Raw genomic sequence first — 144,179 nt, 5'->3', positions numbered from 1 at the left:
AGCTTTTCTCCATGAAAAGGCAGGTCCAATAGAGTGATCTAGACATCCATAGAAAAGCCAGAGGACCTCTACCATGCATGCCTCCTGGTAGCGATTGAGGTACCCATCGCCCTGGCCACTGAGTCTGTAGAATCCAGGCCAGACTGGATAATCTGCTTAGGCACAGCTTGAGCGTCTGACAGATCACCAAATTGACCTTGCATCTCCTGCGGCAAGTCTGGAACCATAGCTTTAGCCGTGTCCATCAGGGCGTGGACATATCTCTCTAACACACAAGTAGCATTTGCCGCTTTCAGGGCCATACTGCAGGAAGAAAAAGTCTTCTTGGCCGACTGCTCCATTCTCTTGGACTCTCTGTCCGAAGGAATAACAGGGAAGGAGCCCGGTGCAGAACGTGTGGAACATGAGGCCTGAACTACCAAACTCTCCGGAGTGGGATACTTTGACAAAAATCCCAGATCTCCCGGAACTACCCTATACCGTCTTTCCACAGATCTGTTCACAGCTGGGGATGACAGAGCCTTCCTCCATACCTCTAAAATACGCTCCGTAAGAGCATCATTCAATGGAAGCAAGGGTTCTGCTGAAGCTGAAGAAGGATGCAGAACCTCGGTCAAAATATTCGTTTTAACCTCAGCAGCCGGCAACAGAAGATCCAAGAAATTCGCAGCCTTTCTGACCACAGAATGGAAAGAGGCCGCTGGAGATGAAAGATCCCACTCCGGGGAAGTGTCTAGCCACAGGCTGAGTCTAGGCCCTGATATTCCCCCAAGGGCTCAGCAATCTCTCTTTCTTCTGCTGTCTTTGTTACTCCTGTTCCTCTAAAAGCCTCAGTGCTCTTCTGCGCGGCCTCAACCTGGCCTCCAACCTCGGCGTCGACATAGAGTTAGCCGACATCGATGACACCGGCTTCAGGACTGATAAGACGCAGACCAGGAGAAGAAGGAGACACACTACGATCCAATCCGGATCCATCCCATGCCGGAGCTGATCCCATCGGCGCTGTGGACACCTGAGGCATCGACTGTGTGAGGCGACATCACCGGCGCCGCAGGTCTATAAGGCATAGGCCTTTGAGGCAAAGTCATCGGCGCCGAACCGGCACCCTCAGCCGGATGAAAAGGGCATGAACGGCGCTGCCTTATAAGGGGCCCAATATAAATGCCAAAGGACCCGTGGGACCAGCTGGTGCACCAGCTGGGGCTATTGCAATAAACATGTTAAACATGGCATTCAAAAATACCGCCGGATCTGCACCAGGAGCCAGGAAGGCAGGATACCGCTGATCTTCATGCGCCACTTGCGCTGGCTGGGCATCAGAATGCTGCACCCCAGGCGAAAAGTGAGGACTCTGTTGAGGCGCAACCACCTCGAAGACCGATGGCGCTGGAGAAGCCTGAGGGCTTTGAGGCTGTGGAGTCACCTTAGGAATAACCTCCCACGTCACACGCCGCTGTCTTGATGGAGACCTGGGTCTTGATCCGCTTCGAGCCGAAGGACGCCGAGAATCATGTCGGCACTGATTCTTACGCTTCATCGAAGAAGTGTGAGAAGACGATCTGCAATTACTTCTGTGCCCTTTCTTCGCTTTAGCCAAAAATAGTTTGGCTTCTCTCTCCTTCAGCGCCTTCGGATTCATGCTTTGGCAGGACACACACTCCTCGACATCATGCTCCTAACTTAAGCACCAAAGGCAATCATTGTGAGGTTCCATAACCGACATGCGACCCCCGCACTAGAGACAAAGTTTAAACCCCAACTTCCAAGGAGGAGACGTTGTAACCAGAGACAAAAGGGAACACCTTCGAAACAGTAACAAGAGCTAGGAGTAAACAGTTAGCATCGAAGGCACAAAAAAAAGGCAACTGAAGTCAGCACGCCGGCGAGGACCTCTTATTGTCACGGTGATGCCAGATGGAGTTGTGTGTGGAGCTGTGCAATTGTGACGTCCATGTCGACGTGGAGAGCTGGGATGAAGATTTTCCGTTGAATGCTGCCGCACTGGGAGAATTCTTAAGGTGAGGAATCCACAGGTAGTTGTATCCATCAGAAGTGTATCTACTCTGGTTTTTACAGGCGATTGCTGTAACTCCATTGGATGCATGCGGACATGCCTCGCTCTGCTACCGCTCCAAGGATCACATGCAGTGAGCTCACGCTAAGCAGAGCTATCACTGCTGTTAGGTGAGTTGCGGTACTAGAAAACTCTAATAAATTACTAATGCTCCAATATGAGTTTCTAGTTAGTAGGGTGCGGTAATTTAAATCCTTTAAAGTTAATGTGCAATAGTCTTACTGCACACAGTGGCCAATGTCACACAGAAAGGTTCAGGAGAGGTTGTTGCCTTGAGGTGCCTGTCTCCTCTCAGGCGCTTGTCACCAGTGTTGAGTTCTTCACTAGACGAGTCAAAACTTCCAGTGTGATGAAAATAACTTTATTTGATGTAAGACACAAACCAAGAAATTGTCTACTCCGCCCAACTCATCCACTCCAACTGTCCTTTTCTAGAACACTACTCATCCCACTCTTCCAACTGAACACAATTTCCAGAAAGAGCAGATCTCTACATTCCAAGAGACCCTGTCAGGAAAACTATTGCCAGAGTTGTTAAGTTCTTCCCTTAGCAAAAACGATTCCCCTTTTCCTTGTACCCATGTTGGTTGCAGCGGCGTCCTCACTCCCGGTGGCTCTTGCAGAGGCTGTTCGTAAACTAGCTTCTTCAGGTTTAACTGCCACTCAAGATGGTGGCTGCAAATCCTTGTGAGGTCAGCACTCGTGTTTGTACCTTATTCTCATACTGATGCTTCCCTCCAACTGTTTCTCTCTGGGAGCCCTTCACTTCAACTGTCATCCTGAGGAGAATGAGCAGTGTTGCTGAGGCGCCTTGTTTTATAGAGAATTCTTCCAGTTTTTAGTAATTAATTCTTGTTCTTGTTACGGTGTGCACACCAGCTACTTTTTCCCTTTTGAAGAAGCTGAATTTTCTCCTTCTTCCAACAACTGGCTATCGGCTTTCTGAGTAGAATTTGTTTTGACTTAACAGAACTTCAAGCAACTGGAGTAAGGAATCCTTTTGCATTATTTCTAGACTTGCCAATATATATGTTTACATATATATTCAAGAACTCTTTGTTTTGGAGACTTGTCAGTCTTAGAGACAAACCTCAGTGCTCAGACTAATTCCTAGAGACTGTGACTGAGAAAACTGAACCTTGAGAAGGAGTTTTTGTTTCCTGTAAAAGACATTAGTAGTTTGTATATTTGTGAACGTATGAACTGTTCTCCAGAGAACCTTGGAAACCTCTGACTCCTGGAGAAAAGAAGATATTAAGTTAACATTGTTCTTTTAGAGAGAGGCTAGTGTCTCAAAAGATCTAGGTAGGAGAACGATAGAATTGGTTGCATGTGAATGGCTGAACAGTTGAATGCACAATAGGAATGTACTTATCTATGTTCTTATCACCCGACTGCAGGTCCTTCCATTAAAGAAATCCAAATAAGAAGAACACTGAATGTCCTATCTTCAAGTGGGAAACACAGGCTGGAACTGGATCTGGAGGCGGTCTCTCTTTTTCTATTCCCAGTCCCCTTATCAGATGCAGGGTTCAGATAATCCGTTAAAATCTGAGCACACATCTGTTGAAGGAAGCTGGGTAAAAGGCATCTGCTCCTGTGGAAGTTTGATTTAAGGGGTAATTTCCTAACAGTCCCTTAAGCACAAGCTCCTTCGGGTTTCCCAAATTTCACCATTCAGATGGTTTGTGCCATCATTGCTTCTGGCTGGACACCTTGAACCATCTACTGAGGTGTCTGTCAGTTTTCTTGTGTTGCCCTTTAACAGTTTGAGGCAGACCCCATAGACCTACTAAGGTGTTTGTATTGCACATCTGCGGATTGTGGGTGGTACAATGTAGAACTTCTACTGACATGTCTGGCAATCTCATTGGGCTGCGGCTTCATCACTTCATGGTTGTAAAGAAATGCCTCCTTGGAATGGTTACCCCCTGACTTTTTGCCTTTGCTGATGCCAAGTTATGATTTGAAAGTGTGCTGAGGCCGGCTAACCTGGCCCCAGCACCAGTGTTCTTTCCCTAACCTGTACCTTTGTTTCCACCATTGGCACACCCTGGCATCCAGGTAAGTCCCGTGTAACTGGTACACCTGGTACCAAGGGCCCTGATGCCAGTGAAGGTCTCTAAGGGCTGCAGCATGTCTTCTGCCACCCTGGAGACCCCTCACTCAGCACAGACACACTGCTTGCCAGATTGTGTGTGCTGGTGGGGATAAAATGACTAAGTTGACATGGCACTCCCCTCAGGGTGCCATGCCAACCTCACACTGCCTATAATTATAGATAAGTCACCCCTCTAGCAGGCCTTACAGCCCTAAGGCAGGGTGCACTATACCATAAGTGAGGGCATAAGTGCATGAGCACTATGCCCCTACAGTGTCTAAGCAAAACCTTAGACATTGTGTGTGCAGGGTAGCCATAAGAGTATATGGTCTGGAAGTCTGTCATGCACGAACTCCACAGCACCATAATGGTTACACGGAAAACTGGGAAGTTTGGTATCAAACGTCTCAGCACAATACATGCACACTGATGCCAGTGTACATTTTATTGTAACATACACCCCAGAGGGCATCTTAGAGATGCCCCCTGAAACCATACTGACTACCAGTCTGGGCTGACTAGTTTTAGCAGCCTGCCACACACCAGAAGTGTTGCTGGCCACATGGGGAGAGTGCCTTTGTCACTCTGTGGCTAGTAACAAAGCCTGTACTGGGTGGAGGTGCTTCTCACCTCCCCCTGCAGGAACTGTAACACCTGGCGGTGAGCCTCAAAGGCTCACCCCCTTTTGTTACAGTACCCCAGGGCACTCCAGCTAGTGGAGTTGCCCGCCCCCTCCAGCCACGGCCCCACTTTTGGCGGCAAGGCCGGAGGAGATAATGAGAAAAACAAGGAGGAGTCACTGGCCAGTCAGGACAGCCCCTAAGGTGTCCTGAGCTGAGGTGACTCTGACTTTTAGAAATCCTCCATCTTGCAGATGGAGGATTCCCCCAATAGGATTAGGGATGTGCCCCCCCTCCCCTCAGGGAGGAGGCACAAAGAGGGTGTAGCCGCCCTCAGGGCTAGTAGCCATTGGCTACTAACCCCCCAGACCTAAACACACCCCTAAATCGAGTATTTAGGGGCTCCCAGAACACAGCAAGATAGATTCCTGCAACCTAAGACGAAGAAGGACTGCTGAGCTGAAAAACCTGCAGAGAAGACGGAGACACCAACTGCTTTGGCCCCAGCTCTACCGGCCTGTCTCCCCACTTTAAAAGAACTGCTCCAGCGACGCGTTCCACAGGGTCCACCAACCTCTGAAGCCTCAGAGGACTACCCTGCATCTAAAAGGACCAAGAACTCCCAAGGACAGCGGCTCTGCTCCAAGAAAGAAGCATCTTTGCAACAAAGAAGCCACTTTGAAAGAACACGTTTCCCGCCGGAAGCGTGAGACTTTGCACTCTGCACCCGACGCCCCCGGCTCGACTTGTGGAGAAACAACGCTACAGGGAGGACTCCCCGGCGACTGCGAGCCCGTGAGTAGCCAGAGTTGACCCCCCTGAGCCCACACAGCGACGCCTGCAGAGGGAATCCCGAGGCTCTCCCTGACCACGACTGCCTGCTTCAAAGACCCGACACCTGGTAAGGACACTGAACCCGCAGCCCCCAGGACCTGAAGGATCCGACCTCCAGTGCAGGAGCGACCCCCAGGTGGTGGCTACCCCGAGGAGCCCCCCCCTTGCATGCCTGCATCGCTGAAGAGACCCCTTGGTCTCCCATTGAACTCCATTGCAAACCCGACGCCTATTTGCACACTGCACCCGGCCGCCCCGTGCCGCTGAGGGTGTACTTTTGTGCTGACTTGTGTCCCCCCCGCTGCCCTACAAAACCACCCTGGTCTGCCCTCCGAAGACGCAGGTACTGACCTGCTGGCTAGCTGGAACCGGGGCACCCCCTTCTCCATTGAAGCCTATGCGTTTTGGGCACCACTTTGACCTCTGCACCTGACCGGCCCTGAGCTGCTGGTGGGGTAACTTTGGGGTTGCCCTGAACCCCCAACGGTGGGCTATCTTGGACCCAACTTTGAACCCTGTAGGAGGTTTACTTACCTGAAAACTAACAAACACTTACCTTCCCCAGGAACTGTTGAAAATTGCACTGTGTCCAGTTTTAAAATAGCTTATTGCCATTGGTGTGAAAACTGTATATGCTATTTTGCTAATTCAATGTTCCTAAAGTTCCTAAGTGAAATACCTTTCATTTAAAGAATTGTTTGTAAATCTTGAACCTGTGGTTCTTAAAATAAACTAAGAAAATATATTTTTCTATATAAAAACCTATTGGCCTGGAATTGTCTTTGAGTGTGTGTTCCTCATTTATTGCCTGTGTGTGTACAACAAACGCTTAACATTACCCTCTGATAAGCCTACTGTTCGACCACAATACCACAAAATAGAGCATTAGAATTATCTCTTTTTGCCACTATCTTACCTCTAAGGGGAACCCTTGGACTCAGTGCATGCTATTTCTTTCTTTGAAATAGTACATACAGAGCCAACTTCCTACAATGGTCACCCCATAAACCCTCTCCAGTGTATGCGGTAAACCTTAAGGCAAGTCTCCACCACCTTGGATGTTATAACATTGACCCTCAATTTGAGTGTCTTGTAATTTCTTCAATTGCACATCCTCCTCTTCTGGTAGTACACAACAGCCTCTCCTGAGGTGCCTGTGAATCTTCCCAAAGAATAAGTTACTTACCTTCAGTAACACCTTTTCTGGTGGATACATTAACTACCGGTGGATTCCTCACCTAAAGAATTTCCCCCCACGCGCCAGCTTCGACGGACATTTTTCTTCTAGCTCTGCACGTCGACGTCACAATTGCCCGACTCCACGCGACGCTGTATGACATCATCCAGGAAATAAGAAGCCCTCGACAGCGTGCAGACGTCAGTTATCACCATTTTTTGCGTGCCTTTGAGGCGAACAGGTGAACATTGACCTTGATGAGAATGTAATTGCATCAAGTAAAGTGAAACCGCAACATTTATTACAATAAAAATAAAAATAAACTAACGGCAACAGCACTTTCATATGAAAACATACATACATAGTCAAGTTCAACCATGTTTCCTTGAAATATATAAAATAGAGAAATAAATAAATATATACATGCCATCATTATATACATGATCTAATTATATACAAATATACAAGAAAACGGTGCTCACCCACGAATTTCGTGGTTAGACCAGCCAGGCAACGGGGAGGCGGGTGGGACCGTGAGGAATCCACAGGTAGTTAATGTATCCACCAGAAAAGGCGTTACCGAAGGTATGTAACTTATTCTTCTGATGGATACACCTACCTGTGAATTCCTCACCTAAAGAATAGAGTCTCAAAGCAGTACTACCTCCGGAGGTGGATGCCTGAATGGTCAAACCAAGAAATCCTGCAGCACTGAGCGTGCAAAATGGCCATCCCTCCTGACCTCAGAGTCCAAACAATAATGTTTGACAAAAGTATGGAGGGATGCCCAAGTTGCAGCCTTGCAGATGTCAACCACAGGAACACCCCTAGCCGAGGCCGATGAAGCAGCCTTAGCTCTAGTGAAATGAGCTCGAAGCCCCACAGGTGGTTCTTTCTTTGCTAAGGAATAACAAAGTTTGATACAGAGAATGACCCACCTGGACAGGGTTCTCTTGTGGACTGCTCTGCCTTGCCTGAACTTCCTCGTCCTGTCGACAAAGAAACTCAATGCTCTGCGTGGATCCAATCGGTGGAGCCTCTTCTCCTCCTTGGATGGATGAGGCGGAGGGTAAAAGGAAGAGAGAGTAATAGATTGCCCCAAGTGAAAGGGTGTAGCAACCTTCGGGAGGAAAGCCGCCTTGGTCCTTAACACCACTTTGTCTCTAAAGGTATGGAGACTCTACACTAAGAGCCTGAAGCTCACTCACTCTTCTGGCCGATGTTATGGCTACCAGAAATACAGTCTTTAAGACCAGCAAACGCAAAGAACAAGAGTGCATCTGCTCAAATGGTGATCCCATCAGAAATGTCAATACTAAATTAAGATCCCACTGTGGCATAACAAACGGAGTGGGCGGAAACCTATTAGTGAGACCCTTAATGAACCTCAAAACAAGTGGTGATTTAAACAAGGAGGGTTGGTCTGGGAGGCACAGAAAAGCCGACAGCGCTGATAAATAGCCCTTAACTGTGGCAACTGCACAACCCTTCTGTGCCAAGGAAAGAGCAAATAATAATATGTCAGACAAGTGAGCCTTTAAGGGATTAATTTGGTTCTCTCCACACCAACCTACAAATCTGGCCCACCTGCTTGCATAGATCGATTTGGTGGAGTGTCGCCTGGCCGATAAAATAACATCCACCACTTCCGGCGGGAGAGAAAAAGCACTCAGATTGCCCTGTTCAATCTCCAGGCATGAAGGTGCAGACTCTGGAGGTGGGGGTGTAGAATCTGCCCCTGCGACTGCAAGAGGAGGTCTACCCTGTAAGGGAGACAGAGCGGAGGGAACAGAGAGAGTTGGAGAAGGTCCGAATACCACACCCTTCTCGGCCAATCTAGGGCTATCAAGATCACCTGGGCCCGGTCTTGGTGGATCTTCCTCAGAACTCGAGGAATCAGGGGTCTGGGAGGAAACATGTAAAGCAACTGACCCTTCCAGGACATCTGAAACGCGTCCCCCAAAGCTCCTTGCACCGGATACTGGAGGCTGCAAAACAACGGGCACTGCGCGTTCTCCTAAGTAGCAAACAGATCTATCTGCGGACACCCCCACATCTGGAAGTTGTAAAGCACCAGATCCGGATGAAGACGCCACTCGTGGTCGACCGAGACATAAGGGCATGAATATAATGCCCCAAAATGCAAGTCGCAATGGTCGACTTCAAGGCCATGCTGCACGAAGAAAAGGCCTTCTTTGCTGCCTAGTCCATTTTCTTAGACTCCCTGTCTGCAGGGGTCCCGGGGAACGAACCAGGAGCTGACCAGGAGGAGCACGATGCCTGAACAACCAAACTCTCCGGAGTTGGATGTTTGGAGAGAAAGTCCGGGTCACCTGGAGCCGCAAGATAGTGTCTCGCTACCGCCCTGTTGACGGCTGCTGAAGTCACTGGCTTCTTCCAGATATCTTTAATGGGGTCCAAAAGAGCCTCATTGAAGGGTGCTAGAGGCTCTGCCACCGGTTTGTTTTCACCTCTGCAGCAGGAAGAGGAAGGTCCAAAAAATCTGCAGCCTTCCTTACTACTGCATGAAATGATGCAGCTTCTTCAGAATACTCCCCTGGGGAAGCCAAATCCCATTCAGGGGAAGTGTCAATGCCCTTGCTGTGTCCAAGCCTTGGTAATCACCCGAAGGCTCCAAGATCTCGCCTTCCTCCAAATGTTGTCTGCTGTATTCCTCTTCCTCTTCCTCCAGGAGCCGTAAAGCTAATCTCTTGGATCGTAGCCTGGATTCGAGTTCCGGCGTCGATAAGGCGTCGGCCGACTTCACTGTAGACTGGATCTGTGGTGAATCCATCGCGCCTGGACAGCAGACGTCGTCGGCGTCACAGGTCTCCTGGGCGACGCCGTAGGCATTGGTGCCGAAGCGACTCCAGAAGGAAGAAAGGGCATCAAGAATGTCGGCTTGTAAGGAGCCGGAGCACCCAAGTTAAAAGCCAAAGGGCCTGACGGACCCGCATGCCCTCCACCAGGTGCCATGGTGGAAAAGATATTGAACATTGCATTTAAAAATGCTGCAGGATCCGTACCCGGCGCCAGGAAAGCCGGATAAGTCTGTGGAACTGGCACCGGAATAGAGGCCGATGATGGACCAGGCATCTCCTGCCCCGGAGAAGCCGCCGGCTCCTGATGAGGCTCGACTTCAAACACCAACAAAGGTGAAGTTGGAGAAGCCGGAGTCGTCGGAGGCAGAGGTGTGACGGTCGGGCTAACCTCCCACGTCGGTAGGCGCCGAGCTGACTGAGATCTGGATCTGGATCGGCCCCTGCTCAATTGGCACAGAGACTTGTGACGACGCCGAGAGTCCCCGTGGTGTTGATGAGTCTTCGAAGATTTCGAAGAAGACTCTCTGCGATGATGCCTTTCCTTCCTTTTCTTGGAACAGGCCAGAAATAACTTCGCCTCTCTCTCCTTAAGTGCCTTAGGATTCATGCGTGGACACGATCCGCATGACTCGACCTCATGGTCGGAACTAAGGCACCATAAACAATTTTCATAGGGGTCCGTGACCGACATCCGACCCCCACACTGGTTACAAGGTTTAAAGCCAGATTTTCTCATCTGTGACATAGTAACACCGAAGTGCAACTGTAGCTCCCTGTTAGCCTCGAAGAAAAACAATTACTCGAAGGCATGGACAAAAGGTAACTGACGTCTGCATGTCAACGAGGGCTTCTTATTGCCTGGATGACGTCATACGGCGTCGCGTGGAGTCGGCAATTGTGACGTCATCGTCGATGTGCAGAGCTAGAAGAAAAATTAGGTGTATCCATCAGAACTGTGCATTCACTGCTTTAGGGTGAACACCATAGACCTTTTACTGAGATGTCTATGATAATCTTTTAGTTGCATTCCTCCCTCCTTTTTATTGTAATCCAAATGTATTCCTTCCACAGTTTCCCGAATCTCACTTATGGTTTCATGTTGCATCTCCACTTCTGGGTTGGACCTCCTAAATCCTGGTTGATACAGCATTGAACTTCCATTGAGATATATGTGTATTCAGTGAGTTTGTACCTTCATCACTTCTGGTTACCTCTTCATTGAGCCTCTACTGGGGTGTCTATGAATTTCTTTTGGTTTCCCCTACACCTTCTCTGGGTGAGCCCATTCCTGTGACACCTACAGTGTCATTTGGTCTTGCGTCTCCAGTTCCCTGTGGATTTCACAGGGGTAAATGTTATTTACACAGGGTGGGCATTTAACTGTAATCATTTTGATTTCTGATGTCACATTTTTTGTCTTGTCTAAATTCCTTGTGGGCCTTGAGACCTGATTGACCTTACAGCCTTACCTACCTCCTAAAAGTGCATGCCTGCTAATTGCCACTTTCACTCCTGGATAACTTTTAAAGAGAATTAACTATGGCTGCATACCTGCAGGTTATTCTTCGATTAACGGTTGAATAAATACAGAACACTATGTTGTCACTCCTCAGTGGGCCTCATGGATCAATAAAAGGATTTTTACTTAAACAGTGAAGTCTGGAGATTTGACCCCAATCACAGTAATGTGGAGTCCATATTGGATGTCTCATTATGGTTGTTGTCAAAAACATCTCTTTAGGGTGGATTATGGTGTTAAAACATAGATTTAGAATAGATTAAGTAGTTAATGCTACTTAAAGAAGGCTACTTAGGAAAAGAAGGAATTAATACACAACTGAAATAAGGTCTTAGTTGTTGACTTTTATTTTTTATTAGTGGTGGGCTGTTACTTTTCTTATGTTTTTTAATGAGAATGTGGTGTATTTACCAAATCTCTGGGAGAACAGGCCTTACAGATCAAGGTGAATTAGAAAGCTAGGCTTATTGTTTCAGCCAGAAGAACATTGTTGAGACTGCCACACGTAATGCCAACTGAAATTCTGAATAGGGTCCCCTTAACTGAAACAGTGCTTTCTTTTGCTAGTTCCTGGCTCATCTTAATGAATGGCTCATTGATTGACCATCACAAAGCAGCTGTATTTTTTCGATAGAAGGGGGCAGTAAGCCCAGTATAAAACCTGGAACCCCCGTTTCATCAGCACACGAGTTCCCCAGGAAGAAAGCTGAGGAAAACCACTGGATCAAAAGTGTTATAATTTGTCCTCCTTGTCCATGGTAGTTTGGTTGGTCTCCTTAAGATTTCCTAGTGGCCCACCACTAAACGGATAGGATCTCAAACCAATCATAAAAGCCATTAAAAAAAAAATATTGACAATATGGAATTTTATAAACTGAATCATTGTCAGAGTCCTGCATCCATACTTTGCACCTTGTTCTCCAAGGGTCTTCAGTTGGCTAGTAGTGAGTTTCACTACCTTGGGTACACACTGTTTAGAAGGAGATGGTGGTACCACTGTGGAGTTATCTGTGAAAGATTGTTTGTTTAGCTCCTTGAAGCTAACAGCTATTAGATGTACACATTAGTTAGCAGTCCACCACAGTCACCTCTTTTGGTAATCAATGTTTACTAGAGGCAATCTCCTGTACTAGTTTTCTACTTTTCATAGCAGAGAGATTGGCACCCAGATGAACAGTGATCTACTGCCCTAATGGTGATCCCTGCAGTACATAGAGACAGGAATCATGCCACTGTTTTATTGAGTAACCACAATACCAGGAAGGCAGCAAAGTATTGGCCATTGACCATTGTGAGAGAGGGAGTCTTTTTTCATAGAAACATAAGCAAATATTGGCAAAGCCAATTGTTCTCACCTATGAGAACTATTGGTTTTGGCAGTGACCTTTACGCATGCTATACAACAGCACGCTGTAGCTTCATTTTGTAGGTCCTGCTAACATGGATGTGTGTACCTACAAAATGAGTCAACCATGTTTTTAATTTTGTTTACGAATCCAAGGTGAATTAGTAAATAAACCATTGAAAAAATGTACATTTTGATGGAGCTGTAAATCAAAAATGTTTTTAAAGAAAATGGGAGGATTCTAAAATGGTGGGAAGCAGACCAGGGAATGAGGCAACACAGAGGGAGGGATTGAGTGTGGGCGAGAATGATACAGATGGGGAAGAGATGGATAAGGGAGAGACAACAATGGAGAAGCAAATCTACAACGGAGTGTGGGAAGTGGAGAAGCAACAGATGGTGTGCAGGAGGGGATTGGGACGCAGGATAAATCAAAAGTGGGTGGCAGAGGATGGGAAAGCTCACTGACAATGGAAGGCAGGCGGGGATTGCACAGCACATGGACAACATAAGGTGGGCACGTTTGGAGCAGAGGCAACCAGGGAAAAAGAAATCAAATGGACAATAGAAGATGTGTGGGTACAGATGGGGACACAAACAGACAACAGAGGGCTGGTAGAGAAGCAAAAACTGTAGTTGATGGTGGGCGGGCAGTGAGTATGCAAGAGCGGTGTGACCCCCTTTCATCTCTCTGGGGAGCTTGTCAATGGGAATTTGTCTGAGACTGTAGAATCGTGGCTCCCCCAAGATTCTGGAGCAAGCCTGGGGTTGAATCTGGGATATTTAAGTGACAGTTGGAACCAAGCTGTGGCTGCGGTGCTTGTATTATACTCATGTTCCAACCTCTACTCTCTGGTACCTTGTTAATGAACATTTGCCTCTTTCACACTGGCGACGAGGACGGGATGTGACCCCGGCATGCACCTAAACAAGATATGAAGAAATAATGTGATGTCAGAGTTGTTCTCTTGTAGACTGTGTCTTTTTAGGTAAAATTTGGCGACCCGTACCTACCCATTGCCATGGGTATCCGTCTGTGAGACTGGAATGGGCAGTGAGAGTACAATGTTTTTGTTACAAGACTCTTTACTGCAATGTGAGCAGCGACTTGATGATCTTGGAAAAAAACTAAAGCGCCAGACGGTTTGGGATATTGGTAAAGGCAATATTAGTCCTCCAATATCAGCGATATTATCTTGGAAAGAAGTGTGTCAGTTTGTACCAAGCAAGGAGGTAAGGGATACCCTTTATCTATAAGTGGCCACAGGCCCACTACCTCACAGAGTGAAAATGCACTATTCTTGTCTGGAGCAATGTGATTTATGTCAGGAGACAATGCACAATTCTTGTCTAGTACTGTGAGGTGAAGTGAGGGAAGTATGTTACTTTAAAGTTGTTGCACGTTCTCTACCTCACTGAGGCACAACACATTCTTTTTGGCTGAAGCATAACAGTGAGATGAGGGAAGCACTGAAATGTAATTTAGACGTCCACTTGTTACTTCAAAGTGTGGCAACTCAGAAACTTTTATTGGTACCCGAAGGGGGCATATTTGGAAAGCTCTTTCTTGTGTTTAGTGGGCTCAGAGAAGCGACACAGGGAGAGTGTCCTTCCCGCTGCAGCCGCTGGTGGGTGGTGACAGGCTGGAGGACAGTTCACCGTACTTAGACGATACTGTCTGTTCCCCAGTTGGATTGGCTCATTATCAACAGACTCAATAGAGGATCTCAGCAGCACCTGGTGGATATAAAAATGATTACATTCGGTGTAAGACATCGCATATGACTGCAAAGTTTTCCTTTCACTGATTTGCACACTTTAATAAAAAAATAAAAATAGCTCAATTGAATATAAATATTGTGGATGGCTGAAAATGCTTTGTTAGAGATTCACATACTAATGAGAATTCTAGTAGTAACTCAGACCTGGTAGAGTCATTGTGGAAAATTCGAAAAGGGTTTCCTTTCAGTGGTCTGCACAATTGTGGGTGACACTTTGCAGACCCCTGTGGTTTTAGAGTGTGACATTTCTTGTCTTCTGTGGTTTTAACTTTGTTTCAAATAATTATTACTATACAGTGGTTGATCAAACAAACACACAAAGTGTCACACCACCCCCCTTTATGTTATCATGCCCTGTTGAACCACTGTGGAGGTTGAGCAAGTGGAAAAAAGTTTTGGAAAGCTATGCAGTAGTCTGTGGCCTTTATTTAGGTTTCAAAAGGAAAACTGATTTATTACTCCACTGTGTGGGCTCAAAAGGACAGGAGATATTAGAACATCTCCCAGATTTAGAGTTAGAGGTGGATAAAACCAGAGGCTTAAATGACTATGAAGTTTGTATAAAAAAAAATTGATAATCATTCTCTACCCAGAATCAGAACTATTTTGGTACGCTTCCATTTTGGTAAACATTGCAAACGACGTAGAAAGTGTAGAAGAATATGTATCGGAGCTAAGAAAGTTGGCAGCTACATTCAAATTTGGGGCAAGTTGTGATGAACAAATCAGAGACTGTTTTTTGATGAACAGCAATATAGAGAAAATTTGTGAAGAACTATGGCTGGAATATGACCTTCCCTTGTGTGAGGTGTTAATAGTAGCCAAACACGTTGAACACTTGTTAAAGTGTGTGCAAGAAATTAAGAAAGATAATAAGAGCAAAGAGGAAATACCCTGAGTGGGAAAAGAAGACAGTGAAGTACAAGTGGTAAAAAGTAAATCGGTGATGTATGGAAAGAAAAACGATGGTGAGTTCAAGGGGCAGTGTTTCAGGTGTGCCATTCTGGGCATGTGATGAACTGTAGAGATTGCCCAGCCACTAGGGCACTCTGTAACAAATGTGGTGAAAGATGACACTACCTGACGTGTTGTAGGAGTAGAAAGACAGTAAAGAAAACTGATAAGAATGTAACAGCGGTCTGTGATAACATTGTTTTACAGATGTCAGATAATATTTTGAACTCTGTAAAGCTAAAAGACACGGATGTAGAAGTCAGGCTTGACTCATGTTCCAAACTGATAAGCCTTTCCGAAGGGGTGTTCAACAAAAGCACAAAGCACAAGTAAAATTACACAAGATGGACATATCCTCAGGTGGATATGGAGAGACCCAATAAAAATGAAAGGATATTTCCTAGGCAGGGTGGAATAGAAAAACAGATATGCTGTGTGCAAATTTTGTGATTTGTGGTGACAATATCCTAGCTTGGCCTATACGGAAGGGTTAGGGTGTACATCTCAACTCCAACTCTCTAGTCCACACATTCTAGTGCAGAATGTTTCTAAGGAAGAGGATGGGAAACCTAACTTTGGGAAATGATTTCCAGAGGTTTTCTCTGACAAGCTGGGGTGTCTGATCACTTTTGTGCATAAAATAACCTTAAAACACAATGCTATCCCAGTTGCAGCTAAAGTAAGACATTTACCCATAAGAGTGCAAGAAACAGTAAGGGCAGACCTGAAAACATTATGGAAATCAAATGTTATGACACCTGTTGAAGCAAAAGAATGGTTGATTCCAATTGCAGTTGATAGAAAGGCAGATGGCAAGATTCATTTGTTTATAAACTTACGAGATTTCAATAAAGAGGTTGTGGTAGATAAGTTCCCATTGGCCAACATTTCTGCAACTTTTTACCAAGGTAACAGGTGCTAAGGTTGTTTCAACGCAAGATCTGACTTCAACATATTACCAAATCCATTTACACGCTGACTGTCAAGATCTCACAGCATTTATAACACCCATGGGGGCCTACAAGTTTATTGCAGATTGGTCTTGTCAGCAGCATCAGTTTTTCAAAGGCCATTGTCTTCAACTCTTGCTGATGTTCCTTGGGTATTCTTTTGCTAGAATGACGGATTAATATTTGGAGAGTCAGAAGAAATAGATGACGAGAGGCTATGGTATGGTCTCATAAAGTTTAATGAGTATGGGCTGACTGTAAAAAGGAAAAATGCAAAATTACAGAAGAAGATTGCACAGAAGAAACATAATTGACACGTAAAACCTCAAAAGTTCATAGATTTCAAACCAGGCAAGTAGGTTAAAGTGAAGGCTCTCACTGGTCACAATATGGGTCAGAGTTCGCAGAACCAATGAAAATAGTCAATCCTTTTTGCAATGCTGTCAAAACTCAGGCTGGAAGCATTTGGAATTTGGGATGGGTAGTGAGATGTGAAGGGCCAGGTTAGAGTAATGAGAATAATAAAAATATTGATGATTATCAATGAAATTCCACTACATGGGTGGGAGACACATTAGGTCAGACTGTGACAGGTCCCAAGTAAGTGTCAGGACAAGTGGGCATATGACTTGGACCCCTGGGTTTTTAAAGAAAATATATGGTCAGTTAAATTCATATGCAGTAATGTTCTTATCTTGATATGTAATGACTGATTTCCACCTCAAATGTAAATTATCTGCGTTTGTTCTTACCTTTTCATCTGGTTAACAATTACACATTATTAATCCCCTCTCCCTCTGTTAGGAGTGTTCCTTACACCATGCACCAATTTACATTTTACATCTATTAACATGTATGTCTTACCTGACTGTAGAAATGTTTGTTAAACTGTGGGGGTAATATTTTAATTTTTTGTGTAAGAAAGGAGAGATGTGCGACATCCTTTCATCTGTCTCTGGGGAGCTTGTCACAGGGGATCGGTGTGAGACTGTAGAATTCTGGCTCGACCAGGATTCTAGAGCCAGCCTGGGGTTGGATCTGGGATAGTGAAGTGACAGCTGGAACCAGGCTGTGGCTGCGGTGATTGTTTTAAACTCAGGTTCCAACCTCTACTCTGTGGTATCTTGTTTATGAGCATTTACGAATTTCACAAGCAGCAACTGAGGGGGGAGGGAGAGGAGAAGCACTGGACCAAGAAAGAGAAACACAAAGTACTGTAGTAGCATGCTCAACCAAAAAGAAAAAAGCAGCTTCTGAAAAGGGAGCAGTGGAAGGACAAAAGTATTTGATCCGTTCTCGAGGGAAGGGCCAAGCACTAAGAGGACCAAAAGCCTACGGAAGGTGATGAATAAGAAGTAAGCAAATGAGAATGACAAAGTCAACCAATGGCAAGCAATGTGTGGGCTCTGAGCCCACTGTAAGCTAACAATATTTCTAGCAACAAATAACTCAAGCGCTGTCTTAGGCAAGACCTAAAAAGAGAAAAAAAATTATACCATCAGTCAAAGCAAGAGAGGGGTTGTGGCAGCTGAGCTTAAGCATGAATTAACCCCTCAGGTGCCCAGGATGTAACGGTTATGTCCTGGGCAGCACCATGCGGGTACCAAGGACGAAACGGTTACTTCCAGGTAGGAGCCCTATGGGGAAGCGCTAGCGCTCCCACTGGGAGCCTCGCGCCCCCTTCCCTTGGGCAGGGATGGAAGGGGAATCTCTTCCCCTTCCATCCCACCCCGTGGCATCTGATGATGTCAGCGTGTGATCACGTGCTGACCTCATCAGAGGCCTACTCCAGCGTGGATCGGAGGAGAAATGCAAAAGAATTTCTCCTCCGATCACTTGGAGTGGGCGAGAGAGGCATGAAAGGAGAGGGAAGGCCTTTCCTCTCCTTTCATGTCTCTTTCAGCATTTCTGCTGCCCAAACGTGATGCGATCGGGCAGCAAAAATGGCCACTAGACACCAGGGATTTTTTTTTTTTTAATTTTATGCATAAGGGGAGCGGCCCCTTGGGCAAGGGCCGATCCCCAGGGGGAGAAATTATTTTACGGCCATTTCTATTCCCGCCCCCTGGGGAAAGAAACCTAGACACAAGGGATCTTTTTTTTTTTGTTTGTTTTCTTTTTATATGTGGGGAGTGACCCCTTAGGCAAGGATCGCTCTCCTTGGGGGAGAGGGGGCAAATTTATTTTAGGCCATTTCTGCTCCCCTTGAGGGCAGATCGGCTTATTTCTATTAGGCCAATCTGCCCCTAGGGGGGGCAGAAACCACTTAGGCACCACGGATTGTTGAGTGTTTTGTTATTGGGGGGGGGCTCCTTGGGCAAGGGTCGCTCCCCATGGGGGCACATTACTGTTAGCCATTTCTGCCCCCGGGGGAGGGGGGCAGATCGGGCTATTTTTATTAAGCCCATCCGCCACAAAGAGGGGCAGAAAGTGCCCCAGAGAAGATTTTATCAAAAAAAAAAAAAGGGTGATGGGCAGAAACCACTTAGGCACCAGGGATTGGTGTGTGTGTGTATGTGTGCGTTTTGTGTTGGGGGCAATCCCTTGGGCAAGGGTCGCTCCCCAGGGGGGGCACATTACTGTTGGCCATATCTGCCCCCGTGGGGTCAGATCAGCCTATTTTTGGAAGGCCTATCTGCCCCCCATGGGGGCAGAAATTCCACCAGAGATTTTTTTTTCTTCCAAAAAACTAGAGGGTGGGGGTATGGCCATACCCCCACCGCAAATAAATGGGGCCAAATTTGTAATGACAACCAGTGGGCAGATAGGGCAACTACCCCCAGTCCACTACCCGGGGGGTGGGGCAGAAAGCCTACTAGATGCCAGGGAATTAAAAAAAAAAAGTAGTGGGGTGGTGGCCCCCACCCCAACTGAAAGGGGTAACCGTTTTTAGCTCTCCCCTGCATGATAAAACATCTTATTTCACGGCAAGCGAGAGGACATTTGATTATTTTGGATTTAGGTTTTACATTTGGGCCATGAGAGGTTGTCTAACTCTCAAAATTGTCCCACTTGGAATGGTGAGGGCTGCACTTTTTGGACTTTGGGAAGCTGCCATGTAATAAAATCCACAAGACCTACACACATCTGAAAACTAAACACCTGTGGTGAGTCCAGGGTGGTGTGCTTCACATGCACCCTGCACAATTTTCTTACCCACAATAGCCTGCAATTCTCCAACTTTGCTGAAAATCACACATTTTTCCCACATTTTTGTGACAGAACCTTCAGGAATCCACAAAATTCCTACCACACAGGATTGTCGCATCTATACCTATAAAAATTCTGCCCCACTTGTCAGCGTATAAATTTATTTTTTCAAACTGCCCTTTTAGACCCGCTTTGGTTCCCCCTCAATTTCAACATGTTTTTGGCTCTTCCCTGTCACAGGCACTTGGCCCATCTACACAAGTAAGGAATCATTTTTACGGGAGACTAAGGGGAACATTGGGTGGTAGGAAATTTGTTCCGGTGCAGTGATCCCACACAGAAATGTGGGAAAATGTTATTTTTTCAGCTAAATTTGAGGTTTGCTGAGGATTCTGGGTAAAAAAAACACTGTGGGATCCACACAAGTCACACCTTCCCGGATTCCCTCAGGTGTCTAGTTTTCAGAAATGTTTGGGTTTGGTAGGTTTCCCTTTGTGGCTGCTGAGCCATGGACCAAAAACACAGGTGTCCTCTCCCGCAAAAGCAGGTAGTTATGTATTTGATAATTTTGATGTGTCCACATAGTGTTCTGGGGCACTTCTATTTGCGGGCACTAGGTCTACCCACACAAGTGAGGTACCATTTGTATCGGGAGACTTAGGGGAACGCTGGGAGGAAAGAAATATGTGGCTGCTCTCAGATTCCAGAACTTTCTGTCACTGAAATTTGAGGGAAAGGTGTTTTTTGGGCCAAATTTTGAGGTTTGCAAAGGATTCGGGGTAACAGAACCTTGTGAGAGCCCCACACGTCACCCCATCCTGGATTCCCCCTAGGTGTCCAGTTTTAAAAAGTGCACAGGTTTAGTAGGTTTCCCTAGGTGCCGGATGAGCTAGAGATCAAACTCCACAACTAGGCACTTTACAAAAAACACATCAATTTTCAATGTAAAAATGTGATATGTCCATGTTACGTTTCCTGTTGCGGGCATTAGGACCACCCACGCAAGTGAGGTACTATTTTTAATCGGGAGACTTGGGGGAACACACAATGGCAGAAAAAGTGTTATTGCCCCTTGTCTTTCTCCACATTTTTTTCCAACCACATGTAAGACAGTGTGTAAAAAAGATGACTATTTGAGAAATGCCCTGTAATTCACATGCTAGTATGGGGACCCCGGAATTCAGAGATGTGCAAATAACCACTGCTTCACAACACCTTATCTTGTGCCCATTTTGGAAATACCAAGGTTTCCTTGATACCTATGTTTCACGCTTTATATTTCACCAAATGAATTGCTGTATACCAGGTATACAATGAAAATACATTGCAAGGTGCAGTTCCTTTATGGGCTCTGGGAACCTAGGGTTCTTGATAAACCTACAAGCCCTACACATCCCGCAACCAGAAGAACCCAGCAGACGTAACGGTATATTTCTTTCACAAACCGGACATCGCATGAAAAAGTAAAACATGGAGAAAAATTGCTGTTTTTTTTCAACTCAATTTCAATATTCTTTTTTTTTCAGCTGTTATTTTCTGTAGGAAAACCTCCTAGGACCTACACTAATGACCCCTTGCTGAATTCAGAATTGTGTCTACGTTTTAGAACTGTTTAGGTTTCCGGGATCCAGCATTGGTTTCATACCCATTTCTGTCACTAACTGGAAGGAGGCTAAAAGCACAAAAAAATAGTAAAAACGGTGTATGTCCCAGTAAAATGTCAAAATTGTGTTGAAAAATGTGTTTTTCTGATTCAAGTCTGCCTGTTCCTGAAAGCTGGGAAGATGGTGATGTTACCACCGCAAACCCTTTGTCAATGCCATTTTCAGGGAGAAGGAAATAAAAAAAAGTAATCACAAGCCACCTTCTGCAGCCCCTTTTCCCCATTTTTTTCAATGAAATGTTAGCTGTATTTTGGCTAATTACTTGGTCTCTTTCAGGGGAACCCACAAACTCTGGCCAGCCCTAGGATGTTGGAATAAAAGGACTCCAATTTGGTGTGGTTAGCTTATGTGGACAGAAAGTTATGAGGACCTAAGCACGAACTGCCCCAAATAGCCAAAAAACAGGCCTGGCACCTGAGGCGGGAAAAGGCCTGGGAGTAAAGGGGCTAAATGAATTTATAAATTGTGGTAAGAACAAACTTAAAGGGGATAATTTACATTTGAGTTGCGAATCAGTCATTACCATCTCAAGATAAGAGCATCTACATATGAATTTAACTTGTCATAAGGACTCTCGTACTCTGAGACTGCTGGATTTGAGGCAGCAGCCCCACTATGTTGTAGGTGACTGAGTCACTCTCACACCAGTTGGCAGCTGTTGGCCCAATCCTCCCAGCTTTCTAGCAGCACCTCACCCAAACCCAACTATTAAAGGTGATTTGTGGCAGCCTTGCGCATGGAACTCTGAAGACCCTCCCCCCCCCCTCCCCCCCCCCCCCCATGGAAATCATGGTGAAACAAGCTTACCCTTTTCTCTCACATACAAGACCCTTACACAAACATATGCACGTTTTCTTCATCACATCAAACTCTTCCCTCCTTTTTCTAAAGAGATAATGCAACCAACGAATGCTTCTAGGTTTTAGGTGAATAATGAAGTTGAAGTATGTAGATTAACATTCAGAATTAAGCAAAGCATTCAAATTCATATTTTTTGGAGGAAGAAGTAGATCTTTAGATGTTCATAGAACATTCTGAATTTTTCCTCAAGGTACAGGGAAAAGTGGTCAAAGGGGATGAAACTTGTGTATGTAGAGACCTATGCCAAAATCACTGAGTGAACCTAGAATAAAATGGGACCTTGGATCACATGCAAGATCAATTGTTGATATCCCAATGTATGTTTTACACTTTTATTACTTCCTGAACGAGGTTAGGGCTAATATCCAGATTATCCTCATTTAGTCTCACTATACTTATTTTGGTAAGATAATTCCAACTTAAGGACAGCCTTCCCTTTGCCAATTAGATCACATTCATTGCTTCTGCATACAATATACAGGAGCAAGATTTATATAGGAAAAGGTGTTTAATATAATCACAAATGTTTTTAAAACAATATTTATATTCAAAAATAGTTATAAAGGGGCAGTCTATAGACACTCATCTAACCATGTACACTCCTTTCACTGTGCCACAAATCATATCAAATTGAGTCTTAAGCATGTACCATCGGAAATACAGGGTTAAGAGATTTTCTAAAAAAACAAAGAGAACAACGCCAATGCTGTTTTGTCCCTTCTCAAAAGACTTTGTCAGTACTTGTATAGGTTATTAGTTTGGTCTGTGTGTATAGATTGACAACTGCATCAAATAATTATGCGGGTGACAATCACTGTTTATTGAACCAACAAAGATTTCCAGCAGAATCAGGCCTTCCCAAATTGAAAGAAATCTCTCCAGAGATATTTAACTCACTGTGTACCCTTTTTATATTTTACAGGCTGTAGGCCAACATTTGCACAGCTTGCTGGATGTTCTGTTGAGTTTTTTTTTTTTCCCCGTTTGAATTGTTTTATTAAGCATATAGGATGATACATGGTATACAGAAATACATACTTTCAAAGCATTTTTTTTTAATAACAGTAGGTTCCATAGTAGGTATAAATATATACAGTCTAATAAATGTTCAAGTTAATTGGTCGGAGGATTGTGAATAGACTTTTAAGAAGAGTATTTAGAAGAGAGAGAAGAACGGGAAGAAAGGTTATCCAGGGGTTAGGAGAAAGGTAGAAATATCTTATAAAGTAAGAGATAGGGGAGGAAAGTTGGGGAGACGGTTGATAAGTGGGTACATGAATAATGAATAAGTGGATCAATGGATGGATGAGAGAGCCAAGGGCCCTGGAGCTAGACTGGGGGCCTAGAGTGTAAATAGTTCTATTGTTCCCCCTTTAATATGAGTTGTTGCGTGGAATTGGACAGTGTAGTATAAACATCTGAATTGCTATGATACGAGGCAAAGTAAAGGTAGAGGTTCCGACGCTTGAGGAAAGAGAGTGCCAGGAGAAGGGTGAACAGAAAATTGTCCTTGGGGTATTTATGTTGAGGGGAGTTCGTTTTGAGAAGAGGTTGGTGTAGGAAGTTGGCTCTGTATGTGCTATTTCAAAGTAAGGAATAGCATGCACAGAGTCCAAGGGTTCCCCTTAGAGGTAAAATAGTGGTAAAAATAGATAATACTAGTGCTCTATTTTGTGGTAGTGTGGTCGAGCAGTAGGCTTATCCAAGGAGTAGTGTTAAGCATTTGTTGTACATACACATAGACAATAAATGAGGTACACACACTCAGAGACAAATCCAGCCAATAGGTTTTGTTATAGAAAAATATCTTTTCTTAGTTTATTTTAAGAACCACAGGTTCAAATTCTACATGTAATATCTCATTCGAAAGGTATTGCAGGTAAGTACTTTAGGAACTTCAAATCATCAAAATTGCATGTATACTTTTCAAGTTATTCACAAATAGCTGTTTTAAAAGTAGACACTTAGTGCAATTTTCACAGTTCCTAGGGGAGGTAAGTATTTGTTAGGTTAACCAGGTAAGTAAGACACTTACAGGGCTTAGTTCTTGGTCCAAGGTAGCCCACCGTTGGGGGTTCAGAGCAACCCCAAAGTCACCACACCAGCAGCTCAGGGCCGGTCACGTGCAGAGTTCAAAGTGGTGCCCAAAACACATAGGCTAGAATGGAGAGAAGGGGGTGCCCCGGTTCCGGTCTGCTTGCAGGTAAGTACCCGCGTCTTCGGAGGGCAGACCAGGGGGGTTTTGTAGGGCACCGGGGGGGACACAAGCCCACACAGAAATCTCACCCTCAGCAGCACGGGGGCGGCCGGGTGCAGTGTAGAAACGAGCGTCGGGTTCGCAATGTTTGTCTATGAGAGATCTCGGGATCTCTTCAGCGCTGCAGGCAGGCAAGGGGGGGGTTCCTCGGGGAAACCTCCACTTGGGCAAGGGAGAGGGACTCCTGGGGGTCACTTCTCCAGTGAAAGTCCGGTCCTTCAGGTCCTGGGGGCTGCGGGTGCAGGGTCTCTCCCAGGCGTCGGGACTTTAGGTTCAAAGAGTCGCGGTCAGGGGAAGCCTCGGGATTCCCTCTGCAGGCGGCGCTGTGGGGGCTCAGGGGGGACAGGTTTTGGTACTCACAGTATCAGAGTAGTCCTGGGGTCCCTCCTGAGGTGTTGGATCGCCACCAGCCGAGTCGGGGTCGCCGGGTGCAGTGTTGCAAGTCTCACGCTTCTTGCGGGGAGCTTGCAGGGTTCTTTAAAGCTGCTGGAAACGAAGTTGCAGCTTTTCTTGGAGCAGGTCCGCTGTCCTCGGGAGTTTCTTGTCTTTTCGAAGCAGGGGCAGTCCTCAGAGGATGTCGAGGTCGCTGGTCCCTTTGGAAGGCGTCGCTGGAGCAGGATCTTTGGAAGGCAGGAGACAGGCCGGTGAGTTTCTGGAGCCAAGGCAGTCGTCGTCTTCTGGTCTTCCGCTGCAGGGTTTTCAGCTAGGCAGTCCTTCTTCTTGTAGTTGCAGGAATCTAATTTTCTAGGGTTCAGGGTAGCCCATAAATACTAAATTTAAGGGCGTGTTCAGGTCTGGGGGGTTAGTAGCCAATGGCTACTAGCCCTGAGGGTGGGTACACCCTCTTTGTGCCTCCTCCCAAGGGGAGGGGGTCACAATCCTAACCCTATTGGGGGAATCCTCCATCTGCAAGATGGAGGATTTCTAAAAGTTAGAGTCACCTCAGCTCAGGACACCTTAGGGGCTGTCCTGACTGGTCAGTGACTCCTCCTTGTTTTTCTCATTATCTTCTCCGGCCCTGCCGCCAAAAGTGGGGCCTGGCCGGAGGGGGCGGGCAACTCCACTAGCTGGAGTGTCCTGCTGGGTTGGCACAAAGGAGGTGAGCCTTTGAGGCTCACCGCCAGGTGTGACAATTCCTGCCTGGGGGAGGTGTTAGCATCTCCACCCAGTGCAGGCTTTGTTACTGGCCTCAGAGTGACAAAGGCACTCTCCCCATGGGGCCAGCAACATGTCTCGGTTTGTGGCAGGCTGCTAAAACTAGTCAGCCTACACAGATAGTTGGTTAAGTTTCAGGGGGCACCTCTAAGGTGCCCTCTGTGGTGTATTTTACAATAAAATGTACACTGGCATCAGTGTGCATTTATTGTGCTGAGAAGTTTGATACCAAACTTCCCAGTTTTCAGTGTAGCCATCATGGTGCTGTGGAGTTCGTGTTTGACAGACTCCCAGACCATATACTCTTATGGCTACCCTGCACTTACAATGTCTAAGGTTTTGCTTAGACACTGTAGGGGCACAGTGCTCATGCACTGGTACCCTCACCTATGGTATAGTGCACCCTGCTTTAGGGCTGTAAGGCCTGCTAGAGGGGTGTCTTATCTATACTGCATAGGCAGTGAGAGGCTGGCATGGCACCCTGAGGGGAGTGCCATGTCGACTTACTCATTTTGTTCTCACTAGCACACACAGGCTTGTAAGCAGTGTGTCTGTGCTGAGTGAGGGGTCTCTAGGGTGGCATAAGACATGCTGCAGCCCTTAGAGACCTTCCTTGGCATCAGGGCCCTTGGTACTAGAAGTACCAGTTACAAGGGACTTATCTGAATGCCAGGGTGTGCCAATTGTGGATACAATGGTACATTTTAGGTGAATGAACACTGGTGCTGGGGCCTGGTTAGCAGGGTCCCAGCACTCTTCTCAGTCAAGTCAGCATCAGTATCAGGCAAAAAGTGGGGGGTAACTGCAACAGGGAGCCATTTCTTTACAGTTGGGTTCTTCTTATATATGTTAAGTTGTCATACACTGGTCAGGTAAGAAGGCAAGGAGAGATGTCCGACTGCTCGGTACGAGGTCCAGGGCGTTTGCCAAAGTAGGAATTCTAAGGGGTAAGAGAGAAGAAAAAGAGAAAAAGGAGGAGAGAGGATACCTGGGAAGAGGTAGAGAGCAGGGGGGGGGGGGGGGGGGGGGGGGAGGAAGAAAAACAAAAGGTTTCTGAGAGAGCGGTTGATGCTCAGCGACTCGACCGTTGGCCAATGACCATCCGTCAGCTGCTTCATGATCTTGGTAGGAATAGAACTGCTTGATACTGCAAGTTGTAAACAACCCGCTCGTGGGTGGCAGTTTGGAACATGGCTGTTATCCAGTCTGTCGGTGTAGGGGCAATACTGGACCTCCAGTGCCGAATTATGCATATTTTGGCTGTGGCAATTGCCGTATGGAGCAACCTTTTTTGGGCTCGTGATAGGGAAGGATATGGGCGTGTATCATGTAAAAGAATGAGCGTTGGTGGGATCGGGTTTGGTATCTGTATGAAGTCTCTCAGGGCGTGGCGTACCGTATCCCATAAGGGCTGTATCGTCGGTGTAGGAAGTTGGCTCTGTATGCACTATTTCAAAGTAAGGAATAGTATGCACAGAGTCCAAGGGTTCCCCTTAGAGGTAAGATAGTGGCAAAAAGAGATAATACTAATGCTCTATTTTGTGGTAGTGTGGTCAAGCAGTAGGCTTATCAAAGGAGTAGTGTTAAGCATTTGTTGTACATACACACAGGCAATAAATGAGGAAAACACACTCAGAGACAATTCCAAGCCAATAGGTTTTTGTTATAGAAAAATATATTTTCTTAGTTTATTTTAAGAACCACAGGTTCAAATTCTACATGTAATATCTCATTTGAAAGGTATTGCAGGTAAGTACTTTAGGAACTTTGAATACTCACAATAGCATATATACTTTTTACATAAAACACATTTAGCTGTTTTAAAAGTGGACACAGTGCAATTTTCACAGTTCCTGGGGGAGGTAAAGTAATGTTAGTTCTTGCAGGTAAGTAAATCACCTACGGGGTTCAGATTGGGGTCCAAAGTAGCCCACCGTTGGGGGTTCAGAGCAACCCCAAAGACACCACACCAGCAGCTCAGGGCCGGTCAGGTGCAGCGTTCAAAGTGGTGCCCAAAACACATAGGCTTCAATGGAGAAGGGGGTGCCCCGGTTCCAGTCTGCCAGCAGGTAAGTACCCGCGTCTTCGGAGGCCAGACCAGGGGGGTTTTGTAGGGCACCGGGGGGGACACAAGTCCACACAAAAAGTACACCCTCAGCAGCGCGGGGGCGGCCGGGTGCAGTGTGTAAACAAGCGTCGGGTTTCCTGTAGATTTCAATGGGAGACCAAGGGGTCTCTCCAGTGGTGCAGGCAGGCAAGGGGGGGGCTCCTCGGGGTAGCCATCACCTGGGCAAGGGAGAGGGCCTCCTGGGGGTCACTCCTGCACTGGAGTTCCGATCCTTCAGGTCCTGGGGGCTGCAGGTGCAGGGTCTTTTCCAGGCGTCGGGATTTCAGAGTCAGGCAGTCGCGGTCAGGGGGAGCCTCGGGATTCCCTCTGCAGGCGTCGCTGTGGGGGTTCAGGGGGGACAACTTTGGTTACTCACGGTCTCGGAGTCGCCGGAGGGTCCTCCCTGAGGTATTGTTTCTTCACCAGTCGAGTCGGGGTCGCCGGGTGCAGTGTTGCAAGTCTCACGCTTCTTGCAGGGATTGCAGGGGTCTTTAAATCTGCTCCTCTGGATACAAAGTTGCAGTCTTTGTTGAACAGAGCCGCTGTTCTCGGGAGTTTCTTGGTCTTTTGGAAGCAGGGCAGTCCTCTGCGGATTCAGAGGTCGCTGGTCCTGGGGAAAGCGTCGCTGGAGCCGTTTTTTTCCGAAGGAGGGAGACAGGCCGGTAGGACTGGGGCCAAAGCAGTTGGTGTCATCTTCTTCTCTGCAGGGTTTTTCACCTCAGCAGTCCTCTTCTTCATTAACTTGCAGGAATCTAAATTCTTAGGTTCAGGGGAGCCCTTAAATACTAAATTTAAGGGCGTGTTTAGGTCTGGGGGGTTAGTAGCCAATGGCTACTAGCCCTGAGGATAGGTACACCCTCTTTGTGCCTCCTCCCAAGGGGAGGGGGTCACATTCCTATCCCTATTGGGGGACTCCTCCATCTGCAAGATGGAGGATTTCTAAAAGTTAGAGTCACTTCAGCTCAGGGAACCTTAGGGGCTGTCCTGACTGGCCATTGACTCCTCCTTGTTATTCTCATTATTTCCTCCGGCCTTGCCGCCAAAAGTGGGGCCGTGACCGGAGGGGGGCGGGCAACACCACTAGCTGGAGTGCCCTGCGGTGCTGGAACAAAGGGGGTGAGCCTTTGAGGCTCACCGCCAGGTGTTAAAGCTCCTGCCTGGGGGAGGTGATAGCATCTCCACCCAGTGCAGGCTTTGTTACTGGCCTCAGAGTGACAAAGGCACTCTCCCCATGGGGCCAGCAACATGTTTCGAGTGTGGCAGGCTGCTAAAACCAGTCAGCCTACACGGGTAGTTGGTTAAGGTTTCAGGGGGCACCTCTAAGGTGCCCTCTGGGGTGTATTTCACAATAAAATGTACACTTGCATCAGTGTGCATTTATTGTGCTGAGAAGTTTGATACCAAACTTCCCAGTTTTCAGTGTAGCCATTATGGTGCTGTGGAGTTCGTGTTTGACAGACTTCCAGACCATATACTCTTATGGCTACCCTGCACTTACAATGTCTAAGGTTTGGCTTAGACACTGTAGGGGCACAGTGCTCATGCACTGGTGCCCTCACCCATGGTATAGTGCACCCTGCCTTAGGGCTGTAAGGCCGGCTAGAGGGGTGACTTATCTATACTGCATAGGCAGTGTGAGGCTGGCATGGCACCCTGAGGGGAGTGCCATGTCGACTTACTCGTTTTGTCCTAACCAGCACACACAAGCTGGCAAGCAGTGTGTCTGTGCTGAGTGAGGGGTCCCCAGGGTGGCATAAGATATGCTGCAGCCCTTAGAGACCTTCCCTGGCATCAGGGCCCTTGGTACCAGGGGTACCAGTTACAAGGGACTTACCTGGATGCCAGGGTGTGCCAATTGTGTAAAACAAAAGTACAGGTTAGGGAAAGAACACTCGTGCTGGGGCCTGGTTAGCAGGCCTCAGCACACTTTCAAGTCAAAACATAGCATCAGCAAAGGCAAAACGTCAGGGGGTAACCATGCCAAGGAGGCATTTCCTTACAGTCGGGCAATGACATAGGATAAGAAGTAAATCACGATGGGGTTCTATACATCTCCAACATTTAGCATGCGGCATCAAGCCTGCCCCTAGAAGTTTAAAGGGGGTCCAGTACCATTCTTGAAGAACCTTAAATAGACAGAATTTCAGGCGGGCTTCGCATACTCTTCTATCAAGGGCTTCTAGTGCGTCCGGCCATTCTTCTTCCGTATAAGCAATCTCCTCTCGGTCTTGCCATTTTAGGCACAGCCGTTCAAGAAGAGGCTGCGAATAGAGATGGTTTGTCAGTTCCGCATATAGACCAGCCATAATGCCCCTGTGACGGCCCCATTTCTGGAGGTAGGTGACAACGGGAGAGGTTTTAAGCATCCATGGGGGGGGGGTTCCTAGTGCTCTACGCACACAATGCTTAAGCTGCATATATTGCCACTCTTGATTACTGTGGATGCCAAACTCTTTCTGGAGAGAGGCGAAAGTTCAAAAGCTATTTCCGTTTATGATTTGAGATATATTATGGATACCTGCCTCGTGCCATTGGGGCCATCTGAGAGGATTTCCCCCTATTTTTATGTTTTTATTCCCTACTATAGGAGCCTGAGCATGCAGGGAAGGGTGTACGCCAAGCAGGCAGTGGGGTCTGCGCCATGCTGTACTTGTGGCCATGAGGATGGGATTTGATGAGGGGAGGTGATCAGCGTATATCCCTCCTACCTCTGTGTATTGTCCTCTTAGAAGTTTCTCTGTGGCTACCCATTGCAGTAGGTCTGGTATATCGGGGAGTGTGTACGCTAGCTATGACAGGTGTAAGGCTAATGAGTATTGTTCTACTGAGGGTAGTCCTAAGCCCCCAAAGGGTCGTCGTGCCAGGATTGTTGCAGGTTTCAACCTTGGGCGTAAGGAGCCCCAGACAAAGGTTCTTATGGATGCATCAATCGAGTAGAGCAGGGAGAGGGGTATCAGTAAGGGGAGCATGCCTAATACATATGTAAAGCGTGGTAGGGTTACCATTCTGACCACCTGTGTCCTGCCCCACATGGACAGGCCTAATGATGACCACTTGCAAAGTCCTGCTTCATTCTAGATATAAGAGGGTCTAGGTTGTCCCTGACCATGTGTTCTAGGCCTCCATCAATAAACGTTCCTAGGTATTTAAGGCAGGTCGGGGTCCATTTGAACGGGAAGCCATGTATTGCGGCTCTCGTCATTGTGCGGGATAGTGGTAGTGCTTCACTTTTGTCCCAGTTATCTGGATAAGGGTGCGAAGTCCTCTATGGTAGAGAGCAGTGCTGGCAGGGATATTTCTAAGCTGGACAGGGTTAACAAAATGTTGTATGCGTAGAGATAAATTTTGGATAGGCCCCCGGTTATATGGATGCCTTTTATCTGTTGGGAGTTCCGTCTGTTGAGTATTTTAAAAATAGTACCTGTAGGAAGCTGGGTTCTGGTTGCAGTACCCCCCGCTCACGCACACACAGTTTCTGCCTGTTTTTTTTTATGCACTTTGACTGAAGTGCACTAGGTTCCTACTAACGAGGTCCCCAGTGCCAGCATTCCTACCCCAAAACAAGACACTATAGTAAGTGAATAGGGAAGCCATTTTAAATACATGTGCAGGACACCAGTCAATACCAGTTCCCCCACTACATGATGGCTTCACTGAAACTAGGGATGTTTGGTGTCAAACATATCATATTAATAAAGCCTCACTGATTCCAGTGATGGATGTATTATTACATGAACTCAGAGGGCATCTTAGAAGTGCAACCCTGAAAAACCTACCAACCACTGGTGAGCTCACTGACCATTTCTGACCATTCTGCCACCAACAGGCTAGGATCTGACACCCACATATCTCCCCCACCCAGGGGTGAGAGCCTTTACTCTCTGGAGGTCAGAAACAAAAGCCTGTCCAGGTTAGGGTTTAGAACACCTCTCGCTACAGTATGCCCTGCATTTCAAGGGAGGGAGCTTCCAAGAAGCCCACCACTTTTAATTTGCAGATCTGACCTTCCTCAGGGGACGTTGCCAACTCCCCTGCCTCAGGGCCCATCTGGCACCTGGACAGAAGGGGAAAATTAGCTATGCAAGAGGCGTGTTGCCCTTGCAGGCTGGACAGACCCCTAGGGTGACCAGACTGAAGTGGACACGGTTAAGAAATTCTGCCACCTTGATGGGTGGTGGAATTTAGGAACTCTGGACAGGGTGATACCCACTCCCCACAGGAAGTGGTGGTCATCTAAGGGGTGTAGTTACCCAAGAGTAAGTAGCCCCTTGGCTACTACCCTTAACATCCCCTAAATTCAGTATTCAGGGGACCCCCCTCATACCAGGAAAGCAGATCCTCACAGGAAACAAAAGAAGGAGCAGACAAGAAAACTGCTGAACCCAAGAACCAAGATGCACGACTGACTTGGCGCCAACCCTGGTGGCATGCCTGCCAGCCTCACCTGACTCTTTGGATCAACTGACCTGTCCTGACGCTGCAGCCTTTAAGAAACTAGAAGAGATGCCACTGCTTCACAAATAGCCAAGAAGAAATCTCTTGGGATAGAGGAGCTGCTCCCCTGCGTCTACAGGCACCCAAGAAAGAACTGACAGGACAGAGACAACTAAAACCCTGATGCCATATATGACCACTGCACCTGAGCCACCTAGCCGGTGTTGAAGTGGGCCAAGGGTGGAAGTATGGTCCCCAAGCCAATGAGGCACACTTCCCCATCCCTGCTCTTAAGTGAGGCAGTAAAAGCTGCAGGGTGAATTTTATCCAACCATGGGAGGGAACAACACACCAGAGTCAAAGACAAAATGGCAACGATTTACCACTAAAAAGAAACGAATTTCTAAAAGGCACAGGAAGCAACAAACGAAAAGCAATGGGTTTGCTTAAAGCCTACAGAGTAGATACAGCATGTCTGGAAGGGCAAATGCGCTGGTTAGGCGAGACCTAAATAGGGAAGTGACAAGGTAGCATAAAATCAGTGTGCCTCTTTTTCAGTAAAAATTGGTAGCCAATTTAAGATTGGTAGTTTGGCTTTCAGTCACACTAGATTGAGCCTTCATACTACGTGTTTTACCTTGAATTTAAAGGTTGTCCACCACTATTTTACTCTAAAACACATAGTTCTCTGCGAGTGGCAACCTTCCGTGTCTAACAGGCGAACTGCAGTTCAAAGATGGCCGCTCTCTCTATCCCTACCGCCCGAAACCCACACCTTACCCTCGGCTGCTAAGCTTTGCCACATGCAACATGGCAGCGGCTACCATTGACGTCACAGGAGTGCCGAAACGGGCACGCGCCGTGTGATCGCATTGTGCGCTGCGGAACAGGGGGTGGGGAAGGGGGGTTCCCCGAGTACAGAGAGGAGGGGCTGTGTGACACCCCAGAAGCACGAGCGGGCGCTTGTGGAGCCCCGCGCTGAGCCCGCCGCGGTGAAGGCAGGGGGCGGAGGCAGGCCCCCAGCTCTGCCTCCTCTTCCAACCGCCGCAGGTTCATAGGCAAACGGCTCGCGGCGAACGTTGGGGGCAGAACGCCGAAGAGACGATACCGCCTCGACCCTGGAGGTATCTCATACACAGAAAGGGTGGGGCTTCTCGAGATATGGCTTGTTGGTCGCTGTGGCACAGATCAGGAGTAAGGCGTGGGGCCTGAAGTTGCCCCCGGTTTGTGACCCTCCCCCGCACTCATTCATTACTGGAGAGTGGAGCCGGCGCTTTTTAGTGACGTCCATGAGCCTGGCATTTAAAGTTCCTGCGGGCGGCGGGGGAGGTAGATCCGCCCCCCCCCCCCCTGGCCTCCTTCCAGGGTGGTTCCAGTACCCTTCCGCCCCTATGCGCTACCGAGCTCCGCGCGCAGCTCCTCTATTGTCCACTTGTGTACGCAGCCCCTGTATTAACGGCGGCTGGCGCACTTTAATGACGTCACTAGTTATTGTGCTGGGCTGTCCACCTGCGGCTGTACTCTCACAGCCTTACTACATTTGTGGGATGTGTTCGCATTTCTCCATATAACTTTATCCAGAAAAGTAAGGGTGATGCGCCTCATAGATTAGAATTTAGTCTAAGTTATGCTTCTCAATATACGTTATTTTGCAGTCAGCTGTTTTAGCTGCACGAATTCTTGTGGTCCATTGTCTCTTTTTTTCTAGTTCTGCTTATTCCTTCTTCTACTACATAACTACCTGCTTTTTTGTTCCCTTGGTCATCTTTTTAAAACTTCGGTGCTTCTATGTCAGTCATTTGTTTGTAATTTGTTTATGTCGGTTAACTGTATGATACCGAGAGCGAAAGCTAGATAGTTAAGAATTGATGAAGGAAGTTTAAATGTGACAGTGCGGATTTATCAGAAACCAACGAAGGAGAAACAATATCTCACGTCCTTCATTGACATAAACCTTCTCAAGAATGCCTACATTGATATAGGTATCAGTTTCTCCATGGCCCATTCTTATGCTAAACACGAAGCCTAAGCCTATTGTGTGTCAGCCTGAAACTGTTGCGGAATCCAACTTTGTTTACATTTTTGTTTTTCATTTACACTAAATTAAAACTAGATAATTAATGTTTGATTTGTTTGCATTTAACGCATAAGCAAGCGTACTATGTCACATTTTGTGTAATTTTACCCGTTTCACAGCCTCGTTTGTTCAGCGTTAGTATTCTGCAGGAAGCGACATTTGCTGACGATGTATTTTAAATATTGATTACGAAAATGCAACTGTGCGTAAGGTTTTCTGTCTCGATTCGCTTTTACGTTATGTATTGCAGCCACCTTTTATTGATTTGACCTCGAACCAGGGCAACACAGTGTCTACTTAAAAGAGATACTTTACCTCCAATAACAGTGGAATTCCTCGCGAGGGACTTCCTGATCCTTTGCATATAATATGGCAACACACACCAGATTTATTTAAAAAATGCAAGTGGTTTCATTTATACAGTTATCAGAAGATGAATTCTAATAGTAGAACGCCCATTGAAGAATCCTGAAATGTAAAAGGAAATCATGTATTGTATCTGCTACATTGAAACCTTAATGTTGTATGCGTTTGTAAATCTACACAGAATTAGATTTTTTGTAAGCAGCAATAGCGGAAGCGTCTTGGTTGAACAGAAAGTGGGCCCGTGACATGGATGTGGCATTGCTGAAGAGTAGCTGTGGCGTCTAATTTGCTGTTGATTTGATAGACAGAGGTTATTTCGAATTGATAGAGTGGAGAGGTATTTTTTCTCCAGTGTTATACATCTATGGTATTGGTTTCCAACTTATGGTCTGCGGACCCCCAGGGATCCTTGACACATTCCCACACAGTCTGCAGGCCTGGGCCGGCACAAAGGCAATTCTGCAGCTGGTGCCTTTTGAAAGAAACACTGCCTGCTTTTATATTTATTACTTCATTTGTGCAGCAGTTTTAAAAGCACTGCCGAGTTCCTTGTACATCCAGCAGCTTTTGGGCAAAAATCAAAGTGTCAAGATAACTGGTGATTAATGTACTTGCTGGAGAGAGATGGACGTTTTGTCTACTATCAGTTTAGACTTGTCTAATGTAGCGCAGATGGCTAATATGCCTGCTGCAAAGGCCTCAAATTTAGCTAAACAATCAAATTTCCCCCACATTTCTGTGTGGGATCACTGCACTGGCACAAATTTCCTACCACCCGACGACGTTCCTCTCAGTCTCCCCATAAAAATAACACCTCACTTGTGTAGGTGGGCCGAGTGCCTGTGACAGGGACAAGACAAAAACATGTCGAAATTGAGGGGGAACCAAAGCGGGTCCAAAAGGGCAGTTAAAAAAAAACAAAAAACTTGCTCGAGGGTAATTCCCCATCTGCCCACCGGAGGGCAGAACAACTTTGTCCCCATCTATTTGGGGTATGGCCATACCCCCATCCTCTTATATATTTTAATATATATATTTTTTTAAATCTTCCCTCGTGCCTAATGGACTTTCTGCCCCCTTGGGGGCAGATGGGCCTTAGAAAAATAGGCCGATCTGAAATGGCCAACAGTAATGTGCCCCCATGGGGGGCGACCCTTGCCTAAGGGGCTGCTCCCCCTCAAACAAAACACACACACCAATCCCTAGTGCCTCAGATGGGCCTAATAGAAACAGGCCGAAATGGCCTAACATAAAATTGGCTCCCAGGGAGCGACCCTTGCCTAACGGGTCGCTCTCCTTGCGTGAAATTGGGGCAAAATAAAATTCCTGGTTTCTAGTGGTATCTGGCCCCCTTAGAGACAGATGACCTACTAAAAATAGGCCGATCTGCCCCCAAGGTGGGAAGGAATGGCCAAAAATAAATTTGGCCCCCAGGGGACCGTCCGTTGCCTAAGGGACTGCTCACCTCCTGTAAAGAAAAAAAATATCCCTGGTGCCTAGAGGCCCACCTGCCCCCCTAATTAACATAGGCTGATCTGCCCCCAATGGGGACATATATGGCCCATTAAAAAAATGCCCTCCTTGGGGAGGTGCCCCCTCTCTTGCGGAGTGGTCCCTGCCCGTGGGACTGCTCCCTTTATGTGTAAACAAAAAAAAACCTCCCTTGTGTCTAGTGGGCATTTCTGCAGCACAATCGCATAGCGACCGTGCTGCAGAAACGTTCAGAAAGACATAAAAGGAAAGGAAAAGCCTTTCTTTTCCTTTGATGCCCCGCTGATCTCCCCCACACCCTGATCAGAAGAGAAATGAAAGCATTTCTCTTCCAGTTGTGAGGGCAGCTGTCTTATTAGGACGTAACGATTACGTCCTTGGCACCTGAGACCGTAACTGTTATGTCCTGGGCACCTAGTGGGTTACAGTCAATGCTAATTGTGTTATGTTCTGAATCCTGAGTTTGTGCTTCTCGAGACCAGCCCCTCTTAGAAAGTGCCTACCAGTGTGAATGACATGTGAATTTTACACCTAGTAGTCCCCTCTAATGTGCTCCGACACCCTACCCTGGTATGAGAGGTGCAATAAAACAAATAAAATACGTGTTGCAGAGAGGGTATGAAGAGATGCGGCCCTTTTGGTTTTACTTCCTTTCCCCGCCACATATTTATCTGAAAAATCTTTCTCAGATCCTATGTACCTAAAAAATAAGATTCAGCTTTCCTAAATAAAACCAAACATTGTAAAGTTAGTCGCCGAGATACAGCGCCAATCTGCCCATTAACATTTTTTGATGTATATTTTTTTTAATATAAAATAATTGTATATTTAATAACTCAAGTATTTTTTGGTGTGTATTTTTTTTTACAAATTACAGTTTTAATGTTTGAAATGTAAAAAGTACAGATTGCTTGGGGGGGTAGGGGATCCCTGTCTTCCAGTAGTTATTCTGTGGGGGTCCTCAGGAGTCAGAAGGTTGGGAACCACTGATCTATGGTATTCCAAAAGGGAAACAATCAGGGTTTATATTATAGTCAAAGTCCTTCATTTATTTTTGTTACAAATACTGAGGTAAATGATTATGCCAGACAACATTTGTTTCGCACTCTGAACAGTATGCTGGCCTGGGTCTATTTCAAGGTTATAGGAAAGGCAAGTTATTATTCTTAATTATTTTTAATTTTGTAGCCAATAGAGAAAGAAGTGCAGTCAGTAGAATAGGGGTGTGTAATTTCTGTAGCCCGAGGCCCTGGACATATTGCTTTGGGTTAAGGACAAAGGATTTTCGCGTTTACTTTGTCCTGCAGTTAAAATAATATTTGTGTCCATATTCTAATGCTGATCAAACTTGTATTTATGGTCCATTATTTGGAAAGCCTTTATTACTATAAGAATATGTTGTAAGCTCGGACTGCACTACTGACAGTAGTTCCAGTATGAAAATGTGTACACAAATTTTCACAGTTTAACAACAGGAGGCTGTTTATAATTTTCCTCGAATACACTCTGGTTAGATGCAGATATTTGCAGATGCTTGAAAGCAAGATAGATGATTCTTTGCGTTCAAAATAAAATGTTCACAAAAAAATGAAATGCAACTAGGAAAAAACTTGTTTTAGTAAACTACTTTGAAATTTAAGGCACCATTTTTTGGACACATAATTTATTAACATGTATTGATGCATGCTAGTATTTCCCCAAAACAAATTTATATCAGAAAAATCAATGTAACCATTTTCAACAAGATTATGGGAAACATGAAAATCCAAAAGCATTGGCCTGACCAATAGATCTGAGATAGTGGTTAGCGTTTTGATTCTGTCAATGTGTGTCTTGCTTTGACATGGTGTTTGTAAAATGTTATTGATGTGGGAGCTTCCGAGCCATCATCATCATAACAAACATTGACAGAAAGCAACAAAAAAAATTGGTCTAAAAAAGCACACCTTGTTATAGTAGTCCCTCGCACTGATAAAAACTACTTTATGTGCCAATATGCTCCTTGTGAAAGAGCAACATGCTATCACTTACAGTAAAGCCAGCCAATAAATAAATAGAATTTTAATTAAAAAAAAGTCTTGGACAACCAATTAGAGTCACAGTTTCTAGAGAAAGTCATAAAAGCGCATTCATCGTATGTGTTCTTGCACTAGTGCAGTTTTAATGCTTTTATAAATTCACAAGAATTTACAGAAGCACACCAGGAAATTGTAGTCCTAGAAGACATTTGTAAACTGCATTTTAGTGCTAGCAAATGTGCATGTGTAGATTTGCTCACTCAAAATTTTTGGGAGCGTTTACAAGTTCACTTTCTCTCCAACCACTTTTACCAACACTGGAAGAAGTTTTACTTCTGCCTTGCGAGAAGTAAATTTCCAATGTTCCTCAGTATTGCTAAAAATCAGGAAAGCACTGCTAAAACCCTCTGAAACATGCAAGTTAGAAGGTTTGCACAGACTCAAGAGCTTTCCAGTCTTGGAACTATTGCTTACTCCTATCTCCAGCCCCAGTATGAAGATCTGCTAAAAGGTGGCAAAATAAGGACATTGCTAGTAAACAAACCCTACAACAGTATGAGCCCTAGCATAATCTGAGAGGCTGTTATCACGGCTCTTGTATAACGAGAGTGCTGTCATATTATGTTGCCGCACTACAGGGCACCAAGAGGGCCAAGTTGATATATTTTTTTTTTTACAGGACAGGTAGATTTATGATGCAGCTTGTCTCATGGACAAGTAGATATTTTGGAAAATTCCAAACCCCTTCAGGCCTTGAAAAATCTATTTTCCCAATTGCTATTGCAAGTCATATTTTATCAGGTCAAGCTATTTTTAGAACCTACTTGGCCCTTCTGGTGAGTTAAAGAACAGGTGTTCTGTTCAGTCAGAAAGTGAAGGAGGAGTAAAGATCTTTGAATCTTGTTCTTCTCACATTTGCTCTGGGTTTAGAGACAAAGGTCAAAAGTCATTTTGTCTCCTTGTAATTACTCTTTCTTCTGACTGCAGAGTTCCATGATTTTGTAAGGTGAACTATCTGACCTGCTGTACAAAGGTTCTCAACCTTTTGACTTCTGTGGACCCCCACTTTATCATTACTGGATTCCGGGAACCCCCCACTGTGATTTGAATTGCAAAACAATACAAAAGATATACAGAATCAAGCAAATATCAAACACATACACACATGATAGCATATTTTAGATAATTTGCAATCAAATAGAAATAAAAAAAATAATTTTAATAGGAAGGTCAGACCTTTTCTAAATTCAGTTGAAGCCACACATCGTCCATATTGTATTCTGTTTGATGCACCTGCATGCTCCCACAAATCAATCTGAGGATACTGATTCAATTTTTAGCTTCCTATTTCAAATTTCTTGTAATTTACAGTACGTTTTAACATTTTCATTTGTACATTTAGCCACTTTATTTCTGTACACTTTATTAATCTCTTAATATTCTTAAATTTTTTAAGCAGTCACAAACCCCCTTAGGAGGCTTCACAGACCCACAGCGGTCCCTGGAACACAGGTTAGGAACCACTGATGTAGGGTGTCAGGTTTTTCTTAACACACAACATTTAAATAACTAGGTCAACTGTACAAACATTTAGAAATATATTTCAGTAGTTGTGAAGGGTCATTTGTTTGTACTTCTGTGTAATGAAAAATATTTTAGTAGGATGAAAACTAATCAGAATACTTTACTTGGTGATGTGCAAATGATAAATATGTTTTAAGAAAACCCAGTTTTCACAGATTATAGTTAATACACTATATAGTTTTTTCAGTAAAGCTGCAAGTTAGTGGGAAGGATTTTGGAGATTTCTTGGAAATTTACTGTCTGTAAATGACAGTGCGCTACCACATCATGTCTTAGTAATATATTTATAAAAAGTGAATGTTTAAACATAAACTGAGATATGCTCCTGTCCTGGTAAAGCTATTAGTAAACTAAGAGGCAAGTCATGGGTCATGTGTACCCTACATGTGGGCTAGATTTATTATGCATGGAGCAAACGTTTAGTTTTTATTCAGTGTTTTTTTTTTCAGCAGAAATACTGAACTCAAATATTTGAAGGTGCCCTTATATGTGAGAAAGAAGAAAAAGGCATTTGTAAAATAAAATGTTTGCCTAGGATCACACAATTTGATACCCATACCTGGGTCAAGTACAATAAAGTTAGGTTGAGTAGATTATTCAAGTTACTTTACCTGCAGGTCTGGTAACATTTTTATGATTTTTCAAGGCCTTGTGAGTAAAATCAGTCTTTCCACAGACTGATTTTGGTCAAGAAGGGGAGGGTCAAATTGTAATTTCTAATGTTGAGGCAACCCATCAGTTTCGGGTACGTCTGATGTAAATGTGGTAGCTCACCGTCTAGAGTTGCATAGAAATTTCTGAGCTGCTGCTGGGGGCCGCAGGGGCACTCCAGGCTCCAGACATCATCCCACAGGAGGTGCTGCCTGCATTCTTCGTGCTTAAAGCGCCCCATCAACTTTAGCAGAGCAAGACTTCTCTGAGCTGCTGTTGAGGGGGGCTCCAGGCCCCTGACATCAGTGTGGCAGGAGTCACCACCCACATTCTTCATGCTTGAAGCTTGTTATCAACTCTCACAGCACAGGACTTCTCTGAGCTGTTGCTGGAATGCTCCAAGTCCCAGTCTTCACTGCGCCTGGAAGCGCTATCGTCATTCTCAACGCTTTAAGCGCACCGTCGACTCCTGCTGCACAAGACTCATTTGGCTGCTTTTGGGGGACTCCAGGCCCCAGAAATCGCAGCGCTAGGAGGCACCAAACTCTTTCTTTTAAAGAAAAAAATAATAATAATCTTTGCATTTATTTATGCGATAAACAACCACACACTCAATTCACAAATACTTATTCAAGCACAGATTGATATTACATCTTATCCCCTCTTAGGATTTCTGCTGAGTGGTACCTCTCTGTGAAGGTAGTGTCCTCCCTCACCCCCCATCTCAGTTGAGCACAGATTTATGTAATGGAATTTCTATCGTCGTCCCTTATGTTTCTTTGTGTTCGCCTGGTGTCCATGTGAAGCTGGGCTGGGATCCAGTGTAATACCTCTATGGCTTGCCCACCCATGTTAGATCTTCCCATGTTTTTGGGGACATCCACGTCCCTAACATATCGGTCCTTCAACTGTCCTGCAGTGATCCATAAAGTAGCTCATATGGTGGGTGGCGGGGTGGAGGTTGATTTCTAATTTTGAAGAATATCTGTCTTAGCTATCGCCAGGCCCAACCTCAATAGTACTTTCTGGTACCTTTTGCACCCGGTGTCCGCCAAGATATGCAATAGGATCAGTTTGGGGTCTTGGGGAATTGGCCAACCCAGCACCTCTCCTAATGTGTCGAGCATGCGCGACCTGTAGGTCTGGATGGACAGCCACTACCATAGGGCATGTAGTAGGTTGCCCCCGTCCTGCTCGCATCACAAGCATTGGTCTGGTGGGATCAATCCCATTTTTTGTTGTCTGGTGAGAGTGTATTGTATTCTGTGTAAGACTTTAAATTGAATGAGCCTAAATTGTGAGGCTTTCAATGTCTTGTGTGGGGCAGCCTATGCTTCTAGCCAGTGATCGCTGTGAGGCGACCCTAAGTTTACCTCCCAGGCGTCCCTCACCAGACTCATACAGTTTTGTGCATTGCGGGTTAACATTCGATAGATATTCGTCAGTTTGTGTTCTTCTATGTTGATTAGGAGTAATTTAGCTTCCATAGGGGGTACTCGGGGACATACCCATCAGGGGGGGGGGTAGGTATTGCTGTAGAGTGTGACCTAATTGAAGGTACTGAAAGAATTGGGAACGGTGGAGATGGTATTCCACCACCCTCAGTCTTCATGCTTAAAGTGTGCCAGGAACCCTCGCAGCGCAGGCCGCGAACTGGCCATGCCTCGGCAAAGCCCAGGCCTTGAAGGGGGCGTCCATGCCTGTCATATCCCAGAGGAGGCTGGACTGGGCCACCCTTTTTTTCGCCTTTGGCTCAGATGTACTGTTTACTACCCCTTTATTTGGTTGTTTGCTTTCTCATTTACCGTGGAGCAGTATTGATTTGTATCAGTGGAAGGTGCACAAAGACGTGGACTGGAAACTAGCCCTTGCCCGAAGAATCGTACCACCTGTCAGTGTTTGTGCTGTCTCTAAGCACAGGCAATATGCATGTGGTATTTGTAAGTAGAGACAGACTCCACACACAGTTTGTAAGCAGGGGTTTCAGTGTTGCTTGTAAGCAGAGGCAGTCTACATGAGTGGCTTTTAAGCAGAGACCGTTTATATGTGCTGAATTAAACATAGACCCCATGACTTTGTTAGTAAACAAGGATTACAGTGTTGTTCGTAAGAATTTCTATACTCTGTGTGAGCAAGTAATAATGGAAGAAGGGTGAAAACACAGAGAATGAGGGAAACACATGCACTTTCATTAAATGTTCTTATGGAAAGAAAATAAAAAATTCTCAAAAATTAGACACTTGTGATAGGATAAAAGGAGCCAACCAGAGATGGTAAACGGGTAGAGCTCCATGGGAGGGACAAACAGGAGCTGGACGAGCTAAAGAAAATAAAACCATCAAATAGCTAGAAAAACAAAGTGACAGAAAGCCAATGGAAAGTAATGGGCAGAGTTTCTTTCTAGTTAAGCTAGCAGTATGTCTCCAGTAAGTGTTTTGCAACCAAACTATTATGCAGTCTGGCTTTCAGCAACCTAAAAAGTGGTACAGACGTGAAACGGTTCTCAGTTTGTGAATATTACTTTCAACTTTAACTGTTATCCAAACCATGTAATAGAAAAAAGCCAGATCAGAAAGATGTCCCATATAATAACTCATAATTTTGTGTGCAGTGTTTGTGCTACTCATTCACAATATCCTCCAGATAAGGGCCTGGAGAAAATAGCCTGTACAATAATCTGGAATTATCCTTATTTACACTCAGCCCGTAAGTGAACACACTGTAAAAGCTGTCTCAAAACTATTTGTACCTGTTTTTATCTTTGTTTCCAAGTTTGCAGCTTTTGCGGGAAGTAACTCTTTTGTGTGTGTCGTATGTGTAAAGCTTATTTATTTGGGGTGTTAACATTTATGTAGATTCCATGATTTAATAGAGGAAAGTATTTAGACAATATATTTTTCTTAAGTAAACTGGAAGTATTGTGGTGATGCCTAGCTTTAAGCTGATGTTCCATAGTGTGCAGTCTCCTTATTAAAGGGTACAGCTCAATTTTGTTTAGAGCTTTAGAGTTTGTCATAGTGTACATTTTTGCCTGATTCATGGTTGATGTCTCTTCTGAAGGTTACTCCCCCATAACGTTATTTCACTGCAATTTATTGCTCATATCCGCCATTGTCAGTGAAAAGGTAACTTGGATATTTTGTAAAGTGCTACACATCACCTAGGGCTTCTTCAGAGCACTGTAGGTTTAACCTGATGTGGCATCTTTGCTTGTTTCTTTGAAGTCACTGGAGTCAACTGAAGGCTTGTTTCAGAGGTTTAGTTTCTGGAGTTTTCTGGACTCAAGGAAACATGCTTAGTTCAAAATTGTGATCTAGGAGTGTTCCTCATTTGAGGACACTAGATCCCAGATATCTACCACCATATTTAAATCATTTAAATACGTTTTGGTTGATCAGGGTTGCAGTGAGGGATGCCGATTGCTATTCAGAACATAATGAGTACCAGATTTTGGAAGCAGTTTAAGCAGTCTGTTCCTCTGCCCAGCATTCTATTAAATGATGCACGCTGTTTTGAATCAGTCCCTGTTTTCGAACACAAAAATAATGAAGTACTTTTAGTGCTGGCTTGATGTGATCTTATTTATGAAGGTGTAAGCTCATTTGGACTCCTTCATTCTTTACTGTTGCAGTAATTCAATAGAGTCATAACCATGGCAATTATTAGCTTAACATGATGTTTAGTTTGTAGGAGTATGTGGCTTTTTTGTGTGCAGAGGTTGATTCCACTTGACCACTGCATTTATTTGAGGGGTGAGGCTTAGATATGAATCAAAAATTATCCCAATTTCCCAAGTTATTGTGTGAACTTGTTTGGGATGTGGAGCATAGGTTAGACATCATGTTCGCAGCAGAGAGAATCTGACTTGTATGAAGCTGGGATTCTTAGAAATTCAGATCCAAACTATACTTTGAGAAAATAAATTGTTAAAAACTTTGGGGAATGCATCAGAGAAGCCCCTCCCGCCCAAGTATTTTAAAGGATAGTGCTTGAGAAACACTGCAGTCTTTTTTTTATTTTGTTTTATACAACAGTCAGGATATGACTTGTTAAGTAATCAAAGAATAACATAGAAAATGTCTTGCTTTATTAACGTACCTGTAATTTCTGTATTTGTTCTGCGACAAACAGCCAAATGATATAGAATATTTTTTACTTGTTGATAACATTTACTCTATTTTTTATTATTATATTTTATATTTCAAGATTTGAAAATATTGCCACAACAAACTAGGGAGATTGATCAGTACTATCAACACCCACACATTCTCACTGCAAAGCCATACTTAACGTGCACTATTGGGAAAGTTTGCTTGACACAAATCATGGCTTCAAGGTTGTTGGCCCTCCAGATCAAAGAAATGAACCAAAAATGGCATTCCCATTCCAAGATTGTCAATTGCAGGCTTTGTGGCTATAAAACGAAGTCATTCAGTCACATATTAAGCTGCCGTCCGGCATGGCTGAACGCACTCCACACTTTGTTAAAACCATATTTTTTAAGCAACGGGATAAGAACCTGTAATGAGTCCAGGAATCTTGTTTTTACTATGACTGAGCCATCTGACATGGCCAAATTCGGAAAGTATTACTGAAAAAGTAGTTAGCAGTGATCTACTGTGTACAGCACTTCCCTAGAGTAAATATAATAAGTCCAAATGTAGTAGTAGTAGTAGACTGCTCAACAGGTGGACGCACTACGCTACCAAACTAGTGTCCTAAAGTGTGAGGAATAACCCCAATCATACATAAGTATAAAGTGCACCCAGAGCAGCTAGAAGTAGTTCCACAGTAGTAAAAGACCAAACAGTAGGTCCAGTAAAATTTAAGTGCAATATGATTGAAATGTTTTATTTCAAAGAGAGCAGGCAGCCGACATGTGTTTTAGTCTTTGGTGACATTTTCAGGGCTACAAAAACACAATATTGCATAATACACATAAGCAAGGCATAGTATAAAACCTTCCAGATACAATAAAAATCCCAAACCAGAAAAACTTCATCAGTGTATAAATTCCAAAGAGAACCTAGTGACTGCAACATGTTCCCAAAAAGGTCAGCCATTACAAGGGGAAAAGATGATGCAATAGAGCATGTGCACAAAAGTAGCAGAGAAAAAGCAATGAAGAAATAAGAAAATTAGGTTAGAACCATAATCACCAGAGTCACCCGTCGTACGCAGGCCACTAATAAACGAGTGTTTACTATAGAAAAAGTTCCACACAAGTAGTTACCTAGATAACGAATGACGACAAAAATTAGTTGTAGTCATAAAGATCAAATCTATTCACGGTAAAACAATGTCAGTAATGCGTGTACTGCCAAGGCAGAGACGAATGTCAGGCTTCTGCATTAAAACCAATTCTGTTTTGGAGTGAAAGTGGAAAAGGAATCAACACAGTAAAATCATGGTGAGACCCTGTTGAAGAGTAGAAAAACTGTGCACAATCAAGACTGTAACCAAAAACCACACCAGATCAGCTGCGTACCTGTTGGGGTAAAGTAAGAGTCCAGTAGCAAGATCAAAGTAAACAAAAAGTGGCAAAGCCTTGATAAGCTCCCCAAGTGCAGGCAGAATAAAGGGAAAGTAAAGCTGTATCAGAACAGTCAAAGTACAAAGTCCGCAATTAAAAATTAATTTAAAAAACTGATAGTATTGTCTCACCTGGCATAGTGTGTGTCAAAGAAAAGTAAAAAGTGTCTCGTAAGCGCATGTCATGTGAAGCATTAAAAAAAGTATTCTAGAAACAGAAAGCAGTCAAATGCTGCCAATGTTGATCCTATGGAGCACAAAGGAGGAGGCCATATTGGAGTTGGTATGAACCGGACTGGTGTAAACCAGGCACCCAAAATAATAATCATATTTAATAAAAGTAATGGAAAAAAACAACATTTACGTGATTACCCGAAAAAAGGTTTCAACAGGTGAAACGCTAAACATATTGTAAGCGCAAAAACACAGCTGAATGTGGCTGTGAGCTAGGCTGTGTACGTTGTGTTTTGGACAAAGATTTACAAGGTAAAACAAATGGGCACTGATCAAATAATATACCCAATAAAGCTTAGAATAGCCTACAATAAGGTGAGCATAAACGTTCCAGCGGCAAAAAATATCGAGGGAGGCCAACCAATGTCTTAGTACCAAAGATGGCGCAGTAATAGGGTTGGTCCATAGAGCTCGCATGTCGTAAGAGGAGAAAATATGGGCTTGAAAGAAAAAATAATTGTAATAGAGTAATCCGTATGTCATTTCATAAAAGTTAAAAGGTTGAATTGTGCGGACTGTATTTGCAAAGTGCAAATGGCAATTTAGATTAGTGTCAAGAAATACAAAGGACATGCACTGCAGTGCCCAATGAGGGACAACATTTTAAGGATCAGTGTGAAAGGGCAATGCCTAAGAACATGGTATTAATAAAAGAGGACAAATAAGGTGTATAGCATGTAGCAGAATTCAAGTCTCAAGATAGTTATTAAGACAGAAAGAGAAGTCCCATAGGAGACAAAGGATGAAGCAATCCCCAATGCAGTAACTGAGAGAAGAGCTAAATGTATACAGTCATAATGTTCAGTGTGATGGAACATGGTAGGTAGGATTAAACGACAAACAAATTGTTAAACCATTCAAAATAACAGAGAAGAGGACCACGTATGATCCCCAATTAAATACTACAAACATAAGCATAGTAAAGCCACTTGGTCCCGGCCCAGACAAAAGTTTATGAACTGTAACAAAAAAATGTACCTCCTGCTCTACATTCAGGCCTTGATCCACAGCTCCAAGTTTGATGAACCAGTTGGTCTCGAGCCTGCGAAGGGCCTGGACTCTGTTCCCTCCTCTTGGGTGTTCTGCAGCCACTCCTGTGTCATGGAACCTTATTTTGGCCAACTCGCAGGTCTTTTATTGAGCAATAAAGTGAGAGGCAAGGGGATAATTTCCGTTGCCATTCCTGATGGCACTGTGGGCTCTTGTATTCTTTGCTTCAATGGTCTTATTGTCCTTCCTATGTAGATATGTTGAAATATACATTCAATACAATAAATCACAAATTTGGTGGGGCATTGCTGGTCGGCCCCCCTCAATGCCCATGGCACGGGCAATGCAGGCACCCTGCCCAGCACCTTCGAAATGGTCGACCCCCTGTGCTACGGTATAGGACTCAGCTCCCTTAAGGGAGCTGGGTCCTTTATCGTAGCACTGTTCCCACTGGACTGACAGATGGGAACACTCTATTACAATGTTGCAACTGGTCAGCCCGGTGGAATCATTGTAATAGTGTGGGGGCGCCACTGGTATGACAGTGGCGTCCTCACCGCTGCATTGCGGTTCGCTGGTCTGACCACCAATGTCATAATGAGACCATAAGTCCTTAGTGCCAGAGGTTTTAGAAAACCCATTTCCAGTCTGATTGGCTAAGAAATCCAGAAAATATATCAAAGTGTTCAGAAACATTTCAAGAAAAGTATGTCATAACCATCACTTTTCCAGTCCACACATTTTTTAAACCATAACTAGGATGATTACAAGTAGTCACCCCCACTGACACCTTGTCTTTCAATCCTTTTTTATGCTTTAATTGTTTTTGTAAGGTTCCTTTTTGGATCTCCAGTGGGATGCAGGTTTCTCAGACCTATTTTATCCCCCCCTCCACAGCCCCACAGATGTAAAACTACCAGTCCCAGATGTTCCTATTAATCTTGACTTGTCTTTTTTTTTTTTCAGGACTCAGTGACTTTAAGCCTTGAGTTTTTTTAATGGTATTCACAACAGATTTTACTCTGTTGCACCAAACAATGATAGAGCTTTGAGTCTATGAACCTGGCTTTGGGTAAAGTTTGAACATTTTTGTTTAATTTTGGACTTGCAGAAGGGCATACAAACTTCCTGAGCTTTCGCTCCAGATAGCTGTACAATTTATGCCTCATCATGACCAACAGAAACAATTTTTGAAACACCTTTTTAAAATCTATTAAACAGATTTACACCAAACCAAGCAAAGGCAAAAAAGTGTTCATTTTCAAATAACTTTGGCACTGGTAAATCCATATGCACAATACTTAGCCTGTAAGCACAGTTCAGGGATTTCCAGTTTCAACAAGATGTCCTTAGGGAGCAAATGTAAAGCAATGGGCAAACGTAAAGGGTCTGTCCAAAGTGGGAAATTGCCATGCCTTTTCCAGCAAAGGCTGTACACATTGGGTGTTAGCCAGTCCCTTTTAGTCACCCGTTAAAGTGAAGGCTGTACGCACTGGTATTTGGCCGCTCAACCAGTCCTTTGGCCAAGCCCTGTACCCAGCCTACTGTGAACTTCCTACCCCATTAGTGCATGGTCTTTGACAGCATGCAGTGAGAGTTAGCAGAAGGGTTTGGCCATTGGCCGAGCCATTCAGTCAACCCTCTGTGTGCGCTCTGTCTTTGTCCTTGTGCAGTGGTATCTGCCTCAAAGTTCAGGCCTGTGACCTATAGATAGACACATACATAGATGTTACATATTACAGTGCTCTGTGTAGGTATAGTTAGGTCAGAGTTTCCAGAGGAAGAGTTTTTTTATATGCTAATAACTGGTGCAGTTTGACTAATCTTGACAAAACATTCCAAAAAAAGGTCATCCACCTCAGCTCCTTCCTGGGAAGCTTCGAGGTTATCTGTCAAGCAGGGGCCAAAAAAAAGAAGAGGGGCAGATCCAAAACATATTTTCTCCATTCAGTTTCTCATAGGAATTATAAGAAGAGTTTTGGGGAAAAAAGGCTGAACCAAAGATTACCAAATTTAGCAAAAAGCTAGGTCTTCATTCAGAAAGCATTGGTGTAAATATTTCTGCAGTTTTTGAGACATTAGGGTTCAAAACTTGGTGGTATCTGGTTGATTAGGAATACATACAGATTCAAAGAATAAAGCGATCTGGTTGGTCGAGAGGGCTTTTCTCTAACTGGCCACTCAGGACGTGTCACTGGATTGACTGGTACAAAGGAATCTGATTGGCTGCAATATCAATAAATCATGTGGCTGCCATGCAAGGCATGGAGACTCTGTACCATGACCCCTCTGGGGCTAGTGGTGTCTAGTGCGTGCTGCAGGTACTGCAATACTTCTTTGAGGCTCCTGTGAGGTAATACGGGTTCCAGCGTGGCCCCCTGTTTAGTCTCATGCAGGGTTGCGGTACCATGGAGGGGTTAGATGTGAGCGGCTGCGAGTGATTTGGACCCTCAGGAGTTTTGATGTGAACCCTGGGTGAAGGTAAGGCACTGTGTCCTGCCCTCTTCTGCACACTCAAAAGGTTCGCTTAGTGAGAAAATGAAAAACAAACAGAAATTTATTGGAAAAAACAAAAGGTTTTATAAATATACGTTATAGTTGGATATGGTAATAAGATCTTAATTTACATTACCTGTAGAAATTCACTGAAAGAACAAAAAGAAGCAAAGAATGTGAGGTGAGCAGATCGAGTGTCGCTGGTGTTGTAGGGTTATTTATAATCAATCAGTCATTGAATTTATAAAGCGTGCTACATACCCGTGAGGGTTTCAAGACGCTGGGGGGGGGGGAGAACTGGTGTTACTGGTCGAAGAGCCAGGTCTTGAGGAGTCCTCTGAAGGTGGGTAGGTCTTGAGTCTGTCGCAGGGTGGTGGGGAGGGTGTTCCAGGTTTTGGCAGCGAGGTATGAGAAGGATCTGCCGCCGGAGGTCTTTCTTCGGATGCGGGGGACGGGGGCGAGTGCGAGGTTAGTGGAGCGGAGCTGACGGGTGGGGGTGAAGAAGCTGAGTCTGTTGTTTAGGTAGGATGGTCCGGTGTCGTGGAGTGCTTTGTGAGCGTGGGTAAGAAGCTTGAAAGTGATCCTTTTGTCCACGGGGAGCCAGTGAAGGTTGCTCAGGTGGTGGGAGATGTGGCGGGGTACATTGAGGATCAGCCGGGCGGAGGCGTTTTGGATACGTTGGAGGCGTAGTAGGTCTTTTGCTGGGATGCCTGTATAGAGTGCGTTGCCGTAGTCCAGCCTGCTGCTGACGAGGACCTGTGTCATTGTTCTTCTTGTTTCTGTCGGGATCCACTTGTAGATTCTGCGGAGCATGCGGAGTATGTTGTAGCAGGAGGAGGAAACTGCGTTGACCTGTTTAGACAAGGTGAGGGAGGAGTCGAGGATGAAGCCCAGGTTGCGAGCGTGGTTGGGCGGTGTCGGCGGGGATCCTAGTGCGGTGGGCCACCAGGAGTCGTCCCAGGCGGAGGGGGTGGGTCCTAGGATGAGGACCTCCATCTTGTCCGAGTTCAGTTTCAGACGGCTGTTTCTCATCCATTCGGCGATGGATTTCATTCCCTCGTGGAGGTTGGTTTTGGCGGTGTGGGGGTCTTTGGTGAGTGAGAGGATGAGCTGGGTGTTGTCGGCGTAGGTCAGAATGTTGAGGTTGTGTTGTCGGGCCACTTGAGCGAGGGGGGCCATGCAGATGTTGAACAGCGTTGGGCTGAGGAATGAGACTTGGGGGACGCCGCAGATGATGTTGGTGGCTTCGGAGCGGAAGGGGTGAGGCGGACTTTCTGGGTTCTGCCGGAGAGGAATGAGACGATCCAGTCGAGGGCTTTACCTTGAATTCCGGTTTCGTGGAGGTGTGATTTCAGGATGCGGTGGCAGACTGTGTCAAAGGCGGCAGATAGGTCCAGGAGGATGAGGGCTGATGTTTCGCCGTTGTTCATTTGGCGTCTGATGTCATCTGTGGCGGCGAGAAGGGCAGTTTCGGTGCTGTGGTTTCGTCTGAAGCCTGACTGGGAGGGGTCTAGAATGCCGTTGTCTTTGAGGTTGCTGGTTAGTTGTGTGTTGATGTTTTTTTCATTCACCTTTGCTGGGAAAGGGAGCAGGGAGATGGGTCGGAAGTTCTTGAGGTCGTTGGGGTCTGCTTTGGGCTTCTTGAGGAGAGCGCGGATTTCGGCGTGTTTCCATTTTTCAGGGAATGTCGCTGTTTCAAAGGAGATGTTGATGACCTTCCGTAGTTGGGGGGCGATGGTGGAGTTGGCTTTGTTGTACACGTGGTGGGGGCAGGGGTCTGATGGAGATCCTGAGTGGATGGAGTTCATGACCTTGCGTGCCTCTGTGTCGTTCACGTTGGTCCAGGAGGTCAGGTGGTTTGCACAGGTGGAGTGTTCGGAGGTGGGGTCTGGCGTGGGAGTGGCGTCAAAGATGTCGGTGATCTTCCAGTGGAAGAAGGTGGACAGTGCTTTGCAGAGATCTTGGGATGGAGGGATGTCGTTGATGTTGGCGCTGGGGTTGGAGAGTTCTTTCACGATGCTGAAGAGCTCTTTGCTGTCGTGTGCGTTGTTGCCCAGGCGGTCTTTGAAATGGGATCGTTTGGCTTGTCTGATGAGTTGGTGGTGCTTGCGGGTGGCGTCCTTGTGGGCTGTGAGGCTGTCAGGTGTGCGTTTGAGGAGCCATTCCTTTTTTAGCTTCCGACAGTCGCGTTTGGAATTTAGGAGCTCGTTAGGAGAACCTGGCGGCTTTTCTTCTCGCTAGGTTGTCGGTGGTTTTTTTGAGTGGCGCGAGGGTGTTGGCGCAGTCATTGATCCACAGGGTGAGGTTGTTGGCGGCGGTGTCCGGGTCAGTGGAGTCGGGGGGTGGGTTCTGGGCGAGGGTGTTGGTAAGCTGGTCTTCCGCAACTTTGCTCCAGCATCGGCGGGTAGGTTGTTGGGTGCAGTGGTGCTCGGTAGGTTTCTTGTAGGTAAAGTGGATACAGTGGTTGTCAGTCCAGTGGAGTATGGTGGTATGGTTGAAAGTGACGTGGGCGCTTGAGGAGAAGATGTGATCAAGCGTGTGGCCGGCGATGTGGGTTGGTGTGTTGACAAGTTGTCTGAGGCCGTGGTTGGTGAGGTTGTCGATCAGGGTAGTGGAGTTGGTGGTGTTGTTGTTACAGGAGCTGCTCACTGCCTAAACCTGGAAACTACCCAGAGTTCTCTGTTTCTTTTTTTGCATAATTTATGCAGCACACTAAGCTTGGGAGCGTATGGTTTTAATATATAGCAGGTGCTTTGTTATGCCTAGACAAAGCTAAGCCTCTCCGAAGAGCAATAATGATAGTAATGATAATTATAGCAAAACCTGTGTCAGGGGCTGCTTGTATTCATTCTAGCTTGGCTTGAGTGGTATTTTACTAATCTAAAGCTATAGCACTGTGCTTGGAGTGCTAAACAGCTTTTGTCATTTTACAGTTAGGCATGGATGGCATTGTGCTAATCCTATACTTAAGACTTTACTATAGAAATGGCAAAAGACTTTGGGCTCGCGGACCGATGTTTTCCAGGAACATGGTTCCCTACAGGCTGACGGCAGTCGGACTCATGGTCAGCCACGGCAGCGCTGAACACGAGTTTAACCACCATGAAAAAGCTGGCAAAAAGGAAGTGCTGGGGGCCAACAGGAGGTGGGGGAGTGAGGTTGGGTCCTGCACTGCCCACTACCATTTTATGGGCAGTGCAGGGGCCCCCCTGGTCAACAGTGCTGTTGTGCTACGTTAGGGTACTGTTATACTATAGTATTGGCATTGTCTCCCTAAAGGGAGCCGAAACAAATACCGTAGCACTGTTCTATTGGGCTGACCGGCGTGAATGTCCTAATATGAAGTTCCCACTGGTCAGCCTAGTGGGAACATTGTAATACAACTAGAGGTGAGGCTGCCAGGTTGATAGTGGTTTCATCCCCGCCAGTTCGGCGGTCAGCTCGTCTGACTGCCAAACTCGCAATGAAGGCCTATGTCTCTTTGTAAGGCCTATGTTCCTTTGTAGCTCAGCATGGATGGCACTGTGCTGATCTGCTCTCCACAGATGTCTCAGCTGTGTGTGTGTGTGTGTGTGTGTGTGTGACTAAACCTCGTGCCCTAAGGTTACTATAACTTGCGCCCTTGTTTTTCTAAACAAAATATCACAAAATGCTTTTTCATTTGAAACTTTTATCTAACCATAAGTATGCAGGCACTGTAGCTCCTATCTCAATGAAAATCTGAAAATAACACAGTTAACTGAGTGGTGACTATGGCTCAAATACCTTCTTCTTTGTTTTTTTTTAAACATGTTTTTATTTATTTTAAGCATTGCCATTTATATATTCTGTAATGTTATTTCAGTTGCTTTGGCGACATGTCCAGTACATTGCAACTGCTTTTACATTTAAACAGTTGCTCTACACTGAAGTACATTAGGGCAACCTGTAGTGAAATTTGGCTTATTAACTCAAATAATTAAGAGCTTCAAAACAACCTTTTGTATCCTGTCTCTGTGCCTTATTTTTTTTTTAATGGTTACAGAGTCACCACTTACTTGCTCCTAAAATGAGTTTCACTGAGCTTCCAAAAGAGAGAGCAGCAGCATCTCATATAGAAGTTTCTCCCTTTTTGTGAGTTCAAAAAAATAATGGTGCTGCTCCTACAGTATTATGACATCCTGGTTTTAAAGGGCCTAAACAACACACCCCACTGCTGATGATTTGTTCTGTAGAGTGCACATCTGGCACACAAGAATAGATCTGTATGGCCATGGTCCATTGTTTTTAATCTGTTACACCAGCGTAGTTTATAAATTGCAAGCTAGTCATTTCTTGAACATTGACGAAGGCAGTGGCCCCAGAAATGTTTTTAGTAATCAAAATGTGATAGATAAATGCTAAATTACTCTCAGTCACTTGTAATTAGATGAGGCTACTTCTACTCCAAGGTTTGGTTTATCTCGTCTACCACGCAAGACAGAGATGAGCCATATGCAAATCAGATTTGGTCTTTCTCTAATGGCTCTGGCCCAGACTGCCAGCCCGAATCTCTTTTGAGCATGTGGAAAAGCTTGTTGCATGTTGTAAGTGTTGGATTTTGTAGGCTAAGGCATGTGCGGCAGTCTCAGGGCTTTATTTATAAAAAACTATTTTAGAGTATATAATGTAGTACTCTTTATGTACTCCATATGCAGTTAACAAACATCTGGCTGGAGATTTCCTCCTCTGCCACTCCTCTCTTTTTTCTTTTTCTTTTTTATGTTCGGAGATCTCCGTCCGAGTGGCAGACATCTCCACACAAATAGGTATATGTTTTATTAGTAGATGTGAAAGGGAGAATGGGGAGTGGTGGGGAAATTCAGAATAATTACTGAAATGGGTTAGGTTTAAAGAGCACTGAGGGTTTAGCATGTGACCTGCCAAAACTAAAACACACCCACAAATGAATAAGACAGTTCCCATTCACCAAATACTCAGTCACATCAACGCCTATAATTCTAATGGAAAAACAGGCTAATTTGTTCTGCAGGCAAGCCTTTAAGTAAGTCAAGCACCACATGTGATAAAACTAATGGTACTGCAATACCTTTCCAGCAAAAATGGATGCAGTTAATGTCTCAGGAAACAATATAAAATAAAGTAAAATTTGTATTGCATTTATTTATATTTATTTAAAATAGAAGAATATATTTAAATACATGTTTTTTAAAATAATTTAAATAGTAAAATTGTTTGACTCTTAAGTTACATTTTAATGTATATAGTAACTTAAATGAAACATACTAAAAAATATGAACATAAAAGATAGCTTACAGTGGAGCTTGTATCAAACACAACAGCTAACACTGAAATGGGTGGAGGATAAAAAATTTCATTGATGCAATGTATTAAAAAAGATAAATGGGTTGCATTATTTTATTATTTTATTATAGTATAGGTTTTTGATTTGTCCTGTCTTGTTAAAGTGATAGACCCAGGTAAAGAAAATATAGGGAAGGATGTTTTTAGATATTTTAAAATGTAATTAATGTATATTCATTTTTTCAGTCTTTTAAGTTTGTTAATTTCCCTATTATTGTTCTAGAAATACCTCCTCTCCAGTGGCTCAATCTCCACAAAACTGCTGAAAACTTACTTATAGCAATTTTCAGTCATATTGTGTTAGTAGGTTTCTCCACCCCCTTATTTGAGGGAGTGTAGACTTGTATGTCAGTCTAACTTCAGACTGAGAGTTTCACATGGAGATGGCGAACTCCATTCATGAAAAGATCTCCTCCTCCTGGGTGTGGGTGGAGCTTGCCGCAGTTAAACACACATTTGTGCACAAGGCCAACTGTAGTTAAGCCGACTATTGTTCTTCTGCATCAGAAACATACAAATGATGATCCAGTTCTGTTCATGACTGTAGGTATAGAATTTAGATGTTGTGTTACTGCTAAGATGGGCATTAATGGGCATCACAAAGGACGCATATATAAGTTTAACACATCTTTTTAATATAGCCTTAGAACCCGCCGTAGCGGGCTCTACCGGCTATTAAAGGCCCGCTACCGCGTTAAATGCCCGAGCCGAAGGCGAGGGCATTTAACAAGGGAAAGGGCCTTTAATAGCCAGGTAGAGCCAGCTACGGCGGGTTCTAAGGCTATTAGAACATTCTGCCACTCAGGGCAGAATGTTCTATTTAAAAAAACAAATTGCTCACGGAGCCCGAGGGGATTAAAATCCCCTCAGGCTCCGTGAGGCTTTGTTCACAGCTGCTGCTGTGAACAAAGCGAACATTGGAATGTTGGCGCTGCGGGCTTTTACCGGCCAATAAAAGCCTGCAGCACTCCATTGTTTTCAATGGAGCTGCCAACTTCCAATGTTATAATACTTCTTTAGAGATCAAGAAAAAAAGTATACACTTTACAAAAGAAAGTATTCTCATACCGGAAATGCCAACTCTACTAAGGTTGCTTTTCCTTGCTAATGTAAAAGGGGTTTACCTAGGCAAAACCAATTGCACGAGTCATTAAATGAATTTAAGTGAGTTTATGCATTGTGCCCGAAATGCACATTTGAAATGTTTCCGTCGATATGTAATGTTTAGTGAAAACAAACATTACCTGTTTAAATTTCAAAAGAAAGGTAAAATCTTTGCTCTTTCTAATCTTTCTTTTGTGTCCATGTTGGCCTTTTAGAAAGGATCTGGGCAACATTTGTAGACTTGAGGGTTTTAGCCACATGTATAAAAGCCACATTCTAAAGAGTTTCTCTTGAATTTCTTTCGGTTTCACTTGATTTGCCACTGTATCTTCCAGTATCCTATCCAAAATTAAGCCTGCTGAACTTAATACATTTGAGCGTTAAGTATAAAAAGAATTCTATAATTGAAGTAGATTATAAATTTTTGTCATGCTGCTTAATAACTGTTACAGTGCTACATGGGATTGAGTCCATTGGATATACAGTAATTCAAGTTGATTTTAGATACTAAATATACTGCAGGAAGTAGTCTGACAGTGTGCCTTGCAAAACATCAATTTGTTTTTCTCTACTGCAAGGCCGACCTCGTCCATAGGATAACATTGGAGTTCCCTTAATACATTTAATAAACTAACTTCCAGATGGGAACAGGTAACTTCATGGTTGGCGTCTTTGGAATTTTATGCCACTTTTGGAAAGGTGGCATTGTCCTACCCTCGCCATTTAGAGCCCACAGCATGTCTCTGGGTCACATGACCAGCTGTAGTTGACAGTTGGGTATTGTGTATTTCTCCTAGACAGCCACATAATAGAGGGTTTAGGTGTGCCTGGATTAGCAACAGCTGGCTTTGTGTATTTCTCCTAGACTGCCACACAATAGAGAGCTTAGGTGTTCCAGGAAGGGCCGTCACTGCAGGGTGGAATGGTGGAGCTGGGCACAACCCTACTTACACTTGAATAGGCTATGTCCAACCTCAACACAAAGGACTGCATACCGCCTGTAGTTAGTCTGGAGCCAGGACAGGGAAGCCAGGATGCCTGGAGACTTCAGAGGGAAACCTCTTGAAGCTTCTTCCCATGTCAAAGGAAGGCCCAGGAATACATTTTGAACTTCAGACACCAACTATTCAGTACACTTCTGAACCTGCAGATACTCTTCGTGGGAGAAAGACTGCTGTGCTGCTGAAAGGACTGCTGCTCTGAAGGACTGCTGCCCTGCTCTGCTGACATGTTACGCTCCTGCCTTGGTGAGGATTGGATCTGCATCTGTTGAACCCAAGGGTTAGTTGGCTGTCTTCCTGACTTTAGCAGGGTAAGAATGCTCCAACAATCTAGACCCCAGTACCTTGACTCTGCCACCTGTAAGCCCCCCCTCTTAGGTGGTGTCACCCCAGTCCTGGACCATTTGAAGGGGGCCTAAGGTGCTCTGCCTGCCTCTGTGGACCCAGCCGAACCAAGGCATCTCCTTTGCGGCAGTGCCCAACCCTGAGCATCGCAGCTGCTTCATGGATCTTCCCTATCGCAAAGACTCTCATCGCCTTCCCACACAGCAACTTCCTCAGTAACCCCTCTGTGCAAAAACATATCCTCAGCACAGAACTTCCTGTCCCCTGTCAATGGCAGCCTCAATGCCGGAATCCACATTGCATCCCCTTGGAACCAACGCATTGCGTGACTGCGTGACACATCCTCAATGCCGGACATTGCAAGCCCTCATCAGGGGGATTCATGGCCACAGCATAGCACCTCTCATTGCAGCATCGTCATGTCTCAGAAGTGATACGTCACTTTGTATGCGTGCCTCATCTTTGACGCGGACCCTCGCAACACTCCACAACTCTTTGTAGCGGGCCTAACTAGTTCCCTGTAGCCGACCCGTTGGCACTTTGTGCTTTTTCGATCTATTGTCACTGAAATCTTTACAGTTGCATATCTCTGCTTCTACTAACTGGACTTTTGTTGTTTTGGTCTTGTTTTATTAAAAATAATTCTATTTCCATCCTGGTGTGGGATCCACATTGCCTGTAAGTTAAGCCTGGCTGATTTGTGCTGAGCTGCCAGAGAGTTGAGCAGAAGTACATTTTATGTTTATTTGTGCCTTACCCTGACACTGATTGTGCTTTCTGCTTGTATAGGGCGTCACCCCACCCCCGAGCCAGTGAACCAATTTCTTACATTAGTGATCAGCTGTAAGGATTAGGGCTTGTATATGTGCAGTGTCATACAATGTTCTCCGTTATTAGACTTCTTGCTTTTTCTAAATTTCCATTGACTGTTGTGCCTGAAACCACACCATAAAGAATGGAGTTTGAACATGCCAACATGGATGCCTACATAGTGGCCAAGCCCAAGGAGTTCTGTAAAGAGATGAGACATTCGGTGAAAGGCACCTCCTGGAAGGTGGAGCGCAAAAAGGCACTGTGGGCCTGGGTGGAGGCACATCAGTCATTGGTTGCAGCCACAGAATGGGATTATGAGATGGAAGGGAATGTAGAGTACCATCCTGTGATTCAGCCTGCAGTTAAGGCGGATGACTTGACACCCAAAGTAGAACTCAATTCCCTGCCAGGGCAGAGCGCACCTTGTCTTCTCAAAGTCTTCCCCCTGAAGAGGTGGCAGACAAGAAGATGGAGAGGGAGTTTAAATTGCAGATGACCAAGTTGAGAATAGAAGAGAAGAAACTGGCCATGGAGGCTGAGAAAGCCTTAGAAGAAGAACGTGTTGTTGACTCATGAACTGAGTCTGAAGAAGCTGGACATCACTGCCAGATAGGCAGGGTCCAGCAGGGATGGTGGCAACATACCTACAGTGCTCTCTGGAGACAAGAGGGTCCACATTCCCAAATGTCTGGTGCCTGACTTTTCAGTGGGGGACAACATTGACAAGTAGTTTGAAGCTTATGAGGTGGCTTTGCAGATTCCTGAGAAAGATTGGAGGGTAGCCTCTGGAAGTACACCCCTTGTGAGGGAAAGGACGCCCTATTGGTCCTAGAGGGGGACAGGATAAGGTATCCCTTAGGAAGGACAACCTTGTCGGAAAAAACGGCCTCGCCTCTGAGAAGCAGTGCCAGAGGTTTAAGGACAGCCATAAGTTGGACCAGCAGGATTTTGTTGACTCCTTTTGCAAAGCACTTTTGGGTGGGTGAAGGGCAGTAACATGAAGGATTATCAGGGCAGGGGTTGTACAATTTGATTGCAAGATAGCATATGTTCAGCCTTTGTTTTGCATTTCTGTGCCAACACCTTATTGATAGTAAGCACACTGACCCTCAAATAGCTTGCTAAGGAGGCAGACTACTATGGATAAAAACGAGTTCATTCACCAAAGGTCCCCAAACTAGTAGTTCCCTGATAGTTAGTCCTTGGGAGAGGCACTCCTTAAGTGCTTTGAGTGCATACAAGTTGGACACTACAAGGGGGATCCCAAGTGTCCCAAGCAGGCACAGGCCCTCACTGGTGGACAGACACCAGGGTTGATTAGTGTAGCACTTGGGGACGAGATTCACCCAGATGGTGTGGGTGACTAGAGGTTTCCCTAGTGTCCCTGGGTGATGGAGAGCGGGTGTAGAAAACCCACATGCGTGACAATATTGGGATTACAGTCAGTGGGTCACCATCAATGGGCAGAGAGTGGAGGCTCTGTGAGACACTGGAGCCAGCATGACAACTGCCATTTGTCATCTAGTGACCTCCGAGCAGGCAGTCCCTAATGCATTCTACCAGGTTATTGCAGCCGACAACAATGAGTGTCACTTCCAAGTGGCTCTGGCTCCCTTTGAGTTGGAGGGGGGTCTTGGGTTCCTTGAGGGTAGCTGTGAGTCTGTCCATCCATGTCAATTGTCTGCTCAACAGTGACCTAGAGAACACCATCTAGAAAAAGTTGAAGCTCTGGTCACACTTGCAGATGTTAGGATTGCCTGAGGGGTGTGCCTGATCACATGGTTTGTGGTCACCTAGAAGGGTAGTCAGGAGGTCCTGGAGCTTGGAAGAATGGCCTAGGTGCCTACCCAAAAGAGGAAGGCCAAGGGGTGTGGGAAATCTGCTCCAGAACCGCCTGCCGTCTGGGAAGAGACTGAGCCTGAGGGTGACACCCAGGAACCTACACAGGAGGACTTTGCCTCCCTGGGAAAACCTACCTTAGCTGACCAACTGGCAGAAGGAAGGGGTCTTTTCCAGGGAGGAGTTCTGCGAAGCATAGATGGAGTAACCTATTCTTGATGGCCTACTGTGGCAGACTGAGGCTCAGGCAGCTGGTGACACCTTTGATGGTCACCTAATCTATTTGGGGAATGGTCCCCTCTAAGCAAGCTGAGCCTGGTGCAGCTTATGTGTTGGTGGCCCCCCAGTGCTATAGGGTCTTCCTACTGAAGCTGGCTCATGATGTTCCCCTGTGAGGTCATCTAGGGCAGGACAAGACCTTTGAAAGGCTTGTCACACACTTTATTTGACACTGGATGAGGATGACTTCAGATGCATTCTGTAGGTCATGCCCTACCTCCCGGGCCAACGACAAGTCAGGAAGGAAGCACAAGGTGCCCCTGCAGCCATTCCCTGTCATTACCACTCTTTTGATCGGGTGGCATCAACATTGTTGGGCCTTTGGACCCTAAGACAGGTTTAGCCTGGTCTAGGTGGACCGTGCCACTCGGCTATATCTCGGAGGAAAGTGACTGCACCTGTGATGGCCAGGACATTGATTGGGTTATTTACCCTTGTGGGGTTTCTCAAAGAGGTGGTTTCTGACCAAAGTACCAACTTCATGTCTGGTACATAAAGTCTGTGTAGGTCTGGGTGGAGGACCTAGCAACCTGGTGAAAGAGGGCTGGGAGCATTTCCCAGGAACCCCCACCCCCCTGGGATGTGGTAAGCAACATGCTTGCACTCCATACTCAGATGAAGCGATTGTGGAAGAAAGCCAGGGAGGATCAAGAAGCCAGCTAGGAGGTCATGAAATAGTGGTAGGATTAGAACGCCACTCTGGTCGAGTTTCAACCAGGCCAAAAAGTGTGGGTGCTGGAGCCCAGAGCCCTACAAGACACCTGGTTTGGGCCGTATGAGGTAAAATAGCGCATCAGTGAGGTCAGCTAACTGGTAGACCTCAAGAGTCCCAGGAACCCTTTAAGAGTTTTGCACATCATTCGCCTCAAGCCCCCGTTCAAGAAGTCCGACTCAATCATGCTCCTGGTTGCAAACAATGGAGTGGAGGAGGAGAGTGAAACTCTCCTCAACCTCCTTTCTTCCAAGGAGCAGGATGGGTCAGTGGAAGGTGTCAGCCTCTCCATTACCCTGACCCTAGGTCAAGAGAGACTGCTGCCAGTTGTTGGGACGGTTTGCCTCACTTTTCTCCTTACCCCAGGGCTCACTAAATTGTGCACCCATAGTATTGATACTGGGGACGAGATTCCTGTGAAGAGTATAATCTACAAGCTGGCTGACAAGGTGAGAGCTATCATAAAGTGCAAGTCTCCAAGATGCTGATGTTAAGGGTTATTGAGCTCTCAAACAGTCCTTAGTCGCGCCCATTTGTGTTGGTCCTCAAGTCTGCTCCTCCAGGTACAACCCCAGAATTTGGGTTTTGCCTGGATTATCGGGGGCTCAGTACAGTCACCAAAACTGACACGCACCCCGTCCACAGAGCTGACGAACTCATAGATAGATTGGGAGATACCAAGTTCCTCCGCACAATTGACTTAACATCTGGGTGAAGGCATTTTACCTTGACCGAGGGGCGTTTTTGTTCTGTCCCATAGAAGGACAGTTCCAGGTAATAGTCTTTGGGTTGAAGAATGCTCCTGCCACATCCCAGAGGTTGGTCAACCAGGTTCTGGTTGGGTTTGAGAACCTCAGTGCTGCCTACCTAGAAGACATTGCGCTCTTCAGTTCCAGCTGGGAGGACTATTGCACCACCTCAAGAAAGTGCTTTAGACTCTACAGAGGACAGGCCTGCCTATCAAGGCCAGGAAGTGGCAGGTAGGTCAAGGTTCAGTGGTCTACTTGGAACAACAAGTAGTAAGAGGCAAGGTGAATCCCCTCCGGACCATGACTGAAACCACTCTTGCTTCGGACTCCCCCAAGACCCAAACAGCGGTGCAAACCTTCCTAGGCCTCACCAACTACTACCAGAAATTCATCAAGGGGAATGGGACAATTGTTGCCCCAATGACAGTGCTGACTTCTAGGGATTAGTCCTGACAGATGATCTGGACAACGGGGTGCGAAAACGCTTTTGACACCCTGAATAAGGCCATGTGTGGATTTCTCCCAAGAATTCATTGTACAGACAGACACTTCAGAGTATAGCATAGAGGCCGTGCTCTCGCCGCTAAACAAAGATTGCCTGGATCAGCATGTAGCCTTCATCAGTAAGAGGTAACTTTTTTCCAGGGAATAAAGGAGGCTTGCAATAGAAAAGGAAGGCTTTGTAGTGGTCTGTGCGCTGAAGAAGCTGAGAACATACCTGTTTGGTGCTCATTTACTATTTCAGACAGACCATAGACCCCTCAAATGGCTCATTCTGATGAGGGGTAAGATTCCCAAACTGTTGAGGTGCTCAGTCACCCTACAGGGAATGGAGTTATGGTAGAATACCATCCTGGAACATACCACGCCAATGCTGATGGTCTCTCCAGAATTTTCTTCCTTAGTGAAGAGAACTCTCAAGGAGTTTGGTAGCTCTCCCCACTTTTAGCTGGTAGGATATGTGTTAGACCTAGCATCCTTGGTGTGGTTTTCCCACCAAGTTTGTGACTCCAGACCTCCTGTTTTGCTGACTTTGTTTTTGCAGGCATTATGGCTCTCCACACTACCACTGCTAACCAGCACTAAAGTGCTTCTGCTCTCTCCTTAAAACATTGTAGAATTAGCTTGCACGTGATTGTCGTATATAGTTTACTCGTAAGACCCTTGTGAAGTGGCACTACCTGTGATACTAGTGGGCCTGCAGCATTGTTTTTGTCACCCTCTCAATACCCCTTTAAAAATGTCTCAGGTCTGCCATTGTAGCCTGTTTGCAGTTTTAAACTGCCATTTTGACGTGGCAAATAACCCTTCTCCTAGGACCAAAACTTCCTTCTTATTACATATGTCACCCCTTAGGGAACGCCCTGGACAACCCAGAGGGCAGAATGCAGTGTATTTTAAAAGTAGTTTCATATGTTTTGGTAGTGGAATGCTCTTAAGTTCGTTTTTCACTACCGCAGGCCTACCTTTCCCCTAGGGAGAACATTGGAGTTACCTTATTACATTTAATAAGCTGTAACTTTGAAATGGGAACAGGTAACTCATTCATGTTTGCTGTCTTTGAAATTGTAATGAATAATCTTAACTTATGGTGAATTCAGATTTTAAAATTACAATTTTGAAAATATCACTTTTAGATGTTTGGTATTTTCCTGCCTTAGTCATTTAGTGCCTGCAGGCTGTCTCTGGGTCACATTACTGGGTATAACCAATACTAGGGCTGTGTGTAGTCCTCTTAGCCACCCACAACAGAGCACTTAGATGTGCCTGGGTGGGCTATCACTGGCAGGAATGGGAGGAGGAGGTGGGCACAGCACTACTTACACTTGAATAGGTGACTTACCTTGAAACAAAGGGCTGCATGCCCCCCATAGTTAGTCTGGAGCCAGGAGAGGAAAGAAAGGATGTCTCAGGAGTTCTGAACAAAACTTCTAGAAGCTTCTTCCCACTTCAAAGCACATCTGGGTATAAATACTGGATGCCAAAAACTACCATTTCATTGCACTTTTGGACCTGTTGATACTCTGCCAGGACGAAGGACTACTCCACTACTCTGAAGGACTGCTGCCCTTCTGCCTGGGTGAGAAGGATTGGACCTCCAACTGTTGAACCCAGGGCCACCAGAGTGACCTCAATGGTTATTTAGTTGGCCACATGACTTGATCTTCAGGGACAGAAGGCTACAACAACCTCGACCCCCAGCACCAGGACTCTGCTGTCTGTAATTGTACCCTGCCAAATGGTGGCACACCAATCCTGGACCCAAGGAAGCAGGCCTAAGGCGCACTCTACTAGTCTCTGGGAACCCAGCAGACCCACAGCTCCTCAAAGCTAACATGTCACCCTGACTGTGCAATACATCCTCTTAGCATCACAAGCCCTCGTCAACAGGATTATTTTTTTTAAATAATTTTTTTATTTGCTTTTAAACCCGGACACAACGAGTCCGGCAAAATAATATAGCTCAGGCAGTTATTAGCAATCAGATACATGATTAACATTTTTGTTAGAAACACAGAAAGAGGCTTCCCTAATTCCCACCTCCTCTGAACATTCTCAAAACACAATCCTACCTAAAGTGTTCCTTCTTGCAGTGTCTTCCCAAGTCTCCCTATTCTATTTTGGTGTGGGTGTGCATGGAGTGTCTCTGATCACCCACCCTGACCCCTGTACTCTGGACGTTTCTGGCTATACTTCCATAGAATAGTATGTTATCCAGTCTCCCCATATCTTTTGAAATTTCTGCGGGCATCCCCTGTTTATGTATGTCATTTTTTCCCCCATCATAAATCCATCCATCCCTCTTCTCCAGGTATTCAGGTTTGGCTGGGCCTGGGATCCCCACTGTCTGGCTATGTCTCTTTTCGCGACCATCAGTCCGAGTCCGCATAGCATTAGTTTCCTTCTGGGTAAATCTATGTCGTTGGGGATGCCCGAGAGTATGTATTTGGGATCTGGGGGGATCGTCTTGCTCAACACCCCCGAGAGCTCTCCCAATACGCCTTCCCAGAACTCTCTTATCACCGGACATTCCCAAATCAAATCATTAATATTTATAAAACGCGCTACTCACCCGTGCAGGTCTCAAGGCGCTAGGGGAAAAGGGGGGGGGTTTACTGCTGCTCGAAAAGCCAGTTTTTTAGGAGTCTCCGGAATGCGGAGTGGTCCTGGGTGGTCCTGAGGCTGGTGGGGAGGGAGTTCTAGGTCTTGGGTGCCAGGAAGGAGAAGGACCTCCCACCCGCTGTGGAGCGGCGGATGCGAGGGACGGCAGCGAACGCGAGGCCAGAGGAACGGAGGAGGCGGGTGGGAGCGTAGAAGCTGAGGCGACGGTTGAGGTAATCCGGTCCCTTGTTGTGGAGGGCTTTGTGTGCATGGGTGAGAAGTCGGAAGGTGATCCTTTTGCTGACTGGGAGCCAATGCAGGTGTCTCAGGTGTGCAGAGATGTGGCTGTTGCGGGGTACGTCGAGGATGAGGTGGGCCGAGGCGTTTTGAATACGTTGCAGGCGTTTTTGGAGCTTGGCGGTGGTCCCAGCATAGAGGGTGTTGCCGTAGTCCAGGCGGCTCGTGACGAGGGCGCGGGTCACGGTTTTTCTAGTGTCGGCGGGGATCCAGCGGAAGATCTTGCGGAGCATGCAGAGGGTGAGAAAGCAGGCGGAGGACACGGCGTTGACATGCTTGGTCATGGTGAGAAGAGGGTCCAAGATGAAGCCGAGGTTGCGGGCGTGGTCTGCGGGGGTCGGTGCGGTGCCGAGGGCCGTGGGCCACCAGGAGTCGTCCCAAACGGACGGGGTGTTGCCGAGGATGAGGACTTCCGTTTTGTCAGAGTTCAGCTTAAGGCGGCTGAGCCTCATCCAATCTGCGACGTCCTTCATGCCCTCTTGTAGGTTGGTGTTGGCGCTGGCAGGGTCCTTGGTGAGGGAGAGTATAAGTTGGGTGTCGTCGGCGTAGGAGGTGATGATGATGTCGTGCTTGCGTACGAAGTCGGCGAGGGGGCTCATGTAGACATTGAAGAGTGTCGGGCTGAGTGATGAGCCTTGAGGTACGCCGCAGATGATCTCGGTGGGGTCTGAGCGAAACGGAGGGAGGTAGACTCTTTGGGATCGGTTTGCGAGGAAGGAGGCGATTCAGTCCAGGGCCTGGCCTTGGATCCCGGTGGAGCGGAGGCGGGTGATTAGGGTGCGGTGACAGACGGTGTCAAAGGCAGCCGAGAGGTCGAGGAGGATGAGGGCGACTGTTTCACCGTTGTCCATCAGGGTTCTGATGTCATCTGTGACTGAGATGAGGGCGGTTTCAGTGCTGTGGTTGGTTCGGAATCCGGTTTGTGAAGGGTCGAGCAGGTTGTTGTCTTCCAGGAAGGTGGTCAGCTGTTTGTTGACGGCCTTCTCTATTACCTTGGTGGGGAAGGGGAGGAGCGAGTTGGGGCGGAAGTTTTTCAGGTCGCTCGGGTCAGCTGTAGGTTTCTTTAGTAGTGCGTTGACTTCGGCGTGTTTCCAGCATTCGGGGAAGGTAGCAGAAGAAAAAGAGGAGTTGATGACGGCCTGGAGGTGCGGGGCGATGATGTCGTCGGCTTTATTGAAGATGAAGTGAGGGCAGGGGTCCGATGGAGCGCCGGAGTGGATCGAGTTCATGGTGGTTTTGGTTTCTTCGGTGTTGATGTGGGTCCAGTCGTTGAGGGTGATGGTCGGAGGTGTGGGTTCGGTGATGTTTGGTTGGGTCTGGTGTCTGAAGCTGTCGTGGAGGTCGCTGATCTTGCGATGGAAGAAGGTGGCGAGGGAGTTGCACAGATCGTGTGAGGGCGTGACTGCGTTGGCGTTGGCGTTGGAGAACTCCTTGACGATGCTAAAAAGTTCTCTGTTGTTGTGGCTGTTTTTGTCCAGTCTGCCGGTAAAAAAGTTCCTTTTGGCAGCGCGAATCAGATGGTGGTGTTCGCGGGTAGCGTTCTTGAGGGCGGTCATGTTGTCAGTGGTGTGGTCCTTGCGCCAGGCCTTCTCGAGGGCGCGACAAGTTTTCTTCGATTCTTTGAGGGTGTCAGAGAACCAGAGAGGTTTTTTGGTGTTGGCCTGTCGATGCGTGCGTTTGAGGGGAGCAAGGTTGTCTGCACAGTTGGAGATCCAGTTCGTGAGGCTGAGGGCTGCGTCGTTGGGGTCGGTGGTGAGGGTGGGTTGGTTTGCAGCGAGTGCGGAGAAGAGTTGCTCTTCGGGGATTTTGTTCCACTGTCGACGAGGGATGGGTTGAGTGCAGAGGTGGCGGGTCTCGCGTCAGAATGTGAAATGTACACAGCTGTGGTCGGTCCAGTGTAGAGCGGAGGTGTGGCTGAAGAAGACGTGTTTGCTGGCAGAGAAGATAGGGTCACGCGTGTGTCCGGCGATGTGGGTGGCGGTGTTCACCAGTTGCTTGAGGCCAAGGTTGGCGAGGTTGTCGAGCAGGGTGGTGGTGTTGGGGTCGTTGTTTTGTTCCAGATTGAAGTTGAGGTCGCCTAGGAGGATGTAGTCCGGCGAGGGCGTGCGGGGAGATGAAGTCGGCGATGGTGTCGCTGAAAGGGGCGCGCGGTCCGGGAGGACGGTAGACGAGGGATCCTCTGAGGGTGGTCCTGGGGTCGGTGCGAATCTGAAAATGCAGGTGTTCAGCGGCGAGAGGGGTGTCTTCGGTGGAGGTGGTGACGCTGATGGAGTCTTTGAAGACGATGGCGATACCTCCTCCTACTTGGTTGGTGCGGTCTTTTCTGGAGATCTTGTAGCCTTCGGGGATGGCTGTGGTGATGTCTGGAGCAGAGGAGGCGTTCATCCAGGTCTCCGTGATGAAGGCGACGTCCGGTGCTATGGAGTCCAGGAGGTCCCAGAGTTCAACGGCGTGCTTGTGGACGGAACGAGCGTTGACCAGGATGCACTTGAGGTGGTTGATGGCGCGTGGGCTTGTGGTCGTGGTAGTTGCGTGGTGGAAGATGCGTTTGCAGGAGTTGCAGGCGAAGGGTCCATGGGTGCGTTTGGGGTGAGCTTGGAAGCAGGTGTTGGAGCGCCCTGGGTTGAGGGCGTGGAGGGTGGTGGGGTCGTAGCGGATCAGCGGGGCTTGGGAGAGCTGGGGACCAGGGGTCGTGGCGCTGGGCGCGGGCCAGGCGCAGACGGGCTTGCCTCTGGCGCGCCTCCGGCGCGGACGCGCAGCAGCCGCCATATGAGGTAGGAGGGGGGGAGGGGTCAGCTGGGGGCGAATGGGAGCTGGGGGGCGGGGGCGTGCAGGAGGTCGCGACGGGAAAGCGCGAGGGAGGGGGGGACAGGTAGAGTGAGAAGAGCTGGGGGAGGGGGGTTTAAGGGTGGAGGGGGGTGAGTGTTAGGAGGTTTAAGAGATTAGGGAGAGAGATAGGAGTAGGGTTGTGAAGATAGGGGAGGGGGGTTGTAGAGGTGGGTGAGAGGTAGAGGGAGTGGATACGAAGATAGGTAATAGAGGGGGTGGCGGGAAGGGGGGAGAGATAGAGAAATAGATAGGGAAAATAGATAGATAGAGAAATAGATAGAGAGATAGATAGAGATAGGTAGATAGAGAGATAGGTAGATAGGAGGAGGTGGAGAGTGAGGGAGTTAGATAGTGAGATAGAGAGATAGGTAGATAGGAGGAGTGAGGGAGGTAGATAGCGAACAGGGTAGGTAGGGGTGATAGAGAGGGGGAGGCGAGTGAGGGAGGGGGATGAGGCAGGAGCAGGAGGGCAGGCGCGGGGAGAAGAAGTCGGAGGAGGCAGAGGAGCCGAAGACAGAAGATAGAAGATAGAAGACAGAAGAACAGAAGACCGGAAGAAGAGAAGAACAGAAGACCGGAAGAACAGAAGAACAGGAGTCCAGAAGATCACAGAAGAGCAGAAGTTCACAGAAGATCACAGATGAAGATACGAAGAACAGAAGGTAGAAGACAGGCAGAAGACCACAGAAGAAGATGAAGAAGAAGAGAGGCGAACAGGAGAGGCAAAGAGAGCAGACGGGGAAAAGAAGAGTACAGAAGAAGATTACAGAAGAGGAGCGAGGAGGAAGAACAGAGAAGAAGAAAAGGAGCAGGAGGGAGGGTGAGTAGCGCGGGGCAGGGCGAGGGGCAGGGAGGTGGGGGGTACTTACTGTGAGGTGGGTCTCAGGAACTCAGGAACCTGGAGGAGCTGGAGGAGCTGCAGCGGCAGGGGAAGTGACCTACCCTTATTACGTGTATGAAGGTACCAGTTTTACCTTGGCATCTAACACATTGTGGGTGTCTGATCTTTCCCATTTTGTGTAGTCTGTTTGGGTCATAATACACTCTGTGCAGAGTTTTGAATTGGATCAAGCAAAGTCTTGCTCTTATTGCCACCTCTCTCGGAAACATCAATGCAGCCTCCCAATCTATTTTTTCCAATTGCCCTACATCTTTCTCCCATTTGCTACAAAGGTTTATTAGTGTATTTGGCGTGTTGTTGTTAATGGTTTTATATATCAGTGATACTGATTTCTCCATTATTTCATTTATTAACGGGCGGCTCTCTAGGGGGGAGAGTATTCCACGATTTCTGGTCCTGTTAGCCCCTCCTTCCCCCACGCATGTTTGAGCCTTATGTATTGGAAATATTGTGTCTCGTTCAGTGCATATTCTTGTTGTAGTGACTCAAAGGGCTTGAGTCCACTGTTTAACATCAGGTCTCCTATCTTGGAGATCCCAATCATGTCCCAGCCCCTGAAGCCCCTAAGCTTCTTGATTTCCTGTAGCCAGTTTCCTTCCCATAACAGGGTCTCCATGGTAGGGCGTCTGTACCATCCTACTTTTTATTAGCCTTTTTCCATGCCTGCAGGGTCACCTCCGTGGCAGGAGCTAGGTGACTGGTTCCCTTTCCTTCATATAAGAATTGTTTACAGGGTCTCCCTTCCCATTGCAGCCTCTCCAATCGAAGGGTGGGATGTTCATCTACAGCGAACATCCAATCATTGACATTGGCTAGGTGAGTCGCCCAGTAGTAAGCCTCAATGTCCGGCAGTGACAAACCACCCGCGTATTGGTTACGCTGTAGTGTGTTTAAGGCAACTCTCCAGTGTTTCCCCTCCCATAAGAAGAATCTGATATCCCTGTCTATGTTTTTGAATTGGCAGTTGAGGATTTGGTAGTATGTGTTTTGCAGCATGTACAGTAACTTTGGTAGCGCTATCATTTTTATCATTGCCACTCGGCCCATTAGCGTCAGGGGAAGCGTTTTCCATCTATTAAAATCATTACTACATTCTCTCGCTACCCTCCCTATGTTACGTTCGAGGCCTCTGTTATCTTCATGGGTTACATATATCCCTAGATATTTAAATCCGTCTTTCGTTTTTTGTAGTTGCATCGGTAGAGGTGCGAGGGATGTCTCCTGCTGTGGTATATATAGTACCGATTTGTGCTAATTGATACAATAACCCGAGTGCCTGCCATATTCCTCTATCAGAAGGAACAACCTCGGGATTGTTACCTCTGGGCGCGTGATGTATAGGAGAACATCATCCGCATATAGCGAGATGCGTTCCTCTTCTTCCCTTTCTGGTCTCAGTCTTAAAACCAGTTATGCCGCTGGAGAGTCTAATCTTGCAAGCTAGGGATTCCAGTGTGAGGGCGAATAGCAGGGGGGAGAGGGGACATCCCTGTCTCGTTCCTCTCTCAATGAGGAATTGTGAGGAGATAACTCCATTTACCCTAACCACCGCCACCGGTCCTGTGTATAGCAACTTTACCATTGAATATATTTAGGACCGAAGCCGAATCTTCTCAGGGTCTCCACCAGAAATGGCCAGTGTACTGCATCGAAAGCCTTTTCCGCATCTAATGCCAGGAACAGGTGGGGCTCTGAGCGGTTCAACACCGTGGCGAGCTACATGTGTACCCTTCTTAAATTATGTCTTGTGGATCGTCCCAGTATAAAACCTGTCTGGTCCATGTGTATTAGTGAGGGGATGTTTTTGATGATCCTGGTTGCCAGCACACTCGCTAGGGCCTTTACTTCCACATTTAGCAGGGATATCGGCCTATAAGAGGAACATTTATCTTTAGGTCTACCTTCTTTATGTATTACTGCTATTTCAGCCCTTCGTAGGTCTGGGGGGAGCACCCCTTGTTCTCGGGCCTCTAGTTACATATTTAATAAGTGTGGGGCCAGTATTTTCCTAAAACTTTAAAAAATTTCGGCCGGGAATCCATTCGGTCCCGGCGCCTTACCCGGCCTTAGTTTCGCTAGTGCGGCAGAAATCTCCTCTACTGTGATATCTTCCTCTAGCTCCACTCGGTCTGCCACGTTTAGTCTCGGCAGGGTTATCTCATTTAAGTATTTAGCAATGGAGTCCATTTCTGCCAATGGTCTAGCTTTATAAAATTCTTTATAATAGCCTGCAAATGTTTCGGTTATGTCGCTATCTTCAGTAGCCCTGGTTCCATTTTGTGTCTATTTCTTGGACCCATTGCGCTTCCCTTTCCTTTTTCCCCAGCCATGCCAGTAGCTTCCCAGCTTTGTCTCCTGTTTCATACAGTCTGCATTGCGTTGCTCTCAGACGGGCCTTTGCCTCTTTTTCTGCTAGTTCCCTGTATTCAGGTTTTGCTAGTTCTAGTTGTCTCAGCAATGAGCCTGAGGGCATATGCGTCGCCTTTTTTTCAATCTCTAGAAGATTGGCCTCTATTTCGCCTATTTGTTTATTATCTCTCCGTTTCTTTTGGGCAACCAGGTTTTGCGCACTATCTCTGAGCACAGTCTTATATGCCTCCCATAAAATCACTGCTGATTCAACCGACCCTTCATTTTCTTTAAAGTAGAGGTCAGTTTCCAGTCTTAAACCTCTTGCCACTTCCCCGTCCCGCATGTCCCATGGATTCAATCTCCAGCTCCTTCCTTTCTCCGATTTCCCTCCTACAGTGACCATCAGGGGGGAATGATCTGACAAGCCTCTAGCGAGGTATTCTGCTCCTTGTATCTTGCCTTTTTCCCCTGCTGGTGCGAAGATATAGTCCAGGCGAGAGAATACCCCATGGGCTCCTGAGAAATACGAGTATTTCCTCTCCCTCAGGTGTCTCCATCTCCATATATCTGTCAGTCCCAGGGCGACTGTAAAATCATGCAATGTGGTGCCCCGACCTGCTGTGTAGGGAGGCTGAAGACTGCAGTAATATCTTTGCAATCTTTCCCAGGAGAGGGGCTTGCAGTCTCGGAGGAGCATATGTGCTCATGAGCATGACTTCACGCCGTCCCCACACCCCCTCCACTCCTACAAAGCTCCCATCTGTATCCTCCCATTTACGAGTGATCCTGAAAGGAGGGGTCCTACGGATCAGTATTGCAACCCCCCTAGAGCCGGATGTGTAGCCGGCATGCGCTAGTACCTCATAGGGGCCCCTTGCCAGAAAACCACATTTTGTACCTTTTAGGTGAGTTTCTTGTAGAAGTACTGTATCTGGCTTTTGTCGCTTGATGTATTGGGAGACCAAACCTCTTTTAACTTTATCCCCTAGTCCATTAACGTTCCATGTGAGGATGGAGAATCCTCTTTTACTCTCTGGGAGCGACACTCTATTTCTATGTCTTGGGGTCATCTTGCTTTATGTATTTCCCCATTTGGGGTGTATAACTCAGTATGGTCTCCGGTGTCCCCCTTCCGTGTTCTATAGGGAATCCCTCTTTTGTTTTGAAATGGTGCTATCACTGCCTGCATGTTTGAGCTAATTAAGAAAACTTAACCTAATCAGTATATTAAACAACCGTAGAAAACTAGATACCCCTCCCTCCCCCCACCCTACCTCCCATAGGTCCCTGTGAGCTTGTTTTCCCATGTCCAAATCCCACTCGAGTCCGGAGGTCTGTGGCCCTCCCTTTCACCCCTTGTTATCCCTTACTATGTATGACTAAGAAAATTGTTTGAACCACCCCTATTTATAGGGTTGTGTTTTAGTGGATTCGGAGGAGGGCAGAGACGGCTGCTCCTTTCCTTAACTTCTTGAATCTTGCAGTTGTCCCTCCGGGACTCCGATTGTCTGTGGGTCTTTTCCAACTTCCATCCTATCTATGGCCTCCATTAGTGGGTGCGGGGAACTCTCTCTCAGTCCGGATCTTTCGTTTGGGGTTTGCTGATCTTCGTCATGCTGTTTATTTTGTGACCAGTTCCTCTTTCCATAATTTCCCTCTGAGTCAGTAGTGTCTGCTCTTCCCTCAGCTCTCCTTGGATTTCTCCAGGGCGTGTTTCTACTTGTCCTCTGTCTTCTTCTGCCTTTGCGCACCAGGAGGGACTAATCCTTTGGTCTCGCTCCCTCAGTTCCTTTAGGTGTCCTGTTAGATTCAGCAGTTTCTTCTTTCCTTAGCCTGGGCCGTTCCTCAATCCAGTCCCAGGCTTCTTCTGGGGACTGAAAAAATAAGGTTTTCCCTTGGAACATGACCTTTAGTTTTGCCGGGAAGAGGAGCATATATCTAAGCTGGAGGCCACGTAGCCTGGCTTTGACCGCGTCAAAGGCACGTCTTTGTCTTTGTACTTCTCTAGTATAGTCCGGGAAAACTAGTATCTTCGAGTTTTCGTGCCTTACTTCTCCCAGCTTTCTGGCCTCCGTTAAATTTGTGTCTCTGTCCTGGTAATTGAGAAAACGGGCTATCACTGGTCTGGGGGGGGCTCCCGGGGGGTGGGCCACCAAATGCTCTGTGGGCTCTCTCTATTATGAAACATGTCGACAACTTATCTGGTGGCAGTATTTTCTTCAGCCATTTCACAAGGAAACCGTTCATGTCCGTTCCTTCTATTCCTTCAGCAAACCCCACAAAACGGAGGTTGTTACGGCGTGCTCTGTTTTCCGAGTCTTCAAGGCGCCACACTACATCCTTGTTAATTACTTTGAGCTCCAATACATCCTTTCTTAGACTCCTTATAGTATCTTCTATTTCTGATATGCGCGCCTCCGCTGTTGTGACCCTCTCGGCTATTTTCCGCAAGTCCTGTCTTAGCAGTGTTACCTCTGAGTGCACCTCACACATTCGTTCCTCCAGGGCACCCCTGGAGGCCTGTATTGCCACCAAAACCGCATTGTTGTCCAGAGCAGGAGTTGCATCGGCAATCGGGACCGGCGGGGTTACCACTTTTGTGTATCTGTCCATTTTGCCCTGGTGGGGTTTTTTGGGGTTTTTGTCTCTTGCCATCCAGTTTCCGCCTCCGCCTTGGCCAAGAAGTTTTGGGCCACAGGCCCTGAGTCCTATACTATCTCTTACCCAAGGCACTGTCTATCTAAAGCCGTAGTGGGTCCGTTCCATCTGAGGATACCAGGCCTCCAGAACTTTGGCTGAACCCGGTTCTCGTTCCTCCCTTTTATTCTTGTGGGTTTATTTGTTCAGATCTTATTTCGTCATAGAACTAGTATCTCTCCTGATGCCGCGTCTCTCTTTCTCTCTCTATTATGTTATATTCAGATCTTTTGGTCACTGCGGCCCGAATCAGAGGGGGAGGAAGTCCTCCACCGATCCCACTTCAGTCAGTCGCATACTCCCCTGGGGGCCTTTTACATTCATCCCCATAACTGCCAATTCCCAGCTCTGATCGTCGCTTCTTACTCCTTTTCTGGGGCGCTTCAGCTCATATCAAATCCTTTCCGGCCTTTCCCCCCTCCAAGGTCTCCTGTCTGGATTTTTCACCTGCGCTCCGGGTGTTGTAGGATCCGGTCTGCTGTTTAAGGGGTCTGCAACCACAGTTGATCACCGGGGCCCCGTCCCAGTGCCAGCCAGTCTTCTATCTATGCAGTGGAGGTGGGGGGGCCTTCACCGCCCCTGGGGCTTCTCGCTTATTCCACCTTCCCGGGTTCCTCTTCGATTCTAGGGCTCCTCCCTATTACCGATGCTGATATCTGCATCTTGCCCGGGCCTGCCTTGGCGAACTCACCTTCAGGCCGTTTGTGAGGCACTCAGGGCCTTAGTGCCCCTTTCCCATTTTGAGGCATCTCATGGGGCTTGGAACTCCCGTCAGTTTTGCTTCTGCTCCCCCCGACGTCCGTGCCGGTGTCCGCTCCCCGCGTATCGCTGCTTTCGGATCTCACCTTCAGGCCACCTCTGATCGTTCAGCGGTCTTCGTGCCGTTTTCAAATCTCTTTCTGGGTGGTGGCGTCTCCGAGGGGGAACCTCGGGATCTTATCACCCCTTCTCACTGCTTTCTTCGCTCCGCTATTGCTTCTCTCTACTCACCGCTTTTATTCAGGCCCTGTCCGGCCTAGTCCGCATTTGCACAAACCAACAAACTTGCATGTTTTAGGGTTTTTTACCAGCTGTTCTGTAATTGTTTTCCATCCTGAGAAAGCTTGGAAATGTATTCCTGACAGTTGGGGCCAAAACATAGACAGATTTCCTCATGAGCAAATGAAGACATACATATTTGCTTGAGCTAAAATGTAGAAATACTATGATAGTGGAGCACACAAATATAAACGTTTATCCTAACCTTAATTTGAAACCTACTATGTCCATAGATATGCTACCATTATCTTATACTCAAACATTGCACAAATATATATATTTTTTTTTTTTTAGACATCCAGGTGTAAATTCCTTATTTCTTTTTAACAAACTCATACAATTTACAATAATATTATACTTTTACATGTTCATATAAACATGTTCCGAACCGAGATTTGTAAAAAAAAAAAATCGAAAACACATTTCTAATACCTCATTGTTCCAGATCTCATCACTGGTGATTTAAAAAAAACAAAAAAAAACATCCAAGCGTGTGTTCTTCATAGATGACATACAACCACCCAGGACTATTTTCTCCTGCAAACACAGCCTTGGCCTGTTGCCTCTGCATGTTGATAGTGAGCTAAAATGTAGTTCACAAATTTATTTTGTGGTCCCAGTCCGGCATGACCAGATAATCACAGTTGGCACATTGTGCACAGTCTTCTCATCAGTAATTTAATTTCAAATGTTGTAGTGATAATATCAGTGAGGTCATAACAAAATGTCATGAGTTATGCACTATGTGGGAAATTAGTGCATGGTAAGGGTGCAAGTTGTAGTTACTTGAGATAACTTTAACTATGGAATTTATTTAGAGTTTGAAACAAGTTTAAAACAATGAACATTTCACCTAACTATAAAGTTAGTTTAATCTGCATTCTTTTTTTCAGTGAATTTCTATGGGTTTTTTTTAACGCAAAGTAATATTTTATTACCACATGTAAATCCAACACACCTCCGGTCAGGCCATGTGGTTAACCCTCCCAAAGGCAGCGAACCCACGCTTCGCAGGGACTTCTGTCGTGCGGGGCGTTGGCCCTGCAACCAACCCCCACCATTCAGCCAACTCTGGCAAAGACAGCCAACCCCACACTGCACAGGGCTTTCTGTTGTGTGCTGCAGGTGGGTTGGCCATACAGCCTGTCCTGCAGCCAAGTCCATGTTGCTCATGGTGCCGGGGTTGAGCCTTTGCCATGCGGAGTAGGATTGGCCTGTGGCCAAATACATTTAAACAGGGGAGGGGGAGTACAGCCTCCCTCCACAAGCCTTCTTGAGCCAAGGGACCCCAGCCCCCTGGGCCATACCTTAATCTAAATGGGAGGGGGCTGTGCGGCTCCCCCTCCTCTGAGCCTTATTCGGCCCAGGGACCTGAGGTCCCCAGGAACTGAGTAATTAATGAAGGGAGGGGACGCGCATGGCCCCCTCCCCAAGCCTAATTACGCCCTTGGAAATCTATCCCGGTGACAAAGTAAAAATAAAAGGACAGGGGTCCACACCCACTTACCCCAACCTTTATGGGCCCTGAGGCTTTATCTTTTTTAAAAGGAGAGAAGGGCCTCTTGGCCCCCCTCCCTGAGACAGTTTTAGCCCAGGGGACCCTATCCCCCAGTGCCAAAGGTCCCACTGGCCCTGCATATAACAGCACTGGTGACCTCATCACCCTATGACCCACATTATTTTAAAGTGGGTGCCCACACAAGACACCCACCATGCACAATGTTTGGGGATACCGTGAAGTCCAAGGGCCCCCATGTCCCCAGCAGGCTCTCTCATGCTGCGGGACCCAGCATTGCTCCTGCCCACACAGAGCAGCTGTTTATGCTGCTCTCTAGAGACAGGAGCAATATCTTGATCAGTTTCTCTGCCCGTTTCAGTGCAGGCAGGGAAACAGCTCTCAAGCCTGCTCCCAGCTGACAAGCATTATTTTCTCCTGTTTGGTGGGAGTTGTAAAAATGCTCCCACCAGGCAGGAGCAAACACAAGTTTTAACTTGAAAATTTAGCAACGGAGATAAATTGGTTGCACGTCTCTCTTAATTTATCTGTTACTATTCTGAGTTCACTACCAAACATCTGTTGCCAGGATGTAAATGTTTTGAGTAGAGAAATCCATGCCAAAACCAAATTAGAACACAAAAGGTAGCGGAGCTCTCCTGATAATTGTAATAAATGATCAATATATAATAATTCCAGAACATATCATAGTAACGCATACAGTGGAGTGTAATTTATTCATTGCATGAGATAACAAGAAGGATTCAAACAATTATGTCAGATAGACTTTTGATTTTTTACTACACATACAATATACAACAAAACGGCAAATGTAATTCCTCATAATATACAATCAAGAGTTCAAACACATTGATGATCTTGGTCACTTAAAGGATTCAGCCGACACGTGTTTTGTCGCCACCTCAGGACTTCTTCAAGGCATATGAAGTCTCTGAGGAAGCAATATGAAAAGCCTGCTTCCGTACATGGTATTAGTCCAACGTAGTGTTAAAAATGCTACAGAGTCCAATATAAGTTCAACCTCGTATATCGTACTTGTATAAAAGTTCCAATTGTTAATGCAAAATCTGATTCTAATCCACTGCCATATTTTATCGGCTGCCAAGAGGTTAATCAAATCCATAGTCATTGGTGTGCCCTTTTATTTAGATCATATGTCGAAGCATGGTATGCCTTCAAAAGCCGATCAAAATAGTAGCACCATATTAGTTTCTCTGACTGCATGGTGTGGGCATGGAGACTGCTGTGTCTGGTGTGGGCTCCCCAGGACAAAGCAAGTGAGCCGACCCCAGGGAGTGGGGTCCAGGGGGCAGTAATAGCCACAGGATGGGCCCCCTCTCCCTTTTCATTCATTAACAGCCCTGGGGAATGGGGGTCCCCAGTGACTTTTAAGGGCTCAGGTAGGGGCCTTCTTTCTCTTAAAATATACTTTGGACCACGGGGATGGGGCGTCTGGGGTCCAGTACGGCACTGGCAGGGAGGGCTGCATGCCTCTATATCCTAATTAATTAGATTTGGCAACGAGGGATGGCTTCCGGGTTGAGCGTTTGCCACACAGTGTAGGATTGGCCTTTGGCCAGCAGGGTCCCCATCCCCTGTGACCAAATATAATTAAACAAGGGAGGTGGCATCCCCACCCATTAATAAAAAATACTCCAGGTCCTGGGGTATAGGGTCCCCAGTGCTGAAAATAGCCTGGGGAGGGGCCATGCACCCCCCTCCCAAAAATAGTCCCCCCCCCCCCCCCCCAAATGGATTTCTCCCTCCGAGCCCTGGTCCGCCCCAAGCACGTCTTTCTTTTTTTTTGTTGTTGTATTTTTCGCAATAGTTTTGGTGGTGATTAACTGATCTCCCACAAATTAAAAAATATACTTTTTTGCACCCCATCCCACCCCCACCCCCCCAGGAGGCCTATGGGGGGGGCAGGGTAGCCCTGCACTACACCCTTAAGTCTTTTTTTATATATATATTGTAGGAAGTTGGCTCTGTATGCACTATTTCAAAGTAAGGAATAGTATGCACAGAGTCCAAGGGTTCCCCTTAGAGGTAAGATAGTGGCAAAAAGAGATAATACTAATGCTCTATTTTGTGGTAGTATGGTCGAGCAGTAGGCTTATCAAAGGAGTAGTGTTAAGCATTTGTTCTACATACACACAGGCAATAAATGAGGAACACACACTCAGAGACAATTCCAGGCCAATAGGTTTTTGTATAGAAAAATATATTTTCTTAGTTTATTTTAAGAACCACAGGTTCAAATTCTACATGTAATACTTTGCATGAAAGGTATTACAGGTAAGTACTTTAGGAACTTTGAATAATCACAATAGCATATATACTTTTCAAATAAAACAAATAAAACACATATAAAACACATATAGCTATTTTAAAACCAGACAGTGCAATTTTCACAGTTCCTAGGGGAGGTAAGTTATTGTTAGTTCTGGCAGGTAAGTAAACCACCTATGGGGTTCAAATTTGGGTCCAAGGTAGCCCACCGTTGGGGGTTCAGAGCAACCCCAAAGTTACCACACCAGCAGCTCAGGGACGGTCAGGTGCAGAGTTCAAAGTGGTGCCCAAAACGCATAGGCTTCAATGGAGAAGTGGGTGCCCCGGTTCCAGTCTGCCAGCAGGTAAGTACCCGCGTCTTCGGAGGGCAGACCAGGGGGGTTTTGTAGGGCACCGGGGGGGACACAAGTCCACACAGAAAGTACACCCTCAGCAGCGCGGGGGCGGCCGGGTGCAGTGTGCAAACACGCGTCGGGTTTGTAATAGGAATCAATGGGAGACCAAGGGGTCTCTTCCGCGGTGCAGGCAGGCAAGGGGGGGGGCTCCTCGGGGTAGCCACCACCTGGGCAAGGGAGAGGGCCTCCTGGGGGTCACTCCTGCACTGGAGTTCCGATCCTTCAGTTCCTGGGGGCTGCGGGTGCAGGGTCTTTTCCAGGTGTCGGGATCTGAGAGTCAGGCAGTCGCGGTCAGGGCGAGCCTCGGGATTCCCTCTGCAGGCGTCGCTGTGGGGGCTCAGGGGGGACAACCTTGGTTACTCACAGTCTTGGAGTTTCTCCACCAGTCGAGTCGGGGTCGCCGGGTGCAGGGTTTCAAGTCTCACGCTTCTGGCGGGAAACGCAGTCGTTTTAAAGTTGCTCCTTTGGAAACAAAGTTGCAGTCTTGGGTGAACAGGGCCGCTGTTCTCGGGAGTTTCTTGGTCCTTTTAGAGCAGGGCATTCCTCTGAGGATTCAGAGGTCCCTGGTCCTGGGGAAAGCGTCGCTGGAGCGTCACTTCTTCCGAAGTGGGGGAGACAGGCCGGTAGAGCTGGGGCCAAAGCAGTTGGTGTCTCCGTCTTCTCTGCAGGGTTTTTCAGCTCAGCAGTCCTCTTCTTCTTAGGTTGCAGGAATCTGAGTTCCTAGGTTCAGGGGAGCCCCTAAATACAGAATTTAGGGGTGTGTTTAGGTCAGGGAGGGCAGTAGCCAATGGCTACTAGCCCTGAGGGTGGCTACAACCTCCTTGTGCCTCCTCCCAAGGGGAGGGGGTCACATTCCTATCCCTATTGGGGGGATCCTCCATCTGCAAGATGGAGGATTCCTAAAAGTCAGAGTCACTTCAGCTCAGGTTGCCTTAGTGGATGTCCTGACTGGTCAGTGACTCCTCCATTTTTTTCTCATTATCTCCTCCGGCCTTGCCGCCAAAAGTGGGGCCGTGGCCGGAGGGGGCGGGCAACTCCACTAGCTGGAATGCCCTGTGGTGCTGGAACAAAGGGGGTGAGCCATTGAGGCTCACCGCCAGGTGTTACAGCTCCTGCAAGGGGGAGGTGATAAGCATCTCCACCCAGTGCAGGCTTAGTTACTAGCCACAGAGTGACAAAGGCACTCTCCCCATGTGGCCTGCAACATGTCTTGAGTGTGGCAGGCTGCTAAAACCAGTCAGCCTACACAGGTAGTTGGTTAAGGTTTCAGGGGGCACCTCTAAGGTGCCCTCTGGGGTGTATTTCACAATAAAATGTACACTGGCATCAGTGTGCATTTATTGTGCTGAGAAGTTTGATACCAAACTTCCCAGTTTTCAGTGTAGCCATTATGGTGCTGTGGAGTTCTTGTTTGACAGACTCCCAGACCATATACTCTTATGGCTACCCTGCACTTACAATGTCTAAGGTTTGGCTTAGACACTGTAGGGGCACAGTGCTCATGCCCTGGTGCCCTCACCCATGGTATAGTGCACCCTGCCTTAGGGCTGTAAGGCCTGCTAGAGGGGTGACTTATCTATACTGCATAGGCAGTGTGAGGTTGGCATGGCACCCTGAGGGGAGTGCCATGTCGACTTACTCGTTTTGTCCTCACCAGCACACACAAGCTGGCAAGCAGTGTGTCTGTGCTGAGTGAGGGGTCCCCAGGGTGGCATAAGATATGCTGCAGCCCTTAGAGACCTTCCCTGGCATCAGGGCCCTTGGTACCAGGGGTACCAGTTACAAGGGACTTACCTAGATGCCAGGGTGTGCCAATTGTGTGAACAAAAGTACAGGTTAGGGAAAGAACACTGGTGCTGGGGCCTGGTTAGCAGGCCTCAGCACACTTTCAATTCAAAACATAGCATCAGCAAAGGCAAAAAGTCAGGGGGTAACCATGCCAAAGAGGCATTTCCTTACATATATATATATATATATATTTTTTTTTTTTTAAGGCCACTGGACTGAGTCCTAAGACCTAAAATGTCTGGCACCATTTCATGGCTAAGGTGGGGGCAGCGAGTCAGATCTGAGGTTGAGATCTGTTGGCTCTGCAGATACTCCAAAGGCATGATATATATATAACATTTTTGTAACCTTAATTTCTTCAAAACTTGTGAATGGATTCAGAACCCCCTCTCCCACCCCAAGTTGGTTCTGGAATTTCCTCCCTCTGTGCCCAGGCTCCAAAGTGTATGTTGTGACAAGACTGTGGGTGTGCTGGAGGCAACCTTTGAAATATAAGTGGGGCAAGAAACATCTCCACTCCTTTGTCCTGGTAGGATAGCCCTTCCCCAGCTACACCCAAGTCCTATTGTTCTCTGTCTGGGACCATCATGCATTCCTGTTGGTGGAGCAGTTAGCAGGACCATGCAGCTGGAAACTCCTAGAAGGCCTCAAAATTGAGGATAGGAACATGCCAACTTTGTACAAGTGGCATTTTCTAAATAGTAATCTACAATCTGACTTTGCCATTAAAGAGGATTTTAAATTACAATTTATTTGAGCCCAAACATGACAGTTCTACCTGCTTCCAATCAAAAGCTAAGATTTATTAAATGTAATAAGATTACCCAATGTTACCCTATGGGAGAGGTAGGCCTTACAGTAGTGAAATGTGAATTGAGGAGGTTTTCAGTACCAGAACATATAAACTTAAAAACCATGCCCCACTTTTTGAATACAATACGCCCTGCCCTATCGGTTGATAGGGCCTACTTTAGGGGTGGCTTATATGTATTACAGAGGAAGGTTTAGGCCTAGCAAATAGTTTATTTTGAAACCTGACACTTGTAGCGCAGTGAGCCCTGCTGCCCACTAGTGGCATTTAATTTACAGGCCCTGCTTACCCGTGGTGTCATATACAAGGGAGTTACAAGTAAATTTAATGTACCAAAAAGGGGTAAGCCAATTGTACCATATTTTAAGGAGGTAGAGGGAGAGCATTTTAGCACTGGTTACTATAGGAAAAATGCACAGAGTCATAAAAGCCAACAAAAAACAAGTTCAGAAAACAGGAGGGGTGAAGGCAAACATTTTGGGGGTGAAATTGCCAAAAGAGGGCCAAGTCCTACTAAACTCATAGCAATCCACAAAAATACTGAAATAGTTCATTCAAAGCACAACAATATACAAAACCCAATTTTATTTTTCATGGGAAGGTCAGAGCTTTTCAAAATGTGGTTTTATTTTTAAAGACAAAGTGATTTGCCCCTAATGCATGCTCTGTTGTCGATACACACCAGTGCTTCAGTAAAGGCCACCAATCATCCATATTCAATTCTGATTGTTCTATTCCCACAAATCAATCTTGGGATACAACTTCTTCAACTCAAATTCCTTCACATTTGTTGAACTTTTGTTTAATTTTACGTTTTTCCTTTTCATGTGTATATATACTTTGTCCATCTGCAAATATTATTTAATTTACTAAACCCATGCTTGACACCCTGAGTAGGTGTTGAGGACCGCCAAGATACCACAGGGTAAGAACCGCTACACTAACATTAGCAGTCTAGGTTTCAATCCAGTTACCTAAAAGTTGTGCACACATCTGTATAGTCAACTTTAACCCACAGAGCTATCTCGCCTGCCCTGTGGTGTCTAAGCTGACTATTGGCTGACAGCCTATCTGCCCATGTCACTGGTTTGTTATTGAGGCTCTTGAGATGAAGCATATTATGGACAACCGTCTCCTTGATGGGCAGTGGATTGTTCCCTGGAAGTAATAAATGTCACTTAGGAAATGCATTTATTCTTCCTGTGAGGAGTAGCCCCCTGCGGTTTAGAAGAGTATTGTTTGGTTTTCTCGAGGTTTCTGGCATCCTCTGATTCTCACAACCAAACCATGGTTTACCTTTACGTTAACTTCCCTTAGTTCTGCATTTAACTGTAGCTTGGTAAATGGTGCGTGCAGCTCATTCCTGGCAGTGCTTAAGCTGGGTACTTGAGCCTATAATGATTTTACACAGGGCCGGCTTTAGCGCTGGTGGCGCCCAGTGTGACAGTCTTTTTGGGCACAATCCTATGACCACCTCCTCAGATACCACTAACCGAAAGTAACCCTCGGCACTCCATAACCCCTCTCTCACATACATTTAATTTGTCTTAAAGCACAGGTAAAGGCTGTCTTTACTAATCCACTGAACTATCCACATAAAATACATATCTGTTCTTTGCAGCAGGCATATTAACCTTCTGCGTTACTTTATCACGAGTCAAAAGTGACACTAGACAAAAGTCCATCTCTCTCTCTTTCTCAGCAGGCGAATTATCTTGACATTTGTATTGCTGTCTGCAGCATGGATTCACAAGGAACTCTGCAGCAGGTTTTTTAAAATTGAAAATTGTTGCTCAACACAACAAAACCACCCCACTCCCCCCTGTGGTCAGTGCCCCATTCCAGGACAGCGCCCAGTGCAGCCGCACCAGTCGCATCCCCCTAAAGCCGGCCCTGATTTACAACCCCGGGGCTCGTGCGCTTGGCTAGAGAATGTGTAATGCTTTTGGTTTGGTGCTTGTGCGTTGACGGCATCGTTCCATAAGAGAATAACAATCACAGGCCATTGTTAAAAACAACAATGAGCTTAATGGACCCCCAAATCAAATCTCGTGCAATCCACAAACCTTTCACAACCACCAGCACTTTTGAGCAGATAGTTGATGTTAACATGAAAAAATTTTAACCTTCTGTAGCATCAGTGGCAGTTGGTCATTGCCAAGTGAGGTTCTAGTGTTTAACAGCCTTTATGGTACCCATACTTTGCTAATGTAGGGTCTTGCAGTTTTTGTAGTTGGCCAGGAGAGGTTATTATGCTGTAATTCCCTTGTTTGACGGGCGATGCTCAGATTTGTCTGGTTGAGGCTATTGCCATTTTGCATTCTCTTACTCTGGGTTGGATGAGGTCTGAGGGCTTGACAACCCCAAGGTGTTCAGTCTTGCTACTAGGTTTTCTCTAGATCAGTAGAATCAACTTTGTGGGCATCCGTGTTTTTTAGCAAGATGTACTATTGCGTGCATATTCAGTTTTTAGCACCCAGGCCTTGTCTGCTTTTTCTTCTTTCGCATAATTGGATAATATGAAATAGTAAGCTGTATTTGTGAGTTGTAATGGTACAGCAGTTCCTTGCTTCTTACATTTTACATTTGATGCGCTATTCTGCTGAGGTACTTTCTTTGTGTGGTAGCTTGTGGATGGATGTTTGCAGATACTGGAGTTCAGAAGTGCATGGTTTTTCACTGGGCACCAAAAACAACACTAAATAGCAACTTGTTGGCACTGAAAGTACATGAAGCGAATGCTAAATATAGTTCATTCATGTTTTGTTCTTTCCTAAATATTACTATTTACCTGTTGAGTTTGCCGAACACTGACAAAGGCAGTAGGTCTGATTTAATGTGCTGTTGCATGCGAACGCGGTTATGCACCTAATTTGTGCTATTCGTGCCATGTCTTTCTGTCACATGCCTCGATCTGTGCTGCCTGTTTATCTCAGTTTTATTTTATTTCCCCAGATTGTGCTGCGTGCATTAGCACATAAAGACAGACCTATTGCTTTAACATTGCTTGTTACTCTTTGTAATCAAGCAAATATTCCAACACAAAAATAGAAAGTACTAATTTACCAAAGCCTGCCCAGGTTTCTACCTAGATTCTTCTTCTTCTGTGTCCGGAAGAAAACGCATCTCTTTATTTAAACTAATTATAATCTGCAAAAAACATGGATTAGAGAAAAGAATGTACCTTGGTTTAAGATTAAATTTTGCCTTCTTAAAAATATGTCTCCTCGGGAACATTATTACCTTTTTTTTAATTTATAAGACATGCCTTTATACCAAATATCCAGAAGCAGGGAGTAAAATATCTGTACTTCAAATACACTGTGTACCTTTATAAAATTCAACCTTTGCTTTAACTTCTTAAACAATTAATCGAGTTTTTAGTGAATTGTGAGAGAAGGTCCAGTGCTATATTGAGGTCACTGTAGGTAGCTTGCTTGCTTGAGGTGCCACTACAAGAAGGTGTCACTTGTGACACATTAACCTAGCTCCCCTTGCATAAGGGAGCACCCAAATGGCAAAATGTAATTTTACACGAACCTATAAAAATCTTTGCACCATAGCTGGACATTGAAGGTCATTTCTCTCACACCTGCTGGCCAGAGTCGTGGAAACATTTTCTGGGTGCAGATAAGGAGGGCGCTGCCTCTCCTAACCGAAATAGAATTTTTTCACAGTCTGGCAATGAGTCTCCAGAGAAGGCCTCAAGCAAGCCACCTCCTGATTTGTATCCTAGTTCTTGTGAGTTCACCTAGTCTTCTTAGGCGGCCTTTACTTGCACTATGGGAATTCAAAACAAGAATTCACATATCCTGCTTACTTACTCTCTGTTCAAAATACTGACCAAGTGCAACTTTGCAGGTCACTTACAAGTGGAAAAGAATCTATCCTAAACCTCATGATCTTTAAAGAAAGGTTGTGTAGAGAGGAAAACCCCTATACCCGTAGACTGGGCTTACAGCTAGTTTATACTATTCACAGCTGGGTGAACGAAAACATAAACTTTCATTTAATTAAGAAAACAAATACTTAGATCTTTGACATTTTATATATCAACGAGGCTGTCCTGGAAACACAAGTTTCAGCCACACTCAGGAGCTCTCCAGCTACTGCTGAACGAAGCTCCGCCGTAAAAAATACTAATTTATGACAGAAGTCACTGATGACCTTGCACAAGAGATATATGTGGGATAAAAAAGTGTGTTGGGTGGGGGCGAGAGGGGACGGAAGGGGCCCAGGCCAGTGTAAGCAAGGACATGGCTTTTAAATGTAAACTACATCTCCGTGATTCCCATAGTGTGTCACCTGACCTCTGTTTTGGTTCCTCTAGTCTTTTATTGCATCCAGATATATAAAACAACAAATGACATGCCCCCTGAAACCAACCAGGGCTATTGACTTTGTCAGTGGGTGTTAGAGGTTTACAATTGATTAACAACAATGATTGTACTGTAAATGATGAACATATTTCAATTCTTAACCACTTCGCTCCCGGGCCTTCCATGGCCCCCCCCCCCCCCCCCCCTTGTGCCAAGCCCTTTCTGATGGATACAGCTACCTGTGGATTCCTCACCTAATGAATACTCCCATGGCGCCAGCATTCGACGGAAATCTTCTTACTAGTCTCTGCACGTCGACGAGGACGTCACTCTAGCCCACGCGACGCCGTCTGACGTCATACAGGCAATAAGAGGTCCTCGCCGACGTGCCGATGACAGTTCCCTTTTTTCCGTGCATTCGAAACGGTTATCTTCGAGGGAGCTACTGTTACCTTCGTGGTTACAGTGTATTGTCTGCTGCGTAGTCTTCTCTGCGGTAATAATGTCTCAGAGGAAGTCGGGTTTCAAGTCCTGTCGAGAGTGTGGGGGCAAGATGTCAGTTACAGATCCTCACTCCGACTGTCTATGGTGTTTGAGCTCCGACCACGACGTCTCGACTTGCGATTCATGTCAACACATGAATCCGAAGGCCCTCAAAGAGCGTGAGGCCAAGTTATTCATGGCAAAGTCAAAGAAGAAGGAGAAACATCATAAGAAGTCTTCTTCGCCAAGGTCTCACCGGCGTCATCGAGACTCCCGGCGCCGTAGAGACTCACGACGTCATTCCAGCAAGGAGTCTCGTTCGAGGTCACCTTCGGCTCGGCGTCGGAGGACTTGGGAGGTCAGCCCCACGGTCACGCCGCATCCATCGACGCCGTTGCCCTCTCCGGCGTCACCGACTTCGCCTGGTCAGGCGTCGGTGATTGAGGTGGTGCAGCCTCTTGTGTTTTCTCCGGCGTCGCAGACGTCGAGGCCGGCGTCGGGGTCGCCCTCGATCCAGGCACCCCAGTATCCGGTTTTTCCCACTCCTGGAGCCGATAGTACCGCGTTTCTTAATGCGATGTATACCATCTTTCAGCAGATGGCTCCAGGAGCTGCTCCGGCTGGTCCTTCGGGGCCCTTGGCCTTTTCGTTGGGTGATCCTGCGCCTCTTCGGCCGGCACCCTTTATGCCCTTTCTCCCTTTTGAGAATGTGGGCTCGGCGCCGGTGCCGGCGTCGGTGGCCGCTCCGGTGGCTTCGGATGTTTCGGCCCCGGAGGTTGCCCTTCCGTCGAAGTCAGGATTTTGCCCTGTGACTCCGGTTGGTCCATCGGCTCCAAGACCTCGTCCTCCGGCTCCTCACCTCGGCGCCGAAGCTGCCTGTGGCGCCGGACGCGGCGTCAGATGCTTCTGGAGATCGGCGCCGTTCTTCGACGTCGGCGGAGGCCATGTCGACTCCGCGTATCGAGGAAAGACTTCATTCGAGGAGGCGTGCTCTCCGTCTTTTAGAAGAGCAGGAGTACCAGCGAGTCTTAGAGGAGGGAGAGATTGAGGACTCTGGAGACGGACTACATGGTCTGGATACAGCCAGTGGGCTGGACACTTCCCCTGAGTGGGACCTTTCATCTCCAGGGGAATATACGGAGGAGGCTGCTTCCTTTCATGCTGTGGTGAGGAAGGCAGCGAGCTTTTTGGACCTGCCTTTGCCGGTGGCAGAGGCGAAGCAGAATTTGCTGACAGAGGTATTGCATCCGGCCTCTGCTGCAGCTGAGCCTCTCTTGCCATTTAATGAGGCTTTGCTGGATCCGGTGTTGGAGGTGTGGAAGAAGCCGGTGTCTTCCTCGGCCGTTCATAGGGCTGTGGCCAGGAGGTATCGAGCTGCACCATCTGACCCTGGCTTTCTCTCTAGACACCCTACGCCGGAGAGCTTGGTGGTGCAAGCCTCCTGTTCCTCAAAGTCAGCGCCTGGTTCCTTCCCGACGGTGCCTGGAGACAGAGACTCCAAGAAACTGGATGCGCAGTCCAAGAAAATATTTTCGTCATGCAGTTTGGCGTTGAAGGCCACCAACGCAACGTGCATTCTGGGGAGGTACATCCATGCTCTGATGGATGATATTTCGTCTTCATTTACGGAGCTCTCCCAGGGTCTCTTGGATGTGGTCTCGGACGCCCAGGCTGCCGCGACCCAGATTATCCAGTCTGGGCTGGACACGACCGACTCGGTGGCCAGGGCGATGGGCACGGCTGTGGTGGCAAGAAGACAGGCCTGGCTCCGAAACTCAGGGTTTTCTGCGGATGTGCAGTCGACCCTGCTGGACCTCCCGTTTGATGGGGACAGACTGTTTGGAGCCAAGGCAGATTCGGCCTTGGAACGATTTAAGGAGAGCAGAGCCACAGCCAAATCGTTAGGACTGCAAGCTCCTTCTTCCTCTGCCTCTTCTAGATTTTTCAGGAGGTTTCGGGGATTTGGGCGTGGCTCTTCTTCCTCTTCCTTTCGGGGGAGGTTCCAGCAACCCGCCTCTTCCCTCCCCTATAGGTCATTTAGAGGGAGGGGGAGGGGTGGGGCCCGTACCAGAGGAGCCTCTCAACAGCACTCTGCCTCTTCCTCGTCCTCTGGAGGGGTGCAGCAGGGGAAGCAGCCTTAGGCTTCCACCGTTTCCCACTCACTCCTCTCCTGTAGGGGGAGGATTACAGCATTTTCTCCACAAGTGGAAGTCTATCACAACGGACACTTGGGTTCTCGGCATTGTGGGGAAAGGCTACGCCCTTCCCTTTCGGGAGTTCCCGCCCCTCATCCCGCCCCGCCCATCTTATTGTTCAGAAGAACACCTCCTGTTGCTAGAACAGGAGATTCAAGTCCTCCTTTCAAAGGGCGCGGTAGAGTTGGTCCCAGAGCAGGAAAAGGGTCGAGGTTGTTACTCAAGATACTTCCTGATTCCCAAAAAGGATGGTCAGTTGAGACCAATCCTGGATCTGAGGATCTTGAATTGGTTCCTCAAACAGGAAAAGTTCAAGATGCTGACCCTAGCACAGGTGCTTTTGGCGTTGAACAAGGAAGATTGGATGGTGTCTGTCGACTTGCAGGATGCTTACTTTCATATCCCGATACTCAAGTCGCACAGGAAGTATCTCCGGTTTGTGGTAGGGTCGCAGCACTATCAGTTTGCGGTCCTCCCGTTTGGTCTTACTTCAGCACCTCGAGTCTTCACAAAGGTGATGTCAGTGGTTGCGGCGGAGCTCAGAAGGAAGGGGATAGCAGTATTCCCTTACTTGGACGACTGGTTGATCAAAGCCAAGTCCCCGGAGCTTGTGTCGCATCATCTGCAGTCAACAACCCAGTTGTTGTTCGACCTGGGCTTTTCGGTGAACGTGCCCAAATCTCACCTGGAGCCCTCTCAGCGCCTCCTGTTCATAGGGGCAGTACTGGATACAACATTGAGTCGAGCCTTTCCTCCGCCTCAGCGGATTCAAGATATTCAGGAATTGGTTCCAATGTTTCGAAATGGAGCGGTAGTTCCAGTCCTCAAGGTCCTTCGTCTGCTCGGTCTGTTCGCCTCCTGCATTCTGTTGGTCACGCATGCTTGCTGGCACATGAGGGCTCTTCAGTGGTGCCTCCGAAGGCAGTGGTCTCAACACAAGGGAGATTTAGAAGGGACTGTCAAGATCTCCAGAGATGCTGCTGTGGAATTGAAGTGGTGGATTGCGGGCAACAATCTTTCACAGGGAAAGCCGTTCGCGCAGTCGCCACCAGTGGCCACGGTCATAACGGATGCTTCCACCCTAGGATGGGGAGCTCATCTGGGGGATCTGGAGATCAAAGGGCTTTGGTCTCCAGAGGAACAGGTGTTTCATATCAATCTGTTGGAGTTACGGGCTGTACGTCTGGCTCTCAAGGCCTTCCTCCCATCCCTTCGTGGTCAGTCTGTACAGGTCCTGACGGACAATACTACCACGATGTGGTACATAAACAAACAGGGAGGAGTAGGGTCGTACCTTCTCTGCAGAGAAGCTCTTCGGCTATGGTCCTGGGCAAAGGACCATCAGATTTGCTTGGTGGCAAATCATCTGGCCGGGGTCTTGAATGTACGTGCGGACAGTCTCAGTCGCCAATTCTCGGCAGACCACGAGTGGCGTCTCCATCCAGATCAGGTCTGTCTAATCTTCCAGATATGGGGGTTTCCTCGGATAGATCTGTTTGCCACTCTAGAGAACGCGCATTGCCCGTTATTCTGCAGCCTCCAGTATCCGATGCAGGGAGCGTTGGGGGACGCGTTTCAGATAACCTGGTGCGACCAGTTGCTTTACGCGTTTCCCCCCATACCCTTGATTCCTCGAGTGTTGAGGAAAATTCGCCAAGACCGGGCCCAAGTCATCTTAATAGCTCCGGATTGGCCAAGGAGGGTATGGTACTCCGACCTTCTCCAACTCTCACTGTGCCCTCCGCTCCGTCTCCCTCTCAGGGCAGACCTCCTCTCGCAGTCGCAGGGGCAGGTTTTACACCCCAACCTCCAGAGTCTGCACCTACATGCTTGGAGATTGAACGGGGCAACCTGAGTTCCTTCTCTCTCCCGCCTGATGTAGTGGATGTTATCTTAGCGGCCAGGCGACACTCCACTAAATCTATCTACGCTAATAGGTGGTCTAAATTTGTTATGTGGTGTGGAGAGAGACAGATTGATCCCTTACATGCTCATCTGTCACATGTTTTGTCTTTTGCACTGTCTCTAGCGCAGAAAGGTTGTGCAGTGGCTACCATTAAGGGTTATTTGTCGGCCTTGTCAGCCTTCATTTGTCTTCCAGACCAACCATCGTTATTTAAATCCCCTATTGTTCTCAGATTCTTGAAAGGTCTTCTGAATCAATATCCTCCAAAACCATTCGTTATGCCTCAATGGGATTGTTCTTGGTCCTGACTTTCCTTATGGGGTCCCCTTTTGAGCCTATGCATTCTTGCCCCTTAAGGTATTTGGTTATTAAAACAGTATTCCTGGTAGCTATAACATCTGCAAGGAGAGTGAGTGAGTTGCAGGCCTTATCGGTTAAACCCCCTTATATAAAGTTTTATGGGGATAAGGTGGTGTTGAGGACCAAGGCTGCTTTCCTTCCGAAGGTTGTTTCACCCTTCCATTTGGCTCAGACAATCACTTTGTTCACGTTTTATCCTCCGCCTCATCCTTCAAAGGAGGAAGAAAGACTACATCGCCTGGACCTAAAAAGGGCGTTGAGCTTCTATATTGACAGAATGAAGGATATCAGGCTGGAGGATCAGCTGTTTGTCGGATACGTGGGCAAGAGGAGAGGAAAGGCAGTCCACAAGAGAACACTCTCCAGGTGGGTTGTTCTTTGCATTAAAATCTGTTACTCTTTGGCAAAGAAGGATCCGCCTGAGGGCATTAGAGCTCACTCCACCAGAGCTAAGTCGGCCTCTTCGGCCTTGGCCAGGGGTGTTCCTGTGGTCGACATCTGCAAGGCCGCAACTTGGTCGTCCCTTCACACTTTTGTGAAACATTACTGTTTGGACTCTGAGGTCAGAAGGGACGGTCATTTTGCACGGTCAGTGCTGCAGGATTTCTTGGTTTGACCATTTAGGCACCCACCGCCGGGCGTGGTACTGCTTTGGGACTCTATTCATTAGGTGAGGAATCCACAGGTAGTTGTATCCATCAGAAGAACGAGTTACTTACCTTCGGTAACGATTTTTCTGGTGGATACATTAGCGACCTGTGGATTCCTCACGGTCCCACCCGCCTCCCCGTTGCCTTTTTGGTCTCTCCAAGCAATCCTTGAGTGTGCTCCTTTTTTTCAAAGTTGCAATACATTTTGCATATGATATTTGTATATATGTGTATATTTATATATAAATCTATATATATTGTGTATATACATGATTCGTATGTATAAATATATTTATTTGTTTAAAAAAAAAAAAAAAAAGAAGGTTATATTAAATCTACAGCTATTTTATTGCAATGTTGTGTGATTTACAATATTAAGAGATGTTGCTTTGCTCTTTCATTACATTGGGTTATTATTATTCTCATGCACGTAAAAAATGTTGGTACTGTCATCGGCACGTCGGCGAGGACCTCTTATTGCCTGTATGACGTCAGACGGCGTCGCGTGGGCTAGAGTGACGTCCTCGTCGACGTGCAGAGACTAGTAAGAAGATTTCCGTCGAATGCTGGCGCCATGGGAGTATTCATTAGGTGAGGAATCCACAGGTAGCTAATGTATCCACCAGAAAAATCGTTACCGAAGGTAAGTAACTCGTTCTTTTTGGCTATTTGGGGTAGTTTGTGCTTAAACCCTCATAATGTTTTGTCCACATAAGCTATCCATGACACATTTCGGCCCTTTTTGCCAACATTCTCGGGATTATAAAGGTACCCAGAGTTTGTGGGTTCCCCTGGAGGCGACCAAGAAATTTGCCATAATACAGCCAAAATGTGTTTTTGGGGGGAAAAATTGGAAAAAAGTGCTGCAGAAGAAAGCATGTGTTTTTCCCTGCAAATGACATCAACAAATGGTTTACAGTGCTAAAACCACCATCTTCCCAGCTTTCAGGAACAGGCAGACTTGAATCAGAAAACTAAACTTTTCAACACAGTTTTGGGATGTTAGTGGGACATACCCCATTATTACAATTGCTTCCAGCCTTCTTCCATTTAGTGACCGAAATGTTTGTGAAACCAATGGTGGATCCCGGACAGCTTAACATTTCTGAAAAGTAGACACAATTCTGAATTCAGCAAGTGGTCATTTGTGTAGATCCTTCAAGGTTTTCCTATAGAAAGTAACAGTTTAAATACAAAAAATATTGAAATTGAGTTGAAAAAAAACAACAATTTCTGTCTGTTTTCTTCTATAACTTCTTCCAACTAAGGCAGATTTTTGAAAGCCGTATATTGTTACGTCTGCTGGACCCTTGTGATTGCGGGGATATACAGGGCTTTGTAAGTTCATCAAGAACCAAAGGTACCCAAGAGCCAATAAATGAGCTGCAGCTCGCATTGTGGTTTCATTGTATACAGCAATTGATGTGGTAAAATATATAGAGTGAAAAATAGGTACCAAGGAAACCTGTGTATTTCCGAAATGGGTACAAGATATGGAGTTTAGAAGCAGTGGTTATTTACACATTTCTTAATTCGGGGGTCCCCTTACTAACATTTGAATTACAGGGCATTTCTTCACACCGTCTTACATCTGGAAAGCAAAAATGTGGAGAAAGACAATTAACAATAACACTTCTTCTTCTAATCTGTGTTCCCTCAAGCCTCCCGATAACAATGGTGCCCCACTTGTGTGGGTAGGCTTAGTGTCCGTGACAGGAAATGCCTCAAAATACAAATGGACACATCACATTTTTCCAAAGAAAATGGACATATTTTTTGCTTAGTGTCTAGGCGTGGATTTGGCATCTAGCTCAGCCGACACCTAGGGAATTCTAGCAAACGTATATACATTTTTAGAAACTAGACACCTAGGGGAATGCAGGATGGGGTGACTTGTTGGACTCTTACTAAGTTCTGTTACCCAGAATCCTTTGCAAACCTCAAAGTTGGGTAAAAAACACTTTTTCCTCACATTTCAGTGCTGCAAAGGTCTGGAATCTGAGGGAGGCACAAAATATCCTGCCACCCAGCATTCTCCCAAGACTCCCAAAAAGATTGTATCTCACTTGTGTTGGTAGGCCTAGTGCCCGCAACAGTGAAGGGCCCAAAATACAACATGGACACATCAAAATTATTTATTACAAAACAACCTGTTTTTTGCAAGCGGGGCACCTGTGTTTTTCCTCTTGGGCTTGGTAGCTATCTAGGGAACCCTACCAAACCCAGACATTTCTGAAAACTAGACACCTGAGGGAGTCCACAGAGGTGTCACTTCCGTGGATCCCCCAGCGTTTTCTTACCCAGAATCCCCTGCAAACCTCAATTGTAGCCCAGAAACCACATTTACTCACATTTCTGTGTGGGATCAGCGCACCGGCACAAATTTCCTACCACCCCGCATTCTCCAAGGTCTCCCGATAAAAGGATACCTCACTTGTGTAGGTGGGCCAAGTGCCTGTGACAGAGAAAGACCAAAAACATGTAGAAATTGAGGGGGAACCAAAGCGGGTCCAAAAGGGCAATTTCTTTTATCAAACGTTTTTAGGCTGACAAGTGGGGCAGAATTTTTATCAGTATAGATGCAACAGGGCTGGGTGGTAGGGATTTTGTGGATTCCTGTGGATTCCAGAAGGTTCCATCACAAAAATGTCGGCAATATGTGTGATTTCATATAAAGTTGGAGGTTTACAGGGCATTATGGGTAAGATAATGGTGTGAGGTGCTTGTGAACCACACCACCCTGTACTCACCCACTCGTTTAGTTTTCAGATGTGTCTAGGTCTGGTAGGTTTTCCTCGGTGGCAATTTACCAAAGTCCAAAAAGTGCAGCTGCTCACCATTCCAAGTGGGACGATATCAGGAGCTAGCCAAGCTCTCTTGGCCCATATGTCAAATCAAAACCCAAAAGAGTCAAATGTCCTCTTGGTTGCTATTGGGATGACATGCTTTAGTTCGCTCGGGGGGTCTGAAAGACTGTTACCCCCTTTGTGAGAAAGTAGCCTCTTTCTAGCCTTGTTACCCCCACTTTTGGCCTGTTTGTGAGTGTATGTCAGGGTGTTTTCACTGTCTCACTTGGATCCTGCTAGCCAGGGCCCAGTGCTCCTAGTGAAAACCCTATGTTTTCAGTATGTTTGTTATGTGTCACTGGGACCCTGCTAGCCAGGACCCCAGTGCTCATAAGTTTGTGACCTATATGTATGTGTTCACTGTGTGGTGCCTAACTGTCTCACTGAGGCTCTGCTAACCAAAACCTCAGTGGTTATGCTCTCTCTGTACAAATTGTCACTAACAGGCTAGTGACCAATTTCACCAATTTACATTGGCATACTGGAACACCCTTATAATTCCCTAGTATATGGTACTGTGGTATCCAGGGTATTGGGGTTCCAGGAGATCCCTATGGGCTGCAGCATTTCTTTTGCCACCCATAGGGAGCTCTGACAATTCTTACACAGGCCTGCCACTGCAGCCTGAGTGAAATAATGTCCACGTTATTTCACAGCCATTTACCACTGCACTTAAGTAACTTATAAGTCACCTATATGTCTAACCTTTACCTGATAAAGGTTGGGTGCTAAGTTACTTAGTGTGTGGGCACCCTGGCACTAGCCAAGGTGCCCCCACATTGTTCAGGGCCAATTCCCCGGACTTTGTGAGTGCGGGGACACCATTACACGCGTGCACTACACATAGGTCACTACCTATGTGTAGCTTCACAATGGTAACTCCGAATATGGCCATGTAACATGTCTAAGATCATGGAATTGCCCCACCAATGCCATCCTGGTATTGGGGAGACAATCCCATGATTCCCCGGGTCTCTAGCACAGACCCGGGTACTGCCAAACTGCCTTTCCCGGGGTTCACTGCTGCTGCTGCCAACCCCTCAGACAGGTTTCTGCCCTCCTGGGGTCCAGCCAGGCTTGGCCCAGGAAGGCAGAACAAAGGACTTCCTCAGAGAGAGGGTGTTACAACCTCTCCCTTTGGAATAAGGTGTCAGGGCTGGGGAGGAGTAGCCTCCCCCAGCCTCTGGAAATGCTTTGTTGGGCACAGATGGTGCCCATCTCTGCATAAGCCAGTCTACACCGGTTCAGGGATCCCTCAGCCCTGCTCTGGCGCGAAACTGGACAAAAGAAAGAGGAGTGACCACTCCCCTTCCCTGCACCTCCCCTGGGAGGTGCCCAGAGCTCCTCCAGTGTGCTCCAGACCTCTGCCATCTTGGAAACAGAGGTGCTGCTGGCACACTGGACTGCTCTGAGTGGCCAGAGCCAGCAGGTGACGTCAGAGACTCCTTCTGATAGGCTCCTTCAGGTGTTGCTAGCCTATCCGCTCTCCTAGGTAGCCAAACCTCCTTTGCTGGCTATTTAGGGTCTCTGCTTTGGGGAATTCCTTAGATAACGAATGCAAGAGCTCATCCGAGTTCCTCTGCATCTCTCTCTTCACCTTCTGCCAAGGAATCGACTGCTGACCGCGCTGGAAGCCTGCAAAACTGCAACAAAGTAGCTAAGACGACTACTGCGACATTGTAACGCTGATCCTGCCGCCTTCTCGACTGTTTTCCTGGTGGTGCATGCTGTGGGGGTAGTCTGCCTCCTCTCTGCACTAGAAGCTCCGAAGAAATCTCCCGTGGGTTGACGGAATCTTCCCCCTGCAACCGCAGGCACCAAAGAACTGCATCACCGGTCCTGTGGGTCTCCTCTCAGCATGACGAGCGAGGTCCCTTGAACTCAGCAACTCTGTCCAAGTGACTCCCACAGTCCAGTGACTCTTCAGTCCAAGTTTGGTGGAGGTAAGTCCTTGCCTCCCCACGCTAGACTGCATTGCTGGGAACCGCGTGTTTTGCAGCTACTCCGGCTCCTGAGCACTCCTCGAGGATTTCCTTTGTGCACAGCCAAGCCTGGGTCCCCGGCACTCTAACCTGCATTGCACGACCTCCTGAGTTGTCCTCCGGCTTCGTGGGACCCTCTTGTGCAACTTCGGGTGAGCTCCGGTTCACTCCACTTCGTAGTGCCTGTTCCGGCACTTCTGCGGATGCTGCTTGCTTCTGAGTGGGCTCTTTGTCTTGCTGGACGCCCCCTCTGTCCCCTCACGCAATTGGTGACATCCTGGTCCCTCCTGGGCCACAGCAGCATCCAAAAACCCTACCCTTGACCCTTGCAGCTAGCAAGGCTTGTTTGCGGTCTTTCTGCACGGAAACACTTCTGCACAACTCTTCACGACGTGGGACATCCATCCTCCAAAGGGAAAGTTTCTAGCCCATGTCGTTCTTGCAGAATCCACAGCTTCTACCATCCGGTGGCAGCTTCTTTGCACCCACAGCTGGCATTTCCTGGGCATCTCCCCACTCCCGACTTGATCGTGACTCTTGGACTTAGTCCCCTTGTTCCACAGGTACTCTCGTCAGGAAATCCAGCGTTGTTGCATTGCTGGTGGTGTTGTTTCTGGCAGAATTCCCCTATCACGACTTCTGTGCTCTTTGGGGAACTTAGGTGCACTTTGCACCCACTTTTCAGGGTCTTGGGGTGGGCTATGTTTCTAACCCTCACTGTTTTCTTACAGTCCCAGTGACCCTCTACAAGGTCACATAGGTTTGGGGTCCATTCGTGATTCGCATTCCACTTCTAGAGTATATGGTTTGTGTTGCCCCTATCCCTATGTGCCCCCATTGCATTCTATTGTGACTATACATTGTTTGCACTGTTTTCTATTGCTATTATTGCATATTTTGGTATTGTGTACATATATCTTGTGTATATTTGCTATCTTCATACTGAGGGTACTCACTGAGATACTTTTGGCATATTGTCATAAAAATAAAGTACCTTTATTTTTAGTATATTTGTGTATTGTGTTTTCTTAAGATATTGTTCAAGTGACACTAGTGGTACTGTAGGAGCTTCACTCGTCTCCTAGTTCAGCCTAAGCTGCTCTGCTAAGCTACCTTTTCTATCAGCCTAAGCTGCTAGACACCCCTCTACACTAATAAGGGATACCTGGGCCTGGTGCAAGGTGTAAGTACCCCTTGGTACTCACTACAAACCAGTCCAGCCTCCTACACCCTTCAGTTGGGGTCGGGGGCATACCATGCCCATAGTGGTTGGCAGCCCCCATCCCTCTATTGTTTTAATTCCTAGCATCAAGTGGCCTTTCTGCCCCCTGGGGACGGATTAGGGGTAATTACCCCATCTGCACCCCGGTTGACAGAAAAACTTTATCCCCATTTCTTTGAGGTGTGGGTATGGCTTTTTTTTAAAAAAAACATTTTCCTGGTGTTTAGTGGGCTTTCTGCCCCCTTGAGGGCAAATTGGCCCAATTAAAAACAGGGTGATCTGCTCCGAAGGGGGGCTGAAATGGCCATCAGTAATGTGCCCCCATGGAAAGCAACCCTTGCCCAAGGGGCCGCCCCTCCCAAACAAAACACACACCCCAATCCCTGGTGCCTGTGTGTCTTCTGCCCCCCTTTGGGGCAGATGGGCTTAGTAAAAAAATAGGTCGATCTGCCCCCCCTTGGGAGCAGAAATGGCTAACATTAATGTGCCCCCATGGGGAGCGACCCTTGCCCAAGGGGCCAGCCACTCCCCCCAAACAAAACACACAACAATCCCCATTGCCTAAGTGGTTTCTGCCCCTGTTTGGAGGGCAGATGTGCCTAATAAAAATAGCCCGATCTGCCCCCAAGGGGCAGAAGTGTCTTAACGAATGATGCCCCCATATGGCGCAACCCTTGCCTATGGGGCTGCTTCCCACAGAAAAAATATCTGATAGAGACTTCTAGCTGCAGATTCCTTAACTTAGAATTTCCTGGCGTCAGCTTGGAGTCCATATATTTGCAGAGCAATACTCTTGTGCGCTCCATTGGGTGACTTCATTCGGATCCACGTGGCCTCGTTGGAGCTCTCTGTGATGTTGCGGTCGCCTATAAAGACACCACCCAGGCGCGTATGTCAGTTCTTTTCCTTCCGCGCCGGCTAAAGCGCAGATCTGGAATGGAGCTACTGTCTATCTTTTTTTACCTTTTTGTTGAAGATTTTTTTTTTTCAGTCTGTGCGAGATGACATCTTGAAAGACAGGGTTCAAGCAGTGCGACGCCTGCCACCACACCATGTCAGTGACGGACCCCCATAAGGTATGTCTCTGCTGTTTAGACCGAGACTACGACTCGAAGTTGTGTACTGATTGCCGTGCCACTGCTCTGAAAACTTTGAGGGAGCGGGCCCTGAAGCTCATGAGGTCCGGCAGTCAACATCGGCGGCACAAAAAATACAGTAACGCAACATCCTGGAATTAACTGACACTCTTGGGGAATCCAAGATAAATTAAAACATAGGAAATATAAACCCGAAAAAAATTGTTTGACATGGATGACCTTAACACATTTGTTTTGCATTCATCTGAAATCTATCTGGGTGTTTGTCAGTAATGTTAAGGAAATTAATGTGGACCCGTTTAAGTGTCTACTTTTTAATTACTGCCATGTCTGAGACCCATAGGACCGGCTCACTTAAAGCCCGGCTTAGCCTTGTTAACACTCAAAAGACCCAAAATCAACAAATACTCTCAGTGGTTTTCTAAGGAGCTACTTGCTCAGGATAAATAACTGAAAGAGTATGGCCTCAAAACCCTTCTGAAAGGAATTTGGATTTTTTTTCAGAGGAGATGAAAGACCTATAAATAACATATCGTGAATGTCAATGTATCCTTTTTAAAGACCGAGATCCACTTGGCAAAAATACTCCCATGAAGCTCTCTGACATTGTGAAGAAAATCCATGTTCCTAGTTTCAGGTCGGTTGTTATGCCCATGCTAAAATAAACAGTTGTTGACAAAGCCAATATGCGTTGCTTTGGGGACTTCTCGGCTTTGCCAATGGGATTTAGCCATGCTGCACAGCATCCCTGATGCTGTGCCGCATAGATAAAGATTAAAAAAAATAAGTGACACAGACTGCCTCGTCATTTTGTCAACGTGCTCACCAGGCATCCACACACCTGCAAAATAACACAAACACTTTTTTCTTTTCATTTCTAGTTACCAATCTGAGTTGGATCTGTACGTATAAAGAAAAAATGGTGAGGAAGGGCATGGAAGCAGGATGGAGGGCTTGGGCAGACAGGGAACCAAAGCATGGGATTCTGATGTGGTGGGAAGCGACAAGAGAGGAAAACAAAGCAGCACAGTAGCCCACAGTGAGACAGACCAATGTGGAGGCAAGGGAAACTACACAGGGTACAGAAACAATATTGGAGAGGCAGAAGCACATGATAAGACAGAGCAACACGGAGAACAGTGGTGAGGGGCAGAGAAGCAAACGGTGAGAGAGCAATACAAAGACTGGTGCACAGTAGCACACAGCGAGATGAAGCATAGGAGCACAGAAGGAAAGTGGCTGGAAAACATCCGCTTTCTCACGGAGTGAGAAAAGAAAAAAGGAGCAGCTCAAAAAAACTAGCAGTGTAAGGAAACAGTAATACGGACAAGTTCCAGTGGAGGAACAAACCTGTGACAGAGAAGTAAAAACCAGAAAACCTTCAAAGAAGAAGCAAGCAAACGAGTGACATTGAAGCAAACCAGTGGTTAACAAAGGGTTCTAAGCCCATTGTAGGCTAACAAAATGTCTAGCAACAGAAAACACTACATAGTCTTAGGCGAGACCTAAAGAAATAGGCTACCTGGTGAGGTTCTGCCCAATATCGCTTCACTCCTCCATATTAAAAGTTATGAAGAAAGCTGCATAACACAAGAGCAAAAAAAAACAATGGAAGTGAAGTTGCATCTTGAAGAGTTACAGTTACTTGAGATAACTATAACTGCAGAATTTCTATGGTTTTATCTGTAAAATGTGCAAAATCTGAACCCAACTTTAACCTCCCTGTAACCTTTAGTTTTTTAGTGAATTTCTAAAGTTACTTTATTCTGTTTCCAAACTGTACCATCCCTGTAATCTTTGTTTGTTTTCTGTGAATTTCTAGGGTTTAAAAAAAAAAAAGTAAAGTAATATTGAATTACCATACATTATTTCAACCACCGCCATGCCTGTGGGCAGGACCTGTGGACAACCTCCCACATGCAGCCAACCCCAAGCCAACCGTAGCAGCCGTGTGTGGCGGGGGTTGGCTGCTGGCCAGGCCCTGCAGCCATCCCCCCCTGCATGCAGCCATCCCCCCCTGCATGCAGCCATCCCCACGTCGTGCAAGGCCGAGGGTCTGACCTGTGGCCAGCCCTCAAAACTCAGCCAACCTGTGGCTCCCCTCTCCAGGCCAATTTTGGCACTGAGGACTCCTTCACCCAGGGCCTGGTGCCTTTAAGGGTGAGGGAACCCACCCACTCCCTGTGCCGCTGTGTCAGGGGGAGAGGGCACAAGACTACCCTTCCTATGCCTATTCCGGCCCTCATCTGTGGGATGATGTTGGACTCTGGGACCCCTGTCCCTTGGGCCCCTTGGGGCCCAGTGCATTATTTTTAGGGGATACATGCCCCCCCCCATTCCCTGGGCTGTTTATGGCCCCGTGGATCACATCCCCTGGTGCCCACCACTATATGTGAAGATCTGAGCATCGTTGGGGAGTATAGTGAGTTATAATCTGTTTATGAAGAGCTGGACCTCTGTTGTGGGGGGCTGCTTTAAACTCTATACGCTGTTCCCCAGGTAACCAATGAAGGGAGGACAAGGCGGATGTTACCGAAATATAACTCGGAATTCCCAGCAGGAGATGGGCAGCGGCATTCTGTATCACCTCTAGCCTCCCCAGGATAGATTTAGGAGAGCTCTTGAACAGGACATTGCCATAAGCGAGACGTGACAGAATTAAAGCCTGAACAATAAGCCTTTTGGCTAAAAAAGGAAGGAATGGGAAGATTTTCCTACAAGTCCTCAATGCACAGAAACAAGAGGAGGCTAATTTCTTTGCATGGCATTCCATTGTAAGTTGTGTGTCCAGCCAGAAGCCTAAGCTCTTAATAGTATCTTCTGATGAAGGAAGAATATTGAATCCTACTGACGCAAGTAACTATAACTTGTGCCCTAAGGTAGCTAAAACTTTGACTCTCTCCATGCACTACTAACCAGTCATGACATCTTCTATAACATCATTGATCAAATCATAAACATTTATAAATCATTGATAATATCTCAGCAACATTTGCAATAAAACCTTTGTTGAGAAAACTGTGCATGGTGGTGGTGGGGGAGGGGGTGACTTATAGTTAACTTAGGGCACGAGTGATAACCTTTTAGGCAATTCTGTCACTTTCACCCACTGTGTGTTCACTTGTGCACTTGTTTGTTTTAAAAAAGTAATGTGTGAATGTTATTTTCCATGCCACAAGCAGCCCTGTCAAGTATATATTCTTATAATCACCAACAAGGTGGGCAGTTTTACACACATCACTGTTTGAATTTGAAAAATCTTGTTTAATGCAGCAAACTAGTCAAAACGTTCTAAAATTTCAAAACTATTTTACTCTTCCTATTGCCTCTGGTACCAGGTGGTTTTCTCACAGCTGCCTGTAATGTCAACCTTTGGGGATTATATGAAAGCAAATCAAGTTGTTTGATTGTTATGACATAGAAGCAGGCATTTCAAGTATGTATTTGTTTATTGTTTTCACTGAAGACATGATAGCATCACACAGACTTATTTGGAGTTTCACAACTGTCAAACTGGCTGTTGGCTGAAAGAAACTGGCAATAGGGCGGAAAAGGATTCCAGGAATTAAAGGGATGAAGAGAATGAAGTGTGGATGATGGAAGCTGACGTATGGTGCTCTGGGATGATGAATCAAGATCCTGGAAATCAGGTGGTATGTTTTACCGGGGCCTGTAGGTTGCAGTCCCTTTAAAACCCAAACACTATTGCAGAAATAGTACTTCATAAACTCCAGAACAAACCTCAAAGGTTAAACAGATTCTCTGAACCATGAGGAAGAATTAACTGCATACATTCTTGCAAAGGCTCAGAGCAAAATTCCAGATAGGTGTTTATAGCCTAAGGTAACGGAATCCATTTGTTGGCACCGAGGAATGTCACTATGTGATATTGTCCATTCTCAAATGGAATCATCCTCTATTGTCTTCCTCATGGGGGCAGCCATATTGATTTGGTTTGCCATCACATACTTGCCAACCATCTTGATATGGTTGGTCATCATGAAATAAGTGGGCATCCTGGACAAGTGTAGCTTTTCCACAAGCATGCAAGGAGTCAGTGATGTTACTTGACAGCCTTAGTTGTCTTCCAGTCCTCGCTCAACAGGGTGTGGTGGTTACTTCCTGATGTTGATGCAGATCATGGCTTGTGATGCTTGTACAACCTGCCCTCAGGGCAATGGAAAGGTTCTGGGCTTTACCTGGCCCTGGGCCTCGTTGACTGAGTGACTCGGTTTCTGTGCTTTAGTGGAAGGGAGGGATTTGGGTGTCAGGAGGAGTTGCAAGGGCAATTTATGTGAGAGCCAAGAAATAAACTGTATCCTAATCACAATTTGTGTTGAATAACCTAGCAGACACAACTGTTTCTATCTGCTTGCTTCATTGTTAGTATACTTGCCATGCAACCCAGTTCCATGGAGACAACCGTAAGGCCTTCTCCAGCATTCCGAAACATAGTGATACTTATTTTCTTTTAGTTTGTGTGTAGAATACTGTAGTTTCCGATGCATGCTTCATACTGCAGTTTCTTCACTTTAGAATATTCCCAAGGTGTCAGACTGGTTCTGGAGATTTTGTGTAGTAATACTAACAAACACTGCTAGGTGGTGTCAGGTGGCTCTGCTTTCACTCCATACCATCTGAAAAGTGACAAATAACATAAATGCCACCCCGGCAAGCTGATGTCATTTCCTTTCTTTCAGTGACTTCCAGTGGGGATCCGGAACTTCACACCTTAATGGCGTGTCTTCTGGCAACTTCCAAACTTTTCATGTGTGCTTCGGAACAATGTCAGCACTGAAAACTACAGGGTTCAAGCCATGCCACAACTGCAGTCAGCAGATGTCGGTCTCAGTTCTGCATGAGTTGTGTCTTTGTTGCATGTCTGGACTCTGGACATAACTCTTAAGTCATGAGAAAAGTACACCCTCTTGCACTCTTAGGAAGTTTGAGACCTAGAGGCAAAGCTGTATGTGACTAAACCCAGGAAGTTGTTGGAACCTTTGCATAGGTTCTGCTCGAAGTAAAGAGACTAGACTCTGTCCTGGAGTTCTTACCACCTCTTTTCCACTTCCAACTCAGCCTTCAGGTAAGTACAAGTCGAAATGCAACCATAAAAAAAAGCAAAGCAGCACTCGAACCCCCATCCTGCCACTCTGATTTCAAGGAGAAAGGGCTGATTCCTCGGCTGATCCGGAGGTGCCCTAAATTTCCCGGGCCATTGTCAACCCCACAATAGATTGAGGCCTGTAAACAGGTAATGTTGCAAATATTCAATGTGCTTCTGGCTTCCTCAGGCATGGTTCGGACCCCATGGATCTGGAGGGGCCTCCAGTCAGGTTACTGCCGACTGGTCCCTCCCCACTGCCATCTGTACCCTTGGGACCCATTAAAGGGCCTGTACTGATTTCTACCCTGACCCTCACGATCCACGCCGTGACCCACACCACAATGTCACCCTGAGCTTTATTCTTATGCTACAAAATTACACTAGAGTAACCAGATGTCATGAAGTCTGACTCAGACCCACTGACTCCATCCCGTTGCAGCTATCGGCAGAGGCTCCGTTACGCTTTTTGTTCTGATTCTGCCCTTGTGCCTGTTGGTTGCACCATAGGAGGAGGATGATAATGATGATGACAATGATAAAGGGGTACGTTTGCTCCCCTATTACCACACTAATGATGTTTATGTCTAGATTTACAAAACGGCAGGTGTCGTGACTCTGTTCCTGAGACAGACCAGGCCTTTTAACACGCTTCTCCAGTGGAAGAGAATGCCTCATTCACGTTGGTGGTTCAGGGGGGCACTCTAGGTGCTAGTGTTATAGCTGCCCTCATTTGAGACTAGACACTTTTCACAAATTCTGTAGCCTAGGTCAGCATCTCCCTGACACTGATAGCTACTTGATCAAAACCATGGGAACAGGAATGTGGATAGACATCATAGATTGGAGCCTGGTGGCTTGGATTTTCTCACCAAGCACCCACCTCCAGAGAGCCTTATTGTACTGGCCTCTAAGAGTAAAGTGAAACTTAATTAATTTCCAACCACTCCTGTAGATAGAGAATCTAAAAGGATTGATGCCTTAGGCAAACATACATATTTTTCAGCCAGTATGGCATTGTATTCTTTAAACGTGGGCTGTCTGTTGGGTCACTACACCAATGGCCAGTGAGATCTTGCCTGAAGTCCCAGAAGATATAAAGGCTTCCTTGACCTCAACTGGTCATGATGTGCAGAAGACTGTCCGATATGTAATACGCTGATTGTGGGATATTATGGCCTGCCTCGGCCGGGTGGGTGGAAACATTGTGTTTCTTTGTTGACATGTCTAGCTAAGGTCCTCTGTATTCTCTAGTGATGTGTTGTTTTTGCTGAAGGGCATCCCCTTTGATAAGTCCCTTCTCTTCCATGAGAACAGGGATTCCGCTTTGGAACACTTTAAAGACAGTAGAGCTATAGAATGGTCTTTGTGGCTGTTGGCCCCTGCCAAACAATTCCCGCACCAGTTAGGAAAATTTAGGGGACTACTCTTGAGTCCTGCCGTATAGACAGAGAAGCCTTCCTAAGCAGTAATACTCAGTCCTTGCGGGGTTTTGAATGCGGATCTAGCAGGCAACGTTTGAACCTATAGGAACCTATAGGTACATCAGTCTTCAGCTCCACTTTCTCTGCTACAATGGCCAGCAGACCACCTGATGGTATTCCTCAGCCACTCATGCCTACCCAGTAGGAGGCAATATCTGGCTCTTTCTTTGTTGTTGGCATTCCATCACATCTGACGAATGAGTCTTGCAAATTATTCAAAATCATTATCCCTTTCATTTTCTTTTTTCCTGCTCAGTATCCCTCCCAAACCAGAACAGATTTAAGAAGAGCATCTGTTCTTCCTGCTGGTATGCTTCTTGCTCACATAACAATCCCTAGGGAAGGTAGTGGACTCTGAGAAAGGAAGGGGTTGTTACTCTTGTTATTTCTGCATCCCTGAACGGATGTTTGCCTCAGGCCTACTTTGGAACTCTATTTCCTCAGCACTTTCCTACAGAATTCAACATGCTCACATAAGTCCAGATCGTGTCTGCTCTGGACTTGGATGACTGAATGGTGTATATTTCAACAGTCTCACAGGCATTGTTTGAGGTTCAAGGTGGGCCGGGGGCATTTTCAGTTCTCCTCCGCCTCACCAGTGCCCCTCGTTTGTTCACAGAGGGGGTCACAGTAGATGCTGCTTATATTTGGGAGTTGCTGTATTCCCATATCTCAATGATAGGCAGTTGAAGGTGGGCTGACCACAGTGATGGGCCACCTCTGGATGATAGCAGACATTTTAATATCATTGAGTCTCATCATAAATGAGCTGAAGTCCTGTCTGATTCCATCTCTGGTGCTTCCTTTCATTTGGGCAATCTAGGATATGGTGAAGTTCAGGACTTTCTTTCTGCAGCAATGAGTCTTAGACATTAAGGCTACGTTCTTGATATGTGGTCCTGGATCCCAGTAAGGGGGCTTCTGAGGCTTCTTGGGCTTTTACCATTGTGCATCTACTCCAGGTAGATCAAGCCAGTCCTGCAGTGGAACTTGAGGTCCCATAGGGGTCAGTAACAGGGTTGCCTTTCCAACAACATCCAGATCTCGGAGGGAACAGCTCAAGATCTTCAGTGATGGCTAACCAACTCCAGTTTGTCCTGCAACAAGACACTCTCCCTTCCCCACCCGAAGTTGATAGTGATGACGGGCACATCACTCTTGGGTTAGGGGACTCACTGGGGGTATGTGGAGTTAGAAGACTCTGGTCTCCAGTGGAAGACTGTCTCCATATCAAACTGCTGTTTTTTTTTGGACCTTCCTTTGGCTGGCCCTCAGTGTCTTCCTGCCAGTCATCAAGGGGAGGCTGGTACATGCTTTCACAACAACACCACCACCATCACCACCACATGTGTTCCTGCAACAGGCAGGGGAGAATGGGGTCCAGGGTCCTGTGCCAAGAGTCTTTGTGTTTTTAAGGTGGTGGAGTAGCAGAACGTGTTTTTAGTTGCCAACCACTTGGCTGGGTCCCTGAATGCCTTGTATGCCTAAGTGGAGGAATTGAGAAGACTTCACCAGGCAGACCACATTGCGCCTCCATCCCATGGTGGGGGAAACCTGGGCTAGATCTTGTCAAAGAATTAGAGCACTGGAGTTTCTGCAAGAACATTTGTCGAGAGAATTGCTCTGATTGGAATGAGGAAAGGGACTCCTTCCACTGCTTCCTCTCCATCAATTAGGAAGAACATATAGATCCACCAGGCTTAAATCATCCCACGGCTTCAGTCTTGGGCAAGAAGAGTGTGGAACTTGGGACTCCCCGGCATGAGTATTTGTCCTGCAATCAGGATGACATCTTAGGAGAATCGCCTGTCTCAGTAACTTCTCAGTGTCCCTCACCCATATCTACACAACTTGTACCTCCATGTGTGGAGGTTGATGCGGCAATTGACTGCATTCAGTTTGCTGACTAATATGGTGGATGTTATTCTCTACACTAGGAGTTTTTTCTGAGCAGTACCCTGCGCGTGCCGCCGTTCGGATCCGCGTGCGTCGACCAGCTCCGCATGCGACGTCGGCGTCGTTGGAGCTGTCATGACGTCACGGTTGTCTATATAGACGCCGTCTCGGCGCACGTACGTCAGTCCTTTTCCTTCCGCGCCCGTTAAGCGCAGTTCCGGAAAGAGCTACCCTTCTTCGACGGTTTGTCGAGGCTGTTTTGACTTTGAAGTCATGTCTTCGAGAAAGACAGGGTTCAAGCTGTGTGGTGCGTGTCTGTGCACCATGTCAGTGACGGTGCCTGGAGAAGGACCACGATTCCATCTCGTGCTCCGACTGTAGGGCCATGGCGCCGAAGGCCTTGATGGAGAGATCCCTTAAGCTTCTTGTGGCACGACATTCGTCTTCGGTCACCGCGACCCCGCGGAGGTCACGGTCCCGCAGCAGGAGGAGGTCGCGGCACCGCTCCCGGAGCCCCAAGTCTTCTTCCTCGCATTCAAGGTCATCCGAATGTAAGAGGCACAAGAAATAGAAGTCCAAGCGGATTTCTTCGCCACGCCCGCCGGCCGACGAGGGGTCTAGGGAACGTTGACGTTCCGAGCGTGGTTCTGCGGAGCCGTCGCCAGGGTCGACTCCGCCTCTTCCCCCCCTTTCCGGGGACCGGATCGACCCCCGCTCAAATAAGAGTTTTACGAGGCCATGCGTCTCGTTTTTGAGCGGGCTGCACCCTCAGGTGGGTCTTCAGGCCCCGCGGGGTCAGCAGGGGCCCCTTTTGGATTAGATGCCAGCGGCTTTGGCCTCAGTGCCGTTGGGGACCCCAGGATCCGATACTGGATCCGGACCGGTGCCGGTCCCTCACAGTCAACCTCCTTCGGCGGCAGGTCCGACGTCGACGATTCTGCCACCGGCGCCCACCGGTGGCAGCCCCATCCTTATTCCGGATGATCCGGAGCGACGTCGTACGAAATCGACATCGACTCCGACTTCGACAGAGCCAATTCAGCACAGATCATTGTCTGAGCATTATTTAGATCAGCCAGACGCAGGAGAGGAATGGGAGGGGTCTGAGGACCCTTTAGAATGTGGATTACAACAGGACTGGTATGAGGATCTAGGGGAGGCCAGTGGACTGGATACATCTCCAGATACTGGTATGCGCTCTCCTCCTAATGTCGCTACGGAGGAGGGTGCTTCTTTTGCTATGGTGGTGCGTAGGGCAGCTGAGGTCTTGGACCTAGATTTGCCTACGGTGTCAGTCAGGACGAATATCCTGAAAGAAGTGCTTCAGCCGGGGGTGACAACATCAGAGCCGATGTTGCCCTTCAATGAGGCTCTTACAGATCTCCTTCTGGGTACGTGGTCCAAACACAGCCATAGGCCCGCTCCGAGCGACCCTAGTTTCCTGACACAACACCCCACTCCTGAGAGCTTGGTTGTCCAAGCCTCTACTTCCCGTGGTGCCTTCCCTTCCGCTCCCCCGGATAGGGAATGCAAGAGGCTGGATCAGCTTAGGAAGAAGATGTTTTCTTCCACCAGCCTGGCATTGAGGTCTGTAAACACCTCTTGCCTACTGGGCCGTTATCCCCATACTTTATGGGATATGATGGCACAGGTGCTGCCCCAAGTCCTGGAGGGCGTACAGGACACTCACCCAGGCTGTCAAGGATGGGAGAGATGCAGCCAAGTTTACGATCCGGTGTGGTTAGGACACGACCGGCTCGCTGGGAAGAGCAATTTCATCGTCAGTGGCCCTACGTCGCCACGTTCTACTGGTTTCTCAGGGGATGTCCAGTCCAGCTTGATGGACATGCCCTTTGATGGTGAAAAGGCAGACTCCGCGCTTGAGAGGTTCAAGGATTCTCAAGCCACGGCCAGATCCTTGGGTCTTTCAGCGCCAGCAAGACAGCAGTCTGTCTTTCGCCCCTTTCGAGGCTTCGGAAGGGGCGTGGTACCACACCAGCCACAGTTCAGCCACCGTCCTCAGGCTTCACAGCATCTCGGAAGAGGACGTTGTCATGGTACCATCAGACCCTGCGGGTCTGGCCAGAGGGCGGCTGCCACACAGCCCCCCCTCCACTTCGCCCAAGCCCTCCTAGTATGGTTTTGCGGGATCACGTCCATCCAGTTGGAGGGAGGATTCGTTTTCATCTCCCTCACTGCCTTTCCATCACCACGGACAAGTGGGTCTTGCAGATAATATGGAAGGGCTACTCCCTTCCCTTCCAGTCTTTCCCTCCTTCTATCCCTCCGACAAAGGAATGACTGATGGAGGACCATCTAGCTTTGCTCCGCGAGGAAGTTACGGCTCTCTTGACCAAGGGAGCCATAGAAAGAGTCCCGATACCAGAAGTAGGCAGTGGTTGTTATTCCCGCTACTTTCTGATTCCCAAAAAGAACAAAGGCCTTCGCCCTCTCTTGGATTTAAGGGACGTCAATCTCTTCCTCAAGAAGGAGAAATTCAAGATGCTCACTCTTGCTCAGGTTTTGTCTGCCCTATACCAAGGAGACTGGATGGTAGCGTTGGATTTGCAGGATGCGTATTTCCACATTCCTATCCTGCCAGCCCACAGGCTTTACCTGCGGTTCAAGGTGGGCCATGAGCACTTTCAGTTTACCGTGCTTCCTTTCGGTCTCACCAGTGCCCCTCGGGTGTTGACAAAGCTGATGGCGGTGGTGGCAGCCCATCTGCGCAGGTCAGGGATTTGAGTCTTTCCCTACCTGGACGATTGGCTGTTGAAGGCTTCTACGCCACAGGCTCTCGTCACCTACCTCCAGACGACGGCGGACCTCCTGCATTCTCTGGGGTTCACCTTGGCATGGTTACCCCCTGACTTTTTGCCTTTGCTGATGCTAAGTTATGATTTGAAAGTGTGCTGGGACCCTGCTAACCAGGCCCCAGCACCAGTGTTCTTTCCCTAAACTGTACCTTTGTCTCCACAATTGGCACAACCCTGGCACTCAAGTAAGTCCCTTGTAACTTGTACCCCTGGTACCAAGGGCCCTGATGCCAGGGAAGGTCTCTGAGGGCTGCAGCATGTCTTATGCCACCCTAGGGACCCCTCACTCAGCACATACACACTGCTTCACAGCTTGTGTGTGCTGGTGGGGAGAAAATGACTAAGTCGACATGGCACTCCCCTCAGAGTGCCATGCCAACCTCACACTGCCTGTGGCATAGGTAAGTCACCCCTCTAACCGGCCTTACAGCCCTAAGGCAGGGTGCACTATACCACAGGTGAGGGCATATGTGCATGAGCCCTATGCCCCTACAGTGTCTAAGCAAAACCTTAGACATTGTAAGTGCAGGGTAGCCATAGGAGTATATGGTCTGGGAGTCTGTCAAACACGAACTCCACAGCACCATAATGGCTACACTGAAAACTGGGAAGTTTGGTATCAAACTTTTCAGCACAATAATTGCAAACTGATGCCAGTGTGCACTTTATTGTAACATACACCCCAGAGGGCACCTTAGAGATGCCCCCTGAAAACATACCCGACTTCCAGTGTAGGCTGACTAGTTTTTGCCAGCCTGCCACACACCAGACATGTTGCTGGCCACATGGGGAGAGTGCCTTTGTCACTCTGTGGGCATGAACAAAACCTGTACTGGGTGGAGGTGCTTCTCAACTCCCCCTGCAGGAACTGTAACACCTGGTGGTGAGCCTCAAAGGCTCACCCCCTTTGTTACAGCACCACAGGGCATCCCAGCTAGTGGAGATGCCCACCCCTCTGGCCACTGTCCCCACTTTTGGCAGCAAAGCTGGAGGCGATAATTAGAAAAACGAGGAGGAGTCACCCACCAGTCAGGACAGCCCCTAAGGTGTCCTGAGCTGAGGTGACTCTTACTTTTAGAAATCCTCCATCTTGTAGAAGAAGGATTCCCCCAATAGGATTAGGGATGTGCCCCCCTCCCCACAGGGAGGAGGCAAAAAGAGGGTGTAGCCACCCTCATGGACAATAGCCGTTGGCTACTGCCCTCCCAGATCTAAAAATTCAGTATTTAGGGGCCCCCAGAACCGAGGACGATAGATTCCTGCAACCTAAAGAAGAAGGACTGCTGGCCTGAAGCCCTGCAGTGAAGACGGAGACGACAACTGATTTGGTCCCAGCCCCACTGGCCTGTCTCCCTACTTCGACGAAAACTGCAACAGCGACGAGCGACTTCTGAAGCCTCAGAGGACTGCCCTGCATCCAAAGGACCAAGAAGCTCCCGAGAACAGCGGCCCTGTTCAACAAACTGCAACTTTCTGCAACAAAGAAGCAACTTTAAAGACTTCACGTTTCCTGCCGGAAGCGTGAGACTTTCCACTCTGCACCCGACGCCCCTGGCTTGACCTGCGGAAAACTAACTCTACAGGGAGGACTCCCCGGTGACTGCGAGCCCGTGAGTAGCCAGAGTTGACCCCCTGATGCCCCCTCAGCGACGCCTGCAGAGGAAATCCAGAGGCTCCCCCTGACCGCAGCTGCCTGTAACAATGGACCCGACTCCTAGAACCAACACTGCACCCGCAGCCCCCAGAACCTGAAGGAACCGAACTCCAGTGCAGGAGCGACCCCCAGGCAACCCTCTGCCTAGCCCAGGTGGTGGATACCCCGAGGAGCCCCCGTGCCTGCCTGCATCGTGGAAGAGACCTCCGGGTCTCCCCATTGATTCCAATTCAAAACCCTACGCCTGTTTGCACTCTGCACCCGTCCGCCCCTCTGCCACTGAGGATGTACTTTCTGTGCCTGCTTGTGTCCCCCCCGGTGCCCTACAAAACCCCCCTGGTCTGCCCTCCGAGGACGCGGGTACTTACCTGCTGGCAGACTGGAACCGGGGCACCCCTGTTTCCATTGAAGCCTATGTGTTTTGGGCACCACTTTGACCTCTGCACCTGACAGACCCTGAGCTGCTGGTGTGGTAACTTTGGGGTTGCCTTGATTCCCCAACGGTGGGCTACCTTGGGCCCAAGTTTGAACCCTGTAAGTGTTTTACTTACCTGTGAACTTAACAATTATTTACCTCCCCCAGGAACTGTTGATTTTTGCACTGTGTCCACTTTTAAAATAGCTGATTGCCATTTTTGTCAAAACTGTACATGCTATTGTGATTATTCAAAGTTCCTAGACTACCTGAGTGAAATACCTTTCATTTGAAATATTACTTGTAAATCTCGAACCTGTGGTTCTTAAAATAAACTAAGATAATATATTTTTCTATATAAAAACCTATTGGCCTGGAGTAAGTCTTTGAGTGTGTGTTCTTCATTTATTGCCTGTGTGTGTACAACAAATGCTTAACAGTACCCTTTGATAAGCCTACTGCTCGACCGCACTACCACAAAATAGAGCATTAGAATTATCTCTTTTTGCCACTATCTTACCTCTAAGGGGAACCCTTGGACTCTGTGCACACTATTTCTTACTTTGAAATAGTATGTACAGATCCAACTTCCTACATTCACTATAAATGTGCCGAAGTCACACCTGACTCCCTCTCAGAAGCTCACTTTCATCGGAGCTGTTCTGGACATAGTGCACTATCGGGCTTATCCTCCCGAACAGCGGGTCCAGAATATTCAGGTTATGTTACCAATGTTTCGTCCTCTATCCTGGATTTCGGTGAGACAGACTCTGAGGCTGTTGGGACTCATGGCTTCCTGCATCCTATTGGTCAAACATGCCAGATGGCGCATGAGGGCTCTGCAGTGGGACCTGAAGTTCCAATGGGCACAGCATCAGGGAAATCTTACCGACGTGGTTCAGATCTCGGCGGGGACTGCAAAAGATCTGCAGTGGTGGTTAGTGAATTGCGATTGGGTCAAAGGCAGACTCCTCTCCCTTCCCCAACCAGTTCTAATGGTAGTGACAGATGCGTCACTTCAGGGATGGGGCGACCATCTGGGGGAGGTGGAGATCAGAAGTCACTGGTCTCCGGCGAAATCTGGGATCCACATCAACTTGCTGGAGCTTCAGGCAATCCGGCTATCATTAAAAGCATTTATTCCTGTTGTGAAAGGGAAGGTGGTGTAGGTGTTCAGGGACAACACTACTGCAGTGTGGTACTGCAACAAGCAGGGCGGTGTGGGTTCGTGGACCCTTTGTCAAGAGGCTTTACGTCTCTGGACATGGCTGGAACAGCAGAGCATGACCCTGGTGGTTCAACACCTGGCAGGTTCTCTGAACGCCAGGGCAGACTAGCTCAGCCGAAAATGCTTAGAGGATCACGAATGGTGTCTCCATCCGGAGGTGGCGCAAGGATTCTTTCAGCAGTGGGGAGATCCTTGGTTAGATCTGTTCGCCTCCGTAGAGAACGCACAATGTCAGCAGTTTTGCACGTTGGAGTTTCCAAGGGAGCTATCGCTAGGCGACACTTTTCATCGCAAGTGGAGTTCAGGCCTCCTGTACGCCTTTCCGCCTACACCACTTCTGCCCAGAGTTCTCAAGAAAATCAAGAACGACCGGGCCCAAGTAATCCTAGTGGCTCCGGATTGGGCACGGGGAGTTTGGTACCCAGAGCTTCTCAAAATGAGCATCGGTCCTCCAATCAGGCTGCCTCTTCTGGAGGATCTTCTGTCGCAGCAGCAGGGGAAGGTTCTCCACCCGAACCTGTCAATTCTGCGCCTTCATGCGTGGAGATTGAGCGGCAACAGTTGATGGTTTATGACCTCCCTCCTGGCAGCCAGGCGTCCCTCTACTAAGTCGATCTACGCCTTCCGTTGGAAACGTTTTGTTTCATATTGTACAGAGAGATCTATTGATCCTCTTTCTTCTTCTCTGTCTAACATCCTTTTGTTTATATTGTCTCTCGCCCAGCAGGGTTCCTCCTTGGGGACTCTCAAGGGCTATCTTGCAGCCTTATCGGCTTTTCTTCAGTTGTCTGATGAACCATCTCTGTTTAAATCACCTAGTACAGATGTTTTTGAAAGGGCTTGTGCGTCTTTTCCCGTTTGTGCCTTTCGTTATGACCCAGTGGTATCTTAATTTAGTTCTTACCTTCCTTATGTATGCTCCCCTCGAGCCCTTGCATAACTGTCCTCTCCGGCAGCTCACTATTAAAACAGCCTTTTTGGTGGCAATTACATCTGCCAGGAGAGTGAGTGAGCTTGCAGGCTTTATCTTCAAAGCCACCTTATCTCATGATATATCCTGACAAGGTAGTGTTAAGAACTTGTGCCTCTTTCCTCCCCAAGGTGGTGACCCCTTTTCATCTGGGTCAAAATATCACCCTGCCCACCTTCTATGCACCACCGCGTCCCTCTAAGGAAGAGGAGCGTCTCCATCGGCTGGACCCAAAAAGAGCGTTATTGTTCTACCTTGACCGCACTAAAGGGTTCCGGGTGGACAACCAACTCTTTGTGGGGTACGTTGGTGCAAAGAAGGGTCAGGTGGTGCAGAAACGATCCATTTCACGCTGGGTCGTTCTCTGTATAAAGATCTGCTACGCTTTGGCAAAGAAGCAGCCTCCCGAGGGCTTGAGAGCTCATTCTACTAGGGGGAAAGCTCCTACCACTGCGTTAGCACGTGGCGTACCGGTGGTGGACATCTGTCAGGCTGCAACGTGGGCTTCTTTGCACACGTTTGCAAAACACTTCTGCCTGGATAGCCAGGTGAGAAGGGAGGGGCATTTTGCCTGGTCTGTTTTGCAGGACTTCCTAGTGTAAAAATCTCCTTCAGACCCACCGCCAGGGGGTTATAGCTTGGGTATCTATTCTAAGGTAAGGAAGCTGCAGCTTGAAGTCTATCAGATGAACAAGTTTCTTAACTTCGGTAACGAGGTATCTGGTAGAGACTCTATCTAGCTGCATATTCCTTACACCCACCCAAGCCTCCCCGCTCTACGGATATTTTTTTATACAGATTATATATATATATATATATATATATATATCTATATATATATAGATATATATATATATATATATATATATATATATACATATACATACATATGATTTTGGCATTTTGTCTTTCTTAAAGGCATGAAAGAATTTTTACTTCAAACAGTCAAAGAGGTGAAATCTATAACTGTTGTTTCTTCCATGACTGCGCTTCTGGCGTGGGAAGTTGTGGAAAAGAACTGTCGTACGTGCGCCGAGACGGCGTCTATATAGACAACCGTGATGTCATAGATGGCTCCAACGACGCTGACGACACACGCGGAGCTGGTCGATGCACGCGGATCCGAATGACTGCGGCGCGCGCAGGGTACTGCTCAGAAAAAACTCCGGATTCGAAGCTGACGCCAGGGAATTCTAAGGTAAGGAATCTGCAGCTAGATAAAGTCTCCACCAGATACCTCGTTACCGAAGGTAAGTAACTTGTTCTTATGTGCAGACGTTCACAAAGCAGTACTACTTTGACAGCCAGGTGCAGGAAGAACACTTCAGCCACTCAGTCCTGCAAAACATTTTGGTCTGAGTCGATTCCCAGAACCTCGTTCTTGGGGAGATACTGCTTTGGTATCTATTCTAAGGTGAGGAGATTACGGTTAGGAGCATGAATCAGAAAAACGAGTTACTTACATCCTGTAATATTCTTTCAAACTGTGGGTTCTTCACCTCCCCATTCTGAGGAGTGCCTGTCTTTAAAGACGAAGACGGTCCCAAGTTAGTTTTCAGCATACTGTATCAAAAAATTGTTCACACGGTGTCTGAGGGCGTGGAAAGGGAAAAAACTGAAACTGACATTAGCATGCTATGGTGCATGTACATGCTGCAACGCTTTGTTATTTCCAGGGCGGTTTAGAGCCAACACAGAGCTGCACAATGCCACCTACTAGTATACAGAAGTACTGCTTCAAAGGGTCTCTGGATCCAATCTGGTGCCTGGGAATATTCAAAGGTGAGGAATCTGCAGTTAAAGTATCCACCAGAAAGAGCATTACCAATGATAAGTAACTTTAAGTTCTTTTGGATCCTATTGGTCATAGGATGGCAGCTGTGAATGAAGATGTCTCTGCAGCTGGAGGAAGATTCTTCTGTATAGCATGTATTTCATGTATCATGGCACTGTGTTTGATAAACTTCAGTTCATAAAAGCAAAGGAAAATGTTTAATGTTCATCCCTACTTGCATACCCTGTGAACTGCTGAGTACAAGCATGTTCCCAAAGGACCATGATACGTAGGCACTACTCTGTGGGTAGTTGGCCCTAACAACTGTGTCCATGTACATCGTCTGTTGAAACATGATCATTTTCCCCAGGCAACAGTTAACAGATCTCTTAAAATCCTGGATTTGGGTACAAAATGCTTAGTGTCCTAGCACATTTGAACATAGAATGTTGGGACTTCAGTTTTTACTTCCTAGCATTTGTGTGCAGTCTTCATGTAGGTACGTTGGCGCACATTATTGGAGCGCCAGTACTTGGATTAAGATACTGCTTGCCAAATACACATTTTTTTAATGACTGGATTTGTTGCCAGACACAGGGTATCTAATTTGCGGATATTAGTCTTTGCGTTGCTCTCACTTTTTTCCATGTAATTATGAAATGCTTCTCCAAAGGATGTTCTTAGTTTAAAACTTGTGTACAAGGCTCTGTAAATATGTGTTCGATGGCATATGTCGCTGCAGATACACATGTTTCGCACAGTCCGCTGCCTGGTGTTGGGCTCGGAGTATTACAAGTTGTTTTCCTTCGAAGAAGTCTTTTTGGTCACGGGACCGAAGGACTCCTCCCTCTTCGGCTCCATTGCGCATGGGCGTCGACTCCATCTTAGATTGTTTTTTTCCGCTGTCGGGTTCGGACGTATTCCTTTTCGCTCCGTGTTTCGGTTCGGAAAGTTAGTCAGAATCTCGGAAGAAAGCGTCGGTATTGTTCCGTTCGGTATCGGGATAGTTAGGTACATCGACACCGATCATCGGAAGACTTTGGGGTAGCTTCGATCCCCCATCGGGGCCTGGTCGGCCCGACTGCGTGCGACATCGAAGCCGATGGAACGGACCCCGTTTCGTTTCTGCCCAAAATGTCACAGTAAGTATCCTTATACAGATCAGCACTTGGTCTGTAACTTGTGCTTGTCCCCCGAGCACAAGGAGGATACCTGTGAGGCCTGTCGAGCCTTCCGGTCCAGAAAAACACTCCGGGACCGAAGAGCCAGGCGTCTACAAATGGCGTCCACGCCGACAAAACAACATTTCGACGACGAAGAGGAAACATTCTCGGTTCCGGAATCAGAATCCGGAGACTCCGACGTCGAACAACAGCAACAAACAGTGAGTAAGACGTCGAAAATTAAAACCATCGAGAAGACAAAAGCCCAGGGGACGCCACTGCCAACAGGCCATGGCTCGACCCATAAAACCGGCGACCCGTCGAAGGCGCCGAAAAAGGGCACGCCCATAGCGAAGACACCCGACTCCGGTCGAGGGACCGCCATGGAGCAACCTCGGAGCCGAGATAGCGGCTCCGAGAGGCAAAAACAAGATGCCGGCACCGAAAAACATCGGCACCGAGACACAATGCCGAAAGCCACAAAAATTCTGTCGGTGCCGAAGCCGAAAAAAGATTCTCTCTCGGCGCCGAAAAGTTCCACACCTCCATCCTACACAGAGGAACAAGGAATAAGTGGCCAGATGCACAGATTTGGACAAGAGCTCCAAAGTGTAGAATCAGACTACACACAAAAGAGACTGTACATCCAGCAAGACACAGGGAAGATATCAACCCTTCCCCCAATAATGAGAAAAAGAAGGATCGGACTTCTCAAGGATGACGCACAACCACAAGCCAAAGTGGTTAAAAAAGTCACGCCTCCGCCCTCTCCACCACAACAGGCATCGCCGGCACAAACACCGCCACAAATGCACTCACCAGCGCAAACTACCATAAGTCAAGATAATCAGGATCAAGACGCTTGGGACCTATATGACACCCCAGTGCCGGACAATGATCCCGATTCATACCCCACAAAGCCGTCACCGCCAGAGGACAGTACCTCATACTCGCAACTGGTAGCTAGGGCAGCAGAATTCCACAATGTCCAACTGCATTCCGATCCTATAGAGGATGATTTTTTATTTAACACCCTCTCGGCTACACATAGCCAATATCAATGTCTCCCAATGCTACCAGGGATGTTACGGCACGCAAAACAAATTTTTGAAGAGCCCGTAAAATCAAGAGCCATCACCCCAAGGGTGGATAAGAAATACAAACCACCACCCACAGACCCAGTGTTTATTACTTCGCAGTTACCACCTGACTCCGTAGTAGTAGGGGCAGCTCGCAAAAGAGCAAATTCCCATACATCTGGCGACGCCCCACCTCCGGACAAAGAAAGCAGAAAATTTGATGCGGCAGGAAAAAGAGTAGCATCACAGGCAGCCAACCAGTGGCGCATCGCAAATTCTCAAGCGCTGCTGGCCCGATATGACCGCGCACACTGGGATGAGATGCAACTTCTCATAGACCATCTTCCCCAGGAATACCAAAAAAGGGCGCAGCAAATAGTTGAAGAGGGACAAACAATCTCAAACAATCAAATCCGCTCTTCAATGGACGCAGCCGATACTGCAGCGAGAACAGTCAACACTGCTGTCACCATAAGGAGACACGCTTGGCTCCGCATTTCAGGCTTCAAACCTGAAATCCAGCAGGCTGTCCTTAATATGCCCTTCAACGAGAAACAGCTTTTTGGCCCTGAAGTGGACACAGCCATTGAAAAACTTAAAAAGGACACAGACACGGCCAAAGCCATGGGCGCACTCTACTCCCCGCAGAGCAGAGGCTCTTTTAGAAAAACTCCATTTAGAGGGGGGTTTCGTGGCCAACCCACAGACACCACCAGCCAACAAACAAGAACCACACCATATCAGGGTTCATTCCAAAGGGGAGGTTTCAGGGGATATAGAGGGGGTCAATTCCCAAGGAGTAGGGGAAGATTCCAGACTCCAAAAACACCTCCACCTAAACAGTGACTTTCAAGTCACACAACCCCTTCACTCAACACCAGTGGGGGGGAAGACTAAGCCAATTCTACCAATCTTGGCAGCAGATTACAACAGACAATTGGGTATTAGCAATAATCCAACATGGCTATTGCATAGAATTCCACAAATTCCCACCAAACATCCCTCCAAAAACACGCAAAATGTCACCACAACATTTAGAACTTTTAGGACTAGAAGTTCAAGCACTACTGCAAAAGGATGCAATAGAGTTAGTACCAGTACAACAAAAAAAACACAGGAGTTTACTCCCTGTACTTTCTAATTCCCAAAAAAGACAAAACATTAAGACCAATATTAGATCTCAGGACACTAAATACCTACATCATATCGGACCACTTTCACATGGTCACACTACAAGACATCATTCCACTGCTCAAACAGCAAGATTACATGACCACATAAGACCTAAAAGATGCGTACTTTCATATACCGATACACCCTTCTCACAGAAAGTACCTAAGGTTCGTATTCAAAGGAATACATTACCAATTCAAAGTGTTGCCATTCGGAATAACAACTGCACCAAGAGTATTCACAAAATGTCTAGCAGTAGTAGCAGCACATATCAGGAGACAACAGATACATGTGTTTCCTTACCTAGACGATTGGCTAATCAAGACCAACACAGTAAAAAAGTGCACAAACGACACCACATATGTCATACAAACCCTTCACAAACTGGGTTTTTCCATCAACTATACAAAGTCACACCTCGAACCGTGTCAGACACAACAATATCTAGGGGCAACCATCAACACATCAAAAGGAATTGCCACTCCAAGTCCACAAAGAGTGCAAGCATTCCACAAGGTAATAAGTGCTATGTTTCCAAACCAAAAGATACAAGCAAAATTTGTGCTAAAACTCCTAGGCATGATGTCATCATGCATAGCCATTGTCCCAAACGCAAGACTACACATGCGACCCTTACAACAGTGCCTAGCATCACAATGGTCACAGGCACAGGGTCAACTTCAAGATCTGGTGTTGGTAGACCGCCAAACATACCTCTCGCTTCTAAGGTGGAACAGCAACAATTTAAACAAAGGGCGGACATTTCAGGACCCAGTGCCTCAATACGTTATAACGACAGATGCTTCCATGACAGGGTGGGGAGCACACCTCAATCACCACAGCATTCAAGGACAATGGGATGTACACCAAACAAAATTTCATATCAATTACCTAGAACTGTTAGCAGTATTTCTAGCGTTAAAAGCCTTTCAACCCATAATAACACACAAATACATTCTTGTCAAAACAGACAACATGACAACAATGTATTATTTAAACAAACAAGGAGGAACACACTCAACACAATTGTGTCTCCTAACACAAAAAATATGGCAGTGGGCGATTCACAACAACATTCGCCTAATAGCACAATTTATTCCAGGGATCCAAAACCAACTAGCAGACAACCTTTCGCGAGACCACCAACAAGTCCACGAATGGGAAATTCACCCCCAAGTTCTGAACAAGTACTTTCAAATTTGGGGAACACCCCAGATAGATTTGTTCGCAACAAAAGAAAACGCAAAATGCCAAAACTTCGCATCCAGGTACCCACACCGCGAATCACAAGGCAATGCTCTATGGATGAGTTGGTCAGGGATATTTGCATACGCTTTTCCCCCTCTCCCTCTCCTTCCATATCTAGTAAACAAGTTGAGTCAAAACCAACTCAAACTCATACTGATAGCACCCACATGGGCAAGACAACCTTGGTATACAACTCTACTAGACCTTTCACTAGTACCGCATGTCAAACTACCCAACAGACCAGATCTGTTAACACAACACAAACAACAGATCAGGCATCCAAACCCAGCATCATTGAATCTGGCAATTTGGCTCCTGAAATCCTAGAATTCGGACACTTAGACCTTACACAAGAATGTATGGAGGTCATAAAACAAGCTAGAAAAGCTTCCACTAGACACTGCTATGCATCTAAGTGGAAAAGATTTGTTTGCTACTGCCATACCAATCAAATCCAACCATTGCATGCCTCTACAAAGGACATAGTGGGATACTTACTACATTTGCAAAAAGCGAATCTCGCTTTTTCATCTATAAAAATACACCTCGCAGCAATATCTGCTTACCTATAAACTACTCATTCATCGTCTCTATTTAGAATACCAGTTATTAAAGCATTCATGGAAGGGCTAAAAAGAATTATACCACCAAGAACACCACCAGTTCCTTCATGGAACCTTAACATCGTCTTAACAAGACTCATGGGTCCACCTTTCGAACCCATGCATTCCTGTGAAATGCAATATCTAACCTGGAAAGTCGCATTTCTCATTGCAATCACATCCCTCAGAAGAGTAAGTGAAATACAGGCATTTACCATACAAGAACCATTTATTCAAATACACAAAAATAAAATAGTTCTAAGAACAAATCCAAAATTTCTACCAAAAGTAATCTCACCATTCCATTTAAATCAAACAGTAGAATTGCCAGTGTTCTTCCCACAACCAGATTCCGTGGCTGAAAGGGCACTACATACATTAGACATCAAAAGAGCACTAATGTACTACATTGACAGAACAAAGCTAATCAGGAAAACAAAACAACTGTTCATAGCTTTTCAAAAACCACACATAGGAAATCCAATCTCTAAACAAGGCATTGCTAGATGGATAGTCAGATGTATTCAAACATGCTATCTTAAAGCCAAAAGAGAACTGCCTATTACACCAAAGGCACACTCAACCAGAAAGAAAGGTGCTACAATGGCCTTTCTAGGAAACATTCCTATGAGCGAAATATGTAAGGCTGCAACCTGGTCTACGCCTCATACATTTACTAAACACTACTGTGTAGACGTACTAAATGCACAACAAGCTACAGTGGGCCAAGCTGTACTAAGAACATTATTCCAAACTACTTCAACTCCTACAGGCTAAACCACCGCTTTTAGGGGAGGTAACTGCTTTATAGTCTATGCGAAACATGTGTATCTGCAGCGACATATGCCATCGAACTGAAAATGTCACTTACCCAGTGTACATCTGTTCGTGGCATTAGTCGCTGCAGATTCACATGTGCCCTCCCGCCTCCCCGGGAAGCCTGTAGCCGTTTAGAAGTAGATCTTAAATCTTAAACATTTGTACATTTGTAAATAATTATTATAAACTTTTTATGTACATACGTATTCACTCCATTGCATGGGCACTATTTATAGCAAACAACTCCATCCTCACCCTCTGCGGGGAAAACAATCTAAGATGGAGTCGACGCCCATGCGCAATGGAGCCGAAGAGGGAGGAGTCCTTCGGTCCCGTGACCAAAAAGACTTCTTCGAAGAAAAACAACTTGTAATACTCCGAGCCCAACACCAGGCAGCGGACTGTGCGAAACATGTGAATCTGCAGCGACTAATGCCACGAACAGATGTACACTGGGTAAGTGACATTTTCATTACCCTTATGCCAGACCCCCCACCTCCCACCCCCCACGTTAGCCCCGACTGTTCCTATCAGTTCCTGTTTTTCCACCTGTCCTGAAAGTGAGCTTTCTCCTTACCTATCACACTCTGGTTCAGGTAATTTTTTTTACTTTGCTATATTATCACAGATACTTCTCAGGAACCAAATAATTTCTGTTTAATATAGGCTTAGCACTGAAGGTTGTGTCCAGTGTTGCTTCAAAACACAAACATTGTCATTTTGTGCAATCAGAAATGCTTATCATGAAAGCTGTATCATCTGTTTCAGGACCCTCATCTACCTTGTTAGCATCTCCTAGAAGAGAATGATCTACTTAAAAAGCAGGTACCCTTGGTACAAGAAGCTTATGATGGGTTCATGACTGAATCACAATGGTACATGTCTGATACAGCACCAATCCAGACAAGACTGAAGGAGCCTGGGATAGATTAGGTTTTGACAAGATAACCCTTGGAATGGTAGTCTGACTCCAGCCCAGTTACTTGCACTGGACCTCAATCCTAGATTCCTCCTAATTGCCAGTGCTAGGCATACCTAGGAATGATGCCTTTCAAATCTCCTGGAAATTTCCGGTTTCTCTCTTGCTTTGCCCAAGAAAACGCCCAGTACAGAACTAAGGCTTGCTCAAATACATCACTACTAAGAAGAGAAGCGCAGTTTTCTTTTGTACAGATTTTGATACTACTTCTTGTAGGTAAACCTGCTAAGGCAAAATCACTTTTGCAGAGTCTCACTCTCCCGTATCCACTTCTGTACTCTCCCTATGTCATACACACACTTTTTGATCAAATCACATTTCCAGAGTAGGAGAAAAATGTAGATAATGTTAACCCTGCATGTGCGTCCAGAAGAACTGTTGAGCATATTTGTATTGAAGACTTGATTTAATTTGTTTGTTGCTATAAGTTTATTGTCACACTCTCCATTTTATTCTAGGTCCATTCTTCAGTGCCATCATCTATAACTTAGTATTTTACTTCTGTCTAAATTCAGATGCCTTCTGTTTTTTGCATATAATTTATCATGCAAGGCTGATGGTTTTCTTTCTGCCATACAGCCACTGTCCAAAATATTAGGGATTTCTACGTCTGCTACAGCAGTACTGACATATTTGCTAACACACCCTTCAGAACTTGTATTTCCTGTGGCTAAATGCATCTGTCAATTTTTGTGGTTCATTTGTAGATGTGTTACCTGAAAAGGCACACACGATATACCACACCAGTCAAAATGCTCTCTCTGTTGTTCATCCCACATTTCTGTTGCTCCAGGTTTCATTTCATTTCCCAAATTCATCAGATGCCCAATGCTGGATACAGTGCACCTTTTATTGATGTGGTGGAAAGAGAGCCTCTTGGCTTAACAAAACTTTAGAATCCTGCAGTGGTTAAGATTCTACATGTCCTTTATTAGTCTAGTGGATTCTACTGTTTGACATTTACTCAGCTGTCCCCTACCTACTAAGCCATTTTGGGCATGGGATCCTCTATAATGAGAAATCCATTTCTGCTCAAACAAGATCTCATTCATATTCCATCACTTCAAATTTTTGGATATGAATACTCCCTTCTTAAGCATAAGACTTTTATAGAAGAAAATGTTCAACCCAGTCTGCAGTGGTCGCTGCTCATACTCTGCTCCTGGGGCCAAGAATCAAAGCTTCAGGAATATCGTGGTAAGATTTCCGCCAAGAGTGAATTGTTATTAATCCATTTGCCACAGCAATGAAGCCCTGTGGAATATCACTATATAAAAGTGTAAATCGGAAGACGTCAACAATGGACATGTTTTCAATGAGGAGTTCCGAGTTACAAAATAGTTAAAAATTAAGCTAGAATTACTTATGTCGTTAAGAACACCGAGGCTAAAATCATTTGCTTTGTTGACTTTTACAGTTCATGTATAAACTTCATACGGTTATTGGCAACAACATAAACATTTTATTTATTAAAATTAAAAAAAGTCAGTGTTAGAGACAACTGTTGGTGTTACTTTATCACAGGAGGATATTTCCTGCTTTGTGTTTTAGGATTTATGTGTGATGTTTGGAAATGTCTTTTTCTTTTTTGGAAACTGTTGCTACTATTGTAAGGCCAAAAGTGGGGAAAGAAATTCTGTACGTTTTTTAAATATTGTTTTTTTTACTGTTTTGATTTGAAAGAACACTGGATAACCGGAGTTTGCAAAGGGTGTTATTGGTCATGACCATTTATGGGACCCTTACATGACACAATGTATGTATTTTTTTGTTGGTAATTAGTTTTTTTTGTATTTTACCATCATATTTCATATTCTCGTACTATTTTTTAACACTGTAGGAAATAGATCCTTACTTAACTCAGTTTATCAACTATGGAAGGATCAAATTCCGTGTAAATCATGCAGGAATTCAAATTTGTGACCTGCGGGTAGCACACATTTCTCATCAGTGAGCTCTTAATTTCCTATGCTGTCTAACTGTCCTGTTTAGCTTATGATAATTGATGCTAGGACAATACGGGTAATCGTGCAGCTAAGCTGCTGTGTTAATAATAAATTGACTGACATAACAAACAGTGAATACAGCAATTTGCATGCAAAGGCAAAAATAGCTTAATCGCCTTCTATGTTTTATGATTTTAAGACTAGTTATTATAACTGAATGCCCTGTTTTCTTCTTATTGTACTTACAGAATTGTAAGTCAGAGTGCCATCTTTGCCGCCGAGTGCAAGCTCCTTGAGTCATTCATAATAACATCTATCTAAAGCTTTCCTTCCTTGAAATTTAAACCAAAAACTTGCAGTAGGAAGAGGGGATTTAATTTGAAAATTCAAGGCATTTTCTCTAGTTTCTAAGACTGTAATGAGATTTTATCTTTGCATTTTATAGATTCCTATTGATGTGCTCTGTGACTATCCAGTATCGCGCATCGTCCACGGTTCTACATTGGTGGACACACAGGTCCTTGATTTATAGCATTTTTCTTTCCCTGGTGTTGTCATTTGTGTGGCCAGTCGTAATAAGGGCTAGGGGTATTTCTCAGCTGACTTGTTTCGAAGGCAAAGCAGTAATGACACATTATTTAAAATCTTTCTCTTCCCACACCACGGTAATTCGTAGTCTCACTGACCAATTTTTTTTTCTTGTCCAATATAGCCTCACATCTTGCTAATGTCCTTTTCGTCCTACTTTGCATCCCTTATTATCCGGTGCTAACCTTCTCAGACTTGTCTCTTTTCTTGCATGTTCTACTAGTCCCCATAATCCGAAAAGGGCCATTCGAAATTTTGCTGCAGGACTTTTCAACCAGCTCCCCAGTAAACAAAAATTGGTTGTGTTGCACTTCTCACTGTTAAAAACTGAACGTAATTTTTGACTTTATGTATGGTTTATTTTTGCAGCTTCGCCTGTATCATTGTTCCAGAACCTTTGAACCGCACTGTAAACAGTACAAAAAAAAAGACAGTTTTTAAGATCTTTAAAATTTTCATACACATGCAAAATCATGGATCATTAATAGGATCTTAAATGCGAAGGGCTTCCATCATACAAACTTTACCCTTTACTTATGGAAAATTGCCATCTTTAGGGGCTAGTGAGTCTGCAAGAATGATGACAAATCAGCAGGCTACATCCTCCAATGAATTATGAATGTCCTTTGATATGGCAAAAGTTTCATTTCTCTCGGTCGACTGTTTCTGTATTTACTACTGAAGAGACCTTGATTAAACTAGGCAATTTTAGGAGTCTCATGTTTAGAAAGAACAAGGACTCTCAGCTCTTTAGCTAATGTTTTTGCCATTTCTCGTGCCAGAAGAACAAGATTGCATAGGCAGAGCAGTAGGCTTTTAGTGTGGTCAGGACCACTTTGTATTGTAGCACCTTCTGTAATATGAATTGTACTAGTACGTATTTAGGGCCTATGTAGTTGCAAAGGAACCCTCATCTTACACAGAAACAGATCAAGGGATTCACTTGTGTATCCATGTTTCTGCTATGTATGACATCCCTTGCTAAAAATCGTAAGTTTTTGTTAGTGAAGTAAACAGTCCTGATTTGTTGAAGGTGCATACTATGTTGATCTACCCTACCAGCCTGGACCACATCTTCCTTTTTTATTTAAAATGTATTTATAATTGCGGCCTTTCATTGTACTAAGTCAACTAGATAATTACCATTATGTAAATTTCCCAAGTTATAAAATAATTCTTGGTCCTACAAGGCTTAGTTTATTGCACAGAGCAGAGAGAAGGACGGAGGGTTTTTCAAAGGCATGTACCTATACTACTGATTTAAAAGGTACCCACATCAACCACTGATACTATTTATTGCAAGTGGTACTATTAATATGCAACATCTGGGAAATAAAGTTTTTCTAGTTGGAAAGATTGTCACAGCCGTTTTGCTGGATGGTATTTCCTCTTCCTCCTACTGCTGTTTTTGGTATGTAGCTTACTTTCAGCCAGTTGTTGAGAAAGAGCAGGTTGAGAGTAGTGAAAATTAATAGTGATGTGTGACGTTGATCTTGGTACTCTAAACCGGTTCTCCCTGCCCCCCCCCACCCGCCTACCACCCCCGAAAAGCCTTGATCGCCATAGCTTCCCTGTTAAGCACATAATGTCCAATCTTGGTAGAAACACATAATTGGACATCATAGGAGAGAGATCTAGTGTGCTGGAGACATGTATGCAGATCTTCCCTCCTCACCCCCCAGCAAGATTTGAAATAACAGCATGCTTTAGTTAAGCTTTTTACAAACAATTGTGATGAAGGAGACTTAGGACTAACAGTACTGTGCAATATCATGAGCATATTTTTGTTGTTTTAGCTGTAATTTTCATTGTACTTATTATTAATTACAGTGTCGAAATATGGTACTGCACATGAGCAAAATGTCAGTCTTGATTTGTTTTTTTCATTTCACAAACGGGTCTCTCAAGTTTGAGAGTGGGTGAGGTGTTATTCAACCCAATATCCAATTATATTTAGTAAAATGTTTCTTGGAATTTTCAACTTTAAAATAATTACTACAGTCAAATATTACTACAAGTATCTAGGTAGAAACCTAGTTATAAATATTTAGACTATGTTTTTTTAAGTGAACACACCCAACTGTGTATCTGAACGACTTATTTTTGTTTTTCTCTGTAGGCACTATGGAACTGGAAACCCATTCAAAGTGAATAGAATGATTTGCTTGTGAAACAAGAGATTCTGCAGATATGGTTCTGTACACCAGGACAGACATACCAAAAATCTTGGAGGATTTATTTTGCTACTACCTTTCAACATTACAATCTTCATCTCCATAAAATCAGCTGTTGAATTTTTTTTTACTAAACTGCACCACAAAATCCATTGGAATCAAGTTGGAACTGTGAATACAAATGCAATTTGACACATTCTGCTCATTGAAGATAGTACATGATTGATGAATTAATTGTATTTATACATGAATGCTGAGTGTGAGTTTATGATCATGGAAAGCATTAAAGAGACATTCCCCCAAATGGAAAGGCATTTTGTAAAAGAGAAAATAAACCATTTTAAAAGTGAGACAGAAGACAGCAAAGAAAGCAGTGTTCTTGATAGAATGGAAGTAAAAAGTGAATCTGAAGATTTTAAACACACAGATAGCAGTGACGAACAAGGAGATGACCAAGAACAAAACTGCTTTAATAACTCAAGCAAATATTTGCCCACTGATAATGAAGATGATTATGGAGCTTTATTTTCACAGTACACCAATTCCCTTTATGATGTAGCAATGGAAGCTGTGACTCAAAGTATGCTTTCAAACAGAAATCTAAGCAATCGTAAAAAATCACCAGCTTGGAATCATTTTTTTATCTCTCCTCGTGACAGTACTAAAGCAATCTGTATGTACTGCATGAAAGAATTTAGCAGAGGCAAAAATGAAAAAGACCTAAGTACAAGTTGTCTTATGAGGCATGTGAGGCGAGCACACCCTACTGTACTCATTCAGGAAAATGGAAACTTGCCAGGAATATCGTCCTACTCATTGCCAACATTACTACCCCTGCAGCTTGCAGATGCAAGTGATCTAAATAATGTGCTTTCTCCTACAAAATTGGTCCAGAAAATGTCATCAGATTTTTTGCCTTCAGATGAAATGGAAGTAGAACATATTTCTCGAGCTTCATCAGATGATATCTTATCTGATTTATCAGTTTCTGAAAAATGCTGCAAAGAAGAAACCACAAATGGGTCACCCGAACATATATCTAATAATCAGTATGATGAAATGCCTGACAGTGGGGCTGAAAAAAATCTTTCAGTTCCAAAGAATTTATCTGGTTCCAGGAGACGATCTGCTGTATGGAAGCACTTTTATTTATCTCCTTTAGACAACTCAAAGGCTGTTTGTATTCACTGCATGAATGAATTTAGCAGAGGAAAAAATGGAAAGGATTTAGGGACCAGTTGTTTGATTCGGCATATGTGGAGAGCTCATCGATCCATTGTTCTACAAGAAAATGGTGGTGGGGCAAGCATACCACCTCCATATACTGCTTCACCTATATTGTTGCCTTCGTTGCTATCAGATGGAGATCCAACGTCTTCCCCTGGTAACTTGTTTAAAGAATCCATTTCAGTTTCCTCTTCTCCAGATCACATTTCAGAAGAAGGACCCATTAATTCATCCTCTGGAGAGTTGTTAATAGAGGATCCATCAGCCATCCTATCTTCTTCTGAAGATGTTGGAGACGTTTTAGCATCTTCACCAGAGAAACAAGGAGATAATGGAAGTCCCTTTATATTTGAATCTGGGGTTGTTTTTCAGCAAAATAAAAAGATTATGAAAAGACTTAAATCAGAAGTATGGCACCATTTTTCACTATCTTCAGTAGACAATCTGAAAGCAGTGTGCAGGTACTGCAATTGCAAGATCAGTCGAGGAAAAAAAGGTGATGTGGGCACAAGCTGCTTGATGAGACACCTTTGTAGACGTCACCCTGATGTTGTTGGAAACCAAAAGGGCTTTCTGGATGCAAGTTTGGCAAATTCTCCATATGCTACTTTAGCTTCTGCAGAATGTTCTTCAAAAGTGTCTGATTTGCCATCTGTTGTTGCCCATGATAATCCAGTTATATTCCCTGTCAGTAGCAAGAAGACTTCAAAGCTATGGAACCACTTTTCAATTTGCTCCGCTGATTCAACTAAAGTAATATGTTTGCATTGTGGACGTACAATTAGCAGAGGGAAAAAGCCAACAAACTTAGGGACAAGCTGCCTTTTAAGACATCTGCAAAGATTTCATGTAAATGCCCTAGGAAGCGATGGAGGCCCTGAGCCAGTTTTATCTACTGCTGTAGAATTACACATGCCAATAAGTACAGAACTACTGCCACCTTCTTCTTTGGATGAAACCAATGACAAATTTTGTGACTCTCACCCTGTTGCCAAAAAAATCACAAGTCTTGTAGCTGAAATGATTGCACTTGACCTTCAGCCATATTCCTTTGTTAATAATGTTGGTTTTAACAGACTACTTGAATACTTGCAACCCCAGTATTCTCTACCTTCACCTTCTTACTTTTCCAGGACTGCAATTCCTGATATGTACGAAAATGTGAAAGAAATAATTGTTTCCCATTTGAAAGAAGCTGAGAGTGGTGTGATACATTTTACAGCAGGGATCTGGATGAGCAACCAAACACGAGAATATCTTACACTAACTGCACACTGGGTGACTTTTCAGTCCTCGTTCAGACCTCAGTGTGAAGATTACCACTGCTCTGCACTTTTACACGTATCACAGATAGACTGTGACTATAATGGTGTCAGTATTCAAAAACAGCTGGAATATTTGTGGGAAACCTGGATAACCTCTTTTGGTCTACAAAATGGCATTACTGTAACAGATAATCATAGCATTGGGAAGACTTTAAATGAATGTGAGCATTCAAGTGTGCACTGTTTTGGCCACACTGTGAACATAATTGTTAGTGAAGCAGTTAAAAGCCAGAGAATGGTTCAGAATCTCCTCAGCATTGCAAGGAAGATTTGTGAACGTGTTCATCGCTCAGTGAAGGCAAAAGAAAAGCTGGAAGATCTGCAAAAGGAGTATGGACTTCCACAACATCCACTTATTCAGGATGTTCCCTCAAAGTGGAATACATCCTTTAATATGCTTGAAAGACTGATTGAACAGAAAAGAGCAATTGATGAGCTTTCTATAGAATGCAGCTTTCGTGAATTGATCAGCTGTGATCAGTGGGAAGTTATGCAGTCTGTATGCCATGCTTTAAAACCATTTGAAGCTGCATGTCGGGAGATGAGTATGCACATGGCCACATTAAGCCAAGTGATTCCAATGATTCACATACTTAACAGAAAGATTGAAATGTTGTTTGAAGAGACAATGGGTATAGATACTATGTTAAAGTCATTAAAAGAAGCCATAGTTTGTAGGCTATCCTCAACCCTTCATGATCCTAGATACATTTTTGCTACACTTTTGGATCCCCGATATAAAACATCCTTGTTTGCAGAAGAGGAGGCTGAACAATACAAGCAGGATTTAATCAGGGAGCTGGAAATATTGAGTTCTACCTCAGATGAGCCATTTTGTAATAGTTTGTCATCTAAAAAAACATTTGATGACCAAGATAGCATTTGGTCTCTTATGGACAGCATGAAAAAGTCAAAAGAAATCAAAGAGAAAGCTAAGTTACCAGAGGAAATTGTGGTTGCGTACTTAGGTGAAGAAGTACTTGAGCATAACTGTGATCCTCTTGCATACTGGAATTTAAAGAAGTTGTGTTGGCCAGTGTTGTCAAAGCTGGCTGTCAGATTCCTTGGTTGTCCCCCAAGCATTATTCCGTCTGAGAGACTGTTCAACACATCTAATGAGAATATTAGTGTTAGCCAATCAAGGCTAATGATAGAACATTTTGAAAAGCTAATATTTTTGAAAGTCAATCTCCCTCTCATCTACTTTCAGTATTGACACTCTAATTGCCAGATTAGAACCATTGTCATGGCATACTAGTTATTACTTGCATTAGTAACTAGAGTGGCAATCCTGCTGCAGTTGAGGGGCATGTATGACATCTAATCAGTGACTTTATTTATATTCATTAGTTTCTCTTTGGCTTTAAACATGTCTACATGTGCCTTATTCATAGTTCTTCAGGCTGAATATTGTAAATACGTTTTTTAAAACCTTCACACTAGAAACAGACCGTCCTATCAGTGTATAATATGGATTTGTAGCTTTTAATCTCCAGAACTGTAAATGAAGATGTACAAAGTTGGCCATTTTGTCATAGAATGGCATCAAAAAGATGTAAACAGTTTATTCTGTAGTTTGTTTTATTAAATTGTGCAAAAGAAGGCAGGTACTGTATTTTAGTACGAATAAATTGAGAGGCATTGGAGGAAGGCATGTATTTCCGTATATAAAAGGGCCAAAAGTTCTTGCATATAAGAAATAAGTAAGGAGTGTATGCACCACACCCATTAAGTTGAAGTGCAAAGAGACGTCAGCACATTCACTCTTATTAAATCATTCAGATGTCTGTTTCCTTTGCACAAATGTCAAATGGGAGTCTTTTTGTTGGCTAGCAATCAGACTTGTTCCAATCTTGCCAATATTATAGGATCCTATCCAACACTGTAAAACCATCTATTGTAATCTTGTAAATGTTGGTAATATTATCAATTTCGTGGTCAAAGGTAATTCTTAATGGATAACTGCCTTGCACCATCAAACAGTTTAATATGCATTGTTGGTACATATATACACCTTTTTATATAGTTTTTACAACTCCTTTGCAGCTGTTAATTTCTTGTTTAAAATCAAAGCAAATGGAACAACTATAGTTTAGATAACAAGTTAAATGAACTTTAACTTTGAATGCCCTTATTATGGGCGTATGTTTGACTGTTTTAAATGTTAATCTGTTTTAATAATGTTGGTCAGTTGACTACTATTGGTGTTGCAGAAGCAAGAGTATATGCGTCCTGGTTCACTGAAAAACGTTTTGTCCTTGTTCATGATTAAGAAAGCTCAGTAATACCTTTCTTAATAATCGTATTGCAAGTAAGTATGGTTCCTTTCCATATAATGAGAATTCCTGCCTCACGTGTGAATGATTAAATGTCATTTTTTGTTGGATTTTTTTTTAGGTTGTTTCAGGATTGCCTGTTTAAGACAATTAAGAGTGCTAAACCCTCCAGCAATCTGAAATTTTGAATGTGGTCTGTGATTGTAAATTAAAACATTGCTATATTTCTTAACCCTTGGTTAAAAATATTTTGCAGATTTTTCATGAAATACTTTGATGGGTGAAACATCAGTTACTTGATTGAGCCCCTTTGAAAATGTGTAATTGTGTTCAAAATACTGTACCTAAGCCTAATTTTATTTTAAAGTTATCATGTTTTAGTGTATTTATAAATGGTCAGGATCTTTGTTTCTAAAATTAAACTATTTGCAATTTTGTTAGTGTTAGTAGTGCTGCCTCTTATGTATATTGGTGCCAGATTGCGCAAATACTACTGATCAGAATGCACACGGGAATGTATTGAATGACTTAAGTCTCTCCTCCACATGCGTAATAGAAAATACATTTCTAAACAAACCAGTCTAGAGCTTGTTCTTTTTCCGAAAGACTACAGATTTCTTAGTCTTTAAATTCAGGCCAGTGTAAGGGCCAGACAGAAAGAATGCTTTCCGGTCTCCGATTTGCAGATTGATTTACAAATGTGTTTTTTTGAACTACTGAGTTGCAATCATTAGCAACTCTCTTTTCAACTATCAAAGTAGACTCCTGGGTCCCACACATCCATTTTATTTTTTTGTTGAAGCATTTGACATTTTCAGCTTACGATTTCTGTGAACAGTGCCAAAGAAGCTTTAAAACTGAAATGTATTGGTGCCTTAATGATAAAGTTCATGAATAGTAAAACCTCTACATTAATATGCAACAAGGAATCCGATGATGAAATAGAACATATTTACATGTTACAAAACATTTTTGAGAGAAATAACCCACCTCATGTTTACTCACTTTTAACCACCATTAAAACTTCTGCGCTTAATATTACATACTTATTCACTTTTATTCATGTGGCACTTCTTATTAAATGTTTATTTTTCTTGTTAATCACAATCATTAAAGATTTACTTCCCAGCTAGAACATCATAGGCAACCACTTAAACATATTTACCTCAAAAATGAATTTATATGTTATCCACTATTGGATCTTTCATAAATTCACATGCTTGAATCATCCACGTCGTCGAAGTGGGACTCCCACGGTACATAAAATAGCAATAATAAACATTTTTTTTTTTTTTCTGTAGGCTATAATGGAAACACCAGCCACTCATATAGCCTATCCAAGTCCTTTTGTGAAAAGGACCCAAACCTGCCTGCTGGCCAATCAGGCACCAGCACCCTCTAGAACTCTCTCCAGAGAAGCTCCTTCCCTCAGATTTTCTACCGCACGTCGTGTGAAGGGAGTCTCCCTGAGCTCTGCTCAGTTTTCTAGTTCTTCAGAATTATTTTTCTCTCAAGAAAGCTCTAAAAATGTCAGATTCTTCTAGAAAAGGCCTTTTCCGCCCTTGCAAGACCTGTGGAAAGAAAAAGCTCCATGTGGATGATCCACATAAAGAATGCTTGTATTGCTTCTACCCACAACACCAGGGTAAGTACTGCAAGATATGCTGTACTTTCTCCACAAAAAACCTCAGAGACCTTGAGGGTAGACTTCTGACATGGTTGCAGTCAAAATCCTGTACTTCAGGTGAGGAGAGTGGGTCAGAAAGGCCACACAAAAGGTCCAAATCTGAGGACCTGGGCCAGGCAGAAAGATCTAGAAAGCGGCAGAAATTACATCATGGACATACAAAAGGCTTACTAGCTTCAATTTCTTCTGAGCCATCTTCTCCTCGTCAAAAGAAGGAGACGTCCTGCCGTTCTCCTTCCTCTGAGCCTTCTACCTCTAGAAAGGTAACCATTAAAATTAAGTCGACGACGACACCATCATCAAAAACCGTGAAGACGACAACGGTGTTTACATCTACTGTCTCCACCACCTCGTCGACGAGACCATCGTTGGCGACGACTACCTTGACGTCAACGGTAAAGGCTCCTATTTCCTCTATTAAACCTCTGTCGACGAGGATTCCAGAAAAGAACGCATCGCTGACAACATCAATGCCTTCGTCGACGACCTCGTCGTTGATGACATCGACTACGAAAGCCCCGTTGACTGCAACACCACTGACGAGAGCTTCATCGGCTATCTCACCGTCGACGTGGACACTGTCGACGAGACCACCGGTGACAAAACCATCATCGGCGAGACCACTGTCGTCGACTGTAGGAGGCTGGACTGGCTTGTAGTGAGTACCAAGGGGTACTTGCACCTTGCACCAGGCCCAGTTATCCCTTATTAGTGTATAGGGTGTCTAGCAGCATAGGCTGATAGATAATGGTAGCTTAGCAGAGCAGCTTAGGCTGAACTAGGAGACGAGTGAAGCTCCTACAGTACCACTAGTGTCATATGCACAATATCATAAGAAAACACAATACACAGATATACTAAAAATAAAGGTACTTTATTTTTATGACAATATGCCAAAAGTATCTCAGTGAGTACCCTCAGTATGAGGATAGCAAATATACACAAGATATATGTACACAATACCAAAATATGCAGTAATAGCAATAGAAAACAGTGCAAACAATGTATAGTCACAATAGAATGCAATGGGGGCACATAGGGATAGGGGCAACACAAACCATATACTCTAGAAGTGGAATGCGAACCACGAATGGACCCCAAACCTATGTGACCTCGTAGAGGGTCGCTGGGACTATTAGAAAATATTAAGGGTTAGAAAAATAGCCCACCCCAAGACCCTGAAAAGTGAGTGCAAAGTGCACTAAAGTTCCCCAAAGGACATAGAAGTCGTGGTAGGGGAATTCTGCAGGAAAGACACAAATCAGCAATGCAACAACGATGGATTTCCAGTCGAGGGTACCTGTGGAACAAGGGGACCAAGTCCAAAAGTCACAAGCAAGTCGGAGATGGGCAGATGCCCAGGAAATGCCAGCTGTGGGTGCCAAGAAGCTGCTACTGGACAGTAGAAGCTGGAGATTCTGCAGGAACGACAAGGGCTAGGAACTTCCCCTTTGGAGGACGGATCCCCCACTCCGTGGAGAGTCGTGCAGAAGTGTTTTCCTGAAGAAAGACCGCCAACAAGCCTTGCTAGCTGCAAATCGTGCGGTTAGGGTTTTTGGGTGCTGCTGTGGCCCAGGAGGGACCAGGATTTCGCCAATTGCGTCTGGGGACAGAGGGGGCGTCGAGCAAGACAAGGAGCCCTCTCAGCAGCAGGCAACACCCGCAGAAGTGCCAGAAACAGGCACTACGAGGATGCGTGAAACGGTGCTCACCCGAAGTCGCACAAAGGAGTCCCACGTCGCCGGAGGACAACTTAGGAGGTCGTGCAATGTAGGTTAGAGTGCCGTGGACCCAGGCTGGACTGTGCCCAAAGGATTTCCGCCGGAAGGGCACGGAGGCCGGAGTAGCTGCAAAAGTCGCGGTTCCCAGCAATGCAGTCTGGCGTGGGGAGGCAAGGACTTACCTCCACCAAACTTGGACTGAAGAGTCACTGGACTGAGGGAGTCACTTGGACAGAGTTGCTGGATTCAAGGGACCTCGCTCGTCGTGCTGAGAGGAGACCCAGGGTACCGGTGATGCGGTTGCAGGGGGACGATTCCGTCGACCCACGGGAGATTTCTTCGGAGCTTCTAGTGCAGAGAGGAGGCAGACTACCCCCACAGCATGCACCACCAGGAAAACAGTCGAGAAGGCGGCAGGATCAGCGTTACAGAGTTGCAGTAGTCGTCTTCGCTACTTTGTTGCAGTTTTGCAGGCTTCCAGCGCGGTCAGCAGTCGATTCCTTGGCAGAAGGTGAAGAGAGAGATGCAGAGGAACTCGGATGAGCTCTTGCATTCGTTATCTAAGGAAATCCCCAAAGCAGAGACCCTAAATAGCCAGAAAAGCGTGTTTGGCTACTTAGGAGAGAAGATAGGCTAGCAACACCTGAAGGAGCCTATCAGAAGGAGTCTCTGATGTCACCTGATGGCACTGGCCACTCAGAGTAGTCCAGTGTGCCAGCAGCACCTCTGTTTCCAAGATGGCAGAGGTCTGGAGCACACTGGAGGAGCTCTGGGCACCTCTCAGGGGAGGTACAGGTCAGGGGAGTGGTCACTCCCCTTTCCTTTGTCCAGTTTCGCGCCAGAGCAGGGCTAAGGGGTCCCTGAACCGGTGTAGACTGGCTTATGCAGAAATGGGCACCATGTGTGCCCATGAAAGCATTTCCAGAGGCTGGGGGAGGCTAGTCCTCCCCTGCCTTCACACCATTTTCCAAAGGGAGAGGGTGTAACACCCTCTCTCAGAGGAAGTCCTTTGTTCTGCCATCCTGGGCCAGGCCTGGCTGGACCCCAGGAGGGTAGAAGCCTGTCTAAGGGGCTGGCAGCAGCAGCAGCTGCAGTGAAACCCCGGGAAAGGCAGTTTGGCAGTACCAGGGTCTGTGCTACAGACCACTGGGATCATGGGATTGTGCCAACTATGCCAGGATGGCATAGAGGGGGCAATTCCATGATCATAGACATGTTACATGGCCATATTCAGAGTTACCATTGTGAAGCTACATATAGGTAGTGACCTATATGTAGTGCACGCGTGTAATGGTGTCCCCGCACTCACAAGGTCCGGGGAATTGGCCCTGAACAATGTGGGGGCACCTTGGCTAGTGCCAGGGTGCCCTCACACTAAGTAACTTTGCACCTAACCTTTATCAGGTAAAGGTTAGACATATAGGTGACTTATAAGTTACTTAAGTGCAGTGTAAAATGGCTGTGAAATAACGTGGACGTTATTTCACTCAGGCTGCAGTGGCAGGCCTGTGTAAGAATTGTCAGAGCTCCCTATGGGTGGCAAAAGAAATGCTGCAGCCCATAGGGATCTCCTGGAACCCCAATACCCTGGGTACCTCAGTACCATATACTAGGGAATTATAAGGGTGTTCCAGTAAGCCAATATAAATTGGTAAAATTAGTCACTAGCCTGTTAGTGACAATTTGAAAGAAATGAGAGAGCATAACCACTGAGGTTCTGATTAGCAGAGCCTCAGTGAGACAGTTAGTCATAACACATGTAACACATTCAGGCACACTTATGAGCTCTGGGGCCCTGGCTGGCAGGGTCCCAGTGACACATACAACTAAAACAACATATATACAGTGAAAAATAGGGGTAACATGCCAGGCAAGATGGTACTTTCCTACATTGACACCATCATCGACGAGACCGTCATCGATGGAAGGATCATCTCTGATCACAGTGCTGTGGACAGCACCATTATCATTGACACCATCTACGATGCCATTGGTGCCTGTGAGCCAGATAGAGGCTATTCCTACCTCTTCGAGGTCTCCTGATCTTTGGGCCATAGTCAAGATCACATCTTTGCCCAGATCTGAGATTTATCCTACAGACAGCACCAAGCAAGTTGTCAACCTTATTACCCAGTCATTTGCTGGACTGGGAGGAATTGGATGAGGGGCCATTTTGAGATGCGCACAGCCCATCCCAGTTACATGTTAAATACCAGGAAGAGGAAGACGATGATGAGTATGACCAATGCCAACCTTATTACTCACATCAAGAATGCTATTACCAACCACCTCAGCCAAGAGACTATTCAGATGCCTGCCTCCTTGATCCAGGACTTACAATCAATGCTGCAGGATTATAGGAGGAGGTTCCCAGTTACAGCAGAAGATCAACCACCACCACCAGCTTCTCCTGTTACACCAATGAACGTCCCTCCACCTCCAGCTACTCCCAGGATGACTCCTCATTCCGTTTTAGCTGCCCCCCCTGGAGATGAAGATTCCTCCTCAGTGGAAGAAGGGGAGATATCTACGCCACAGCATCCCACTGAGGAATAGGATGACTACTTAGCCCCCACGCCTTCTCCACCACCTCCTCGCCCTTCAGATTCTCCACAGGAGGATGTAGGTGGTTTTCACAATCTAATGGACAGGGCTGCCGCACGCTTCCACCTTCCAACATCTGTTTCACAGAATGCTTCCTCTATGATTTTAAAGAACAGTCAAGGAAGTCTGTAAGGGCCATTCCTATTATTGACTTTATGTGGAGTGAGGGTACCAAAATCATGCGCAACCCGGCAACAGTCCCACCAGTGCCACAAAAGTTGGACAAAAATTACAAGTCAACTCAGGACTCCGGCATGTCTCACTGGTCACCTCAAGCCGGACTCTGTTATTTTTCAGGCGGCTCAAAGGCATTCTAAGAACCCGTTGACGCCTATCTCTACTCCTCCAGATAGAGAAGGAAGGAGATTAGATAACGTAGGCAAAAGATTCTCCTCTATGTCTGCAATTACTTTTAGAGCAGCAAATTCCTTAGCAATCCTGGGTCGTTATGATCGACAAATGTGGTCGGATATGCAACCTTTCATCGACCTTATCCCTGAAAGGAAACAAGCAGAGGCACAGAAGATCCTCCAAGAAGGTGAGCTTACGTCGGAGGAGATAAGTGACTGCGCTCTAGATATAGCCTCCACCAGTTTTCGTCAGCTGGCTGGTGCTGCAGTATTACGTCGCCAGGGTTGGCTCAAGGCCGCATCTTTCAGACCGGAAGTGCAGTCCAGAATTCTCGACATGCCTTACGACGGAGAATCTCCCTTCGGCAAGCATGTAGATGACGCGCTGCAGGCCATCAAGACCGACACAGATACTGCTAAGTCCCTAGGTACCCTTCAGTACCGGAAACAGCCCTTTCGGGGTGCAAGAGGAAGAGGATTTACCTTGTTTCGAGGTTCCTTTCACAGGCAGTATCAGCAACCCCAATATAGGCCATCCTATCAGCTGCAGTATAGGCAACCGTCCACTGCCTCATACGCCAGACATTGAGGAAAGAGGAGACAGTATTCACAAAACCGAGATCACCCCAGAAAGCAATGATCATCACCAGCCACCGGCTATTCTTCCCCAATATTCACACAATCAACAAGTGGGTGCAAACATCTCCAATTACATCCGGGAGTGGAAAACCATAACAGCTTCAAGTGGGTGCTGGATAAGGTGACAAGAGGTCATACCCTGGAATTCATACAAAAACCACTGCATCATCCACCAAGAACATCCAGACCGTTCCATCTTCGTCTGCTTCAGCAGGAAGTATTCCTGATGCTTGCCAACCGAGCTATAGAAAAGGTTTCAGTTCAGCAAAAAGGTCTTGGGTTCTATTCCCGTTTCTTCCTGTTAAAGAAGAAGTCAGGGGAATGGAGACCGATATTAGATCTCAGGAAGCTCAACAAGTTCCTTCGGAAACAATCTTTTCGTATGATCACGCTGTCGGATATCCTACACCTTCTCAATCCTGGAGATTTTATGATAACAATGGATCTCCAGGATGCTTTTTTCCACATACCAATACATCAAAAACATCGCAAATATCTCCGCTTTACTGTAGCCGGTGCCCATTATCAGTTCAAAGTTCTCCTATTCGGTCTAAAGTCAGCTCCACTAATTTTCACGAAATGCCTTGCCCCAGTCGCAAGTTTTCTCCGCAACAGGGGTTTCCAGGTGTTTCCATACCTGGACGACTGGCTCATAAAAACTTCTTTACTACTAGCCTTCAGGGCTACAAACGCTTGCCTGAAGTTATTCCGCAGTTTGGGGCTAACGGTAAATCTACAGAAGTCGGTCATCCTTCCCTCATGCAGGAGAGTCTTATTGGGTGCAGAATTAGACACCATCAAAAACAAAGCATACCTCACCCCGGCATGGCAGCAGAAACTAACAACTTTTTTTTCTGGAAATACTGATAGACAAGTTGGTTAAAGTACCACTGTTCAAATCGCTTCTGGCCATGATTTCCTCAGCCATCGTCCTAGTTCGACTGGCAAGATTGAGAATGAGACCGTTACAAGAACAGTTACAGCTCCAGTGGACCCAGTCGCAAGGATTGTTCGATGACTTGATAACTGTTACGCCACAAATTCGCCAGGCTTTGAAGTGGTGGTCTCAGACCAACCATCTCTCCCAAGGACTTACTTTTCTAACACCAATAACAGATTTTATCATCACCACAGACACTTCCTTGGAAGGCTGGGGAGGCCATTTACAAGACATGCGCATTCATGGAAGATGGTCAGATCTTCAGAAAGGAATGCACATAAATATGTTGGAATTAAAGGCAATCCACCTCATGCTCAAGGCTTTTCTTCCCCGCATTGCAGGATCCTCCGTGTTGGTCAGGACGGACAACACAACAAGTATGTTCTGATGGATACAACTACCTCACCTAATGAATTCTCCCCCATGTGTAGCCTTCGACGGAAACTTCTCTCTCTAGCTCTGCACGTTTGCGAGGATGTCACAATTGCCCGACTCCACGCGGCTCGTGTGACGTCATCGTGGCAATAAGAGGTCGTCGCCGCCGTGCTGACGTCAGTTCCCTTTTTTCTGTGCCTTCGATAACGGTTACTTTTCTGTTACATGTATCGTTAGCTCTTCGGAAGGGATACTTTGTGTATTTCCATGATGTCAGCTCCAAAGAAGTTGGGTTTAAAGCTCTGCAGGGAATGTGGAGGTCGCATGTCTGTGACTGATCCAAACAACAATTGTCTTTGGTGCCTCAGTTCCGATCACGACGTCCAAGAATGCGGATCCTGCCAGAAGATGAATCCGAAAGCAGTGAAGGAACCCGAGGCAAAGCTTTTCTTGGCGAGGTCCAAGGAGAGGAAGCGCCACCATCGGTCCTCTTCTGGAAAATCGTCCCATAAGAAGCTACGTCATTGTGACTCCCGACGTCGGTCCAGAAGTCGGTCGAGGTCTCAATCGTCCCAGCGCCGCAAGTCTTGGGAAGTGAGTCCGACGGTGTCCTCTCAACCTGCGACACCGCAGACGTCCCCGGCGCCGTCAGTCTTTGAAGTCGTGGAACCTCAGTCATCTGGCTTCGCCGGTGCATCCAGAACCTAAAGAGTCCAGCCCGGCGCCGGCATCGGCTCCACAGACTTATCCTTCGTTCCCGGCTACGGGTACAGATCCTGCGGCATTCCTTAACGCCATTTTTCAGATTTTTCAAAACATGGCTCCGGGAGGTGGTGCGCCGGCTGGCCCCACTGGTCCCCTGGCTTTCAATCTCGGCAATCCGGCTCCATATAAACCAACGCCGTTTATGCCATTTTGTTCGGCTGGAGACCCAGGTCAGGCCCCTATGCCGACAGCGCAGCCCTCGATGCCGAGGGAGAGACCTTCGACGCCGGTGTTGGAGGTGATGGAGCTGAGAGGTCGGATGTCGGCGTCGGATGCAGGTGCCTTATCCATGGCGCCGATGGATCCATCTGCGGCGTCGGGTGGATCCGGAGAACGTATCATGACGCCTTCCCGGCGCCATTCACCGACGTCGCTGCACTCCATGTCGGCGCCGGGGCTCGAGGCCAAGTTGAGGTCACGTCGAAAGGCCCTTAGACTTTTCGAGGAGAGGGAATATCAGCAGCAATCCCTCGAAGAAGGAGAGATCACTGATCCCCAGGGTGACTTCCCTGGGTTGTACACAGCAATGTGGTCTTGACACCTCTCCAGAGTATGACCTGGCCTCCCCAGGGCAAAACTGTTTGGTTCAAAAGCGGACTGCGCTAGAGCGCTTAAAAGAATGTAGGGCCGCAGCTAGATCTTTGGGTCTGCAGGCTGCTTCTACCCCATTTCGATCTTTTAGACGGCTGCTTGTTTTTGGAAGAGGTGCTTCCTTTCGTGGGAGATCACAGCAGCTGGGGCAGCAGTCCTCCAGCCTCCCTTATCGTTCATACAGGGGGCGGGATAGAGTCCGCACAAGAGGGGCCACCAAACAGCAGCACCCTTCCTCTTCCTCTGGAGGGTTATCTCAAGGAAAGCAGCCCTAGTCCTCTTGCCATTGTTTCTCATACCTCTCCGGTAGGGGGGAGGCTTTCACTTTTTCTCCCCATATGGGAGTCCATAACAACAGACTCTTGGGTCATCAGTTTGGTGAGAAAAGGTTATGCCCTTCCCTTTTGGGAGATTCCGCCTCCCTTCTATCCCCGTCCTTCCTTTTGTTCAGAAGATCATCTCCTGCTGTTACAACAGGAGGTTCTCTCCCTATTATTGAAGGGTGCAGTGGAGTTGGTTCCAGAGCAAGAAAGGGGTCAGGGGTTTTATTCCAGGTACTTCCTGATCCCCAAGAAGGTTGGTCGTCTGAGGCCTATTTTGGACCTGAGGATTTTGAATTGGTTCTTCAAACAGGAGAAATGCTGACTCTAACACAGGTGCTTTTGGCGTTGGTGAAGGAGGTTTGGATGGTGTTGGTCGACTTGCTGGATGCTTATTTTCACATTCCCATTCTCAAGTTGCACAGGAAGTATCTCCGGTTTGCGGTAGGATCGCAGCACTACCAGTTTGTGGTCCTTTCTTTTGGTCTTACTTCCGCACCACGGGTCTTCACGAAGGCGATGGCAGTTGTTGCAGCACACCTCAGGAGGAAGGGAGTAGCAGTATTCCCTTACCTGGACGATTGGTTGATCAAAGCCGAGTCTCCGGGGCTTGTGTTGCATAATCTGCAGCTGACAACCCAATTGTTGTTCAGTCTGGGTTTTTCAATAAATGTGCCCAAGTCTCACCTAGAGCCCTCTCAACGTCTCCTGTTCATAGGGGCAGTACGGGACACGATATTGAATCCAGCCTTTCCTCCACCTCAGCGGATACAGGACATTCAGGCATTGGTTCCAATGTTTCAAGAAGGAGCGGTAGTTCCGATCCTCAAGGTCCTTCGTTTGCTCAGTCTGTTCGCTTCTTGCATTCTGCTGGTCACTCATGCAAGCTGGCATATGAGGGCTCTTCAGTGGTGCCTCAGCAAGCAGTGGTTTCAGCACAGAGGAGATCTCTGGGAGTCGATAAGGATCTCCAGAGACACTGCAGCGGGTCTCCGATGGTGGGCTGTGGAAGGCAACCTTTCTCAAGGGAAGCCGTTTTAGCAGCCAACTCCGGTGGCCACGGTGATAACGGATGCCTCCACCTTAGGGTGGGGAGCTCATCTGGAGGATCTGGAGATCAAGGGTCGTTGGTCTCCAGTAGAGCAGAGGTTTCATATCAATCTGCTTGAGCTGCTGGCGATTCGTTTGGCCCTCAAGGTCTTCCTCCCTTCCCTTTGCGGTCAGTCAGTTCAGATTCTGACGGACAACACGATGGCGATGTGGTATATCAACAAACAGGGGGGTGTAGGGTCGTACCTTCTTTGCAGAGAGGCTCTGCGACTCTAGTCCTGGGCTCTAGTCCTGGGCTCTGGACCATCGTCTTTGTGTAGTGGCAAACCATTTGGCCAGGGTCCAAAATGCACATGCGGACAAACTCAGTTGCTTCTTCTCGGACGACCAAGAGTGGCGCCTGCATCCAGATCTAGTTCCTTACATCTTTCGGATGTGGGGTTTTCCCCGTATAGACCTCTTTGCCACTTGAGAGAACGCGCATTGTCTATCGTTCTGCAGCCTTCAGTATCCGATGCAAAGAGCATTGGGGGACGCGTTTCAGATGTCCTGGTGTGACCAGTTGATTTACGCGTTTCCTCCCATACCCTTGATTCCTCGGGTTTTGAGGAAGATTCGCCAAGACCGGGCCCAAGTCATTCTGATAGCTCCGGATTGGCCACGAAGGGTGCGGTATGCAGACCTTCTCCGACT

At 46.2% G+C, this 144,179-nt stretch overlaps 1 protein-coding gene across 2 annotated transcripts; it reads left to right on the top strand.

Moving 5' to 3' along the window:
* The first annotated feature begins 32,620 nt into the window (after window positions 1–32,620).
* On the top strand, window positions 32,621–132,884 carry ZBED4 (zinc finger BED-type containing 4). Of its 2 annotated transcripts, none has more exons than XM_069229710.1 (2): window positions 32,621–32,929; window positions 127,562–132,884. In XM_069229710.1, the coding sequence occupies exon 2, from the start codon at window positions 127,863–127,865 to the stop codon at window positions 131,382–131,384; it is 3,522 nt and encodes a 1,173-aa protein (XP_069085811.1). In that variant the 5' UTR covers window positions 32,621–32,929; window positions 127,562–127,862; the 3' UTR covers window positions 131,385–132,884. The 2 variants fall into 2 exon arrangements, with proteins under 2 accessions (XP_069085811.1, XP_069085812.1); XM_069229711.1 differs by lacking the exon at window positions 32,621–32,929 and adding an exon at window positions 33,289–33,390.
* The last annotated feature ends 11,295 nt before the right edge of the window (window positions 132,885–144,179 follow it).

The sequence above is a fragment of the Pleurodeles waltl genome, chromosome 4_1 (genome assembly GCF_031143425.1).
Source record: "Pleurodeles waltl isolate 20211129_DDA chromosome 4_1, aPleWal1.hap1.20221129, whole genome shotgun sequence".
NCBI lineage: Eukaryota > Metazoa > Chordata > Amphibia > Caudata > Salamandridae > Pleurodeles > Pleurodeles waltl.
The sequence above is the reverse complement of the archived record's forward strand: the minus strand, read 5'-3'. Positions and strand labels throughout refer to the sequence as shown.

What these genes read in the sequence shown, in the direction of transcription:
- ZBED4 (XM_069229710.1), top strand. Translation starts at nt 127,863, where the DNA reads ATGAATGCTGAGTGTGAGTTTATGATCATGGAAAGCATTAAAGAGACA.